The sequence below is a fragment of the Styela clava genome, chromosome 9, assembly GCF_964204865.1.
Source record: "Styela clava chromosome 9, kaStyClav1.hap1.2, whole genome shotgun sequence".
In the NCBI taxonomy this organism is placed as follows: Eukaryota; Metazoa; Chordata; class Ascidiacea; order Stolidobranchia; family Styelidae; genus Styela; species Styela clava.
Genome location: NC_135258.1, coordinates 18,003,206 through 18,113,189, shown reverse-complemented (window position 1 = coordinate 18,113,189; position 109,984 = coordinate 18,003,206). Strand labels below are relative to the sequence as shown.

The window sequence follows — 109,984 nt, the reverse complement described above, 5'->3', positions numbered from 1 at the left end:
CCTCATTTAATTGGGCTTGTGTTTTTGTGTGCGTGCTGGTGGGCAGGCACATGAGATACTTCATGTTTTAAACTTTTTTGTAGGTTTTGCTTGCCCTCCAGAATTCTCCATTTTTAATTTAGGTTTGTTATGGAGTTTTCGAAATAAACTATCTATCTATCTATGAGAAAAAAAACGCACTAAACTGCCAAACGCATGATTACGGTACCGGTACGGTAACAAAAAGTACCGGTACCGGTAGGAGGCATCGAGGAACCGAACGAGACTTGTGATTAGTTAATTGAAGAATTTCACTCCGCACCTCACCATGCTGCTATGATACATTTACTGATTTATGTGACTGTTTGTCGGCTACCGGTATGTCTTTCTTCACCATTATGCCATTAGTCTGAAACAATAAATTGGTACCTACCGGTAATTACAGAAATAGGTAAGGATTCCAAATTTTGACAGATGGTAAGCCACTGGTGTCAGGCAACTTGCCATGCGGCGGAGATCAACGGGTTGTTAGCCTACTACAGTACCGGTACTAAGGATTCATTTGTCCTACAGGGTTGGGAAAGTACCATAATCATTTTACACAAAATATCGCTGACATATAAATATGCCGAGTCATTAACTTTACTGCTGATTTGTCAATCCATTTTTTAAACTTATTGATAGACGAATTTAATGTCAATATATAGCCGATTACAGTATTAACATGATAATTGCACTTAGACTATAGGCTATCAACTATATTTTCTTTCCCATTGCAGTGTTGGGAGATCAGTAATCATATAATTTAACAGGTTTTGTTATTTTCTGCACACTCCCAAGAGTATGGTTTTAGAGTTCTTGCTATATCTTTCTGTCTTTACCATAGTTGTGCCTCTTTATATAATGTTATAAATATAACTTTGTTTTCCATTTTCTCTTCAGAGTATAAAATTTAATCATGAATAGTTTTCTGTCTCGTGCAAACTCTGTATTTGCATTTAGTTTGAGTGTGACTGCTGCCCTGACCTTTGCATGCTTTTTGACAACTAATTTTCTAGACTACGGAGAAAAAGTTGAAATCAAAGTAAGCGATGCAATCGTGAGAAATATAGAAGACTTCAATGCTCACAGACAGAAAAATGATTTGGGGAGTTTGTCATTCGATTTGAAAGCAGATTTGACTCCGGTTTTCAACTGGAATCTGAAACAACTGTTCCTCTACCTTTTGGCGGAATACGAAACTAAAAACAACAAAGTAAACCAAGTTGTTTTATGGGACAAGATCATAATGCGAGGACAAAATGCCAAAATAGATCTCAAAAACATGCATACTTTGTACTACTTCTTTGATGATGGACATGGACTGAAAGGGAATCAAAATGTGACTATTACTTTGAGATGGAACTTAGTTCCAAATGCTGGGTACTTAGGATTGGTTACAGGAACAGGAAACCACCAGTTTGCATTTCCAAAAACATATGCATCATCCAGAAGGCAATAATTTTTTGCAAATGCAGTTCTGCCATACTTTTTTTTATTAATATTGTATTGTGTCTGTATAAAAGACTAAAGATAAATAGGAAATTCAAAAATATTTCAATGCAAATTGAGCCTGTACGTTCATTTGCTTTCAACATCTCTCTTTTTCTAATTCAAGGGTCATGATCTTAATTTTATAAGACATTGCTGGATTTTCAATCATGATAATTGATTTCTTGGTTAGGGATAAATTCAGATGTTATCAAAGTGTGCAGACTTTACAAGTTGATGTAAGTTATTCATGAAAAATAATTGCTGTACTATATATTCTGACAAATTGAGTTTAACTTAAGTTGTGTGTGCTTTTCAAGAGATATAAACTCCAAATTGGTGCAATGGTTGAATTACACCATTCATGACTTTTGGGCCTTTTTTACTCATTTTGGCATTCAATTGATTTTCTTGCCTTGTATTATTCAGTGGAAATCGTCTTCGTTTTGATCAGTGTTTATATTTTTGAGATTATAATTAGATTCAGTCCTTGAATATTCAAATTTCTTCTCATTCATTTTCATAGCCTCACTGCTACTGTATTTTTCTATCCAGTTGCCACAAAATGGTTTTTAGTCCACCAAAGCGCAACTAATATGGCCTTTTTTTGAGTACTTGGATTAGATTTTATGCCTGATCATAAATCAAAAGATAGAAAGGGCTGTGTTTTTCAAATTTGTTGGGAATAATTGATGGTTTGAACGTCTTGTTATGAAATGCATGAAATATGGTCCTACTTTTATGGTAGAATTTGTGCTTATTCAGTTATATTTTGATGTTTTTGTGTGAATGGAACTAAGGAAATGGAATCTCAGCATTGTTGTAGTGTTCTTTAAAAATAGGTAAAGATATTTATTGAGACTCCTACTGCTACTTTTTACGAATTGCTCCAGGTATGGAATTAGGTAGAAAGTGAGGAAATGGATCATTTGGGAAAATTATTGAAGCCATAATAATTGTTCTTCTATTTAGCTTCTGGGCCAATTACTTTCGAATCCCAGGTACTTACTAGCTAATTCGCATGTAACTTGAATGACCCCCATCCATAAAATCACTCTTCAAAAAGTTAACCTAAATCCTTCACCTGGGGAATGCCCTCCCCACATACAGATGTTCCGGTGTGATAGCACTGGCAGTGTTGAATTGAACCAGTCTCTGGTCATTCACTATATACTGCCATCTCGGTTGTGATAATGAGGCATAGATTCAGCCGTTAGCGCAGTGGTTCCAACTTTTACGAGCCTGCCGAACCCTTACGCTATATTTCAAGCTCCCGTCAAACCCCATTATATAGAACGATTGAAACTAGGAGTGCAATTAGACCTTTATTTAGTGGAAGCTAATTTTGTGCGAAGTTATTGAAGAATGATCATTGTGGTGTTACATAAGATGAAGAAGCCCTTTTGGAAATTGCCATGTCACACTGGAGTCCGCGGCAGGGAAAGTGAACGTTTTTGTGGGGTTGAAAGGCGGAAAACTGATGAAGCAAAAATTGACAGTTTAGGATCCAAAAAATGATATATCGCCGTATATAATCCACACCAGAATTATCTTACGAGTATTTTTTGACATATAGCTCAATGTGTTGTTTGGGGTAAGTGGGCACGTGTATCATCAGCACGTCCTAAATCTTTTCAGAATCTGCCTACTTTCCTGATTTTGCGTATATTTGTTTCTTCTGCACTGTATTGTTTATGTGTAAAATAAAATCAAAACAAACTTATTTACATACTTCCTAATGTAGCTATTCAGAATATATACAGTGATGGGATTAGGGGGGTTTGCAAGAAACATAATTGGAATGTCGCGGTAATCAAGGAAACCGTTCTTACCTTTTTGTTAGACGTTAGATGACCACAGAAAACAAGTAACCTGCGTTGTGCTTAGCGGTTCAAAAGTTATGTATGTTGATTTTTGTAAGGCATGTCGTGTTAATAATCTCTGAATGTAGCTTACGTAGAGACATACATTAGTGAATGTGACCTTTAAGTTGTTGTAATCTTATGTTTCGTTTTTTATTTGTATAAGGCTACAAGGTTTTTGGAAGGTTGAAAACAAAAAAAAGTGTTTCTAAAACTTTGAATTCCACCACTGTATATCTCTATATGACCCCTAGCTTGATCCGCATTAACATTCTGTTTAATCATATTAATAACCATTATTGCTATTGCTCATGAAATGAACGCAATGTTACGCCCATTGGAGTGCTGTTGCGCCATTCATTACTGTGCTTGTTTTTTTTGAACGATCAAATGTAATAATTTTAAGGTTTTTGCTCTCTAAAAGTTCATCTAAGAGTGTCGCTGACGCCATGACTTTCGCAGTGCCTTGTGCAAATGACTTTTCATGGTGTACCATTTTATTTTTAATATTTTAATTCCTTTATACACTTTTGAGTCTTTTCGGCCATTAATTTTTGCTTTGATTTCTGCATAGTATAAACAAATAGCAGAATCTCAATCTATCTGTATCCTCTTAGTCGCTCACAAGTAGTCTTTTTCGTTTGTCAATGCCAATCTCGCGTGTCAGATTGAGATCCATACAAGGCCGCGTGTGAGAGCATCTCTAGTTTTTGGTTATACTGAAAAGGCAACGACAACGACTCTCTTAGAGGAAAACAGATTTGATGCAAGCTGAACTAATTCAATTGCGCTTGCATTGTAAATTGAAACCACTGAGCTCACCAGACCGCGAGTAGACCGACGTAACATAAATCGACCTACAATTAAAAACATTTTATTATGCAATTGTGATAACACAATAAGGGGGTTGTGTGGTCGTTCTTGGAAACTTGTCTAGCGAGAAGCGAAAAAAATTGATTCACGAGCAGAAAAATCCGAAGCCTGCTCGATTACCGGTATTTCACGAAACCTTGTTTTACAGATTATGATGTTAATGTCAGAATCAAAACCGATTTGTTTATTTTTGTTTCATTTTAATGAATACAAAATCTATTTGAAAAGTTTTGTCAAAAGAAATGAACATAATCACTTTGCACGAATTGAAATATATATTTGTTCGGATAATACAGGAAAAAAATTCTATTCGAGTTGGTCTGGCAATTATATATATGAGATAATTATTTGCGGTAGCAGGATGGAGTTTACAGAATAACTTCTTTCATTAGCAATGCCGTTCATAAGCAAGGTTTATGGGAGACTGATTTTTGAATGTCCAATCGTTAATTCGTTATTCCTTCTGGTACATTGAGCAGAAAAGCTATCGTATGAAATAGTACACTCTGTATTATTCTGCATCTTTGCCTACTTGTGAAGAAATCAGAAACAATACAGAAGTCGTTTAGGACGAATTTCTCTCATAACAACCGTCGATCTTCTTCATTTATCATTTTCTTGGCGTTCCTATGAATTATTAATACAGAATGCGACGCGAATTAAGGGCCCACTACTAACATAGAGCATTCTGTGCTTTTTATGCGCATCAGAGCCATAAGTACCTTGTGTTTATTGTGGGTAATCTTCGTTTTGAGATTTGTATTCTTAAGAGTTATTGTGTTTTCCAGCTTGTTTCGATTATTAGTCCGATGACAACATTGCATATTTTGAGGGGCATGGGGAATGGAAGAGCATAAAATATAATTTTAAACTATATTTCAGAGTGCAATGCAATGGTAATATGGAGACATACGTGAGTTACAATCGTAACAAAATTATATATCAAGTTTTGTTGCATAATATTCTGATGTTACTGAGATTTGAGTCGAATCCGAGATTTTCATGACTGTACCTTAATTTTCAGTTCAGCCATAATTCTGAAGATATATTATCGTGTTACGTTTTGAATCAGTATTTGCTTGTCTAGAGTCGTGACGAGAGAAAAGCTTTGAAACACCTCCTAAAAGTTTTAAAATTGACTTCATCATTAGTTTCGCCCACCTAGGCCTGACGTAAATCGATTTACTTAAATTTGCCCGTCCTGCTCTAACCGTTTTCACAATTTTGTGCTTAGCTAGCAATTCCAAACGGAAAAAGTTCTTAAGATGTTAAACCGAATAGTAGGCCTAAATTTCCCCATCTCAAGAGCCTATAACACCTATAAATCATATATATATCTATCCACATATGCATATCTTATAAAAAGTATTAGATTTTTAAAAAACTATTTTTAAAGAGCTTATTCTTGTAATGATGATTGTTCAAATTCAGTTGTCTTGCAACACTCTAGAATTTGCGCATTTTAATATTGGACTATAATTTATTCAATCGTGAACTGGCAAATACTTTTAACTTGTGAATATATGTGTAATTTGTTTGTGGACTGGCTATATATACTTACAGATTTCTGAGAATCAATCATTAGATTTTAACTTTAGGTAGCCATTAATTTTTCCTATAAGACTACACTCAACGATGTTGGGAGTGGTCGATGGCGATATCTCCCTTGCAATGATTGAGATTCACGCTTACGTTTCAGCAAGATTTAATAGTATTTATTTCCCTTCTATACTCAGCAGTAAAAAATTGCTATCTGCTAACTTGACTGTGAATATTATTCATAATCATTACTTGATAATGATATTCTCAGAAAAGTAACTAAAAAATAAATAGAATTTCCCGTGGGAATATTTCCCAGACGAGAAATTACTTTTCTATTTTAATGACATGGTAAGGATTTGGTGAGTAATACCTATTATGAAGTAAACCCTGTGCTATATACCATCAAAGTTAATGGAGTCACGCACCAGGCCTTGATGTAGTCTATAGTTAGAGAATTTCCTTGATTAAATTTATCCCATTGACAGTTTTTCAACTTATTCAGCATTCTTGAATATTTATTGGAAGGTACGAAAACGTTTAGTTGTATTCTCCGAAAGAGTTGCGCCGTCGTTCCATATTCGACATTCTGCCAGTTTTTTCAATCTATAATACATTAATATTACTGATAGAAATTGAATACCATTGATGACAATATGCGATGAAATTGCATTTCGCGTGATGGACATCGATAGTTTAGTTGTCGCCGATTCGTTTTTATCTTCATCGATTTATCACAAAATTGATCGATCGTTTGAAACTATTCGACATCTTTTAAATCTGCGATATTGACTCGCAAAGGTGAAATGCGTAAGAGTTCAGTAACTGTCGTCAACTTCAAATTGGCGGTTTTCGGAAGCCGACGAACGTTTTAAGTAATTAAATACAGAATTATTTGTGTTGCGCTGAAAAGTTTTCAATCAAAATATTGTCAAAATTGGAAGGCATTGTCAGTTATATAGCTAAAGGTTTGAAGAAATATCATCTTGACTGATGAATTAGCCAGATAAAGCATTTTGAATATTGTTTTAGTCAGTCTTATCTATAAATTATCTCATGGTATATATCATTGGAAGAAGAATTATATTACATTATTGGGGAGAAGAATATAAAGGTGAATAATATAAGTAACCAACTGCACGATGAAAAGTTGCTAATATTGGTAGAAATAACTTTACCGTCATAAAGGAATGGGCTAAATCTTCAGAACATAACTTATGTCTTATGGATGCAGTCCATGAGTGAAGTTACTGTATATATATTGAAGCTGTCAGTGTCACATAATAAATGAAATAACCGAAAGAACAATAAATATTTTGCTATTGCTATACTGCAGGCATGCGAAAGCGAGGCTTACATTTTTTTGTAAGTAAATAAAATTTATGCGCTGTATAGAACTCAAAAGTGTCTTTTAATATGTGCGGATGTAAAAAAATGAGTGAAATAGATCTTATCAGAATTTCTGTTATGTTACCTTATATTATTCACGTTCGAGCTGACATTCCATAGCTTGACAGCTATACTAAAATCCTTGTCCTATATCCGATAAGATTTGTCTATATTTATCTGTCAATCTGAAACGCACCTCGCGCATTCAAGTTGCAATGAATAATTTAATAAAGAATCCAGACTGTGTTCGACTTCACATCCGCAACCAATATATTAGATAAACTTTTGCCGTATGCGTCATAAATATATTCTCGTTTTGTGCGTGATAGCTAATGAGTCGTAAGAAGTGTCATGAAGACTTCTGATTTGTGCAAACTGATGTCGTACAGCTACTTTCCAGATTGCGTAAAGATTAACTTATCAATGTTCACGGTTTCTAAAATCAATTGCAACGAAGCTTTCTTTATCAGTTATCCGTGATCCTCATCAGTCACCAATGGCACATACAAATGCCAGTGAGATTATGTAACTGCAGTATACAGGGCACAACTCCTAAATACTAACTTTTCAGAAGTTATCAGTCATGCAAATTGATTTATTGAAGTGAAGCAACCTCGCGATTTTTTTCGAAAATAAAATCGGATTACATTCCAATGAAATATTGATTTGTTCTGTTTGCAGATAGTACAACCAGTGGGCTTGCCTACTTTCCATACCGTTATTTTAATGGCAGTTCAGGTTGGTTCTGTTTTTTGTATCAGCCATTAGGCAATGAATAACGTACATATATTTTCAAAGGCAGGGTGATTTCATCGTAAATTTGACAATTTTCATACGAATTCGACTACTGTTACCGTGTTGCACGCTTGCTTTACTTAGAAATTATTGAAAAACTGAACGGGCCATTATGCAGTCGGCTATGAACTTTTTGAAGCGAAGACTCTCTGAGAACAGTTTTACCAGCAATCTTCCAAACGGATATCTTGTGGATCTGGGAGATGAACCTCAAAGACCGCCAGTACCGGTAGCCACGAGTCGAAGCGCGGAAGTGGAGTTATCGCGCGATCAACAGGTGACACCAGCTCCTATATCGCATGAAAGAATTCCCAAAACAGATGTCGTTACAGGTGCTTTTAAACTTATTATTTCATTTTTAGTACTCTAACTGTGCAAATTTGCAAGATATGTGTCTGATCGAATTGAAATAAAGATTCTCACGAAACTTAGATTTTGGCGAAATTGTTGAATATAGATTTTTTCCCCATAGCAAGAAATATTTCAATCTCACCCTGCTTTTTCATTGGTCACTACTTAGGTTCTCGGAGGCTTGGAAGTTTGTTGTTAGCAATCGTGCGCATTTCATCACGTGCGTGGCGTTCCCTAACTTTCCCAGCATGATACTTTACAATGTACTTACCAGATTCTGCATCTTCGAACCAGCAATCTGGAGGATTCTTTTCTTCTTTCACATCCGGTAATCCACTGTCAAGAATGAAACAGGAAACGGAACAGGCGAGCAAGACGAAAACGCTTCTTGCTATTGACGACCAACATACTGACTGGTAAATAACTAATTATTTTGTTGATGGACAAATTAAAACAGTAGATAATAATATATATATAGATAGGATTGAATCGTCCAATGTCAATAGCGGCTTTCTTGAAACAACCCAACCGCTCACATTTTCGTTATCAAAACGTTTGGGAAGTATGATGGACTGGCAACATTCAGGCAAATAATTTACTACAATGGTAACATTATGCTGCGGGTCGCCTTGAGATACCAACAGAAGTACATGTGGGTGAATATATAGAGTTCTTTGTCTTTTTTCAAATAGTGATAACAAATATTGAAGAAATTCGAATAGTTTCACCAAAGTTAATGATTTATTTATAATTTCATATCTTATTCATTACTGAATGTCTGGTATACTTGATGACTTGATAACGAGACTAATAGTCACATTTTTTTAATGATATTTGTTATATGATTTTGACAGGACAAAATATTTCCGAGGGAAGAAAATTCATGATTTCACTATACGTGTCGAACAGGTAAGAGGATTATGATCAATACATAGATTCTTGTGCAGTAGGTGAGCCCGTTGCATCTGTGCATATACCAGAAGTGCAAAATTATGCGCACTGAAAGATTTTGAAAATAACCTCATTTCACGGTGCTTCAAAATTGTTTCTTCTACGTGTTATACGCAAGGCTTGGTCATGGACTTTTCCACTGGACTCCTTCTCAACCATGTTCTGCATCTAAAACATTTTTCACTCGACTTATTCAAAATACTTGTATCAATACGTAAATGCACTCGAATCAAATATTCTCCATATAACGTATTTTGAAAAAGCCGTAAGTTTTAATTGCTTTTACATTTAGAAAATAAAATATTTATAACACGATCTTATATTTCGTCAAATGTATGCTTCAAATGAGTCTGTGGTTATTTACCGTATTTTGCGGTTAATCCCTGTTCCAAAGTCTAGGCATAACGATTTCAGCTTCACTTCATAGTAATAATCATGGCTCTTAGATATCCCAAAGTTATAATGGTATATATATACCGCACCTACTTACCAAGGCAAATCTTAAAATGAAAAACAACAACTCCTTCGTGTTATCAGTCAAAAAGCCGAACAATGATCAATGAAAATCCCTGGAATCGATTTTTTGATTTTACGCTTTGCAGTTTTTTGATCGACCATTGATCAGATAAAATATCTAAAATACGCATTTGGTCAAAGCAGTGATGCAGTACGTTGTTGTGTTCAAATTACTGTATTAATATTGTGATCCAGTTCTTCCAAGTGACCGTATTTTAAATAATCTTAAAAAGCACTTGCGGCGTCCGCTTTTTTGATATCGCTCGTTCTGTATGGTTAATAGTGGGTTTATCATTTTTCGCAATTTATGACAAATAGATTGCCATAAGATTTATCACATATTTATCATATATCATATCAAGACTTTTAACGTTTAAAACTTTCTGTATTTATTATAATGAAGTGATACAAATTGGTCCATTTTGTTCAGGCCATATTCCCGAAATTTTTAATTTCTAAAATATTCAGTTTGGGCGTGGTTCACGGTTATCTTAGGTCAATCAATAGTGATTACTGATTTTAGTATGATAATGAATTCTAAGTATTTTGAATTCATTCTAAGTTAACATGGAGCCAAATATTTCTTTTCAAATTGCGTGACTTCAAATCGATATAAAAGAGTAAAGGAAATCGATTAGACAATAAATATAAGAAATATATAGAAAGACCTACTGTTATTGTCCGGCATGTATTTAGTTACTTGAGATGGAAATCGGGCAATCATTTTGTTCGATACTGTTGCCACGTATATGGGGACTTCTATGACTCATGGTTATTGAAAAATATATGTATTTTGACTTCTGACAGGCCACCTTTGATGAAATCACGGTCACGGCAAATAGTGCGGAAGGTGTCACAGTTGATATCAGATGTGTGCGAGCAGGAAGCAAAATATCAAAGTGAGTACCTGCTTCATTTTTTTCTATTTTCCTATTGGTGCTCAGGCGCCTCTTTTTACTTTTCATTTGTCCTTGTTTACCCCCGTGTTCTCCTTGAAGGTTTAAAATTTATTTTACAATCACATTTATAACATTCTATCGAAAAATAATTGATTTTAGATCATTCAAACCACATTTTTTGTTGATCCGACAATCGCCTCGATCAATGGCTGAAGGAGAAGATTTCCGGAATCTAATAATCGGTTTCAAATATGGCGGAATTCCATCGGTTAATTCACTTCATTCAATTTATAATTTCTTGGATCGACCTTGGACGGTAAAGCTTTAGAATAAATTGATTCATAGCATTACTAAATGTCATATTTGAACAGCAAATTCAAATTTATAGTCGAACATGATATACATTTATATATATATATATGAAGTTCATATGTGAAAAAATCAGAAAATACCACAAAATAATTTTTTGCTAAGTTACAGTTCATGTGCAATAGATTTGGATTCAGAGTCTTGATGTAAACCGGTGTTTACTGATTTTTTGTCGCATCATGATAGCAGTTTGAAATTCTTTCTTCAGTCGGTATTATTCCTAGTATTGGTCGGGGTTCCGTGATTTTTGCTTGAAAAGTCGGAGTCGAAATAATCGACTTGTCTAATTGTTATGTAATTGGAATCCCGAAATAACACTTGTTCCTTTTTTACTAAATTTACCTTTAGAATCGCTTCGAAACGTGCATCAACCTTACTGTCTTCTAATAATCTTTGGATGATGTTTTTTTACCCTTTTTTGTGTGAAACGTGGTGAAAGTATAGTTTTCTTGTTCATAGAAACCCCTGACAAACACAAATAGAGTTACGTCGTTGATATGAAACCCATTACCTCTTATTAACTTAACAAAATTGCATTGTTGAGAAAAGAATAAACTTTTTGGTTTTTATTTATGTCTCTTTTGGTGTCACACTCATCAGACCTGAAAGCATTTCACAATGTTAATTTCATCCAACCTAACCAATTTCATTACATTTGGGTTAATACTAGAAAACTTCATTTCAGTAATGTTTTTTTTATCCTGGTGGGAATACTTCTTGGAACAACAATTTGATCAGAAAGAGTATATAAATCGATTAAAAAGTATATATATATTAAAATTATCGACGGGAATATAATTAATTAGGTTGCATGAAGTCGATGTTGAACAATGACTGAGGCGCTTGGGCTACTGTAGAGCACAGCATTATGACTTTAGTTATCAGAAATTCATATGTTGGCTTGAATACTATTTGGAAAAATATTTACGGTCTTACGTGACCCTTGGAGTGTCATGCTTATTTGATATTCCTTACACAAGTTGTTCAGTACGACTATGCTCTTTACTAACACCCTTACCGTAATTTTTCGTCTGTTATCAATAATAAGAGAATGTTTGGAGTGCAATCATTTTTTATCATGATGACCTCGAAAATTTAACAAATTATTATGTGACATTATATCGGCCTCGATCTGGTATTCAACAATAAGGATAAGCAGGGTGTTCATAAAGTTCCGTTACAACTTCAATTTTGTTATGGAATCAGTTTTATATCTTAATAATGTTTATTTTATTTTTATCAATGTTTATTTAAGATATTTTCATCACTTCGTTTAATATGGTATCGATGAATTCCGTTAGCAATTTCAAAAAATTAAAACTTTATGAAAACCCTGTATTTGTGTTTTCGAGGCAATCAAGAATAAATGCCAAATAACTAACGTTTGTGATAATGCTTGGCTCTGTATTTTAAATCTTCGTGATTTTAATATACTCGCCTTTATTCAGTTTGCTCAGCTCATACGCATACAGAAAAGATTGGGGTCTGACAAGTTTCCATTGATTTCACAAACTTATTATCCAGCCGGAAAAGATATGGTAAATGGGATTTTATTTCTTTCTCTATAACAAAACATAAGTATATTGTATAAAAATTCAGAGATATATTGTAATCAAAGGAATGTTCAGCCAGTGTAGACCGAAGATCTGTGACAGCCCATCATATTAGTTGATCATCGCACAATCTGTTCGCTTGGTGAATCGATATTTCAAATAACTTTAAGTTTAACAGACAATTCCTAAGCCTACTAAAAGTTGATGCTGTCATTGTTAGTGTTATCTTAGTTTGCACAAAGCGTTACAATCTTTTAGGTAGCTCTTTTTTATGTAAGTCATTGATGAACGCTAATATTCACAATGTATTGGTGAAGTGTTGTTTGGTAGAAAGTCACACACTCATTACTTTAACTCGACTTATTTTAATAAATTTTTCAAATGAATCATACCACATCTTTTAACCTTTATTAAAGTAATATAGAACTTGATTTTTATGTCGCTCGTATTTAATTTCACAAATTTAATCAAACAAAAACGCCGGATTAAACCCCACGCACCGCTGCTGTGCGCCTATAATAGTCTTGAACATGCACTACGAGGCCACATACAATTTTTGTAATAATGTATAATTAATATTAATTATTTATAACATTTATTAGAGAAATATGAAATGAGTTTGAGTGTAATTCAGATAAAATATTAGGCCTTGCGTGCAGCGCACAGAATGAAGATCGTGCTGCGCATTGCTGTAAATTTCATAATCTTCAGGTCATCAGGCTAAAGAGAACTTGCTCTACATCAAACACACTTGTATACCACGTCGATATGCGTTCTCCCCCAGGAGCGAGCAAAGTAGTATAAGTTGTATACTGTCATGATGCAGAAAATGTGATTAACATCGCTAATTATCGGTCTTTTATATTATTGGCATCGTGCCACCTCTGTGTCTATGTATTTAATTCCCATGTGCTATGAATAATGGTGGTCAATATTCGCAAGATTTTTTGGGAATATATTGCCGAGGAGTTTGTTTTATCCAATTCCCAAATCTTTCCATGGTTGTTTCTGATAAGGTATAAAAAATGATCCTTGAAAACTTTTTATTAAACAACTATTTTATAAAAATGTTTGTATGTTTATTTGCCCCCAAAACTTAACAGTATATGCATACAAATTAAACAGTATAACAGAGGCGCGATACATGTGGTAGACCTCACCGGCCCAAGACACAGTCGCGAGATATGTGCCCCTCACAAGTTTCAGTTGCATAGTTGCAGTTTATGACTGCTTTGTTCTAATAAGACAACAGACATGAAATAGCTAAAATATACAATATATACCTCATTCTACAATTAACTATATTGTAATTGATTGAATCGTATTTTGGCCATGTTTACGTAAAATATGGATGGCTCCGGAATATGATTGGATTTTACTGAATACTTTTTACTGCTTTCAATCATAACTCATTCCTTTCCAGTTAGTGACATTTCACGTTTTTGTAAAATGCGGAATGTTACTCTCATAACCATAATTTTTGTACAAACGCAACGCGAATTTGAAGTTTTGATTTAATAATTTGCTAGTTGCGTATGCATTGTGCACCAGGATGCATATTGTTTGTCAAAACGATGTCTCACCGTAAGAAGATTCTCATTTGCTTTTAACATTTTGAGTATCAATATCAACTAGGTTGATTTACTTTCAATCTATTTTTGCATTGGTATGAAAATACACCGATTTAGACCTCATGATAATATAGCAACTACTTTCCACCGTGATACGCGTGGTACTGAAATATTACTGCGCGGGATGTGGTGTGAGCTTAATCGAAAAATAGTTAGCCATCACGCACGCTGGCCATCCAGGGCAGGAACCCCGCTATTAGAATTCAACTTTGCCAATACCCCCCTTTTATAAGTTCCACATTACATGTCGAACTAATTTATTTGTTTTTGTATCGTTTCACCTTTTATTTTTCATAATTTTATAAAGTGTGTGGAAAACAAAAAATAGTGAGGATGAAAAATAGGGGGAAATAAGAAAGAACAAAGAATAATAAATTTGAACGCATTTACAATAAAAATGGCAGTTATTTACACTATACAGTGCCCTCATACGCCATAAAGCAAAGTTTGACAATACACACGGCCGGAATGTTCCAGTAGTTTCATCTCACAGTAAAGCAATACTCATTGGGACGAGGTGCAAAACGAGTTCGTAGACACTTGCGGCACTAATGAGTCGCGCGCCATTGGAAATCATTCATTCATGTCGTGACTCGTAACAGTATTATATCGGAATGTATCGCGAGAGCCGGAGGTTTCAGTTTTTCCATCGCATTACAACATCAAATTATGGCAGAAGATGTACGATTTCTCTTAGTTGAGATTCAGCTCTTGATGTGGAATGATGCCTTCTACGTCTACGACGTCTTTTTGTGTTGGTGAGAGCGTTGTTCCACGTACATTTTGCATCCTGTTTACCAGGTTCTCGCGTACAAGCGTAATTTGCTGGGTGGATATTGAGTTTCAAACTTGTCATCTCCATTTCTGAAGTCCACATACAAGAGTCTTTGTCCTAGAATGAAAAATAGGAATAATGAATTATTGAAGTTTCCTGGCTTCACAGGTTCGTGCTAACATTTTATCTTGGTTTTTGTGTGACTAACACCGAATAGTGAACTTACCGGCTTCCCACAGATTGACCAGGTACATGTTTGTATTTCGCACGACGATGCGCACGTCTGCTTAGCGTTACGCATGTTACGACGTATCACACGTTTTTGCTTTGAATCAAGATTATTCCATCTGATCACGCGGTCGCACAATCCAATGTTCAGTCGGTCCCCGTCAATGTCACCTGAGGAGAAAGAATAAACGTTAAAGAGATGACATACACAGTAGAAGTACCTGAATTTCACCTAAAGTTGTTGCTTATTCAACATATCAATATTTCAAATTAGGTGCATCGGACGGCACTTGAATATTCGAGTTCAAATTGCGCTTACCTATTAGAAGATACATCTCTTTTGTATTCAATTTTATTCCACACATTCCTTCATCGGGCGCTGTGTAAATGTACATTTTCTTGCCCTGAGTTTCTTCCGGTTTGAGACCTTTGTATGTCTGAAATGGTATTATTCGTTATGTTATCAGGTTTGCGGTTGCACTTAAATAACCATATATTTAGCAGCGCGACCTACGGGATGGATTTTGTTTTTATACTAGAAGTAATTACCAGATCGTGACCGATCCAGTAGCGCTAAGCTCGCGTTTTCCTTTCATAAATTGAATTTCTTTGAACCGAGTGAAATTTATTTCCAATTACGTAAGATTGCCCTTCCGCCGCGCCTTGACTTGTACACAGTCAAGTACCGCTTAAAGTTTGCTTTCCAGACTATCGCCATTTACAGAAGATTGTGGAAGAATTCTATTTCAAAAGGAACGGAATGCGGCGGAAATCTCTTTTTCTTAGACGTCTAGATAACAAGGAAATGCCTCTGCCATTATGATTGTTACTTAATCGGCCGTATGGCGATGGAATTTTGTGGATGTCAACGAGACAATGAATGCCTTATGATAATATGGCACCAAAGACCAAATTTATGAATGGAGCTTAATTAACTTCTAGACGTCGGATAATTGAGTCGCAGAATGAGGAAGCTATGATTAGCAATAACGAAATGGCTAATTTCGGAGATAATTGCTATTGTATAAAAAATGGACATACCTAGCGAAATTAAAACAAAAATAAGATAATTTTCCAAATCTGGAAGTGCACCAATGAAAGTGTCGATCGTAAATAGTTGTTAATTACGCCTACAATAAGATCACGGTTTGCTATATCAGACCAAAACGAGGTGACCAAGGCTGTTGACCTCGAGTTAGTCACAAGTATCAACAGCATGAGAATTGTTACGCTACATATGGCAATAGGTCAAAAGGGAGACCACGCGCCGACGGCAATTCGATTGCCAAATATCACCAGACTAGCTTTAGAAACTCTCTGTATTCGTCGCCTACATTCAGCCGTGATTCAGTTAACGCCGTCTGATCATAATCATAAATTTGAGATTTTTTATCCAACGCCAGATTTTCGTGCGTGCGTGAGCGTGACGTAACTTCTTTTGGAAAACGGTTCGTCACACTTACAGCAGGGCTTTTTCCTAGACAGCTTGGAATCCAAAACAAAACAAGTTTTAGCATATTTTTCAGACATTGTCCGCATCTAGTTTCGATTCACTCGTCTATAAAGACGACCCGTGAAATAAGATATAGGTCATGAAGTATGATCAGTGAAAGCATTTGATTGGTGTCAGGTTTTTTGATTTTGTTACATTATTAGATATTTTTACCTCGTATACTTTCACTCTATAACGGATGTGGCTGGCAACCAAATGCTTATCCGACAAATTGTCCAAATCTTTCACGACCACTTCCACGCGCTCCATTTCGGGTTTCTTTAAGCTTTTCTTTACGTTACCTAGATTCCAAAATAAATTAAATTCAAATTGACGACACGATAGGAGTTGCTGCAATATTAGAATGGCACGGTATGTGATTGTAATAATAAACAACGTCGTCGAGATCAAATTATTTCAAAAGTTCAAATTATTTCAGTCGTACAGAGTTGCATTTACAATATGTTTCGCTTTATTATTAACGCCAGAGAATTTATTTCGATTATGGGATACGTTTTTTTGGCTCGTATATCGACGAGAAAAATTCTCGCATGCAACAAATGAGTTTTAAAAACAGTAACGCTATTCACAGAAATATATAAACATTTCATCGCAACTTCCTGTTCCAGATGTTTCTACCAGCAGGCGTACAGGTTTAATTTTTCGGGCTTTGACTATGAAAGGGCCGATGAACGTGGGTGACATTTATTGACCAAAAGGTCGACAGAGTTTGTCGAGTTTCTGAAAAAATATCTAAATGATGAACGATCGCGTGATATAAATATTTGTAATCGTAATAAGGCAGTCATATATATTGGCTGTTATAAGTAACATAAAAGTACTCTAACGATGTGCGAGATGTTCGCGAAATACCGCGAATTTGATAAATTATTTGATATTTATGATACAATATCTTCACATCATAATGTGCTTGATTTACTCACGTATGTCATGACTTATATAATATTTAATAACTTTATTAAATTTTATTGATGATGTATATCGGAATGTATATAATGAGACCTCGGTGAAGCATGCCGATTGTATTGTGCTGTATGTCTGCTGTGTTTTACCGAGTTGCCTTGATAACATCTGGACACTAATAATTGGCATAACATGGCGTTGTTCAAATCTGTAAATTATTACGCCAAAGCCTTCCAATATGTTGGGCAGTGTTCGAATACATTACACAACGAAAAATTTATTGTTATTTGACCACTGTAGTCTTTGTCAAATATAAGACGTTAATTAATTTGATAGTTAATGTCTCTTCCAACGTGGTCCAAATCAAAATGTTGCTAAGAGGAAGATAACTTTCAAAAAATATGATAAATTTTATATTAAACCTACCCATTAGCCCACTGGAAATTTCACTTTTCTCTTTGAAGTCGTCGTTTTTCGATACGTCGTTCGTGTCGGTGAGTTTGTACTTCGGTTTTTCCGCCAAATATACGTATTCCATACTTCGGACCTTTACCAAGGAAGCTGTATAAAAAGAAATAACATATATATAGCGCGATACTGGTAAAGTTTGGGTTAAATCGTAATGAAAATGATTTCATGGATAACATTCCTACGAACAAAAAGTACTGTATGGTTTGGATTTATCGTTGCCAAAACGAAGGGCGCGTTTATCTTTATACTTCGGCCAAAATGCGTAATTTTTTTTTTAATTTTTTTTCATATTCGTGTTTACAAATAACAATTGCGACTCGGCTTTCGTCCAAATGTATTACGTCAGCATATTTTAGAGTATTTTTCGCACATTGGTCACGGATAGATAATTGACCCAAAATGAATCTAAAATATGTATTTTTCAAGCATGGAAATGATACCCGAACACCGGAAGTTTTCTAAATGATATTGTATTTTCGACTCAAAATATTTTGAACTGTTCTGAACTCAAGGTGATATATTGGTTGTTTTTGTCAGTCGAAATAAAGATGAAATCTTCAACTTTTCATTACGTAGTTCCCATTCAATTACCGAGACACTTTCGCACATTGGTCGTAAAATTATAGGTTCGGTAGCGCAATTATGTGCAGGGCAAATAGTTAGAAATAAATCGAACCGCCTTTTGTGAGAGCAATTGGAAATATATTTAATTGGTTCCGCCGAATTAGTCAAATCATCGAACGCTGCCGAGGGACGCCTGTCAAACCCTGGACTCTGAAACATGGAGAAGCTCCCCTGGGAGGATAGGTGCACTGAAAACTTCGTTAATAATTTAGATCTAAACATCAAATTGCGCTCAAAAATCAAACAGAGTAGCTTCTGAATTTCCATTGTTCTTAATATCCAACCGCATCAAAGTGAAACTGGTTATTCTCATAAAACATGTTATACTTTCAACGCTTTTCGAAACTCATGAGGGTTGTTTTGTCACAGCGCCCGCATGGCGAAATCTGACATTTTTGTTCGATTTCAGAAACGCCCGACATATGGGCACTTGTCACGACTCAAAAACCATCAAAATTGTGTTTTTCTCCACTAGATTATATTTTGTTATATATTTAAATGGCTTCGCTTTAGTAAAACTGATCTCGGGTCCGGGCAGGTGATCTCAGTTGGTGACTATACAAACACTCTTGGTAGTCGTAACTGGCAGTTAGGACCAAAGTGTCAACACTTGAAGAGCGATTGCACCATAAATCAAACTATATTTGTTACGACAAATTTTATTTTAGGTAACAAAAGTGAATTGCTCAATGTCAGGCATATACTTAGATTGACGATCCTTTACCGTAACGTTAAACGGTGGGAAATTCGGAAAATTTATAACAATCCGGTTGTACGGTTGAATCAAGTCGGTTCAAAGGAAACGCCCGATTTCCTTTGCCGTTTATTGATCATTGGCGGTTTATTATTATATTTCTGTTAGTCATTAATTGCTGACATATGTTAATTATTGCTACGCAAAACCACAACGGAGACTTCAAAATTAGATTCTCATAGATCTAGTACAAATAATTATTTGAACCAAAATTATCAATTTTAAATTTGATTGTAACCCTTGCATTTATCGATGCTGTCCGATACTTTGAAGTCAAAGGGCAGGTTGCAGGTAGAACAAATTTAAAATTGTACATTGTGCATTATCGCTGTTAGGCGAGGTGAATTTCGACAATCAAACACATTCTTGACACTGTGATATTAATTTTCTTCTCGTGGCAATAAAAACTACCAAATTGAAGATATAGAAAACACAAAATATCTCTTACCGTATACATTTTTCCCACATAGATGCGTTTGTGAGTGTGCTGGCATACACATACATGCAAAAGTTGTCTTCAAAAGACACACTACAGCAAATACTTCAAAAATAATTCTTGACATATTGATGGATTGTACTACTTTTCAAAATATTCAATGTCCAGACACTCGCCTTATCTTTGCCAAGTAGCTTACGAATTGTGATTCGTTGACGACGCCGCCGCACTTTTATACCAGGAGCGTCGAGCCACCCACGGTTACAAGCAAATAATAAAACGAGAGAATTAGTCAAACGAGAGAAAGTAGCTAACTGTGCGTCTATATCTCATCTTCAGGTTGTATTAGATTTTAGCTCCAACTTTGATGAATGCTTTCAAAACGAAAATAATATTTACTTAACATGATCAAAATATGAATCTTTCGACTAATTTGAAACTTTTTTGAATAGGAAACCCACTTCTAGCCGTTTGCGATACCATATTACAGAACGGTATAGTTTCACAGCTCCTAGCATTTGTAATGGTGTGTTCATTTCATTCATTACGGTAATGGAAGTACACTTTGGCATTTTATGTCTATTTTTTCAGTGTTAAGTATTTCATATGAATCCGTCAAATTTTTGTGGAAATCAGATTTTCAGCTGCACGTGGGGAGTTAGGAGAAAATCCCGAACACCGCGAGGCAATCGCCTTTTAATCTGCTGTACAAAAATTGTAATACCAACTCCCGCTGCGCGATGACGTCATATAATATCATGTTGCATGTGAAACTAGGAGAAATAAATATTATTCGTTTGTCAAAAATTATGCCTAGCCAGATATGGTACATGTGCGGATAACATACCTTGCAAATTTGTTATATTATACAAGTCGTGAGATAAAGACGTAGTATACCTGATAACGCAATAATCTTATTTGCATGTTATTGTTTTCCCACACGCATTTATTTCATACATCATTATTTTTTGCAATATGAAAATGTTGTTATTTTTGTTTCTTACGAAACTCGTTCACAGAATTCCATAAATTGACGACATTTATTAGGAAGAAAATGTCTTATTTTCCTCAAATATTTAGATTCCTAAACGATTTTCGTACTCGTATTTTTTTAAGCACTGCACGTACTTTCATTAATAATTCCGAATTCTCATGCCTACTTTGCAAACCATGCCTCTGAAACTCTTAAGCATACATAACAGAATCAAAGTCGAATTTCCATTATGTTCTCAGGACTCAATATATTTCTACTCATCATAGCCAGACTGTCTCAAATATTGAAATATTTTCATGATATGAGTCGACTCCCAAAATCACTTGTATTTCATACAGAAGTATTGATTATTTGGAACAAAATTTAAATCTTCTGTGATATTGGACATAGGCATTCACCATTGAATTAAAATAAATTCCTCCTAATTGGAGAATTGAGACTTTCATATTGCAGTAAACGTCATTTTGTTTGTGGCTTCAAAACAAGACGAAACTGTTACAGCAGATTGACGATATGTCTGAAATTTCTGTTTTTCTCGTGAGCCAATGAAAGACCGCCTGGAGAGTGCAGTCCATCCGCCCTATTCACTAGGATTGTTTTCGAAGAATAAAAACGTAATTTTGATATAGAATGCTGTTCCCGACAGAACTTTTGAAATGAGAACCAAATAATGTTTACTTCCCAAACGTGATACATCAAAAGCATCATTGTTATTAATTTCTCCAAATCCATTTTCCATATTATCGCTTTTACGTAATATTGACGTCATCGCGAGTTGTTTTCGTTACAATACTACATGGGATATCAAATGATGTCGGTTTAGGAATTGAGAAATGTCTCTGCCTGAATTTAAAATCCACAATTTTTAAGATATCTTCAATACCAACAAGAATAATCAAAATATATGTCTGCCTGTCGCAATTTTTCATGTTGTTTGTACTTTACACAGACATCTGTGGTTATAAAACACACAGGTGCTTTGCATCTCAATAACCGCAATTGTCACGAGAACGATTTTTACTCATCATTTTCAAATGACAATTTGGAACAAAAAATTTACGTATATTAGAGCCTCCCCCTTCGGAGAAAAGATGAACTATTTCGTTCGTAATTAATCCATTATAACGTCAAATATCTGGGTAAAATGTTACGCGTTGAATTGTGTGTTGTGTTGTCCATTCATATTTCAATTTCACTCAAAAGTTACAAATTCATTCTTTCCTTTCTTGAAACTTTTTATATCATTTCTTGCCATCGAGCGTATGTCGTACACGGATTATGGATTGCAAAAAATTGTAATCTTACTTGCATTTGCACTTGAATAATTCACTATACAAGAGTCAATATGACCATCAAGGTTCACATATCGCAAGATGATGAACCGTCTTCTTATTTTTCAATTCCAGGTCTTCTTACCTTACCTGTTATTTTTTTACAATATGTCTAGTTCACACGCACTTCTGCTCTTGATTTTACCATTTTAATTTTATGTGGCCCATTGTGAGTCATGTTAAGCAATTATTTCATGACCACTCATCCAATTTCAAAATTGTAGATGACAACACCAGCTACTTAGCGACTACATTGACCTTTAATTATTTGTACATGTGCCCGGAACCATTGAATCGGCATTAAAATTGTTTAGAGCCAAAACTACGCTATAATGTATGTCTCTCTTTGAGAGCACGTTTCAGATTTCATTATGTCATATGAAGCACAGAAGAATTTTCCGTTCGAGTAACTCCGGTTTGTGTTTTGTATTTTTTTATTTCCCTAGTAACAAATTGGCAATGTTCACTACGATCAAGCTTGACCAAGAAAAATATGTGAGCTTCATTGGTCTAATAGTGCTAGCGAGTTTCTATATTGATGGCGCCAAATGTTGATGGAGTGGCACATGTTACGTAATTGCTGTTCACGAATGACGTGATGTCAAAATAAGGAAACAGCGTTGTAGAAAAGTGGCAATTTTCTACTCCATAAATTCAAATTTTAATCCTATATTTACTACACGAACCTTCTACAGTTACGTTTGGTGCGATGATAATTATATGCCTACTTATGCACTCCCTGTTTTAGGCCAAACATGCAAAATTATACACATAAAGCAATCACACGTTTCAGCACAAAATCTAATGCACACCTGTGTTTTGTATGTCGCGTTTAAGAGGAAATTAGATGAACTAATGAATACATTTGAGTGTAACTTGAGATCGGGAGGAATAATTACTTCACAAGTAAATTACACAGGAAGACTATGAATGCATTTTCCAACGTATACACTTACTGAATTCTACCAAATGATTTGGAATCGACATACAGTAACGTCGTTTCCGCGTGGTACTTCAGTGTAATAGTATAACAGTTACACTAAAATCTTGTTATGTTATACCTTGTCGCACGTCATTGTTTTCAACGGCTTTTGCCCGTGACCCCCGGATTGCTTGTGTGGACGTGACAATCGCCCACGGAATACAATATGAATTCAACCTCAAATATTTATTGCCATTTTTGTGGATGGCGACATTAAATAGTTCAGTCAAAATTTACAATTATGTCCAACCAAAAAAGACCAGTCCATATGGACTCTAGGGGTGAAAGATATAAAAATATTTTTTATTTGTTCCTTTTTGGGCATATAATACGCTATGTCATTTTGCTGAGACTTGTATAACAATATTCAACAAATTTTGTTTGCATAAAAAGGTACCTAAGCGGAGAAAATGCTTTTTTTGATCAAAATACATTTCACGAGTTGGTATTTTTAAACGCGCTAAGAATTTCGTCAAAGAATCGCAAAATTTTAAAGAGAGTAATCGAAAGTTTTAACCACTCATCTCTTGGGCATCGAGCTTTGTGAAAGTGTATATTTACACCTTGGTTTCTATTAGCAATGATTGTATGAATTTTTATGGATATACAGTAATATTTGAGTTTTTAATACTAGAATTATACGTTTTTCATCATACTTAGAGAATTTAAGGTGTCGAAATGGGTTTAAATAAAATAGATCATATCCCAAAATATCATACCTATAGAGCAATAAAACGGTTGTTTTTGTGGATCTAGATAAAATTGGGAGAAAATGAACCCAAATTATAGCCAAATAAGGAATTCAATATCTCTGCGACTGGCATCTAGATATATGTTTTTCTGCAATTTAATGTATTGAACAAAACACCGGCCAGTTAAGAGCAGTCTGACGCATTTGGGTAAACATTGAATATTTCGAATAAGTCGGAATCAACAGTTTCCTACCTGTTTTAAAGTTGTCGCATTGTTTGCCTATATGTCTTACGCAGTTGTCGACAAATATTTTGAGTAAATTTTGCCTCAAAGTTCTTCGTGGCAATCGGTCAATCTACTGTTCTATATAGGCCATGACGTCATAGGTCTATTAGTTGAGTTTTATTTTGAAATATTGCGTATATAAGCAAATCACGTGACTTAAAAGTAAGGGATGTTATGTTCCGGCCTATCCCATTGACACCTTGCACTTTTTACGGGGAATTGTATTTATTATTATATAACCATGCAAGAACCATGATAATCATAGTATGTTATAGCACGTTTCATTCACAGTTCATGCCTGTTGAAAAATACATTCTGATTGTACGGATTACGTTGGTTCTTACGCAGACGAGATCTTACGTCATGATCTAAGAGGCTTTGAAGTAGACAAAATGCATGTTTTTTAATTACATATCTAACTGGATTAAAAGGATTATGATTTATAAAAACGATGAAAATGAATTTCAATTTTTAGCATCCAAATATGGCTAACTTATTCTATGTCCAAATATGGATTGGATTGAAAAAATAAATATCTTCAATATTCAATTTTCTGGCCAGAATTTTTATTCAACTTCACATTTTCTTATTTTTTAATGCCAAAAAAGAACTGTTAGGGAATTTCTTCAATTGTGTAGAGTCTGTGTGTGTTTACCGTACACACGTGCTTGTTTGTGTGTATATGTGCATGTTATGTGGAAATAACACCAACAAATGACGTTTTTATCACACCGAACTTGTGAAGTAAAAGCATCCAAAAGTTTTTCTTTGTTTACAATTCTTAATATAAACAAAAACTCTTTTCTAAGACATGTACATATAAATATACAGCTCTCTCTGTTTATCTAAACTCTCGAATCCCTCCAATAAAGGAAAACAGTGACCGGTAATTTATGATATTTCGCTTCCTAATACGTGATGTTGACTTTTTGACATGCATGTCCTTTCCCTTTTACGCGGCACGCTCCATAAATAAATTCCAACTACGTGCAAAATACGTATTTGACATATTGCGTATACAACTGTGTAACTAAGGCCAGTCAACCATAAATCGGGGAATAGTTTTCAATATTATCCACAATTTTGTATGGCCATACGTTTTTTTTTATCTAGATGGCGTTAGCAAGTGACTTTTTTATGAATATATTTTAAAATCATATTTTTTTGTGATGTAATATAATAGTCCATGGAGACAGGTTAATTGAACTGAATTTGAATTTGATTCGAGGCGTAGATCAAGGTTCAAACGCAATTGTGACGCAGATTTACGCACTATTGGAATTGATATGAAAATGCGGATGCTGGTTTGTTGTATAGCAATTGGATACGTTTAGCAAATGTTGTGTTAATTCATTTTATACAAAAATACAAACGCCTATGGTAATCACAAATAGAAAATTTTGGAAAGTTTTCGTCACTTGCCAACATCACTCTTGAGATGCGCTTAAAGCAGTTTTGTTCCGAGTAAGGAGGCTTAACACGTAAAGAGGTTCAAGATCTTGGAGTCCCCAATCATAAGAATAACATCATTGTCTGCGATAGCCCTATTCATACTGACAAAGTATGTTCAAGTTTTCGAATAAGATTGTACCAGAATAAATGATGCACTACTGATTATTTTATTGGTGGACTACAGCCCCAAAATTTCTTAAAACTAATCTTTGCAAACCCCATTTCGTTATTATGTTAAGCAAGCACATAGTTAAATTTTCAAGCATTTTATTGATTTGTCAAATTATTTGCCAATTTTTTAATGATCACGTTTTGCGTAATATAATCAAGGCAAAATTTGTGGAAATAGATAATAAGTTCTTCGTGGAGACGGTTAGGTTCAGAGAGACGATTGTGCATAATTTATAAAATTTTAGACTTTTTAAGATAATAATGAGAGATATCATGAATACTTTGACTAGATTAGATCATCCACTCTAATAACGTCAAATTTATCCGAAAAATTTTTTTTTCAGAAATTCTGTGTAAATATTTGCTAATAACCGGTCTCAGTCAATGGATAACATTGTCTGAAAATTCTAATCTTTGTTCACTAAATAATAAAATAAGTTTGGTTTTCAGAGATGTAAATTACCATTATTATTTTTTATCATTACTATGTAACGAATGAGAACATAAAATGCAGTAAATTTATTGGTATAAATTTACAATTGCAATTGTTCTTCCGAGCAGACTCATTGTAATGTGATAATAATAGAAACCAGTTCATAAATCAAATTTCTAGTTATAATGTATTAAATTTTGCCTCACATAAAATTATACGTTGTCGGGGTACATGTTTTTTTGTATCTTGAAGGTCACCGAAAGGAAATTGTTATTTTTTTGAAAATAATGAAATCAATTCACCACAAACAAACGTACACCAGATGTGCTTTACTTCAAGTTTAATGTCAAAATACCTTGAGTACATTGTTTAAAATTGTAAATCTTTGGAGGTTCCCATTTTTTATTTCTACACTGTCAACGAAATTAAATATTACTTTATATTTAGGAAAAATGTTTGATTCTTGGAATTTTTTAAAAGAATCGTATTATGCAAAAGTATTTGGCCCAGAGGTTCACATGTGCTCATCAAATGTCCCATGTGAATATTGATTATAAGGCAATCGCCCGATGTTAAAATCACTTGCACATTACACATTGTCACTTGGTCATATGAGAAAATTCTAATGAATCTAATTTTGAAGCTCAAACAGGTAGCAAATTAAATGCATTCACAATGGCCGTCTTTGCAGTGTCGTGGTTTTTTTTTCAAATGCAGAAAGTTTACATTCAAAGATAATTTCGCTTTGTCGTTTTGGTCTTTTCCCACCGTGGCGAATCTTTATGTTGCGAAACCTATACTTTGTTGAGACTAAATCGATTTTACGTGTCCTGGTTTAGACGGATGTCATTTCAGCCATCTGTCATGTTGCTTAGTAAATTGTTTTGAACCAGATTCAGGGCAACAATTGAGCGGTATCTGGTATGATCAGTAAGTATATCAATAATGGTCCAGATACGCTTTGAAATGTAAATCATAGTGTTTACTCTTAAGATTATAATCTTTGTTGTCTCCATACTAAGCGAACACATAAGAACATGATATTTAGAGTTAGTTTTTAATTTGTATCATATGCCAAGCCAATTGCAAGAACGTTAGCTAGAAGTTTTAATTTAATCGAATGCTTTTAATATTTCTTTTATATCGTTTATAGAGTTTTTATATCGCTTTTCACAAAGATTATGTTCTCTCTAGAATATGTTCCAATTAACCTGTGTTCTGTTGTCTTTGGAGGATCATCCTTTTTATATATAACTTATAACAGGGTTTGGAAATAATCACTGCCAATAATAGCTTATCAAATTCAACAACATGAAGATTGTTCTAGCAAAATGTTGGCGAAAGTTGTATTACGTAAAAATGCCGCGTTACTCTTTTATTTCGTGACTCTAAAAAGTCTTAAATTATAGATTAAATTATGATTAATAGAAGCGCAGTTTTCTATGTCCTTGATGCCAACAGGGTTTGACATAGTATTAAGATTTATACACTCATAATATTAATAGTTCAAGGGTACGTCATGGCGTTGGGTGGTTCAAAGCAAAAGAGAAAGAGAAACGATCAGTAGTTGAGCACACGTCACTTCGTTCAACGATACGTCATAATGATTTGGTTTAAATGCTAATCACTGATTGATTACTTTGATGGTGATTTCCTAATAATTCTATTATTATTCAGGACTTATTGAATAGTGAGTATTATCCATCATATTGGTGTTTAAAAAATTCAACTTGCAAATGGTATGTCATAGCCAACATCGGAAGAAGGGTTTTCCATTTCAAGATGTGCTATCTGTAAATTGTAATCTCGACATTACGCACCCAAATGACTCGCATGATCTAAGTCAAAAACCGTGCGTTTCTTCGAAACATACCATTTGGATAAACACGATTGTAACTTCTGATGGAATGCTACACGAAACCCTATATTTTTCACCAAACGGTTCAATGTAGCCCGTAGTGCCTAATAGATGTAGTACAAAATCAAAATCAGATAGCTCACTCTGGTTATTCACATAGTTGCATAAATAACTAAAATTCAAAGTTTTGATACCGTGCCAGAGATAAGAAGTACATAAGTCATTTAATCCTAGTGCGGATTATCTACGAGCAATGAAAAATTTATCAGATAGTTGTAATAGGTCATCTAAAAAGAAAACTAAAGTAGCTGTGTGGTATTCCCTTTCTCAATGCTTTCAACTGTTCATTTATCATCTATCAAATTCCAACCCGACTTTTTGCTCGTTACGTCGACGTGGGAAACAAAAAGTCAAATCAAAGTCGGCTTGTTAAACATGTTTACAGTCCTTACAGTATCAGAAGCGTTTTAATTTAGTACATAGGGACATAAACGCACTGTGAGCTTAATTGAGCGCTTTCCATGCATGCTCATACTTTGAAGATAGAGTTGTGTACGGAATCTAAACGTCCTAATGTAAATGCTAATGCGTCTTAGCTCATTTGCGGTTTTCAATCAAAAGTGTCAAACTGACCAATATTAGGAAAGTAATTCATCATTCTTGGGAAAAACTAAGCGAAGCACATAATTAAAAGCATGACATTATAAAGATTAAAAACTAAGAAATGCGCGACTTTTACTCTATGCTAAAATGCATTATCTTTCAAAACATTGCATTGATCGGAACACATATTAAAACATGATAAAAATCAGTAACGATCTTCAATTAACAGCAATGAAAAAATCATTGACTTCAATATGAATACAACGAAATTGATAATAAAAAGACGATAATAATAATAATACATATAAATACGGTCCGATATGCCGTTGGTTTTTGTTATCAATAGTACACGGTGATCATAAAGTCTCCTTAAATTCTAAAAATAATCGCTTGATTCAAATTTGTATTGAGGCAATATACTGCAATGCTTATGTGCCTGATAATGGAAAGTGTTTTTGCGATGACGAGTCAAAATTCGGACCTCCTGGAGTATGCGCGCCAAGATGGCGCACAACCTGAACTCAGGTTGTGTACCAGGTTAGGGTTCAGGTTGTGCGACATCTTGGTGCGCATACTTCAGAAGCACCGAAAATTCAATACTTGTCATTTTGACTGTTAAAAATCTTATGTAATAACGCTAATGGCAGATTCAAGATCATGCTGTAATATAGTTATAGTATGATGAATGTTAAATCATCAAAATAATAATACGTTTTAGCCTAAGTTGTAGGAAACGTACTTCACTAAATAGCGGTGTATAAATTTGGAGTACTGGAACTTTTTTGTATTACCTGTGAAAGAAAAGAAAAATAGACTGAAAGCCTCTAAACATACTTCTTTCAGAGAATTCGAAAAATAATTAAAGTACTTGTTTACCTCGTTTTCGCCCAATTCCCCTAGGAATGCACAGTTAATTGTTCTTTGCAACTTTCCATTACGGAATCCGTTTTGTTGTCTTTTATCTGCTAAAGATCAGTCGATTAATCCCTTATTCAAAACAAACTTCTTGACAGAATCATTGAGTGATATTGATTTATTAAGCAATTTTTTTAGGGAGTAGATGAGAACCTTTCTTGGATGCAAATTTTAGACTAGTTATTTATTGAGGGTGCCACGCGTGTTTTTACACGTTGTAGTATTTTTGACGATTTTGGTTTGCCTCGTATATACTGCTCACAAACACCGTCCTCGCAAAAGTATGCCAGTTTAATGGTTTAAAGCAGATAAATCCACAGACTAGGTTATTGTCTATTGAAACCGTTACTTTTGCCCAAAATGTTCCAGATAATAGTATACGTAGAGCGCTTTTTTCAAATTGTTAGAAATTTTCTCGTGATTTGTTTTTCACTAGATTTATATGTGTGCTTCCCGCTTCTCAATTCGCTTATTATGCGTGGCCTCCATCTTGGATCTATCTCAACCAGGGGTTCTCATTCTTGACTTCATGAACCTCTGAGCAATAATATTTCACTGGAGTATTTGTACGGCATTTGGGTTTTCGTGTATTTCTCTTTTCAATAACCAATGCTATAAGATAAGGCGTGTAGATAGAAAATCCTGCGTACATTTCACATTGAACTTACTTGTTATGACGCAACATTGTAAAAGCAACGATTTTTAGCATCTAAAGTGTGCGACTGTTATCCCTTTTATTACCAATTGTCAGCTTTCTGAGGGTTCGAGTTGGTTAACAACCTCAGAATACATTTTAAATTTTCAATATAAATAATAGTGCAACAAACAAAAATTGCTTTATAAACAAACTTAAGTGCAGAGATATTTATTCCATGCGTCAGTCGTTGAGAACAATTGACAGCAACACATTATCATATAGAAGAGGAAACTTGAAATAGTAAAACTTCATTAAATGAACTACATTGTCGCCAATGTTTTATTGTAATTCGTGGTTCCGAGTAAAATTCACAATCAAACACAACATTAGTGAGTCCATCTAAATTGAAAACGCCCATCACACACCTCATTCACCTTAAATATAGAGGTGTTGACGTGTTTCCATTATCTCATTTGTTTTTATTTTATTTTTACCTTCACATTTTTTTTATAAATTAATTTTGTATTGACCGCTCTGGGTCGTTACATTGAACGCACGTCGCAATTTGACCATTCTATGCAAAATGGAAAAAGGGACATAGTAGTTCTGCTCATGTAATATAACGCATGTTATTTAAGACCAAAAAAACATGCAAGCCCCTACTATTTTGCATAATATTGCAATTTGCTAAATGGCCAAATTTTAATTTCGGTGTTTTTTGATGAAATTTCCGTAGATATTTATTTGCCTGGTCTGTTTGCTCATTTATATATGTTGCTTATACTTTTACCCACGTACTATACAAAATTGAAGGATAAGATTATCATTGTCAACAATGAAATTAATAATTTTCGCAAGATGTTGCTTGTAACTTATTCCAAACCAAAAATGAATTAAATTAAAACTTTCATTTATTATTCAGTCAATATTCATTTAAAAAAAGCCAATGTGATGGCGACTACTCCCACCCACTTGTCCATCTTGACCACTTGACCGCCACTTCACCATGGGAATTTTATTAATTCAAAGAATATTTGAAGATTAGATTTGAAGTATTGACGACTGTAAGGTATAGTCATATTCAAGTGGGAACTCCAGTAACATTATTTGATTACTATGCTCTAAAAATTTCAAATTTTAAAAATAGCTTGTATACATGTGACCACAGGGAAGTTTTTTCCTGTTTGAAGTATTTGAAATACCGATTAAATTCACGTGTAGCACCTCTTCGACTCTTTTAATTTGTCTCTGTCTTGACGAAAATCTTTTATTTATATCAATTTGTAGTAAGTCACGGGATTCATTCCGAAGTTAATGAAATGAATTTTATTCTCAAATAAAACGTCACACCTGACATCGATATATGCAACATTCCGATGTGAAAATCGCTTTTAATAACGGAAAGTCACGTTTGCGAAAATTCCGGCTTGATTTGAAAAAGGGAACACAATCGCGTATTATGTTTTGACGGTTTCACAAATGAACTTTCTGACTTAGCAAATATTATATTTCCGCTCTGGTTATTTTCAATTTATTTGCTTTTTTAGTGAATACACTACTAAAAAAAATCAGAAATCTGTCTTTCAATGGCATTTTGACATAGCCGCACTGTACAAACAAATACCATTTTAGCACAGTTTATTTGATTTTTAAATGCTTTTCAAGATGATTGTTTACTTTGCTGATAAAATATTGACTTTTTCCCGAAAATAATTTTACTGTTTTGTTAGTATTCTCTAACCACCATATTTGACTTCGTGATTTTCCGTCGTTGGCTTATTATAACTTGTATTTTTCTTATTAGCCAGCCAAACATGAATGAGTTATAAATAATCCCATGTAGGTGCAACTTATCTATGGACCATGAGAGTTTGAAAACATATGCCATAGCCGTAATAGCACTTTCTATATTTGATTTCGTCGCCTTTCGATTGTAGAAAGGATTACACGCGCTGTCATAAAAGGATTTATCACGAGGCAGCTGAACAATAACATGAAATATTATCATAGAAATTTTGATTTATTGCGCCATATTTAACAGCCCCCGCATTTCGAAGTTGTCCTATAAATAAGTTGCGAAATAGTGTGAAATCATTTAACCAATTAAATTTCACACCGTTTATTGTAATGATGTATACGTTTAGAATGACTTCTATTTCTTTATTATAGCCGAACCCAGACAATTAATGTCATGGAGCTGGTCTAAGAGTATGGAGGCGCCTGTGGATCTATCCACAAAATTCAAAAAAAAAAATCTTGTTATTCGGTTCCCAAACGAAATTCGATCTAAAAAAGCTCGACTATGCTTCGTGTTGACATCGTGGATGTAATTCGACGGCATACATATTGTGAATATATGATTAAATGTGAAACTTCAAATAACGTTAATTTAACACAATATGGAAGTTTTAGTGATAATGTGGTTACTATGACTCGCTCCAGAAGTGTGTGTACCAATATGGAAGTAATCAATTTTGTTCGCCTACTTTACATCAAGTTGTGTAAAGGGACTGATAGCTATCGGCAGGGGGTATATTCATATGGCTGACACAGACAGTCCCTGAACTCGTAATAGAACTAAAATAAGGGGAAATCGGAATAAAATTATGACCTAACCATAACCTGGTTGGTACACACACTACGGGACTACCGATTTTTGATTTCAAACAGCAGTGACTCGACTCGGCTTATTACTTAAATAATACAATTGCTGAGGATGCTGCCTCTCAATAAGACTACCCTTGACTTGGCTTGACCCGTAAATCGGGGTTTAAGTACTTGTAACTTTTGAATTACGACGACCTTATCAAATTGAATAGAACGTTACTCTGCATATTGCGGACACGATTTGTATTGAAATTATGTTTACAACATTCTCTACATTGTGATTTTATTACAACTGTTGTTTTTATTAAACACTGTATCAAATCAACAAAGCAAAATCAAGATAAAAACCTATTTACACATTCCAATGAATTCTCTGTGCCATTAGACAATATGCGTGATCACGCTTGACCCAAATTAAACTACCATTTTTATTTTGGAAAGATGTCCGGCCCCTGATTGGTCGTAAAATGTCCATCATTAGAATGATAACATAATTAAAATTGAACGGTAGCGACAAGATTGAATTTAAATTGACAATTCCAAAATAATTGGCTTGTTAATTTCCCGATGGACCATTTGGAAAGCGCTAATAGGCATAAAAAGCACATCTTTTTTGGTCTTGGTAGTCTAATCTGTATCGCGAAAAGCAATTTATTATTTTGAACCAAACAAAAATGGGTGCTGGATTACAGTAGCAACTGTTGCGTATATGATCTCATTAAAAAATAACTCTTCGTGTAAATAGTAATATTTGGTAATTTGGGTTTGCACTATTTGTTGAGCACTACACCCGTGTGCACCACATCGCCTAGGTTGCCCAATCATCATTCACATTCTGTGAACACATGGCAGCCTCCTTATCAATGGCTGGAGGTTTGGAACTTTGTTTTAAATGAAAGTGTGAAAAAATTCATAAAAGATGACTGGTGCGAGAACAGTATATGCGTGGTGCGTATATAACTTTAAGATAAGAAAACGAAAAAGGGAATGCTCAATGAATACTGAAAAAAAGTTTGTTGCTTTATTTGTAGTGGATATATTGTTTACAAATGTTTTGTTTTCGATTCGTGTACTCCATGCTGCCATCTAACGAGAGTAAGACAATGTTATGTCACTTTGTTTGGCATGTTTGTTTCCACTATTGTACCAATGACATTTCCCCGACTTGCCGCGTACGCAGGCAAACTGACTTGCACCCGGAGTTTGTACTGTCCACCACTCTCTCCATTTACATTGAAATGGTTGTCTGTCACTCTGTAATAATAAGAAGTTAGTGAAGGTCATTTTGAAAAGTGTTGTCATGCAAACAATTGTTAATATGGATGAATTTCCCATCACACAATACTCTCAAAAAAAAATTCACGGAAATAAATCATAGAATAACGCTATCACACTACAACATCTTATCAAAATAAAAAGAAATTCCACATATGATATTTGTGTATAGCAGGGGTGACGAACTCATTTGCTATCGCCGGCTATTTTATCAGTCACTACTGAGTAAGAGGTCCGCACAACTTTTTAGTCATATATACTATGAGACCAATTGATTTCCATCAACATAAACGAACAACTGCATCCTTAAGCTGAATTTATTCATTGATATATTGTAGCATGAAATACAAATAGGACATTGAATGCATGTTTTCCTTAGGGAAATTTTTGGAAATTTTTCTGTTTACTAAGCGCTTCACATTAGGAAGAATTTGGAATAATCCAGTTACGGTTTTAGAGTGATAGCTAGGAATACAAATTGCGCCGAAAATTCATATTCTCAAATTATTCCGAACCCGAACCGCATCTGAATAATTACTAGTTTGTTATTTAAGAACGTGGTGTTTTTCTCGAATTTCACATTTTTGCATTAGTGGCGAGGGCTTTGTACAAAAGATCCGTATTTCGCTATAGCCTCCAGATACAGAAATTATAAACGAATTCATCCAGTGGTAAATAACCGATTTTTAAAATGTAGATATTTTTTCAAGATCTTCCATTGTTTCAATCATTGAGCTGAAATTTTGAAGTTTATTACTTCCAGATATACCGTGTGTATCGTGCACCAAAACATTACATTTTCACAAAGTAAGGTTACTCCTCTATTAATCCCGATGCGTTTGCCGATAAGACAGCGTAACTAGGCTAAGACAATAGTTATTTTGATCCATTGTTGATTCAACGAAACAAGATGTATTGGAAATAGAGTTGCCAGTAATATACGTAATACTGGCGTTTCCGTTTTTCCTGTACAGTCCCTAAAGGTTTATGACTTCAAGCCAAACATACACCGAATCGCTTGAATGCTTCGCGGGACGCATGAAATTCTTTGGCGTGCCGCAGGTTCGTCACCTGATTAGGCCAATATGTTTTATTATGATATGAGAATGTACCGTAAAATTTCGTGTGTGATTCATTATATTACGCGTAAAAACTTAAAAATAAACTTACAAGTGGTCCACAGCCTCCCATGTTACAAACTTTTATATGACAACTTTTGCAACCATCTCCAAATCTGAATCTCATATTTCTGATCAAATTCTTAGATGCTCCTTCAGAAAGCTTTGACAAGTCAATCTTGTAATCACATTCCCGAATAACCATGACTCCGTCCTGCATATTCCCTGAAATATAAATCAAGCGACTGAGTATAAATGTCATTTTTAAATACCCACTGAGCTTGCTCGAATAATTTTGATAAAAAAAAACTTAACAATTTGACTGTGTTAAATAATTTCTTCCAATCATACATTACGGAAATTTTCAATTAAATTGACTTGGCAGACCGTATCTTCAATCAAAGTGTGGGCTATGTAAAATCCTTGTAGATTTTTCGAATGCAGCATAAATCTTTATTTTAGTGAATTACGCATTATAACTTTATTGCTAGAAATGTTATAATATTGAACAAACTCAAATATTCACCAACCATGGGCAAAATTCTTCGTCTTAAAACTTTTATTTCATTCAAATATATTTTATTAGGATTTCAAACACTTTTCTTTAAATCGCTACATATGTATATATAATATTAACTTGTCCTTTGAGTAAAATTAAAATTTGAGGTTCAATCTTACCCATTAAAAGAAATGGAGATCTACTTGTTGTCAGTCTCATATTACATAGTGGACGAGGTGGTGTATACATGTAAGCACGTTGCTGTTTAGTTACGTTTTCTAGTCCTTTGAATGTCTAAAAGATAGTTTTGAGACATAAGAATTAGGCATTCAATTATTATCGTTTTGTGTGAATGACCTCGCGTGGCAGGTAATTTCAATGGGCGTATGAAGAGTAATGAAAAATACCAGAATGTGTCAATATAAGATATAGCAATGAACGTTATAGCAATGATTTAGCAACGAATGAGCATTTAGATGAACTATCGCTGAATATGCAAATCACCCTATAGGGTATATATCAATTACGGACGAGTTTCTTTGAAAAGTTTTCGGAAATGTGGATGACAACATTATGTATTTCAATAGAAATTCAAGTAAGCTCGTACCTTCACAATCGATATTTTGTATTGCATCATCAGTTTTTTCTCTGGAGTTGCTTGCCTTGACGGAGCACCTGAAACAGTAAAATTGATAGTCCAAAACATCCCTACATTAGATATATATGTACAAAGGTATCTGAAAACTGGTAAAATATTGCTAGAAAGGATCGGGTAGGAATAATTGAATTTTGGAGACATTGTCTCCTTCAGTTTATTTTAACGAATGAACGCATGTTTATGGCAATTGATTATTGCGTTTACTTTACCAATATATATATTGATCAGGTTATAAACAACAGTGAAATATAGTAATCGGTCCTAATGGTAACGGAATTCATTTCTATTTTTGTTATTATAGCATTACATATAATATTAGCGCTATTTCTCATCAACACAGAAGCTTATTCTTACCAGGTGGTAAATATCTGTGCGGTAAGAAGTTTCTTAGAAGTCTATTTTTCACTCGGATAGCAGTTCTCTTGGTATATGGTACTGGTGTACGCGCTGAATACAATAACCCCCTGTTAGTCTGTACAGTCTATTAATTGAATGTATCAAATGTTGTACAGTTGTCTAAATAAACTGGTATGTATTTATCGGGAAGGCATTCTAATATAATGTAGATTTCCTATGCGTAATTCAAACAGTGCTATCAAGCTTATGTTCAAACTTTCGTTTACACTCCTGGCCAATCCGATTGGACCTTAATAAGAGAATGGACGACCAAGGCAGATTTAGAACTACACACAGTGGGTGACAAAACGAGAATGATTTCGGCTAATATATACCATATTTTAATTTTTCTAGCAAGTAGTCTTGCACCATCTTAATTGCGAACATGAATAACATGTCAATATAAATGTAATTTATATACAAATAATGAAATTTATAATTACTTGAAGTAAAACTTACCCCTTCTACGTCTCTTGGAGGCCTGGAAACATGAAAGCTAAATTTAATTGCATGGATCTAATCACGGCTTTGTACATATCATTGATTTTGCATATTGTGGGGAAATTTTCAGGCTGCTAGCAGACTAAATATCAAAAGTTTGATTCGAATCATGTTTATTGGTTAGGTAGTTATCGTGTAGGGCTGACTACCAAAAGCCTCAAAGGCTCCAAAGCAACATTATCTCTTTGTGATCAAGATTGCCTCTGTTTTGTGAGAAATCTTCTTTTTACTTTACAGCCAGTAAAATACCTCTGACCAATTTCCTTACCGCTGCAGAAGATATGCCAGCTGCAGGTTCTGTATCATCCTCTTTTTCGTTAGTCAAAGGGTAAGGCAACACACGTTCAACAACTAACATCGGGTCTGATTCTTCATTTGCATCTTCGTTCAGTATATTTACTGTACTTACTTCAGAATTCTCCTAAAAATTGCACTAGGAATTATTTAGAATTTTTATCGTTGCTTCAATGGAATGTTTCGTGGCATTATATAGAACTTCATAGGAGGTCATAATGACCTCAAAATGTTTGTTTTTTTCAACAATACACCGTGGGAAATTTCCCCAATAAACAACAACTTTTTTTCATCTCAATACGTCGATATGGTACATTCAAGAGATTTTAGTGCCAGCCTATGACACTCTTTATTAAATATATAGATAAGAAACCGAATAGACCTAAAATGTGGAAACGCTACTAGTCATAGTTGAATGCAACCAGACTTGTTGATGCGTACAAAATTATTTTGATCTAGATCAGGGGTGACGAACCCATTTGCTATCGCGGGCCATTCTATCAGTCACCGCTGAGTAAACGGGCCACACAACTTTTTAGTCATACTATACCTTTTAATTTTCATCAACAAAAGCGAACAACTGCATCAATACAGCTGAAGTTATTTGATGATATATTACAGCATAAAATAAAAATAGAACAACTAATGCATGTTTTTTTTAGTGAGATTTTTGGCAACTTTTATGCTTTACCTAGCGCTTCATATTAGGACAAATTGACGATTTGGGAAATTTTCAACCGCATACACTCGTCATTTCACTGGGCCGCGAGTTCCGGTTCGGGATCCGAATTTCCGTTCCGCAGCATTTTTTACTCTTGAATGTTTTGATCGGCTACCACGGCATCAGTGTACAATCAATTTATATTGTACTAAAATAAATTGTAGTCGTTGATATTTTATCGCGGATCTAAGGATTGTCCTAGTGGCCTGTCCAATTGCGCGGACAGTTTCATGGGAATGTCATGGCAAATCATCAGATAAGTATTTATAAGATTCATGACTTCACGCCAAACATACACTAAATCGTCTGAATGCTACGCGGGCCGCACGAAATACCTTGGCGGGCCGCAGGTTTGTCACCCCTGATCTAGATGAACAGGTTATTAAACTATGAACACATGTTAACAATAAAATTCCACTTGTCACTTGTCAGTCTATTTGTAACAGTTTTTAAAGAATAGCCTGTGTATTGAATTGCTCTTAATAGTTGTCTGAAATGAAATCACCTCGGTTTCATGGCTTATTTTATCAGCAAACCCCGAACTTTCACTTGAATCTTCTTTATCGGGTTTATGTTTGTGAATTCTTCTGTATTTTCCGTCATTTCCAAGTTCAACCAATCTTGCTTTGCCAACTAGAGCTTTTATTACTGAATAAATAAATGAAATAGTTCAAGTATACGAAACACGTTCTCACGTGTAATTTCAATACACTATTCACGCAAGTTAATACCCATATTTGGGTATTAGCCTACCGAACTTTGCGCTTGCAACACATTGATAAGTAATTTTATATTATAAAAAGAAGCCTTGCTACGGGCAAAATTGTATGTAAGTGTTTTTAACATATTATTGGCTGCTTATACATAGCTAATATTCATCATTGAATAGGTTATTAACATTGTGGGTAAAATAGTGTTTCTTCGGGAATTTCTCTAAATTGTTTTATCCTCCCAGGGCATTTCCTACTTAATGGCGCACGTACCCTTAAATAAATAAATATTGTATTTTAAAATTGTTATATTTTAAGATCAAGACATACCCATATAATTTAACAACATATACTATACAAACAATGCTGCTTTTTTGTGACTATTATACAATACAGACGTATAGCTCACCGAATTCTGATTTACAATACAAATTTTGCGGGTGTTCAGGTTGGCAGGAACATGCATTCACCATATTGTACACATCAAAGCACAAAAGAGTTGCCAGGACAAACACTAAGACACTGGCCATTTTGAAGTCTATAAGACAAATGCTATCACTTTCTAATATTACGATCTGCAAAAAAAAGATTGAAATATTTACAGTTGTCCAGCAAAATTCCTATTGTGTTATTTTATGAAGATCATGCGAAGAAACATCATGTCATTGACATTTCAATTACTCTATATATATACAGGTTTATTTAGTACATTTTGGTCTGCCTTATTAAAGTTATTGCTAAAATAATGATCCTGCCTATTTTGTAGCATTTGTTATGAGTACCTAATCATCAAATTATTATAGCAACAAACATTCTGTACAAATAAATCAATCAGTAACACATCATCTTTTTAAATATCAGTCAGTGTCTATATCGGCATCCAGTACATTGCACAATATACTTATATATAAAATGTGAAAAAATAGCATTTTCGACTCAATTTGTTGTCATAGTGTCATAAATTACCACTACTGCTTCTTTGTTTATTTGCTGTTGCGAAGTTACACAACGTTAGCAATCATATAACATAATATATATTGCTCATCCTAGTTAAAATACTAGGTCGTAAACTCGTGATACCTGGTTGCATCAGTTAAATAAAGCTAAAAAAATTGTGTAAAAATCAACGACCAAAATATACTGATTATACTCAATACAATTGCACAAAAATTGACAGCTCAACTCGAATAGAATAATATTTATACTGACAACACAAAAGGCAGTGTCATTGGATTCATTGCTTATGACTGTAAACCTCGAGTAGTTAGTTCATATTTGGTGCCGCGTGCATTCTTCGTAATGTCCTACCTAGGGCGTTCGTTCGACTTGTTCCTGGTAGAAAAGCTTTAACTATATTCACTCTAACTATACACTCGTAGTTATGAACTATAGTTAAATTTAGGCTTGGCTCTATCAAAAGCGTATGTTTGCAAAAAAGCATTCAAAATTTCTGATCAGCCTTCCAGCGATTCAAGTAATAAAACAAACCTTTTAAATGATAAGAAACTTGGATATGCAAAGATATCCGCCTGTTGTCTAATTTTGTTTTTTTGAAAATCTCTCACAAAGATTTTGTAAGAGTTAATCTTATTCTAATAATACATTTGCTTGTCGACTTACTATGATTGATAAATCACACAAGTCCTGGCACCATAACAACGTGCAAAACAAATCGGGCGATGTTTTCGATTTTTCGGTTCGACTAGACATTTATTATGATTCATTTGTAGTTTCACAAACGTGCAATGATTCCCTCTGCTCGTTCGAACAACATATTCTACCCCTATTTTTCTCATTGCTGTCTTAAAATTAGTTTTGCTACGCCGGTTTTACTAGGGTTCTATAGTGATTCATTTTGTAATTGATATATTTTATTTTTATTTTGCTTGACTGATCATTCGGAGTTATAGATAAGTGTGTATTTAATTCATGTGGTAAAACACACGTTCTCTAAGATTCATCTTTCTCATTTTTGTCTGACCATGCATCCACTACTTTCTATGTTTTCCATGATTATTACCTAACACTGGCCTCAAGTCTACAACAGGCTTATTTTACCGGAAGACAAAACACCAACTTGTAAATTGAGTGCAAGACAATAGAATATATTATTTTGGATTTTTTCAAATGAGGTGAATAATTCTAGCATAATCACGGAGGCGACCTCTTATTGAAAAACTAATCTACATTGAAAGTATCGCGTTTCTGCAAACACCGTATTACTTCAATGCCTACGGGCGCTTTGCTTTATATAAACACTCCCCGTTTCCAGAAGATGTCATTTCCGGGTTATGTCAAAGAGCAGTCTGTCGCTGTTATGAAGCATCCATATTTAAACTTGCGAATACGTATCATATTAATTTTATTTATTTATCTGTCTACCAGCGATTACACTTTTGAACGTGAAAGTGTTGACAGCTCGTGACGATATTGTAAATGGTTTTTAAAATAGAACTTATGCTCTAAGGAGTCTAAGCGTATTATTGACGTCATTTGAAAGTTAGAGGAAGCAATTGCGGCGTGCCTTTTTACGTAGATCGTCCCCTAAGTCAAAAACGTAACTCAGACGTTTTGCGTCATTTATCGTCAGTTCCGAGTCCAAATTTTAAAGTAACATTCTCAACTTTACGTTGATAATTTGCAAATGAACTTCGTTTGTATTAGCTTCATATGGTTGCATGATAATTATTTTTAGATCAGCAAATTTTCGAGTTGTAAAATGCAAATACACGGTATTTCCTGCTCCCTTGTACAATTTTAAGTGAATTAAATATACTGTAGCGTCAACGGAATGATACACATATTTCCGTGATTTAGGCACGTCAAAAGTGTACATTCCCTAAAAATCAAAACCGCAATCAAGAGGGCAGCCAGTATTCCTCATCCGAGGAGAACATTCAAATTGCATCCAGGACGATATATATCGGAAGAATCAGAGATTGGCGTTCGTTTTTATAAATTGCAATCCATCCTCCTATTGATAAATAGTCAGGTTTTATACATCAAAAATGTTTTTCGGATATAAAATCTAGAATAGCAGAATTATACGTACTTGTTCACCCAGCTTTCTGGCATACTGGTTCATGGAACATTTCTTCATGTGTTTTTATATATAAACATGAACCTAAAAGAGCTTATAAAACTGACCTCCGAAAAATTGAAGACCGAATACTTTTACAACAAACAACACCTATAATACATTTTCAGAGACCCAAACTGGTCAAATATGCTCTTATATACCAATTTCAAAATGCTTATCGTACTCAATATTTACATACCGAAGTTCTAGACTTGACCTAAACTGAAGGCGTTCGCAGAATATGTACATCACATCGACGTGTAATGAAAATGAAATTCTTTCCAAAGGAGAAACTTGTGTTAAACTTACCACACTATGTTGTTGCAATGTTGTCTTGCGGAGAAGATCACGTATGGTAAGAAGATAAACAGCGATTAAAATGACCGCATTTCAACGTTTGTCGAATCAGACCACCTGCGGCGCTTTTCTGATTAATATATCATAAATTTATGACGGCAGGTGGATAATTTCATGTCCATCATAATTAAACTTTTCACAAAGTTTACTCAGGTGGATTTAAATCAGCTCAAAATGATGCATTTGCAACGCCTACACCACTTGTGTTTCTCCTATTTACCACTTGCAAGGTCATGATTAGGGTTTATTTATAAGCTCAGTGACATAATGTTGATTACGTGTATATATGTTTTCCTCACGTAAGATTTGAAATGTTGGTACACTCCCAAACCGAAACTTGTCCGGGATTCACACAAGTTTCAAGGATTACATATTAATTAATGTTTTGAGAAATTGAGGAAGTTTCGGAAGTTGCGGAATCTTTCTGGTTCAGAATAGCCAAAACAATTTCATACGATCGCCTTATACTTATGCTAAGAGTAACTGTCAAATGTCTGTTTTTTGTTAAGAAATTGAATAGGTCGATTTGAGTCACTCATACCCCTTATTCTCTGTCTGATATCCTTAACGGTTAATTGCAACCATTTTTATTGCTGGAAAATAATATCTTAATCTGTGGTTTCGTGATCGATTGTGATTGACTTGGTATTTATCGGGTGGGAAGCTACAGGTTTCTGATGGTTTCCGAACTTAGCTATAGCTAAACTTTGCTGATGTATTTAATCATGTTGCCACGGTATTTATCTACAGTGTTGCAAAATGTCTAACATGATTATCTTGAACGTCTGTTTATCTTCTGGGAGGTGATTTTCTGGCAACACTCATCCCGAAAGCTTCGTGGGTGGATTTGGCGCCATTTCTAGAATGGCAGACGTCTGCGGCATTTATTTATTCATATTTGCATAGAAGTCACATGAGAAATCGTATATGAATAGTAAAAATAAAATAGTATTGTTACGTTATTTAATAGGCTGAATGATGTCACACCCCCACAACCCACGCTAATCGTACACCCATTGTCATTGTAAGTTTTATAATACCACCATAAATACTAACTTCGTATTATGTATTTTAAATATCTATCTCTCTATTGTCGATTTCATGGGATCTCCAATAAAATGTGAAACATTTTTGTACACCGACAAATAACTCGAGTTGATACATACATAAGCATATTACTTTATAGTTTATTGATTAAAAAGCGATCACCCTCTATTCTATATACAACAGTGAATACTAGTGATATACTGAGTACTAATATTTCATATTTATGCACGTAAAGCTATCGTGACTAATGCGAGACTGTTTATAGAATTAGAAAATATTTATTATATTTATTTCAAGCCGAAAAATTTAAAGAAGATGCATTTATATTTTGAGCAACCAGATTTTGGCAAGCTTCATATCAATTGCGCGACCGTTTTGACTTTTGGTTTTTCCAGTCATCAAAAATGCAAAAAATCTCTGGTAACATTTTCTGCTGATACGATTGCGACTTAAAAGTCTGCAAGTGAGGTATCACGACCCAACATTAGAGCAAAATTTGCAATATATATAGATATATATTTTTTACAGCTGACTGCTTCGTCGTTTCCAGTAATCGTCAAGATAGGCCACGCTCACGGTGGGATGGCGAAGTTGAAAGTGAACAATCATCACAATTTTCAAGATGTGGCTGGAGTTGTCGCATTATCCGGAACCTACGCTGTAAGCGAACCATTTGTGGAATCTAAGTTTGACATCAGAGTTCAGAAGATTGGTGGAACTTATCGTGCTCATGTGTAAGTTCAAATATCAACTTATAAATTGCAGTAATCGTAATTACACATTCAACAACAGTGATTGATGTGAATTACTGAATTAGTTGCAAGCATCGCTGCCAAGGAGGAGCGAGAGGAGAAAATGTGGAATTTAATGTTGCCATATCTGTTCCGGTAGAAAGACTAATGCTGACTGGGACATTAGATAATAGGGTACTTCCGTAGTGTGTGTACCAGATTATGGTTGGGGCATAATTTTATTCCGATTTCCTATATTTTAGTTCTATTACGAGTTCGGTGACAGGCTGTGTTAGCCAAGTGAATATACCCCCTGTCCATGGGTTTCAGTTCCTTTACACAACTTGATGAAAAGTAGGCGAACAAAATTAGTTACCTCCCTATGGATACACACACTGTGGAGCGCTGATAATAGTACATTCACGTCACTTATTTTGAAGAAACGGTAAATCAGTTGCACTTGTCGCATAATATATATAACTTCCATTTGGCATTGCTGTGTTGCATGATGCCGCGAGCCATCGTATTTTTTGTAGCAATTTTACTAGCAATTTCTTTGTTGCGAATATTGCAATATACGGGATCAAACAAGTATGGGAACTATTCATTGGTTATTTAAAATTGATTTACTAACATTTAAATATAATAACTTATCATGATTCTAGACGAACTTCTATCTCGAACAATTGGAAGGCAAATATGGGGTCCGCTATGTTGGAAGAAATTCCTGTTTCTGACCGACATCGATTATGGGTTGATGCTTGCAGTGAAATGTTTGGAGGTCTGGATATTGTGTCAGTCAAAGCAGTACATGGCGCGGATGGCCAAGACTATATCATTGAGGTGGGAATTATGTGCAATTGATCTTGTTATTTAGAGAGTTCTTTGTATCGATGTTTTCAGATTAGATCCATGTTGCATTTAAATTGAGGAACCAAATGCATTTTTAAAACCAATTCCAAGTTATTTCGTTAACATAAATAATCACTAGATTGTTTCAAAATCATATTTATAATATATATTCAATTCTTTGAGTTAGATAAACATTTTTCTTAATTTGGGAACCGTTCAGGTTCGTGCGACCGTGCTTGTGACGCATCGCTCAACTCATTGGACGACATACCCCCAAAAGTGGGTGCTCAGGATGATATAGATGCATCAATCAAATTAGGTTCCGATATCAGCCATCAAGTTGGTGTCTATCGTAACCAACTCGTACTAATTTTTCCCCAACGTTGTGTTAAGGTATCAGATTGTTGTATGCCACTTGTTGGCGAAAAACAAGAAGAAGATCGACAAATCATCAGCGAACTTGTCATGCAGAGAATGAAAGCTTGTATGAGACCAAGACCCGAAGCAACACCGTAAGTTATTCTATTTTTGCATTGTCAGTTTTAATTGAGAAGGAAGATTTAACCGACTATTGATTTGTTTCCATACGTGCATTAGTTGTAAATTCAGATCTTCTAACCAAAATTAAATGCTATTGATTTCAAGCAAAGCGATCGTTAATAACGCGTAAAATGGCAATTTATAGTCGCAAGTTCTTGCCATACGAAATCCTTTCAATCAACAAGTTTTGGTGTATTTTTATGAACTCATCTGGCATAAAATTGATTATTCTTTCATATTTAAATTAAGATAATCCAAAGAATGATTTGGTTATTTTGAGCACAGAGTTCCCTTTTTTGATAAACTACATTTTTTTAAAAGGATCAAAACACACAAAAAACCTGGCAACAATTTTCTTCTCTCAAAAGCAAAAATGCGTAACAGGATCTGTGTTGCCAAATACTGCGATATAATGGCTATTAGATTATATTTATCATTAGTAAAGGAAATTTGAGTTGAGCCACATATCAATTTTATATTCTGCGACCATTTACACTCTAAACAAATAGTGGCATGTTACATCTATTTTCAGTCGAGGTCAGAATCAATCTAGTAGGCGACAAACATACGCCAAGCAAAATCCATCACGAAACATGTCTGCACCTCCATCGGCGCCCGTCAGTGCTCCAGGATCCCCACCAGATTCGCCTCGTAGAAGCAATTCTATTACAAGCAACTCAAGTGGGCGTGTCCAAGGCGGAAACATAAGAAGTTCTGCACCATCGTCACCGGGATCTTATACAGGCCCGGTAGCGCCATCTAACGAAGAAGAGACCAACGCTGAGAAGATCCGAAATCTCCGAAAGTCGTTTGCCAGTATGTTTGGAGATTAAAATGTTAAAATGCAGCTGATATCCGTCTATAATATTAGCATAACGGATTTTCATGTACGCACTAAGTGTATACCAAAATAAGCTTAGCATTCTGAATATGTATTCAAATATTAAATGACCAATCTTAAATGTGTATATTGTTCAAAATGAGGTGTTTGGTTAATAGTATTGCCATATGTGAAAATGTACAGTACTTTATTTCCTTTACACAAAGTTCCAAATTGTTGTTATAACATTTTAAATTAGTATCGATTTATGTGTCTGTAAAACATTCCAAGAGTCACATCACCCATTATATTGCTAGTTGTTGTATCACATCACTGTTTGTCAAATAAAATTCTCACTTTTTTTCAAAGTAGTATAAAACAACAAAAATATTGCAAATCACATTTTTGCTCATCGTCAATAACATCAATGTTAAATAAATCGTTTTGTGCTTTAATAAAACAAACCTAGCAAATTTAGCATATTTCGTAGTTTTAGATCCCGAATGTGAGATTCCTAAATTTAGTTTTGAATATTTCTTTGGCATCATGACCATCTCCACCCCAATTAATAACCACGTTTAGCTTTCAAGATCTATATTCTTCCATTAGTAACTTCTTTTTTATCGATAGATAAAACCCTTGTACATTCAGAGTAATAAGCTTCCATAATTTAAAGTAGGTATCTGCCAAAGACGTCACAAAATAGAGTTGTTATAAGCGTTGTTTAATTACAATTGCATTAATCTTATTTCCTACGTGAGTTTAAAACAGGCAATCTTTCGATAGTCCGATATCAATTTTAAATCAGATTCAAAAGCTAAATACTTGTTGTAAGAAATGTTTTTTAGTCTTTCTCGACATTTGCAATATAAATATATATGTACGAGTGCAATGTTTTTGTTTATCTAAATGTAAGTATATTCAACACAAAGACAATTTGAATGATTTTTTTTTATCTTTCGTCTATATTACAATCATACATGAATGTTGAACAGATTATTTCCAAACTTTGCTTGATCGAACGTGCGTTTATTTGCTGCGAGGTGGAATAGTTAATCTGGAAAGATATGTTGGTAGTTTGTCGATCGAAAGTGACATCGTAAACAATCCGCCGAAAAGAAAACTGAAGCAATATTTACATGACACGAGGTATTACGAGTCCTAAAGTAATTAAAACCCTCCCCAGTTTAAAAGGTCGCTATATCAGAGGAATCGGAACAATGTTGCCTTTGTTTCAAAATTTAAAATGAAAGTTATTATGCAGAGTAGATATTGGTAGTCATGTGTTTGTACGCTCTAACACAAATTACACTGCTAGAATGTACTTTGTCGGATATTTACTGTAAACTAACCAAGCGATATCGTGATTAAATAATATCCATATATTACTATCATATAGGAATAAGCCTTTTGCCTCCGGCACAAATGCGGAGCAAATATTTTAGTAAGCCGAATTCAAAGTCGATTAAATTTTAAGTACGGGTGTTATTTTCATATTTATTGTATATTTAACGCTTCGAATTAATAGTGCTGTGCCAAAACATATCACGATAATCTCCTTTAAGCAATACATAGCAATAAACATGCAAATATAACATTGTCTGCTTGACACCAGTATCCTATATTATTGTTGGTAAAAGTTAATCACTGTTTAGATCATACGTTTTCTTCTTTACATTGTCAATTATTATAAACCAGTTTTGCAATGAAATACAGGGTGAAAATCAATCCTGACAGAATCAGCAATTGTGATCAAAATATCAATTAATTGTACCTAATCTAATCAATCGAAATGTGGGTAGTGAATTCAATCCTTGAAAACTGTGGACTCCGGTATACATGAAATTGCAGTTAAGAGCAAGGCTGGTTTCTGCTGGACGAGTCGCAGCCTCGTGTTTTTGTGATTTCTGTAATGACTTCTGCTACTCTGTTGATGTCTCTGAAATCACTGATCATGATCGCGTTCTCATCTACTCCAGTGATGGCAGCTAGTTTTTTTTGTTTCGCTCTCCAATTTCCGGATTTGAAACCGAGCGCCATCAACTTAAAGAAAAATATCAAATTGAAACGAAATGAAGATGATTTGCAGATTTTTCAAAACTTCTGAACAACATAATGTTATTTATACTGCTGAAAGTGGCACTGTGATCAAATATGACTCAAACAAATATTGAAAAAGATGTTTGACATAAACCAAGCACAACGTATAACTTTAACACCAACCGGTAATTATCGACATGCTGTAGGAACAGAGTTGAAGACTATTCTTGGTTTGAAACCGAGCTTTACATTTTTTTTTATTAATTTTCATGAAACAACTTTTTTCAGATTTATCACGAAGGTTGTAATGTAATATTCTTCGCTATGATTATTTTGAATAAGTTTATTTGTTACAAGGTTCCAAGCTCTATGTGAATACTATATATATGTTGTGTAATGCCTTACATTTATGTCCGCATTTCTGATCTTCTGAGCTGGTTCCATTTCATCATCAGAGGAAGTATCGCTTTTGAGTAAAATGACGTATGGCTCTTCTTTCGTCTTTCGGTGGAAATATTTGGACATAGTATAGTCCAATGCTGCACCAGTGTTTGATCCTAATAAAAAATATTATTTTTATTATTTCATTTTTATTATCAACATCAATAATCATATAGGTATTGAAATCAAATGACTATCACGTATGTAGATCATGCTATAAATGTAATAGAATGATAATAAAGTTTGCTTGTTATCCTCAGCAACCACATAATTGTAGCCTACTTATTCATATAAACTCAAATGCTTAGTTGACAAGTTCTCAATTTGATTATATAGTATCAGAATAAAAAGGCGGTCATTACTAGGCCAAACCACATGACTAAATAAAGTAACCATTTTCTTTCATAAAAATATATCAAGCTTACCAATTCCGCCATGTGTTTTATCTAAAAGCTGGTCTTGAATGTCTTCAACATCGCTAAATCTTTTGAGCTTGTTTAGCCTCGTTGAAGTTTCAGTATTAACCTTTGTGTGATACAGAACCATTCCAAAGTTGATATCGTATCCATTGATGAATAAACGTTCAATTATGTAAAAATGCCACGCTGCAATACTTTCCCAATTTACTTGACTATTTCCAATAGTTTCATCGATTACTGAAACAATTTTCAATCTTTTGTTGAAAAGGCATCTGACGCAACAAACGTTTTCGCTTCTGCTCCAGACCGGAACGCTCCTGGTTGGACCCGAGTCTAGACATTCCACATCTTGTAATTGTTTATAGGTATAACCTGGATTGCATTTGAGTTTAGCGAGTGAGCCAATTCTCTGTTCATCAGTATATGAAATTACGCTGTTGTTGACTCGTCCAAATAGTTCGCATTGGTTCTTTTTGCAAGTCGGTTCCTCTCTACTCCATTTTCCCGTTTTATCAGAATTGTCTCCGTCGCTTTCGCATACCAGTGGTTCTTCATGCGTTAGTGCGTATGTGGAACGACAACTGAAGGAGCATGAAGACTGATACCACCTGGAATTAGAGCATTTTGGAGCGTGGCCAAATTCGGGAGTTTTTAATAGTCGACATTGGATTGGAACACAAGTTATGGCACCTGAAGACCATAGTTTACTAGTAGGACATTTAACAACCTCCAATGATCCAGTGGTTACTACCTCATCGGGTTTTCCAAACTGCACCATGTAATGACCTTCGTTTTTGCACTTGTACGTACAGACAGTGCCAACTACAAATACTTTACCTCCAACTGGTTTGCACACACGCGTTACTGTATTATCGTGTGTTTGTGGTGAACAGACAATATTCCTGCACTCTGGTTCTCTGGCAGACCATTCCGCAACATTGTCTCCGTCTGCTTTTTGATCGCGACATGTGATACTGCTTCTTCCGATTAATTCAAATCCAGAATCGCAACGGAACGTGCAAGTGCTCTCAACAAAATTATCAGAACTGCATTTAAATTTACCGTCAACCGGTTTTCGGACGGGACGACATTTTATTGGAGAACAAGTAGCCGGTTCTGGATCCCATTTTCCAACTGCAGTCCCACTGGCTGACTTATCTTTGACGCATTGTGAAATATGGAAGTTTTTCGTGGTTTCATCAACGTCATAAAAAGCATTACATCTAAAAGTACAGACACTACCAAGAAAATTGGAATCAGTACATGTCACTTTTCGATTCGGGGGATCAAATAATTCGTATGGTATGCAAATAATTCGTTCACATTTCGGCGGTGTTTTCAAGCTCCATTCGCCAACACTGTTACCATCAAAATCATTTCCACAGTTTGATGTAACGAATGTTTGTTTGGTACCGACTAGATCATAGCCGGGGTTGCATTTGAATGTACATACTGAATCTAAATTATTTTTATCAGTACATTTTATAGTGCCATCAACCGTTTTTTTCAATACTGGTTGACATTTGATTTTCGTGCATGTTTTAGGCTTCTCGGTCCACTCGCCCAAGTTGTCGCCATCTCCATCATCCACGCATTTTGTGTCGAATGAGTTTTTAGCTGTATCATCCAAATCATAACCTTTATCACAAGTAAATGTACAAACACTATTCTCAAGGTTTTTGTTCGTACATTCAAATTTTCCGTTGATAGGATCTTCTTGCTCAGGTTGACACTTCACGCCCACACATTTAGGGGGCTCTTTGTCCCATTCTTTCACCCTTGAATCTTCAACACATTGAATCTGCTTTTCACCAATCAGTATATAGCCAGGTGCGCATTTGAATATGCATTTGCTCGCAAGCATATTACCATTTGTACACGTATGGTCACGATTACTGCTAATAGAGAACCAGTCACATGAATCAGGAATGCATATGGGGGCTTTCTTGGTCCATTTATTCGACCGCAAACATTCCGTTCTTTTTGCACCTTCAAGTTTATAGCCATGATCACATTTGAAATTGCAGATTGTTCCCAGATAAATAAAATCGGGTAGTCGTCTATACTTTCTTTTGTTGGCGCAAGTTACTGTACCGTTTCCAAGAAGTTCAATCACAGGGCATCGTATTTTTTTACATCTCTGTCCCAAGTTAAGCCAGCCCAGTTTACCCGTACTCTGTATGCCACATCGTATTATTTTTTGTCCCGGCAGATCATATCCGACAGGACAAGTGAGGTTGCATACAGCTCCCAGTCTCAGATTTCTCGGGCAATCGTAAGTTCCAACGGTTGGTTTTTTTGGTTTGATGCATTTTGATTCAGCTAAATGAATAAAATCGGGACATTTGAATTATGTGATTATGATTGAATTATGTGATTGATGCAGAAAATATACTAGTAAATTATAATTGACAAATTGTAGTAATAATTAAACATTAAAACCTATTATGGCTAGTTTCACTTTATGATGAAAAATACTTTAATATCAAAGAGTTTCCTGCCTTTAAGATCAGTAACTTACTAACACATCCTTTTCTTAATCTATTGCATCTGTTTTTAGTGCAGCAACAACGACATGGTTTGTCGTTTCCATCGTTCTCTCCACAAAAATTATCTTCCTGTAATTAAGTATCGAGTTAATAATAATCCATGTTTATCTTTTTTCGGTAATTGAGATGTTTATATTCATAGTTCATTTAATCAACAAAACCGGTATGCCAGAGCACTTCTGCAGTAACAAATTTTGTATCACTATCTATTTAGTGACTGAATTTCCCCGACAGAAATCGTTGACATAAATAACAAAGCATTTTGATGCCATTTTGAACTATGGATATGCTAGATCTTTTTAACAAATGTCTATAGATGCTATTGCTATAAGTTCTTCTGTAGTTAGGAGCAAATTTTACACATTATTAAAGATTTGAAGAAACACACGCTAGCATGTATATATATATATATATATTGTTGAGATACAAAACCGCTAGATTGCCTACCTGCTCCGATTGTCTTTCACAAGCTGTTCTTTGATAACATCTTTTCTCAGAATGTGGTTTTCCATTACTCCAATAAAAGAAGTTTGCGCAGACCTGTGATATACATTGAAATATTGTTGATCTTATGCGTTTTAGAAAGTCGATGAATTTCCATTATGGAATATGTACCTATGTTCTCACTCCTTATTAAAAATCAAACCGACAAATACACAACTTTCCGTTTGACATCAATATAGGGGAAATATTCATACCTGATCTGAACCATACTGACTGCAATCCTCAGTTTTTTTCGATTTTGCACAGATTTCAGGGTCATTCTCACATCGGTCGCATATCAAAGCTGAAAATGGAGATTATAATACTACGTCAAGTATGCCATTGACGATTGAACAACGCAGTATGTTTATGACGTTTGTGACATAATAATAGCCTTGTATTAGAGACTGAGTTGAAAACTACACTTGACCTGAATATTCCACGACATTCACAAATCTTTTTTATATCAATTTTACCCGATACTGCGTTGCGTATTCAATATATCTTATTGATTTAATCTCAAGCCAAAAAAATAACCAACTTACCTAGACCCGCCGATAGGCAAAATAAAAAGACCACAACGACGTGTAGAACAGAGGCCGCCATACTCTTGTTCCGTTATTTATATTATTTTTTGTATAATATATATGGGCTGCTAAAAGAAAGGAAATATATTATATAATACGTGCTAATTCACATGTTAGCCTTTAAATTAGTATCGATTTATGTGTCTGTACAACATTCCCACTATATATATTGCTTATTTGTTGTATCACATCAAGGTTTGTCACATGAAAATTCTCACTTCTTTCAAAAATATCACTTTTTTCAAAAATATCGTAAATTACATTTTTGCTCATCGTCAACAAAATCAATGTTACATATATAGTTCTGTGCTTTGATGAAACAAATTTGTTAAACCTAGCTTATTTCGTAGACCTAATGCCTGTTTTTGATCCCGTATGTGAGATACCTAAATTTAGTTTTGATTATTTCTTTGACATCATGACCATTCACCCCAATCAATAACCACATTTAGGTGCTTCCCTTAGTAACTCCGTTTCATCGATAGATAAAACTCTTGTATATTCAGTGTAATAAGCTTCCATAATTTAAAGTAGGTATCTGCCATTCAACGTCACAAAATAGAGTTGTTACTTATCAATCTCGATCGGTAAGTATGTTGATAGGTATTTGTCTGTTAGACACTTTCGTATGTTACGCAATATCTCACAAAAGCGAGGTTGAATCTGCTTTTGCATTTGGATTCATCATATCTCGGACTAGAAGCCTACTCATTTTGGATGAAGTATGTCGTATAATTAGCGAGTTAATAATTCATTAGTGATGCAACACGCGGTGTCACTATTGAGTCAGAGCGAAGGAATCGAAACCGCAGTTTCTGTTTTGGGGAATCCTCTAACTTTCGTCGCTGCGAACGATCAATAAGTCGGTGGTCTCCGATCGCTATCTAGGTGTAAACGCTGTTTAATTGTGATTGCATTAATCTTATTTTCTACGTGAGCCCAAAATAGGCAGTCTTTCAACGTCCGATATCAATTTTTTTTGACAAACGAGTAGGTTTTTGCAATATAAATATATATGTACGAGTGCAATGTTTTTGTTTATCCAAATGTGAGCATATTAAAAACAAGACAATTTGAATGATTTCTTTTTTATCTTTCGTCTATATTACAATCATACATGAATGTTGAACAGATTATTTCCAAAATTTGCTTTAATCGAACGTACGTATTGTATCAGAGAAAGCGGAACAGTTTTGCCTTTGTTTCATAATTTAAAATAAAAGTTATTATGCAGAGTAGATAATGGTAGTTATGTGTTTGCCCGCCCCAACAAAAATTTTTCTGCTACAATGTACTTTGTCATATATTTACTGTAAACTAACCAAGCGATATCGTGATTAAATAATGAGCATATGCCACTATCATATAGAAATAAGCCTTTTGCCTCCGGCACAAATGCGAAGCAAAGCTATTGGTAAGGCGAATTTAAAGTCGATTTAATTTTAAGTACGGGTTGTATTTCCATATTCATTGTATAATTAATAGTGCTAAGCCAAAACATATCACAAAAATCTCACATAAAAACTAATTGAGCAACACATAGCATTAAACATGCTATTATAACATTATATCCTACATTATTCTTGGTAGAAGTTAATCACTCTTTATACCATTTTTTCTTCACATTGCCAATTATTATAAACCAGTTTTGCAATAAAATACAAGGTACAAATCAATCTTACAAAATTATCACATGTAATCAAAACATTAATTAATTGCACCTAATTCAATTAATCGAAAGGTTGGTGGTGAATTCAGTATTTCTATATTGATTAAGTTAAGTGCGAAACGAAATTCTTGAAAATTGTCGACTTCGGTACACATGAAATTGCAGTTAGGAGCAAGGCTGATTTCTGCTGGACGAGTCGCATCCTCGTGCTTTCGTGATTTCCGTTATGACTTCTGCTACTCTGTTGATGTCTCTCAAATCACTGATCATGAGAGCATTCTCATCTATTCCAGTGATGGCAGCTAGTTTTTTTTGTTTCGCCCTCCAATTTCCGGATTTGAATCCGAGCGCCATCAACTTAAAGACAAATGTCAAATTGAAACAAAATGAAGATGATTTGCAGATTTTTCAAAACTTCCGAATAACATAATGTTATTTATACTTCTGAGAGTGAACAAATACACTGTGAACAAATATGAATCAAACAATCATCAAAATAAACACCAAAATAATGGTCTTAAAATGTATTTTTTGACATAAATCAACCGCAATGTGGTAATTTTAGAATCAACCGGTAATTATCGAAATGCTGTAGAAACAGAGTTGAAGACTATTCGTGGTTTATAGCCAAACTTCACATCTTGCCTATTAATTTTCATGAAACAACTATTTTCAGATTTATTACGAAGGTTGTAAAGTAATATTCTGCGCTATGAATAATTCTGAATAGGTTAATATTAGCTATTGTATAGTTTATTTGTTACAAGGTTCCAAGCTCTGTGTGAATACTATATATATGTTGCGTAATGCCTTACATTGATGTCCGCATTTCTGATCTTTTCAGCTGGTTCCATTTCATCAGAAGAAGAAGTATCGCTTTTGAGTAAAATGACGTATGGCTCTTCTTTCGTCTTCCGGTGGAAATATTTGGACATAGTATAGTCCAATGCTGCACCAGTGTTTGATCCTAATGAAAAATATTATTTTTCAACATCTGTATCATATTGAAATCAAATGACGATTACGTATGAAGATCATACTATAAATGCAATTAAGTGATTCTTATCGATCACATAATTATACTTATTCTGATAAAACTCAAATGCTTAGTTGAAAAGTTCTCAATTTGATTATGCAGTATCAGAATGAAAAATGCGATCATTACTATACTAAATTACATGACTAAGTAAAGTAACTATTCAATCCATAAAAATATATCAAGCTTACCAACTCCGCCATGTGTTTTATCTAAAATCTCGTATTGTACGTCTTCAACATCGCTGTATCTTTTGAGCTTGTTTAGCCTCGTTGATGTTTCAGTATTAACCTTTGTGTTATACAAAACCATTCCAAAGTTGACATCATATCCATTGGTGAATAAATGTTCAATTATGTAAAAATGCCACGTTGCGATACTTTCCCAATTTTCTTCACTATTTCCAATGGTTTCGTCGATTACTGAAACAATTTTCAATCTCTTGTTGAAAAGGCATCTCACGCAACAAACGTTTTCTCTTCTGCTCCAGTCCGGAACGCTCCTGGTTGGACCTGAGTCTAGACATTCCGCATCTTGGAATTGTTTATATGTATAATCGGAGTTGCATTTGAGTTTAGCGAGTGAGCCGATTTTTTGTTTATCAGTGTATGAAATGACGCCGTTGTTGACTCGTCCAAATAGTTCGCATTGGTTCTTTTTGCAAGTCGGTTCCTCTCTACTCCATTTTCCCGTTTTATCAGAATTGTCTCCGTCACTTTCGCATACCAGTGGTTCTTCGTGCGTTAGTGCATATGTGGAACGACAACTGAAGGAGCATGAGGACTGATACCACCTGGAATTAGAGCATTTTGGAGCGTGGCCAAATTCGGGAGTTTTTAAGGGTCGACATTTGATTGGAACACAAGTAGGGGCCCCTTCAGACCATCGTTTACTGGTACGACATTCAACGTCCAATGATCCAGTGGTTACTACCTCATCGGGTTTTCCAAACGGCACCATGTAATGACCTTCGTTTTTGCACTTGTACGTACAGACAGTGCCAACTACAAATACTTTACCTCCAACTGGATCGCACACACGTGTTACTGTGTCATCTTGATCCTGTCTTTTACAGAAAATTTTACTGCACTCTGGTTCTCTGGCAGACCATTCCGCAACATTGTCTCCGTCTAATTTTTGATCGCGACATGTGATACTCCAGCTTCCGATTAATTCAAATCCAGGATCGCAACGGAACGTACAAGTGCTCTCAACAAAGTTATCAGAAGTGCATTTAAATTTACCGTCAACCGGTTTTCGGACTGGACGACATTTTTTTGGAGAACAAGTAGCTGGTCCCGGATTCCATTTTCCAACTGCAGTCCCACTGGCTGATTTATCTTTGACGCATTCCGAAATATGAAAATCTTTTGTTGTTCCATCAACGTCATAGAAAGCATTACATCTAAAAGTACAGACACTACCAAGAAAATTAAAATCAGTGCATGTCACTTTTCCGTTTTCGGGGTCAACATGGGGCGGATTGCAAATAATTTTTTCACATTTCGGCGGTGTTTTCAAGCTCCATTCGCCAACACTGTTACCATCAAAATCATTTCCACACTTTGATGTAACGAGTGTTTGTGTGGTACCAACCAGATCATAGCCGGGGTTGCATTTGAATGTACATACTGAATCTAAATTATTTTTATCAGTACATTTTATAGTGCCATTAATAGGTTTTTTCAATACTGGTTGACATTTGATTTTCGTGCATGTTTTAGGCTTCTCGGTCCACTCGCCCAAGTTGTCGCCATCTCCATCATCCACGCATTTTGTGTCAAATGAGTTTTTAGCTGTATCATCCAAATCGTAACCTTTATCACAAGTAAATGTACAAACACTATGCTCAAAGTTTTCGTTCGTACATTCGACTTTTCCGTTGATAGGATCTTCTTGCTCAGGTTGACACTTCACACTCACACATTTAGGGGGCTCTTTGTCCCATTCTCTCACCCTTGAATCTTTAGGATCCCCAACACATTGAATCTGCTTATTACCAATCAGTTTATAGCCAGGTGCGCATTTGAATGTGCATTTGCTCGCAAGCATATTACCATTTGTACACGTATGGTCTCGATTACTGCTAGGGGGAAACCAGTCACATGGATCAGGAATGCATTTCGGGGCTTTCTTGGTCCATTTATTCGACCGCAAACATTCCGTCCTTTTTGCGCCTTGAAGTTTAAAGCCAGGATCACATTTGAAATTGCAGATTGTTCCCAGATACACAAAATCAGGCAGTCCCCTATATTTTCCTTTGTTGGCGCAAGTTACTGTACCGTTTCCCAGTGGTTCAATCACAGGGCATCGTATCTTCTTACATCTCTGTCCCAAGTTAAGCCAGCCCAGTTTACCCGTACTCTGTATGCCACATCGTATTGTTTTTGATCCTAGCAGATCATATCCAAGAGGACAAGTAAAATTGCATATAGCTCCCAGTCTCAGATTTCTCGGGCAATCGTAAGTTCCAACGGTTGGTTGTTTTGGTTTTATGCATTTTGATTCAGCTAAATGAATAAAATCGGGACATTTGAATAATGTGATTATGATTGAATTATGTAACTGTCGCAGAAAATATACTAGTAAATTTAATTAACAATTTGTAGTAATAATTAAACAGTAAAACCCATTATGGCTGGTTTCACTTTATGCTGATAAATACTTTAATATCAAAGAGTGTTCTGCTTTTATGTCCAGTAACTTACTAACACATCCTTTTTCTAATCTATTGCATCTGTATTTAGTGCAGCAACAACGACATGGTTTGTCTTTTCCATCGTTATCTCCACAGAAATTATCTTCCTGTAATTAAGTACCGGGTTAGTAATAAATAACAATCCGTGTTTGATTTTTTTTGATTACTGAGATGTTTATATTCATATTTCAATTATTCGAAAAAACTGATATGCCAGAGCACTTCTGCAGTAACAATTTCTGTATCACTATATATTTAGTGACTAAATTTCCCCGACAGAAATCGTTGACATAAATAACAAATCATTGCTATGGATATGCTCTATGTTTTTAACAAATGTCTATAGATGTTATTGCTATAAGTTCTTCTGTAGTTGGAAGTAAATTTTATACATTATTAAAGATTTGAACAAGCACACGTTAACATGTAGATATATTTTTATTGAGATACAAAACCGCTAAATTGCCTACCTGCTCCGCTTGTCTCTCACAAGCTTTTCTTTGATAACATTTTTTCTCAGAATGTGCTTTTCCATTGCTCCAATAATAGAAGTTTGCGCAGACCTGTGATATATATTGAAATATTGTTGATCTTATGCGTTTTAGAAAGTCAATGAATTTCCATTATGGAATATGTACCTATTTTTGTCCTCATTAGAAATCAAACCAACTGTTACAGGCAGAAATTTTATCTCAGTGAATTAACTCATTAATTTTAGTTATTCTGGTCCCGATAACCATGTTTAGACTTGCTCTCGTTCATTTATTTGTTACGTATCGATCTTGATCGGTAAGTATGTTGATAGGTATTTGTCAGTCTGTCTGTTAGATGCACGCGATATCTCACGAAAGCGAGATTGAATCTGCTCCAGATTTTGCATGTGCATTCATCATATCTCGGATGACCAGAAGCCTACTGATTTTGGGCGAATTTTGTCGTATAATTAGCGAGTTATTAATTAATTAGTGATGGGACACAAGATGTCACTATGGAGTAAGGGCGCTGTTTTTTGGATCCCCCAGCTTTCGATCGATAAGTCTTCGGTCTCTGACCGATATTCTCGTTTGTGTTTTGTGTATGGTATTTTTGCGGAAAAATCAAAATATACTTATACTTATATACACCGTCAGACCATGGACACACCATACGTTACACATACTTCATACATACATACACACATACATCCGTTATTCCAGTATTCACTGTGCTACACGGGATGGACTAAAAGTAGGCACTTAGAAATTAGGCCCTTGATTAGGCAATTTATAACAAATAATTATTCCTAAATACAACTACTATACTCAAGTGCATTCGTTGGATATTTACCTAGGCTAATTAGTGTGACTTATATTTTTATTTCTCGGCCTTCTATTGGTGATAATTCACAACTTTCTTTATTTTCGAAGGGCCTAAATAAGTGCCTAGCCTATGTGGTGACAGAGCGCGAGCGACCCCTCTAATACTACGTTATAAATATTATCATTGGGTCTACTTGTTGCACTTTGCGTGTTTAACATTTAATTTGACAATTTTTAATTAATTCATTATCATTTTGAAAGTTGTTACGCCCATTTTTCTTTTTTTCCGAAGTGCCTAAATAGGGTCTAAGGAAGTGGCTTATTTGCAAGTGCCTACTTTTAGTCCGTCCCGTGCTACACTGCCGTTATGCTTGCTATGGACAGGGACAGATTATGCCCCTTTGGTGCCCTAAGCACTGAAGACTTTGGTGCACCCTGTGTGTAATTTAATTATAAAAACAATAAAACACATAAGTCTATATTATCCATCAAAAATAATCACAACCAACAGTAAATAAAACAACTTTTACGAACATTTTCAGGTTTTTTAACTGGTATAGTCTATTCTATATAGCCGATATATATATCGGCCGTTTACTGCCGATATGATATATCGGCAAACACGCAATATCGGGCTGATATATCGGTTGAGTTCTAATCCTGAGGGAGTGTGACAATAAAGGTTCATGCCTCCAGTCTCAACGTGAATCGAAATACCAAGAGATGCAAGTCACAACTGTAGTTTGAAATTTGACCGGTACCTAGTAGTCTACCTCAGGGCGGTTTAAGGTTGCTAGGTTGGAGAACCGCAAAAACTTTTGAGGAGGTCTCGCGGGCCGCAAGTCGGAGAAAACCCAAACGTGATCGAAATATCGCGAGTTTACTTACTTTCAATTTGATAAACAACGAGAGTTGACCGTTCTACTCAGACTATTATTATGCTGCATGAATGGCGCTCTTTTAAATAAGATATATAAAGCCCTCAGTTATTTTAAAATTGATTACCGAGAATTATCGTTGTATTTTCCGCATCTCGCGTTTATTGTCGCTTCAAATTATATTCTTTCGTGGCAGATATTACTTGGAATTAAACCAGACACTGCGTGATGGGCAAGGAAATACGTTTCCGCCGTGTTTTCCTCATGTCGCCTTTTTTGTGACACTCATTTCATTACGAATTGTTATATTTGAGTAATATAAAAACTTGCAGCGTGAGCAAGCTTAGTGCCATCGTCAAATACCAACCAAGTCCGTCTAAGTTGGTATTTCGGGACTTAGCTAAAAAAAACTGGATTGCGCGGCGTTAAGTCGGCTCTGCGTTTCGTCACTACTGTCATATGGCCCGCGCTTGAAAACAGAGGAGTGTTTTTACTAAAATAAAAATACAAAGCGTTAGCAAAAAGGGTTTGAATCTTGGGATTCTAACCCCAGTTGGAATACCTAAAAAAAAAACTCAAAAACGTTCTACTATTAGATACAAATATGCGCTAAAATTGTTGTGTTGGCCGCACGGAATGTATCAGCATGACAGGGTTGGACCACCTTGGGCCTGGTCTATTAAAAAACTACCGACTTCACTGACCACTAGATCGTTGAAATGCGATCGTGAAACCGCCACATGGTGCAAATAGTTCATTTGTCCAATTGTTGAAGGGAAAAGAATTTTTTTTAAACAAAAATGCAGCAACAAGGAGAATACTACCAAAAAAACAACAACAATTTACGAAAACGGCTCTTAGGCCCATTCCGTGTCAAATAAATAAGTATCAGTGTTTATCAGTGGCGTAGCATCCACCCCCGCAACCCCCGCGGTCGCGGGGGGCCCACAGCGCAAAGGGGCCCAAGCGGTTATAATTTGGAAATTTAAGCCGCAAAACCAAAAGCTGCATTGCAAAACCAGTAATGCACATCTTATAACGTTGATGTTAGTTCTGCTCAAATCGTTTTGTTACGTAACAATGCCAGGGAGTCGTCGATTTTCGGCGTCTTGTGGTTTGATCGCACCGGCGAAATTGCGAAGGCTGTCAGAATGATGTCGGAAACAAAACCTCTCAGTGGCGCACAGAAACGCAGAAAAAGGTCACAAAAGGAAGCGCGTATGAAAAAAAATTATAGTAACCAAGATAAACAGCAAATTTTAGTTTACCATTGCCTTTTAATAGCGACATGTTATGCTTTTTGACGGAAGGGGAAAAAAGCGTTGTTTTAGCTTATGTCCGAGAGTTTTTGGGGTCATTTCCACGAAATATTTTTGCGGGGGGGCCCACGAGAGTCTTGCTACGCCACTGGTGTTTATCTTTAATAAAGAAGGTTAATATGATACTTGAAAACAAAAAATAGGCAAACATTTTGAAGTTGGAGTCGTCTGGTGAATCTGTGTGCGTTACTACTGTTTTGAGGGTTGGCTACGGAAGTAGATTGACAACACCGCCCAATAAGCATAAATAGGACCTCCAACTTTACATACACCGACAAATAACACAACTTTCCATTTAATTATATCTTCATCGAAATGTAGTAATGTCCTATAATAAAAATACTAGTATATTAAGATTCATAAACCCCACGTCAACATGGACTAGTAAAAAAAACAATTTTTGTGATCAGTTTACAAATTTTAATGCTTGGAATTTTTCCTGCCTTATTACCGTTGCTGGACTGTCCAGTACCCAACCCTGTCGCTTATGACATCAATATAAGGAAAATATTCATACCTGATCTGAACCATACTGACTGCAATCCTCAGTTTTTTTCGAATTTTTACAGATTTCAGGGCTATTCTCACATCGGTCGCATATCAAAGCTGAAAATTGAGAATATATATGATACTATGTCAAGTACGCCGTTGACGATTGAACAACGCAGTATGTTTATGACGCTTGTGACATAATAATAGCTTCCTATTTGAGACTGCGATGAAAAGTGCATTTACTTGAACAACGACATTCACTGATCTTTTTTATATAAATTTTATCCGATACTGCGTTGCGTGTTTAATTAACATATACATCTTATTGATCTCAAGCCACGCAAATAAACAACTTACCTAGACCAGCCGATAAGCAGAATAAAAAGACCACAACGGCTTGTAGAACAGAGGCCGCCATACTCTTGTTCCGTTATGTTTATTAGTTTTTGGATAATATATATCCTGCTGAAAAAATACAGAATATTTAAAATATTGCTTTTGCGTGAATATATATTCTAAAATACTTGCTAATTCATATTTAGACTTCGATTCCTCAACTCCAGGTATAGGGAACACACCATATATCCAACAATACTTGCGTCAAGTTATTTTAGACTTAATAAAATCTATTTAGGTTTAGTAATATTTTCGACCAATCAAATTTTCGACTATGCTGGTAAAATTTTGCGGACATAAAATATTCAAAAATGCAAGCAATGTAAAAAACATTGCCTGCGGACAATCAACTTTCGTGTTAACACATACAGACACTGTTTTCGCGGTACACTTGATATCATAGTAGAATCTCGATTCTCTCAAACTTAATCCTAATAAATATTTATATATCCGCAATCAAAAAAATATTTTTATACTTTCATTACTCATCAGAATATATATAGATCCTGTCTAAAAACTCTAAATTATTCGTTTACTATCTACCGCTACAAGAAAAAAAATCTTTTACTCGACATGACTAGTATGTATAGGCTTACCATACGTCCCGGTTTAGCCGGTACAGTCCCGGTCCCGGCGATAGACTTCAGTCAGTCATAAATAATTTTTCTATTTGATACTATTACAAAATATTTTTTTAACGGATGCAGCCGATTTTGCGTCTCACTTTACTAGTTCAGATAGAGAGTAAAATTGATATATCATAGTTATGATATGAGTATGAACCATGCGTTAATTTAATACCCAACAATGCTGTCGTTGAATCATCGAAACGCCGAAACAAAGTGCAATTTTTATAATGAGCTGAACGATTTCCAGTATTTGAAGCAAAGGCCAATAGAGGATATTTTGATAGGATTTACAGCTCATTTTAATACCCTTAATCTACCCACAATGGTATTGGAAACGTTTAAGCTATTACTAAGCCTCTGGAATCGAACCGAGGTTGGCTTGTCCAATTCGCGTATGGTAATGGTATGGTAAGCCTAAGTATGTATATCATTGCGTTTATACCGACAAAGTTCTAATCAACGTAATGCTGAATCTTCCAATGTTCAAATTCTCGAGAATCTCAATCTTTATAAGTGTTTACAGCAGTGTTTCTCAACCTTTTTTCTTTACTGGCCTATTTTCGTTGCACAAAAATTCAGTGGCTAATTAACTTTTCAACCAAAAGAAAAAAATAAAATCTTTCCGCGAATATGGAACTTTCACTTTAATAATTAGAATGAAAATGGCATCATCATTCATTGCTACAACAATCAAAAAATTAACGATAGTGACACAAATGAAACTACAAATTTTCAGTAGGCCGCAACTTTCTTCTATCTTTTTTCATTTCAGCAAGGTCTTAACGCTGTCTGTTTGTAACTCTCTGAAGAGCGACAAGACCGCCCTCGGCATATATATATTTAGCGCGCAAAGCCTTCGTATTGATAAATTGCGGTTTTAGCGTTCGAAGTAATCCTGTTTTGAAAAAGACTTACAACTTGAGCAACCTGTTTTTTTTTTGTATAAAAGCCAACCAATAATTTTCGTGTCGTGTTATGGTCACAAATCGAAAGAATTCTCAGAACCGTTTTACCGTATGCAATGGGCTGTAACGAGAAATAAGGTAAACATTCATGAAAGCTAGAACTTACTTCAAAAACAGGGGCCGATACGTACATGTCCTAGATTCTAGAAACTTGATTGATAGATATTACTGCATTCTATTTTAGTCAATCGTGTAAAGGTCAATACCAAATTTATAACGTTTGAACATGATGTTACAAATGATCCCTTAAATTAGTACTCAAAAAAGTTGGTTATTTTGGTGCTTGCGAAACAGCGAAGTCATTTACATACAAACTATATACTTACTCCAATAATTAATATTTTACAAAGCTATAAAGAGTTAAGAATTCTCTAACTTGCAAACTTGTAATTTAGGATTTCGCTGATTTAAAAGACATTAATATTTTTCTTATTCGTACATTACTCAGCTTTCCTCTACATATATTGCTCTTTTTTACATTTTTGCAACAGGTAGCCTTCACATAATTGTTGAAGTTTGTATCAGCAAATTGTCTGTTTAAATTTAACTTTCTATTTCCTTTCTACCCTCTATATATGCGAAACAGCAATTCAATCTTTTTCTTTGTAACGACAACTAACGGACATGTTGCAAATAAAAAATAAATAACTATAATATCAAATCAATTCCAGGAAGCGTCAACTAGATCATTCAATTTTTATTTCCAAACTGCTCCCATCTTGCTAAATGAAAACAATATTTAGTCACGCATAAGGATCCATTACAAATCAAGCATAAAAAGAAACAAGAGAGCAACGCTCAAATATATGGACACGTGGACTAGAGCGAAGCAGGGTTTACCTTTGACGTTACCGGTACCGTACCCTCAAAAAGTTCCGGGTTTTCAGTCGCAAGAATTTTCACAGTCAGCCGTCACGCTTGGCGGATTAAAAACCGTGTTCCCATAATTAAAAATTAATACAGCGCAATTTTGGATGAAATATTAGATCTCATAAGATTCATAGAAAATTCAGGAATAAATGAAAGTAATAGCCTTCTGGCAAAAAAATCAATCTTGAACCACTGAAAATTCCAAAGCAATTGGTCCAGTATTCGAAGAGAAAAGCGATTTTTTAATGATAATGACGAAAGAAAATAACAATAACAACAAAATTTTGAAACGATCTTTATGGCCACTAAACGTGTCCAAAAAGAACAAAACAATAAAACGATGAGGTAGGCGTTTGCGCCAGTTCACGGAATGCTATTATTCTAAACATGCCAAAACGGCATCGATCCACGAAGACTGGTGAAAACTTCCTGATTTCACAAAGTGATTTGAGCGATATATATACCAGTTCTTGGAGAACGGATATTTGAAAATCACGCGGTATTTTGACAGCTCTCCTGTCAAAACCATACCCACGAGTTAATAAACAAGAGCCATATATTATTGACAACTGTGCATCTGCACTAAACGCTTATGCCGGATTAAGTTGCACGGTGCGTGACAGTATTTAGTCAATACTTAAGCCACAAACAACATTCACATTAAATTTTACGTTACATAATGGTTAGGGGTATTATTGTTATATATATGTATTAAAGCAGGGGTGACGAACTCATTTGCTATCGCGGCCCGCGGGCCATTTTATCAGTCCCCCACTGAGTGAGCGGGCCGAACAACTCTTAGTCATACTGTACTATGATACCTATTAATTTTTATGAAAAAAAAACGAACAACTGCATTCAGACAGCTGAAATTATTTGATGATATATTGCAGCATAAAATAGAACATTCAACGCATGTTTTTCTTAGTGAGATTTTGGAAACTTTTCTGCTTCGCTGAGCGCTTGATATCAGCACGAATTGACGATTTGGAAACTCTCAACTGCATACACTCGTCATTTCACTCGGCCGCGAGCTCTGTTCGGTTCGGGTTTCGAGATCCGAATTTCCGTTCGAATACAGCATCATTTTTGACTCGATCATGTTTTGATCGACTACCGAGGTAGCACTGTACAATCGATTTATTGTATATACTACTAAATTGTAATCTGATATTTTATCGCAGATCCAAGGATTTTCCTAACGTTATTATCTCGAAAATAATCTAGGGTGGTAGCGTTGTGACAATGCGGAGTGAGTGTTGCAAGAACAGATCAAATTTGTATAATTAGTAACATCGCAAAAATACGGATCAAAACTGAATATAATCGGGCAGTTTGAAACACGTTTTATGGCCGTGGATTGCCGTGATAAGTCGTAGTAATGTTCTTTTGTCGACGCAACCGCAGGTTACATTAAACACACAATTAAATTAATAAGGCAAGACATTATAAATATACTCGGATTAGTCGTCAATTGAATACTTTGCGCAACTGCAAAATCATTACCCGATAACATAACATAAAAAGGGGCTTTTTTACGAGTGGCCTGTCTAAGGAATTCCTGTCTAGGGAATTCGGTTACTAAGATGGGATACTAGAGACTCTTTGGATTGAAAGCACCAACAGGAAACTCCGAAGGATATCAAATCACCACTCAGTAGATGGCGACTTTAAACTCCGCAGGCTACCTCAGCAGGATGCAATATGAAACAATGAACTGAATTAATATTTTTTAACTCACCCTTCTAATCTTATTATCATGCCTAATTAGACAAAGACAATAAAAACAGCAAATTATGTTAAAGATAATAAATTACAATTACATCATATTTGAATCCAGCCATCAATAGAAACAATTCTCTTTGTCAAAGTAGCATGCTGGGCCCTTTCTTTCTCATATAGGTCATAGCACAAAATCAAATATATTCCTCCCTTCCTTCCCCCCATGAAACTATATTACTCTATTGTGATCCTAATACAATTAGGGAAATCCATGACATGGAAACAATGCTTCTTTTTATAAAATATTAGCCTTAATTAAATAGTACTTTTATACATTTATTTTCTTCTGGCAAAAATGCAATCATGACAGGCTTTGTTGGAATGCTTTTCTTTAAGTTTATTTTTCCTTTAATTCTTACCACATTCGGCTTCAACAAGAATCCCTAAGAATTTGACACTCGAACTGAAGTATTTCAACAAACTCTGTATCGTTCACATTTTTGCTGAAATAGATATATTCTATCAAAGACTCTACTAGCACCCTTGAGTGACGCATACCATATAGGCATAAGAACCGCAAATTTATCTCTTACACCTCGCCCATTCATACTATATGGTCTCACCACTCAAAGGCGCTGTATTTGCGCCTAAATTTTGATTTCATTGTTATGTATATGTTTATTTGGTATTGTGTTGTCTCTATTATATTGTCTTGTTTTATAAACTCCCCTGTATAAACAGTTTTGTATAGCCTACTCCACCCTTACCACTTTCACCACACCAAACGGCCCATTGCCCCACCCTGCACAACTGTCTATATAAGGGACCATATTATACATATTTAATCTAATGTTTTTTGTTTTATATTTGTCAAAAAGGGTGCATGCCGCACATTTGTGTTTTATGCCAGTACGATCTTGTGCAGGCATCCCGTCTTAAATAATAATAATCGTTCATTTATTTTTTTATCACTATTACGGACGAATGAACATACATACATACATAATTACGGCAGTCAGTTTCATGGAAATTTCCGGATTTCTTCCTAGTTAATAATCCTTCAGATAAATATTTTGAGATCTGCTTTAGGGTGAGGTCTATGAATGCAAATTGTGCCGAAAATTCAAATTCTCAAATCATTCCTAGCACGGTCCGCACCGCAACGGGATAATTACTAATTTGTTATTTCAGAACGTGATGTTTTTCTCAAATTTCACATTTTTGCGTTAGTGGCGAGGACTTTGTACAAAATATCCGTATTTCGCTAGCCTCCGGATACAGAAATTATAAACAATTCCATCATGTGGTAATTAACCGATTTTCGAAATGTAGTCATTTTTTCAAGATCTGCCATTGTTTTCATCATTGAGCTGAAGTTATGAGACAATGGTTATTTTGATCCAATGTTAAAGGTATCGATGACCCAACAAAAAAGCTGTACTGGGAATAGCGTTGCCAGTAATAAGATTATTGGAAATAGCGCTTCCAGTAAAATAAGTAATACGGGCGCTCCCAATTTTGCTGTACAGCCCTAAAGGTTTGACTTCAACCCAAACATACCATCAATCGCCTGAACGCTTCGCGGACCGCACAAAATTACTTGACGGGCCGTAGGTTCGTCACCTCTGTATTAATAAGGGTACGGTAGGCAACTAGGGTCTAGGCTAGCGTAGTTTGGTACCACAAGTAGGCTACTTTTGGTGAGCGTACTTTTTCATTCTTGAGCCCCACCCGACTACGTAATCCAAAAGTTTTGTCATTGTGACGTCACAATCACGTTAATACGATAAAGATAGCTGACTTTAGCAGCTACGTACCAGTGACGTATTTGTTGGATGGCGTAGTCGAGTCGCGGCCAAGATTGACACATGCAAAAATCGCCAAGCCCACAATATAAATTTTATTTAGCTCTTAGAGGTGTTGCTGTTTGATAATCAGCTTTGGTATCCCGCGGCTTACCTTCAAATTGTGCGTTGTGAAAAATTGCCCCACAACTTGCAAAACCATCACGGCTTTCTATGCATTAAAAAACATGTTCACCACACCGTCCAAGTCATAAGAGATCAATATTGCACTTTAAGGTATTCAGAATTTGATCGATGTTATGACATCAATCTCAAAGTAACCAGTGATCATGAATATTACGTCAGAACGAAAATTGTCTGAAGAAGAACTCTCGCTATCGCTACTGGTCTAATAACCAATATTAGTCATTAAAGCGTATTCAGGATTATATAACAGAATCCTTCATTAGAATGACAATTGTCGTAACGAGTTTTGTGGTAATCCATTTGTCTTTCAATTTTACTTTCGTTGCCTCAGCGTAGGAGTCGCGATAACGATGTCACTTTCTTGCCCGAAATCCGTCAGATTACGCGGGTTGTAATGGTTCGAATACTACCTACATCACATTATGACTCAGGGGGTTCAAGAGTCGTGTAACAGGTAAGTATTGAATTTATTTGAAAAGCTATTGTTCGTAAGGGTTTTTGTAAGATTAAAATAAGTACATTTAAAAATTGATCTTTTCAAAATGATGGTTCAAAACTTTATGATACGTCTGGCCCACCACTATCATGGCGTATAAGTAACAAAGCTATCTTCGTGAAATGATTGTTGCTACCAAAAATATTGTTTATAACAGTAGATAGCATAAACTTGGCATCACAAGTGATCAGGGCCGTGAGGTTAACGTACAGTTCATTTCAATTGAAAGGTATTTTGTTAAACACCCATTTATTCAATTCCTAGACACTTTCATGTGGATATGATCTCATACTAATACAGAGTTCCGAAGTAAAAATCCTAAGACTGGAGATGCCTTCTGTTCCCGAAGGTGCATATATTTGAAGGAAAAATTTCCAGAGCGAAAATTTACTACCTCACCAAGCGCCAAACCAAATTCTATTTCGCATTATACCTCAGTTAAAAAACTAGGTGCCGAATGTAACAGTGTATGGTTTAAAAACAATTTTTAATCTATTCAAACTTCAATAACATATAACTAAACGCAAAACTTCTTAAATCAAAGAATTTATTGCACTGGGCACATATAGATTTAGAATAATTAAAATGCAATCTTTAAATTTTGAAATGAACAAAATCGAAATTTTAATGAAAATCACCATTTTACAAATGAAATTATGTTTTGAAATTGACAAAGTATATCCATACTTATAATTGTATACAATAATCAAGTTTTAAAATAAAGCCACTTCGAAATAAACAACAATTACAAGCAAGTTATCATAATATTCTACTACAGTCAATTAATCAATGTAATGAGATGCTCACGATGTGACCAGTGTGTGATATACCAATAAATTTATAACCAACTTTTGCTCAACCATGTCTTACATTATTTATTCCGTTTCACGAGTAATACTGGCAAATGAATATAAAATGTTCCAATTTAAATGCTCCCAAAATAAAAATGGGGTACTATTAGTATTAGAGATTTGAAGGAATCAGAAATGAAAGTAACTTTTTCAAGTTTATTTCCAATGTGAAAGTTGAGATAATCTATGCTTGAGGGCATTCTGCATGTTATGTTTCAAAATCACACTAAAGCATATAATACAGAACGTTCTTCACATTATTACAATTTGGTATAAAAAACTTCAACTATGATCACAACATCCAAAATCTCCAACAAAGTAGGATTCATACAAATTTAATGAAATGGCGTAGGGTACTTCTTCATGGCCACAGCAGGAGGTAATTGAATAAGAATACAACAATAACATATTTTCATTCCACAAAAAGTGTAATATTATTTCGATAAATTCATTAATCAATGTCCAAGGGAGTTTGTCATTGTCACTGAATTTTTGGAAACTTACATCTATGTGGACTAAGACATTAATGCATTCGTATACTACATGAGAAAAATAACATATTGATTTCGACCGTAGCCATGTTTCAGGTGCAGACTGCATGGTATACGACAACAGAAAAAAAAAAAAATCGTTATATTACTAGGCAATTGTTTTGAATATTCCATTTTGGAGTGAAAAATATCAGGAAAAATAAATTTCAGCAGCATTAATCAGAATATACAATCAAGGTAAGATCAATTGACAGAAAAAGTAGGATGCATCATAGCAACACTAAAAATTATGCATGTGTGATACAAATTTATGTATATTGAATAATTATTGATATTTATATTAGAATAAAATATTTTAATGGCATAGGAAAAGTAACAACATATTGTACGTCAGCAAATCGTTTTAACAGCACTAGAATAATAATTCCTTTTGCATCCTAAAAATGTAGGACAGATTTCGCTACAAACTATACACAGAAATTCACTTTCAGATCCATACTAGGAAGCCAAAAAATTATTTTCAATATTGACACGAATAGTTCACGGTATTCATGAGACAACACTCAATTTATTAGAACAGTTCCCAAACTTTTTAGAGTTGGGACCCACTATTTATCACCACAGCTTATGGCGACCCACTTAACTTTTTATGACCTAATACAGAACACAGCAATGGCTAATCATCGCACAACTCCTCGAAAATGAGACTCAGCCTGGAAATAAGACCTATTTTGAATTTTAAAAATGATTTTAATTAAACCCTACCCTAAAATAAATTTAAAATGTTTGGGAGAGGGGAAGGTTCAAAGACCTGAGGTAAGGTGAAGATCACACCACTATTCAAGATTTTGTGATATCACAATTATGATATTTGTCACTTGATTTTTGTATAAGAAATACAAATAAAAACAATGGATGTCTGTTTTTATATAATGTTTATTAGAAAATCTCGTGATTTTCTACAATGTAATTTTATTTTTGATAAATGAACACAAAAGACCTCTTGTACAAAACTGCTATGCGTGAAAAAGCCACATGGTCCTAAAAAGGAAACTGTTAGACTGTTAAACTGTTAGTCACAGATTAGAATTTAAATTCAATTTAATTTCTTTTGTTTTTATTAAGGTTTACATATTCGAGTCGCCACCGATCAGTATAATTACCAGAATAATTAATCAAAGCCTTCTACATCTTTTCACGACCCACTAAGATTCCAGTGATGGTCGCGACCCATAGTTTGGGAACCGCTGTATTAGAATGTGATGACCTTGATGAAGTTGTTATTTAATTTGACTGATATTACATAAAGCATATGAAAATTTGTCTGGTAGGATGGTTAGTATGAGCCTTTTATTAACATTTGCAATAACTACCCCTCAATAACAAAACAATTTCAGCCAAAGAATGACATTTTTTCAGTCCATTAAAAGTATCATTTTAATTATATCAGATTGAATTCTATGCATTATTTCCCTAAATTTAGTAATTTCAATCTTGTGACTTTTTCAGAGATGCTTTTTTGAATCCCTGAATAGAGCTCAGCAATGCTCCTCGGTCTGATGATGGATTACTCAGTGGCGGTGAATCATCCTCGTCCTCATCATTTTCATCTAATGATGGCACTGTAGGCGGAGGCGGTGGTGCTGAATAACAATACATGATAAAAATCAAAAAATTTTAATATAAATTTTACTTCGTGGACGAGACAATTTCTATACACATTCTTCAAGAACTGAAAGGCATGATGTAAGCTTGATAATGAGCTTGAAACTGATTTAAGTTATCAGGAGACACAATAATATTTTAAAAATCCTTTTCAGCATTACACCATACTACACAATTCCTGTGGAATGACGCTTAATTAAATCTTTAATTATAGCAGAAAAATGTAATCGCATTTCATGTACCATGTCAATTCACTCAAATTGCTCAAGATCAACATTTGTAGTTTTAAAAATGGTAAAGCGGTAACAATAGTAATACTGCTTCCTTATAATTTACTATCTTGTACATCAATGGTTCCCAAACTTCCCTTATTAACATCAAATTATATAAGTTTTTTAATATATACACATTTAATCAATGTAATATGAGATTTTTTGTGTGCCTCAATGATCATAACTTGGCTGAATCTTCAATATCACAAGTCACATTTCTCTATCAAAGATCATTTTGAATGATTGAATCACTTTATGTCAAGTTTTAAACAGTGGAAATAAAAAGTAATCTTTTACATTCCCATCTAGTGAGGCACAGTTCGAGAACCACTGGTGTACATGCTGAGCAAAAACATTAAAATAATAAACAGTAGTTTACTGATAAGTGATAATACTATTATACTATGGTGTTAGGTGGGTTAATAACTGCCAAAGGCTGGTAAGTTTGGCGCATATACACTGCATGCATGAAGTAATGGTTGCCAGAATCACATTCGTACAATAATCTGATCAGTGTGTTGTGTCGGACCTTGTTATGTAATCATTTAGAAATGAAAACGAAAATATGCTTCATGCAGTGGTCCAAGGTAAAAAAAAAGTGAAATGCTAGTAAAATATAGTGCGAATGATGATAAAGTGTGTAAATAAAAACACATTCAACAAAATAAATACACACACAAGTATTTGCCATTCTTAAAAATCCTGTATATATCAAAGATGACACATAAGTATGATATCTCACTTGTATTTGGAAAGGGAAAATTTGTGATTGTGTGTTTGGTAAGAGGCATGAAACCAATATCTCATACTTTCTATTTAAAAAGTGTCATTCTGTTTCAATCTCTTTGATTAAAAAATATTAACAAAAAAAAAAGAAGTTGACTAAGCATTCTCAACAGACAGGCTTCGATGTGTCAAAGTTTTAGCCTTCAAGATTTGTTTTTTTCTATGTCTAGAGCTGGAGTCAAAATTCCCTTCAATCTGTAATCTGGTTTAAATTTTCCCTCACTCTATAGTCCTGTTCAGAACAGTCCAAGTTGATCCAAAACACATACTATGTACAGTAGGATAATATAAATAATAATGTAAGTTTGAGAAAAACATGCAATCATGCATAGTAATATTTAATATGATCTTTAACAATAGTACAGGCAAAAGAGAATCTACTCAAAGCAAGGTCCAGAACTCAAAGTAAAGGGGACTCAGCTATGATCAAAGGTACGGGCAGACAGCGAAGTGTCAAAGAACTACTGAAACTTTATATCTTCTGGGTGCAAAAAAACAGTCAGCAAATGCTGACAGGTGCAAGACTCAGCATTCAAAACATACAATCAGAGAAACATATATGGCACATACAGGAGAATGTGGGCATACACTCACAGCTAGCTACACACTTATTCATGCATTTCGAATACCATTAAAAATTTAATGAAAATCCTTTTTTAGAGTTCCATTTAGCATTCCATAAGCACAAAAAATAAGAGTGAAAAAAGACAAAATGTATGAATTCCTTGAAATAATGAAGATGAAATGATTATTTCCACCAAACCATGCCTACAGATTCATCAGTAAATTTTGCTCAATTATACATGGTTCGTGAATGTATCCCACATTATTATAAATAATTCATCTTGGCCGTGTATAATAAAGCAAGATTCATCGACGAATCTATAACTAAATAAATAACAAACCTTGATAGATGAAGTCGCCTATGTTGAGGCTGCAAATTATGGGTTACATGAATTATGAAATAAAAAAAAAATAACTGTACGAATAAATAAAATTATATAGAAATCATCAACCAGAAACGTCAAATTGAGAAGCTTCAACAGACTGAGGTAAGACAGTGAATCATACATAATTTCGATTACTCTTCTTATTCCTAATTACAGTCAAAGATGAAGCTCTGGTTCAAATCATTCGAAAGGAGATTAGCTGGCATTAATCATACCAATTTGCTATGATTTAGATATATATATAAATATGAATTGCTCAAATCTTATATCAAATTCAGGATGGAATTTTCATATTTATCCCGGAGAGAGGAAAAATGATAAGATGACTTAATCATATAGTGAACCACTGCATCTCATCGCATTACTCGTGCATGCTGGGTATGAGAATAGGTAACTAATTATTTATTTGTTTCAGATGCATCGACTTGATGGCGGAGGAAGCCATTACCGACCAGTGGTTACATCACATGAACCTCTTTATGACGGCCAGCAATCCTCTCAAACATATTTATCCTCCATGGGATTAGAATGATGTGTCAACTGCCAAGAGTAGATTGATCACAAACATTTTATTTTGTTAATTGATAGTCAAATTTACACGTTCAATAAATATTTATATAATGATAGATTAAGACTGGGGAAGGAAAAGGTTAAAAGTCAAATAATCAATTCATCAAAACTTTGTGATTGATTGGTATAAATTTATTGACCATTGAGTATCAATTTCGCAATCAATACCAGTATTTTCCGCTGATTGCACATATCAAAAATAAAAAATAATAATAGAATCAATTTTGCTGAGTATATTCAATTATGTGGGGAATATTCAGAAGACAGCATGAGTCTTAATTTCTAAATTTGTCCATACACATGTCTGATATCAGCAATTTTTTTTATGATCTCTGCCTTGGGGCATTGATGACTGGTATGGTACACAAGCTAAATTTGTGTAGATTATATTAAAAAAGCTTTCATATTCTCAAAATCACTCATGACAAAAATTTAATAATTCAAGAAGACAGACCTAATTTAAACAAATAGCCAAAATTAACTTTGATAATTTTGCGGGAGTTAACAATCAGTATCAGTCACAAAAAAAATTTAGGAAACACTCGAAATTCTGTTTGTGAATGATTGAACGAAAAAGTTGCAGTACTCTAGGACAGGGTTTCCCAAACTTTTTGGGCCGCGGACCCTTATTTGTGAATCTTAGTTTTGACGGACCCCCATTCTATGTCGTATCTATTTTTGTGCCTAACCAACGAGGAAGAATAATGGTTTATTACTTATCGATCTCGATCAGTATACACGCCGCTAGATCGATAAGTCGGCGGTCTCCGATCGCTATCTCATTTACTTTTCAACACAGATGACATTAATGTGTTGAATGAATGTTGTTGAAGTTTTTCATGGCTTGGTCTTTCTTAAAGCTTCTATGGCTTCACGAGTATGACTATCGTTGCAAATTTATTACATTCCACTCCTCACATTATCTTTGCATGAGATTGTAGGTATTGGTCATTATCAACCTAATTGTTAAAAGAACGACAGCCCGAAAGTTTAATACTATCGTGTATTTTGTTTGTTAAGTTTGGCTCAAGCCTCATATTATTGGGGTTGTGTTTTTGTGTGGGTGCAGGCGGGAAGGCACGTGAGATACTTCTCATGTTTTAAACTTTTTTATAGGTTTTGCTTGCCCTCCAGAATTCTACATTTTAAATTTATGTTTGTTATGGAGTTTTTGAAATAAACTATCTAATTATATCTATCTAAAATCCGTCAGACTCTTTCATATCGTTGCGGACCCCCTGTGCAGTCATCACTGACCCCCAGGGTTCCGCGGACCCCAGTTTGGGAAACCCTGCTCTAGGATGCTTTGAACAAAAGTTATGTTCTCTCTAGAATGTGTTACAATATATTCCAAATGACCTGGGTTCTGTTTGTGGGTCACACTACATCACCGTCTCAATCGCTTTACCGATCCGGAAAAGCCGAAGTTGCGTTTGTTCATTACGCAATTTCTCTTCCATTGTCATATTGCTGTTTGATAAACGCGACATTAATTATCACCTCAACGTATTGGCTGGTTCAACGTTTCTAGATTTACAAAAACGGCGTTGACACACGTTACGCAAAATTAGGAATTGAAAAATATGACGCAAGAAGGCAAGGAAATGTCTTTCATTTCACAATTATCGTTGCTACCCGTTAGCGATAGCCGTCGGTAAATTCTGACCCGTAACTCGTTGTAAATTAATGCTAATAAATTCTATTTTTCTTTTCAATGCGTTGTGATTTGTATTAATAAAAGTGATTGAGTCGGAGTTTGAGTGATTTTCCTTTTTGGTAGATAAAATTTCACATCAAAATTTTTCTCAAACGGGGGTGGCAACGCATCATGCCTTCCCCCACCTGCGTAATAAGAGAAAGAAAAGAGAATAAAACGGTTGCGAATACGGAAACTCTTTTTTACAATCGATGAAATTGACTGCTTTGAAGGGGGCTCGTTTCAATCGCGATAGCGCTTGACCAATAATTACGACTTTACATAATTCGTAACTTCCCTTCCGTAACTCGAAATAATTACGTAATTCTGTAAATTACGTGCAAGCCAATATTCCACATATGAAAAATAATAATAGAATCAATTTTGCTGAGTATATTCAATTATGTGGGGAATATTCAGAAGACAGCATGAGTCTTAATTTCTAAATTTGTCCACACACATGTCTGATATCAGCAATTTTCATTGTTTTTATGATCTCTCCCTTGGGGCATTGATGACTGGTACACAAGCTAAATTTGTGTAGATTATATCAAAAAAGCTTTCATATTCTCAAAATCACTCATGACAAAAATTTAACAATTCAAGAAGACAGAACTAATTTAAACAAATAGCCAAAATTCACTTTGATAATTTTGTGAGCGTTGACAATCATTCACAAAAAAATATAATAAACATTTGAAATTCTGTTTGTGCATGATTGAACGAAAAAGTTGCAGTACTCTAGGAAGCTTTGAATAAAAGTTATGTTCTCTCTAGAATATGTTCCAATATATTCCAAATGACCTGGGTTCTGTTTGTGGGTCACTCTACATCACGAGTCGGCAACCTTTAGCATTGAAAGAGCTATTTAGCTCTTTCCTTTCAATCAAACTCGGAGCCGCAACATCTACTCTAATGTCTGTGGCTATTAAAACTCCTGGAAAACGACTTATGATGCAATAATCTAGTTCTTACTAAGGAGAAGCCAAATGAAATATGAATGATGCAGTCATTCAGCTTATGACGAAATCAAAAGAAAAGGTTTGTTTTTACAGACATAAATGGCCCTAATGCGACCCCTTTTTATCGCTTGCGACTTATACACTGTAAACCAATGTGATGTGTAATAAGTGACTAGTATGTAGCTTTATGCTCCCCATTTAATTCAATTCCCACTGATTTTAACACAAAACTGCTGATACCACTTTGATTCGGGGAGCCAAAACTACGAGAACAGCGAGTCAAATGCGGCTCCGAATCCGCAGGTTACAAATTGCTGCTCTTCATAAATCCCTTCATCTATTTATCCTAAATTCCTAAAACTACTAAAGATACTTTGCTATGATTGATTTTCAAATATATTTTCTATGGAACAGAAATCCAAAACAGCCACAGGCAGCATTTTATGCATGTGCTATTGGAACCTAGCAATGTGCACAAGCTATCACATGCCTCGCAATTCAATTTGAATACACTCAAGCATTCTAAAAATGAAAGTTCATGGAATGAAGACAAATTTCAAAAGTAAAGTTGCGATTTTGTTATTTTGCAATTAAAAAAAAAATTAATTTTAGTTTCGGATGAGAATTCATCAATAGTTTTATAGCTGTATAGCTAGTTAAATTAGTTATGCTATCAATCCCAAAAACTCATGGTCATTTTTCAACACCGATGAACTGGTGGTTATAGTATTGTTCAAATTGACCCAAATTTTGGACAAAATTAAAAAGTACTGGAGTAGCCTATGCGTCTGCTTATACAGAGGGGACAAATTCTATGGCTGTTTAGCCAATTATATTAGTTTTGTGATCAATCCTATAGATTTATGCCTATTTTCAACATCGATGAACTGGTGGTTATAAAATTGTTCAAATTGACATAAGTTTTCAACAAAATTAAAAAATACTGAAGCATGTGTCTGCTTGTACAGAGGCTAGTTCAGAGTGGAAAAAAAAAAAAAAAACAATGCCTTTTCATTGACCCCTTGTTTACACCTTATACATAAGAAATTCTGCAATGTTCGATGAAAGTTTGGAAAAATATGATGCCAAGCGAGCATCACAAGATGAGTAATAGCAGGCATTTGTATCATGGTGTAGTATTTACCTGGGGGTGCTGGAGATGCAGATGACTGTTCTGAAGCAGCTGATGATTCCTCATTCCCACCTGTAAAAACGATACAAGATGGATTGTTACTCATTCATTCAAGTTGATCAATTGGTTTTCTATTTTATTAGATACTTTTAAAATGAATGTTTCCCAGAGCGTAATTTTTTTGTTTACCTAAGTAACAATGACTAATCAGCAATTGCATAATGATGTTTTGGGTACTGCTCAGACAAGCTTTTATAACTCGGACACTCAATAGCAATGTTCCCTCTAATTATTTGTAGTATGTGTGCGCAGAAATTTTGGTGTGTGCGCACTTTTTTGGAAATGGCTAATATTTGTGCAAAAACCAATGAAGAAATTTTGGCGTTCTAACCGGGTAATGGGTGGGCCAACAACAAACTTTCTCAACCTGCCAACCGAGAACATTGTTACATTACATCGAAATACGTCTGTGCGCAGTAAATCTATGCGTGTGCGCAGCCTCTGAAAGCTGTGTGCGCTCGCACATGCGCACACCTTAGAGGGAACACTGCTCAATAGTTTCATTGAAGGTTTTAAACAGTGATACGTTTCCTTCTTTATACTTCCCTACTAGTTAACACACTTTAACTAGATAAACACAAATCCAAATGTGTTGCAACAGTAAGGGTATAGGAAAAATTTTGTGACCAAAAACCGAGATGTGGATGCATAGATGAGCCCTAGCCCCAGAATATACTTGAATACACAATTAAACAAATTCACAACTATATAAAAGACAGCCATCATGCCGCTGCTTATAAGTAACCAGAACAAAATCAATGGAAGTGACAAAACATGTATGCAGAAAATATATTGACAGTGTTACAGGTATCTCAAAGAGATTTCTAGTCACAGATAGTTGCAATCAACTGAGTGTAATACTGAAAGTTCTTACCATTTGTAGTCGGCGATGGAGTTTCTTCTTTTACACCTTCTAATTTCTTTGCTGATTTCTATGATTAATAAAATGTAAGATCAATTAATTTAGAATATGAAAACATATAAGTTTTGAAATACATGTGCCAAAGCCTGTACAAGTATAAATGAAAGATTTTTGCCAGGCATTTTTATGAAAAGCATGTATAATAACCAACAACAGAATTGGCTTACAATTATACTGTGTAGAATTCTAATTGGATTATGAGTATGATGATGTCATCATATTATAGAGGTATTGTATACCAGGGGTATTTATTTATTAGGATAAAATGAGTGTTTACTTTTAATTAATTAGTACTATTTTGGTATTTACAAATTGATATTTATATCAAATGTTTTTTGTGCTGGGTAGTGCACAGCTGCAATAAAAAAAAGGTTTAAAATTCAAAACTTGTTTCTAGATCAATGGTTTTCAACCTTTTTTAGTTGCGGATCAGTAAAATTTTAGAACTAATTTTGCGGATGGGTGAACATTCAAAATTTTGTCAAATAAGTTGTTCAAAATCAGCAGAAATTTAATGGCTTTGTGCCTAAGCTCAGGATATTTTTTCAGGTGATATCCAAAACTGTGACAATGGCAAGTCTTTATGTTTCGACATCAACGTGGTATCGCATGAATGCTCAACGGGGTTATTATGCTCTCCGTTATGACGCCATAGACTTAACAAAACATCCAGCCGTTCACGGCTTGTAATGAGCGTAGGACCTCTGACCAAGTTTGGTTTACGCATTGGGATTAAAACTAACAAAATATATGAGCAGGCCATCAATGCCTTGCATTTTGCAATTGAGATATATTGGAATATATTTAGCGGATCGCCAGGATAGTTGACGCGAACTGGTAGTTGAGAACCACTGATCCGGATTATTTACTCCAGATACTCACCCTCCTAGCTTCTAATTTTCTCCTTCTTCGTTCTTCATCTGAACTATGATGAGCCTTTGCCTTGGAAAGTCTACGATTTTGTGATATCTGATGGAAGAAGTTGGTAATATACATTAGAATACAACTTGAAAACTAAGGTGGCATACTGCACGAGTTTGAAGCGTGAAACGGTAGTTTTGTGGTGTCATGAAGTATGTGTTGCGTGACAAGCTGCCGATTCTTTATTCGCAATACACATTGGACCTGTATATGTCCAGGTTACAAAATCCCTTGTTCAAGATGACTTCAGAATTAAATAGATTAACAGGGTAGAATGATAAAGTCAGCGCATTTACTCTTGTGCCAATTATCTCAACTCAGGGATGAATTTGACCTGTATTGAATAAATGCTTTTTGTACTCCTACTATGGACAGAGTGTTTAGGGTACCCTCTTCCGTAGTTCACTTGCAGTACACCAGAACAGATAGTCTACACCAGGAGTGGCCAACACCGTGACCAACTAAAATCTTCAAAATAGTTAGCGATCAACTGATCGGTAATGAGGTCATACACAAAAAGGAATGAGTACTAAATTTGCAGATAACTGCACACCCGCATACAAAAATTCCACTGCTGCCAATAAGCTCTGCTCTGTGAGCGCATTTTTAAATTTCATTAGTTCTTAAATTTCACTTTTGAAATCTGCTAATTTCAATCTTGAAATCTGGTATACAAAAGGATAAAGGAAGAACCACTCCCCTAGCTTGTGTTATAGTCGAGAGAGTTAGATGCATGACATATGTGCCTCTAATTATATTTTTACCACTAACCACTTTCTGCTCTTCTTTCAATTTCTTCTGCTGATTATCTTTGTATTGTCGCAATGTTTCTTTCAATTTGCTAGGAATCTGAAATAATAGCAATAGAAATTAGAAAAGGTTAATATCAGTGAAGATGTATATTAAATGAGTTTGTGTTTGAACATGTAGGGAAGTTAAGATTAACAACTATTTGATTGATTCTGTCTTAAAAAAAATTTTTTCAAAAATCATTGAATTTTTATTCACACTGTGACACTTCAATTGTTTAAAATGATTATTTATCAAGTAAAGCTATTCATAATAATGTGTAATATATTAAGATTTAAAATAGAGGATATAATGGATTTCGATCTGGTTTAATATATGTTTTCGTTTGCCTGGCTAATATTGAAATATACATTTTTTACCTAAATTTGGACACTCAAGACTCAAAACACTATTCCATGTTTAGACTTCCAGTGAAATGAAATCAGCAAGGTTAGAAATGAATTTATGAATCACATAGTAGATTGCTCTATTTAATGTAGGCTCATTCTCATTTTCAGTTACAATGCATAGCTGTGATTCCCATACCTTCAACTGAGGCTTTATTCCTACTGTTACTACAACTTCGTCAACAAATAATGGATGCATGAGAAGACCTTCCAAAGTTGGAAGTCCGAGTTTACATGCTTCTACTGTGAGAATAGATTCCAGGACAGATCCTGCAGAAAAAAATGACTGGTGATAAACCAAAACATAATGTAATGCTAAGAGTTAGGAACACACTTCAGATCTCTAATCGTTACCCTGTGAATGTTCGCATTGCATAGCGAATAATTATATTCATAAGGATTGCTGCTCTCCTCACTATCCCAAGGTATAATGCATGGCTGGCCCAGAGTAAGCTGTACAACCGTCTCACATGACTGTTATTATTGTAATATTTTGTTTTAAATTATTATCCAGTTATAGAATCGGAGACCAATAATTATTTTACTAATCCCATGCCCGACATGGTCCAGTAACAAGATGAGATGCAAAATTCTGGAATAAAAGTTTCTTCTATAGCAGGGATGAGCAAGGTTTTGGCCAAAAATGTTGCCCACCTGAACTGGCGGGCCATGTAAGTGTGACGTGCCAAAATCAGGCGGACCAGATTGAATTACCCAAAAAGTCGGATTTGGCCCGCGAGTCGTAGTTCACCCATGTTAGTTCTATAGTATAGACAGTCAAATTAAGCTAAATTTACTTACTAATTTCAGCAGGTAATTCAGGTGGCAACTCTTCGATGGTTGGTTTGTTGAGTGGTCGACCGAATACCATTTCATACAAAACATGCCCAAAACTATATACGTCAATGGATTCGGCACTCTGTAAAAATATTCAACATGAAAAAGAGAATTCAGCATCGATTAATTGTTGTCTAAACATGGGCTATAATGTAATAAATGCATGAAATATTCAATATTTACAACATTGATTTTAGGAATGATTTAGACAAATTGCATTTGAATAATTTTGTGAAATTGTAATCTCACAGTGTGATTATAAAATAGAGGAACAATATCAAATCAATGTTTATCTATAATTTCCTGTATTTCCAATCTCAAACTAATCAAATATATCAAACATGGACCAATTTTAGAATATACTCGATATTCCATATTTGAAAATATCATCCCTGAATTTTCATTGGGGCGTGCATGTGGGCACGGTGTCCTAGTGGTTAGTTTAAGTGTAAGACTTAACTATGATAGCATGTTAAAATCCAGTGCCCACCATTTCACCCAGAAAGATTTCGTTCTCCCAGTTTATAGTGGCTTCATACCTAGCAGTGACTGCTTGTGCATAGAAGTGAAAGGCATATAAATATGTCATATAAAAAATATTTTTGCATCTTTAGTTTTAGAACTACGTCTAAACATAATTTCAACCTAACAATATCAATTTTTGAAAAATTAGAAATATTCATTCCCATTTTTATCTATTGAAAATTACATCTATCACACTAAAACAAATATTGTTTTATAGGCAACATCTAGATACACTGCTATTTAGGATATTTGAACTTTAGATGAAATGCATACAACTATTTAAGAATACTAGGTCAATGATAATGATCAATAATGAAAATCATTAATACTTACATTAATTTTTCTAAATTGAGTGTAGAAAGGCTTATAGAATGGTGGAACACCGAGAAGATAGTTTTCAATGTCTAGTAATTTTATCACTTTGTCTTCAATGACGAGGTTACCTGAAAACCCAAAATGTAATTATCTGCGCTATAAAAGTATGATATATTATTAACACATATTTTAGATATTGGTTGCAATGGGATAGTGCATCGGTTCCCAAAGTGTGCGCCGGGGCGCACAACTTTTGCCTTTATTCTTTAAGGCCTAAATGTTTACGAATTTAAAGTACACATTAACAATCACAAAATTAAGTTTTATTTAAAAGCATCATTTTTTTCATGTAAGTGTGCCGTGAGTTTTTCGCTGAATAATATGGCGCCGATCAAACAAAAAGTTTGGGAACCGCTGCGCTAGTGGATATTGAAATTGTGTTGGTATCTCAAATCCCATGCTCCCAGGGTGTGATAAAATGGTTAGGCCAAGCGGAACCAGTAAGTTTTTGGTATTTTCATAAGGGATTGTACAGAGCCATGTACAAAGCAATAGCATATAAAATAGTGTATAAAAGTTTAAATTTAAACAGGAATGCAAGTGACCTGACATCAGTCTTGTATCCTGAATATTTTGCACTGTGCAATGAGTCAGTGTTTCCCTTAATGTCCTCACTAGTCACTACCATCACAAAGCCAATCTAGTATCGGGTATATCTCAGCTTATAATATGACAAATTGATATGATGAAATATATTATTATAACTATTTACCAACAGTAAAACCCTAATCATCACATCAACCCAATGTATCGAACATAATGTAAGATTGCTGCTTACCTGTGTGAAGATGATGACAAGCCAAACCCTTCTCATGCAAAAACTTCAACATCTAAAGGAAATAATAAATAATGTAACTATGCATTCCAAATGAAGTAAGGATGATGTTCAAATGTAAATAAGCTGATTGAAATTGGTAAATGGTAACCATCAGTTTTCAAGTAGAGAGAATGTTTGATAGGAATTTATATGGAGAAAAATACAAGCTTTTAAAAAAGTTACACTTTAAGTTACTATATCAATAATGGTGGACTTGGAATTTTTATAGAAAGAAACTCCAAAATAGCAGAATACTCCAATTTCCACCAGAGCTTCATTGCTTCCAACTTGGAGCTATCTCCATCTCTAGCTACATACTATTTATTGGTATATACACCAACGTGAATAATTAGCCTAAATGCAGTTTAGGGAATATATGTAGGTCAACAAATTACTAAAGATTATGAAATTAAATTTTAAAGCTTAAAGTATCAGCCAATGATAAATGTAGAAGATATTTAGATGGTTAGCGGCTGGTGGCATTGAAATTCCAGGTATTTCCAGCTCCATCTATTATGGTGAGCTCAAGTTCCAACAAAACTTCCCAGATTCATTGCCACTTGTCTGTTTAGGATTATTTAAAACTGTTAATGTAATGAATATACAAAAAAGTCATTTTAGATAATTACGGTACCTCCAAAATCTGTCTGCAAAATTGTCTTGTTTGAGCTACTGATAGTTGTGAAACTGCTTTTGGTGCACAATACTTCTTCAGGTAGTGTGCTTTCATAGGTTTCGTCTACAAACATTAAATACACAAAATTTACATTTTGCTAGTTGGCCCGCCAAGTCTAGCACTGTTTCAATATATCTGATCTATCTGCATTAGCCTGGTCTATATCAGACATTGGCAAACCACGGCCCCCGAGCCAAATCCGACCTGTTGGGTAATTCAATCTGGCCCGTCTGATGCTGCTACAACCAAACTAAAATCAAATTTTGATGTTTTAGCTAAAAAATAGCTCAAGGAAATGGTCTGGAAATGGTCCCTGGTCCAAAAACCTTGCCCATCACTGGTCTATTTGCTACAACAAGCCGGCAAATTAAATATTTTTTTAATGCAACATTAATTCTATTTGGTACATCATATTTTGTTAAAAATTTTGAGTCATTTCGAGTCTATGAAAAAAGTGACTCAAATCAAACTCGAATTGAGTGACTAACTCCAATTACAGTTTGCCTATCTATTATCCTTACATTACCCACCTTGCATAGATGATCTCGCAACGTTCCATTCATATAGAACTGTTTGATAGTTAATCCCCCTGTTTCATTTGTCATTGCATGCTGAGTTGATGAGATTGATGGATGCTAAAATAATATGAACACAAAATTGGTTACTTGAACCTTCATACTATACCAAGTCTAAACTTTGGAGCAAGAGTAATACTGTGACTGATTATGCGACATTTTGTTTCGAGTGATAATGCTGCTGAAATTAGCTATTAGTGGACAAATGATTTCATATCATACACCTGTATTTGCTGAAATGTATTACCAAAAAACAAGTTTGAATAAATACAAAGTACACATTTGTTTTGAGTATTATAAAATTTATTTGCCTATAAAATATAGCAGTTAATGCTGTATCGCTTATTTGTAAATGCTTCAATATATGAATGGCCTTAGCCGAATGCCTTATCAACAGTAGAACTAATCAAATAAAATATGAACACTTCTGAAACCAATAATTCGATTTGAACCAAAAAACTGGATTCAGTTACTTTGTTACAAATGTGGTTGAGATGTTTATATAAGTAGGAAACTTAGGCACAAAGCTGTTGAATTATTCATGACAGCTTTTAACCACTTTAGGTGTCAATGACATCAACAAAATCACACTTCGCCAAGTTAAATGCATCCATATTTTCAGGCAATTCTAACAGAGAATACAGAAGCATAAAAAACAACTTGGAATAGAGAATGAAAATAAAATGATTTAAAAACAAGTTCAAATGGCGGCGACCTGAAAAAATTCATATTAATTTGAATATTGAAGTTTAATTCCAGAATGATCTAATGATATCTAAATTCCTATTAAAATTACAAAGTTTAGTTGATGAATACAGATTATTTATAATTCATATGTAATGTCCTAAGCCAGAAGTGTGTAAGATTTTTTTGTCGGTGGGCCATATACCCAACCTAGCTGGCTGAGCCACATAAAAAATTTAGTTTTTCCATGTACACAACAAGTTAAAAAGTTCTCACAATGAAAAGGCTATCACTTAGCCTTTCAAGAATAAATACACCATGCAAAACAGCGAAAGATTTAACGCGACGACAAGAGCTAAAAAACGTTGTGTACTTTTACCCATGTGCGCGCGCGCCTTTTAAAACTTAAACTGTCGGGTTAGGATTTTATTCATGCTGAGGAAAAATCTGAGTGTTGACAAAGGTCACACCAACTGGCTTGACAGGATGAGTTGTGGCCTGCATGCCGCCTGTTGCACACCCTTACTCTAAACCAGTGTTTCCCAAACTTTCCAGCCACGGAACCATTACACTTTTTATCTCGCCTCGCGGACCACCAAAAAATTAAAGGGTAAAATTGATATAGAAAAACGATGTAATGTAGCGGTTCTGACTAAGAGAATTTTGTTAAACATACCTAAAATATGATTGAATATTTTTCATATTTCATTTAATATAAATGTTTTGTTTCTTAATTTGAATGTTGTGTATATGAATCAACAAATTCATTTTACCTTTCTATGTCATTTATTTTCCATTACGTAGTGTTTGCTTCTAATGTTACGTCTAACGGAGATAGAAGTACTTGCTGCAACTTCGTGAGCTGCAGTTTATTTATCTGCTGACTCGAGTTTAGCAAACATGAGTAAGTTTTTCAGCATTTTAAATTAAAACCAGGCAGAGATGGCGGAAGAAGAGTTGACCATTTGCCTTCATTCTTAGACCTACTTGTTTGCCTATAGCAAAACCAAAAGGATTGCTGCAAACTTGATAATGAACATAACAGTCAACAAGCTAGGCCGACATTCAACGGAAATGGCACTACCCTATCTTAGTTGGTCCACTTTAGGCCGACGGTGACGCAATATTGAACGGCGAATCGCTATGGCTACCCATTTTGACATATTTTTCATATATTTTCCACGGAACACTTTGAAGACGCTCAGTTTGGGAAACGCTGATCTAAACTAAAAAAATCAGATGTTGTATACTTGCATATGCTATCTGTTTGAAAATCAACATGTATATTTATCATGCTAAAAAACTATCACCAACAATGTAAATTATTAGCTTTTACAATAAAAAAGTCATTTTTAAAGATTTATATGAAGTGGAAAGCTTACATTAGTCATAAAAACCACTGTAGTCACTCCAACAATCATCAAACTACTCAATATATCAGGATTGATAAATAATCAGAAATACAATATGTGATAAGCTAATCCAATGAGATGTCAAGAAAATTGAAATAAGATTTTAAAAACTTTTTGAACCGCTGATAAGACACTACCCTATGCTTGATAGATAAAATATTAAATCGTATCTTCAAGATGGAATCGTTATTGATAATCCTTCGCAAGATAATGATTTTCAAACATTAAAGAAACATAATCTTTTGTTTTTCATTCCTATTCTTTATTGTTAAAATCTTTCAAAAATTTTAAGATAAGACATTCATTTACTGGGTGCCGTCAGGCAACAGTTTTGCGCTTGAACATTAAGCTTCAAATTTAATGATCTATGCTTCGTAACCTTCGTTTTTCTCAAAAATGTTTTGAAATCCCCAATATTACCCAGACACGACAAACTTGAGTTTTTAAATTGTCATGTTGTTTTTCGGGGGAAAAAAAAATTCAACTATAAAATAAACAGTTTTCAGTTGATTTGTAAGCATATGTCAGCTGTATACTGTATACTGTGAGAAATTTAGAACTCATCGGTGTCCCATAAGAAATATAAATTTGAAAAATACTTATCTAAATCACAAAGAATCAAACCTGTAAATTTGGAAGAAGTTTGAATATCCCTGTTATATCTTTCTCACTCAGAAGACGATCAGGTCCATGGACAGTCTAAAAGTAGACAAACTGTATTTTAATCAAAATTATACAGGATGTTTATCAAGTCCTGTTGTTAAATTAGGTAAAAGAAATTTGATGTGTTAACTACCGGTAACTAAAGGTGGGCATGAAAAGGTATTCCTAAATGAAGTCAAAAAACTTGATTAAAATAAAACAAACCGGTTAGGATATATTGACGATTTACTCAATAACGAATTTTTTCAAATGGTAACAAGACCTTATGAAAACTATAGCTGTGGTAAACTGAATACATCAATCCGACTGCATTGAATATGAAATCCTTATTCCCTCAACTCAACTTAAACTGAGTTTTATGTATGCAAAAATTACATGTTGACTTGTTTCTCATTACATAACTTTTGTAAGTTTCAAGCAATGATATTTGAAACCGATTTTCAAAGAAGAAAATAGAACCAATTTCTCTTCCAAAAGTACCACAAAAAAAAAATGCCAAGGTCATGAAAACTAGCTAATATATAAGAAAATATACAAAAATAACAAAACAAATCTACATACCCAGGATAAAAGTAATCGCCTTTTAGGTTGATCTTTAGGTTTTATAAGAAAATAAGTTTTCCGTAATCTCCAACCCATTTCTTTCAATGGTTCAACAACTTCCCAGTGTGGTTCAGACCGGAAGAACATTGATACATTCTGTAAAGCTGCTTCTGAAATTACCAAAATATCACATCACAATAATGCTGGAAGAATAATATGTCAATTTGACATCTTATCCAGAAGATATTGAAGTTTTTGCAAAAATTGTCAGTCCTGTGACATTCTAAAGCTCTGCATAACCATACGACCAGACAAGCATAAATTTTTTCTGTAGTTTCTATAAGGTAAATTCCTACAACCAAATTATATCTAAAACTTCCAATTAAATCGGGATGCAAACCTGAATGACTGAACTGGGGTTATATCAGTGTCAACTGCCAAGTGTAATAATACAAATCTAATTTCATAAACAGATAAGATGACCTCATAATGAGCTTAAAGGGATGATAATATTTATAATCGTTCAAACGGATTAGTTCAACCAATCACACACATGTATAACAATATTCTGTGGTTCAAATGGAGTCATATATTTCTCAGCTTCAACTTAATCTTAAAATTATAGCGTTCTGTAAATAAAAATTCTGTATTTCTATGAATAGTTTTGGAAGTGATAAAAATCTGTATAAAATTTTCATTCATAAAAGTTTCACTGAATTCTACCCTGCTCTACCCACTACTCAAACTCAGTGAGCAAGAGTGTTTCATTATCCATATTTGCAATCTTCTATTATCTTCTATTAATCTTTGAAGATGTAACTCAAAGAATACGTGGAAAAATAAATAAGGATGTATGAGACTTAATTCAGTGTAGGAAACTACTTTTGATATAAAATATACTTTTTCAGAGCAATCATGTTAATTGGTAATTAAAAAATGTTACAATGCACAGGGTGACCTCGAAAACAGAACATAGTATTCTAAAAAGAAAATAACTTTTGTGCAAATCGTCTTAGAACACCAAAACTTTCAGGTACAATCATACAAAAACAGAAATTCAAATGTTAAATATATCTTCTTCATTTTAGTAGAAGTAATTAGGAAATTGATGCGTTATGCTTTTCGTGGGTCACCCTGTATAAAGACAATTTCATGACATATAGCTACAGGTTTCTACATGTTCTGAACATTCTTCATTTGACTAATAGAATCTGTTCTTAAGTGAAAATATCTTATGTTTCATGGCAATAGAAATATCTAGAAAGAAATTTTTAACCTGGAATATTAGTTGTATAACTGTTGGCATCGAGAAATTTTTTGACAATCTCACTAGCAGCCAGCATCGGATTTGCGAGTATGGTTTCCAGAAGTCTTTGTAAACCTCGCTGCCTTTCAGCGATAAATTCTCTTTCCATGTTACCAATAAGTTTTTTGGGTGGAAGAGGTAAATCCATACCAGAGATCTTTAATGTTTCCACAAGTGTAGCGAAATCGCTGTAACGTTTTCTTATCTATACAAATTAAAAGAATGATAGTTCACTTGACAAAAATTGCTCTACAATAGAATACATTACAACATAAAAAAATGAATAAAAAAAAAAATAAACAAACTTTTCGTCCTGACTTAACATGTCCTTATTAATAGAATTTTCAATAAAAAACTGAAGTTAGCGTCCTTGTGTCAATACTCCCATAACTTAAGAAATAGACCAAATAATCATATAGAGACAAAATACAGAATTAAGTACAGTGAATAATACAAATTACAAGTATATGCCAATATCACAAATTCTTTACAACTTACCACCCATGAATTTTCTTTCAATTCTCCCCTCTGTACTCTGACAATAAATTCCTAAAATAAAATTTTAATTCTTGAAAATATGTAGCAATGAAAGAACGAATACGGTAAGCTATAGCCTATATGCTTTTTAAAGTCATAAAAAAAGTTAATGAGCCTGGTTAGTTGAAAATTGGGTAGGTTTGAATGTTTGATTTTAACTACCGTAAACGCATCTGTCAAGAATTTCGCGACAGACAGCCCTTTTTAAAAACATGATAAGTCACATCAAATTTTGTTCGATGTTGTTTAAGCAGTTACAACATTTCAAATCCTGACATCACATTTTTGTTTGACGTTACTTCAGTATTTAACCCTTTCCATGCGATTTTTTTTTTTATTAAATAATCGTATTTGCTACGCCGATTTTATGCATTTGTACCCCCACAACTGATCGATCGACTAACGAAAAACTAATGATCCTCTGCTGCCCACTGACGGCTCGTTGGAAAGCTTATTTAAAGAGCTTGCAATTGGCGATTGAAAAAAAATTTTATTTTTAAAAGGGGTGGTCTGAGTCACAAACCGGATAGAAAAAAGGTATTTTTTTTTCTTGGGTGTTGAAACTTCAAACCGTGATAAAAAATAGAAATATTCGCTAAATCCTTTACTGTTACCGCTTCTTGGTTGGCAAACAATAGCATAATATTGCTGTAGCAATTTCGTTATCTAACTCAAAATACTTTGGTAGATGGAAGGGATAATATGTCTTCTATTACCACCCAAAAAACACCGAAATTTGCATAAATTTCAAAAACACTCCCTCGTTCCGCCGCAAATAAAATTCCCATGGTAAACGAAAGCGAGATTTACCGTCGCTTATGTTAATCTCGAAGAAGACTTCTTATCAATAAACTAAAACCCGGAAAAACTAGACCAACAGTTTGCGACCGATTGCTAAATAAAAAAGTGGAGTACATCAACGTACCCGCCGCAATCTAGCGAGTTTTGTCGTGGGTACGTATACGTGCCCACCGCACGGAAAGGGTTAAGCAATTACTGCGTTTACTTGACCCACTAGACCCAAAAAGTAATATTATAAAATGACAAAAACAAGTTGAAAAAACTATGGCTATCAATACTGCAATATGTGTACCTATAGACTGACAGATATTGCACCACCAATTTTTGGATTCAAAATTCGGGTCTTGTGTAGTTTCGTACCATAACAATTTTTTGACATGTCAATCCTAACCCCTCATCTGACTACGCCATCCAAAAATTATGTCACCACGACATCACAATCACGTCATAGAGCCTGCCAAATATACGTAAGATCGCCCGAAATGGCATCGGCGCCGACGATAAAGAACTGACTAACGTCATCGATCTCTCCCCGTTGCGTCGAGAAAACGGGAGAAATAGCTGTTCGATTTCAGGTGCTTATCTGCGCGTCTTGGATGGCAGTTTGTATGGTTTGAAGGGCTCCATTACGTCACTGTGGCGTAATTTCTGGATGGCGTAGTCAGGTGGGGTTATGATTGACACTCGAAAATTTTTTATGCTACGCCCACTAGAAGTATGTTAGGTACGAAACTACACGAGACCCTAAGATTCATGTCCATGCTTCCTGGCATCTGAAACAAATACAGAAATAACTGGCCAACTAATCCAACCCGATGATGCAAGAGTGGTACCGGTAATCGTACCAGGGCAGCAGGGGCCATGGTTTGCAATATAATTGGGTCTCATGTAGTTTCTTACCTAACATACTTCTAGTGGGCGTAGCATGATAATTTTTTTAAATATCAATCCTAACCCCCACCTGACTACACCATCCAAAAATTACGCCATTACGACGTCACAGTGACGTAATAGAGCCCTTCAAACTATACGAACTGCCATCCAAGACGCGCAAACGAGCACCCGAAATCGAACAGTTAGTTCTCTCGTTTTCTCGTCGCAACGATTCCAATAGGAGAGAGACCGATAACGTCAGTCAGTTCTTTATCGTCGGCGCAATGCCATTTCGGTCGATTGTGCGTATATTTGGCAAGCTCTATGGCGTGATTGTGATGTCGTAGTGATTTAATTTTTGGATGGCGTAATCAGATGGGGGTTAGGATTGACATATCAAAAAATTGTTATTCTACGTCGACTAGAAGTACGTTAGGTACGAAACTACACAAGATCCATATAATTCGGCATTCTAATCACTATTTCAATCTCAGAATCTGTCAATCGTGAATCAGTAAATTCAGAAATTCTGTTTATTCTGTTATTTGAGGTTTGGACTCATATCTCTCTGTCTGTACATACAATTGCAATAGACTAGACCAATTGGGCTTACTCACATTATAAACTAAAAATATTTCTTACCGTATGTGATTGGACATTCTCAGATCCCTGAATGATACAATACAAAGGAGTCGTGTCGTCCAAAACGGACACTCTTGACGTTTCAAGCACTGACATTTCTCAAAAAAATTCCGGACAGTGTTAAACCTAGTCGTATTGCGAAAAGGGTAAACCTGAATTACACTGTTAAACGTTCTATTACCGGCATGTATTCAAGATTCATTGAAAACTCCCAGTCAATGAAACGAATGCAGAGGATTTGAGAAAACGATTCCTGATTTTAACCTTTGACCCTAAAATAGCAAACAAACTTAAACTTTGTGAAGTCAGAATGTTATTATTACTACATTATTTATTGGTGACGTCATATTGATATATCGTGGCTCATGACACTTTCAATACAACTGCGGCTTTGTTTCAGAAGTTTTTTCGGGATAATTGAAAGTTTGGTTTTTTAGTCCTGTATATCAGTTTGATCATGGTTAATATTGCAAGCTCTAGATGCGAAGATACAATAAATTATGTGGTTATGGCCCACCTTTGCTGCTCTGCCGAACTAGGCCAGTAACTTATATTTTCACTATCTTGTATCTGTGATTAGTCGCTGTTCTAAAAGTGAGCACAGTAAATTTCTAGGAAAGTGAGTAATTGTTCGACGAACAGTAAAAAGAAATCAGACTGAACAGAACTGATAAATGTAAATTGGACAGAAGCGTGATCGCCATGTTATATGTGTTAACCCTGTAAAGTTTTCGTAAATTAGTATGCTTATTCGTTCGTAGTTCGTCGTATTGTGGGCTATTGTTTCTAGAATCTGTTTAAAATATTATACTTTGTGAATCTTCAAATACCTTACTAGTTTACAACTTCACCAACTGGAATTGCAAAAGCGCAAACGTGATGCTTTCGCTTTTGTCAAAATGAGTTAAACCGTGTGCCATCATGTCTCTGTATGTATTCAGCACCGCAGTTTGCAATTACTTTTTATAAAGCACAGAGGTAAGATGTTTATTCGGAAAACCTCAACGTGTTGTCAAATTATATATGCATAAAAATCTATGATTCGTCAGTGTTACCTTAAAATTATTAAAAACATCACCTGAATATAGTATTGACAATAGGGGATGTTGAGTTTTCGAAAGTTTTATGCGGGAGTGATGAAAATATACTCGCACATAGAAGTAGCCTACGCAACGTCCCCACCTAATACCATTTAAATAACAACGTTATATCCAACGACGGAAGTCTATTTGGGCAAGCTGTTGAGTTCAAATGTTCTACAAGTGTCGTAAATCTGTTACCCTCTAACTTTGACTCCAGTTTTATCATATTATTATAAGAAATGTAACAGGTCTGAGGAAATAAGCGAGAGGTGAGGTTGAGTACCTCTTAACCAAGATTTGTTACCGAATTTCATGAAATGAGTCTCATGCAAAAGAATAAAGTCCATCCAACACTAGATGATGAAAACGACTCAATTGCTTCAGATGGACAGCAGCCAACGAACACGTCTGTGGCGCCGGCGGATGCTTTATCCCAGAGAGACACTTGGTTCGGAAAACACGATTTTCTTATGTCATGCATTGGTGCAGCGGTTGGGATAGGAAACGTATGGCGATTCCCCTTTTTGTGTTACCGTAACGGAGGAGGTATGCTATGTCGTTATGTTCGTATCTCTTCGTTTTGTATTTGTGCGGAAAACTCTTGATCGATTATGTTGCGCCACGGTCTTATTTCTTTTTCAGATTAGATTTATACATAACACGTTTCAGTTGAAAATTTTAAGCAAAAACGTAGTCTATTATTCTAGCAGGTCAGTATAGAAAACTTCTTGCCAACACTACACCAGTGCATGCCAAAAGAATTTCGATGAAACCGGCCGAACAAAGAATGTCTAAAACCTGGTCGTTCAACAATAAAACAATCATTCGATAGTGGGCGATAGACAGCGTGATAGCATCATTTCTTTACAATTTCTACAGTGGATTTCTCTTCTTTCATCATCTTTTCGACAATGCGTGCTTATCATTTATTCAGAAATCGTAGAGCCCGCTACAAAGGGGGCCCAATTGAGTCAGACTAGTCGGATTTTTTTAGTCTCATTTAAGAATACTGTGGCCATGTGTTAAATTCTCAATATTTGATCGTATATTCAAAAAAGTTCTTAAAGTCGAAGAATTTAAAAGTTGCTTCTTCTAACAGAATTTCGAATATTTAAATTCTATATTAAAAATTGTTCGACAGTCGTTATATAATATGGATAGCGGCGAATCGTTGACAGCAAATCGAAGTACGTCTGTCCTGATACAGAAAAGTGTGGTGGATTCAGATGCCTTACCTCATAAGAAAAAGAAAGAGTTGAGGAAACGGGATACTTGGAGTGGAAGATTCGATTTTCTTCTGGCATGCACGGGAACAGCTGTTGGGTTAGGGAACGTGTGGCGTTTTCCATACTTGTGTTACAGAAACGGCGGAGGTAGAGAAACTGTGTTTTAAAATCTGGACTTGGAATCTTTTTGTTATAATAAGCTGTAATACAAGTCGTTAAATTTTTTTTTCATACATATTCATACTACCAGTTTTGTAATAGCAAAATTTCGACCATTATTCCCGTTATATTTCAAAGTGAGTTCATACTCAACAATAGTAAACTTAACCTAACATTGCCAATATAAAATCCGGGTTGTGGTAAGATACCTCCGTAATCAGCACGTCCGGTGTTCGGTCATTTTATGAGTTAGATCTTGTCCGAAAGCCTCGATCAAGTATGAATTGTGTAAAACATATACATATGTCAAATGCAATTCATCTCTTGTATAAGCGAAGTTAACGATGAAAAGCTAAAACAAGACCACTTCAATGACAAAACGATTTCGAGAGTTGTCAATTACAACATAGACCTGCGATCATAGTCGCTCGCGATACAAGTATCATTTTAACTTTGCCCGAAATTCTTTAATTGTTTTACATATGCCTGATCGTGGGCTAGAACCATGAACTGATGGCAAATAATCTATACATTACCCAAGCTTGCTTATGAACCGTTTTATACCGACAGGGCTGTAGATGCGCACGCATTTTCGAGGAGACTATTCAAGTACATCGACCGTGGTTTATTTGGCCAGGTCCTCATTTCGGGCCAACGTAAGCGCATCGATTTTTGAGTGATGCTAGTCGTAAAAGCTGTAACGTATACAAATAAACGAAAAATGTATCAACAAATTGTAAGGGGGTGTTTCCGAGGCCGAACTGCCTATTTTCGATTTCATGGTGTTACACAATAAAATCCATACAAATCAGCGCAGACTGTGGTCGTGTACTCTCCAATAAAAAGTAAATCAAACTAATGCTTTTGAGTCTGTACACTCCGCATGCACGTTTCATCATATATTACTGTAGTGTTCAAAACAATGAAACTGACCAATTCGTATTGCGTTCGATTACTAAACTAGATTCTGTATTTAATCACAATGTCGTTATGACCTATGGATTCGATATATCAATATCTTATAAATGACTCAGCATCATGCGATCGTTGTTCACAGCATATTACTAATGATTAAGTTTTGAATACGTTTAAAACATCTTAGCGTGATTTAACGCAACAACAGCGTTTTTTTTTTCATAAATTAGAATGTGCGGCAAAATATAAAAATTATTTTTCTGAAATTACTGACTAATCGGGTATATATATATAAATAGCTTCCGGTATTCAATGGACGAAATGATTCAGTTTTTTTTTCATGGTGTTTGACCTAGCACAAATATTGTTGTGGGGGATTCTGTATCTAATAGATCTATTCATGGTATATTGGGATCAAAATACACATGGAACTTTTTTAGGGTCGGTTATGAATCGAATAGTTATTTATTCGAATCGGTTCAGACAAAATTTGGTATCGTCGTCATCTTGTTATTTTTTGTCCGCCAGGTCGAGGTGAATCCTTCATTTTTTTTATTCAAAGCACATTTTTAAAATTCCGACATATATGACTCTTTTCTTCCTTGTGCGTTATTGATGAAACATGTTTCTTTTTGAGTTAGAACACTCAACGAACTATCTGAGTTATGTGAAACCTATGTTTTCAGCAATTTAAGTGTCAGGAAGAACCAATACAACAAAAAGTCACGTATAATAATCATACATATATATTCGAGATTCATCTCGAAAATTATATTTGATTAGATTCTGAAATCCACCAGGTATTCTAAAATGCCCATCCCTCTGTGTATGACTAACATGACACCAAAAATATCCTTTGTTTTGTTTAGGAGCTTTTCTGATTCCCTACATCATAGTGGTGGCGTTGAGTGGAATTCCAATATTCTTCCTCGAAGTGTCCCTTGGACAATTCACAAAATCTGGAGCAATTAAAGCGTGGGATAGTGTTTGTCCTTTATTATCAGGTACTGTATTTGTTATAATGAACGCATTCTATTTTTTATTTTTTTGGTAATTTTAGACAAAAGTGATGGTTGGAGTTGTATCCAATTGTGATCATATTATGCAGATTCAGTATGTTATATAGTATACAGTATACTGTGGAGTCGGGAGTCGAAGTTTGTCGGTGTTTAAACTTAGACGGAGTTGGAATTTCATACTTTCAATAATAATAAAAAAGTCAAAATCTTTATTGGAAACCCAGATAGCATTATGTTTCTAGGCGTTCTCAATAGTCTATTCAAATCCTTCAAATTTCTTGTCATTGACTCTGTGGAGCTAGAGTCGGGAGTCGAAATTTTTTACAGTTCGGACTCCGTTGATCGGAGATTCGGAGTCGGTGGAATTTTTTTTCATTTATTTTTCATCGCGCAGTCGGAATCGATTGTACATAATCCCCTCCTCAGCCCTGGTTATTTATCGCCTAAACCCTAAAGTGATCCGTAAATAGTTTCAACGGCTAAAATAATAATACTAGGAATTCATTTGCTTATTTACATGTGACTAAATTCTAGCTCCGGTAACCTTATGCTTTTATACAAGGTATCGGCGTTTCAACGATCACCATCATTTTTTATACGCTGTGTTATTACGCTGTCATCTTGGCATGGGCGTTGTTCTATCTTTTCCAATCCTGGCGTACCGTGCTTCCATGGAGTTCATGTAACAATACTTGGAACTCACCAAACTGCGAATCTAACTACACATACCTCAAGAGCATTAACATGACTGCCGAAGAAGCTAATGTGACGTCACCAGTAATCGAATATTGGGAGTAAGTGAGCCTGTTACTAGTAAAATATAAATTAATAATTTGAACTTCATTTTTCTTTGGTGGCTATTTAGTATTGATATTCTACTTATCATGTGTTTAGTGCTAATATTAAAAAAGACAGGCTGGGGATATAATTAGAATCGATGTATATTATAAAACGATGTATTTTAATCTATTTAAAAAAGTACAACCGAATTACTGTAAATTACCAAACTGTTCAGTTATTCAACGAAATTGGTCCAGCCTGCCCCCCGTATGGCGAGTAAACAAAAGCATTGACTTTTTGATAATTGGTTTCCAGAGTGAAATAATATGTTAAGTTGTCAGTCAGTTCCCCACCTTGTCCTTGGAAGCTCCATATACAAGCACAGAGATCAAAACTAACATATAAAAGTTACATGTATAATATTTCTTATCACATAGCAGTAAAATAGTAAACTTACTAGCATTTTAAATTTCGAAAATCTATTTGTCAAAATAGAACATCAGTATTCCTATTCGTTTATTGATGAAATTGATAATTAAAAGCCATGAAATACCTACGTTACCGTTGGACCACAATTGGCAGTTTGTATGTATGTTTCGTCTTTTCTTAGTATCTACGGGTTGAACAACTGCAATTTTTAACATTACATTGTACTGCTGTACTTTTCCACTCGGTACAACTATTTTAACCGCCAAATCTGCGGTACATGACACCCATGCTATCTATCAATATAAGGAGATAGTTGTTGTAAGTTCCTCTGTGTAATATTGCCAAATAAACTTTCAGAACCCATATAATATACGGGCCAAGTCAACCCGATATACGTGAATAAACTCAGATTGTTGTATCTGTATGTAAGGAGTAAATTCTTCCAATTTGACAACTTCAATGAATAATTGAACAATACTTTATTTTTATCGGACTATGAAGATTATATTCCTGATATCTTGCCTTATCTTGTACTGTGACACATGTTGTTATGGTAGTTATGTATTTTTGAACTCACCCGTGGCGTGTTGGTAAATACCGTAATTTATGAATGAAAAAAATGATAGGTCAGTCTTAGGAGGTGTGTATTTGACATCCAGCCCAAATTATAGGCTACACTTCTCCGTAACTCTTATTTTAATTAACCCTGACACTCGCCCAGTTTACTAGGATTTGTTGGAGTAAGACACCGATTTTTGATTCCAACTACACCATTATTTTTGCACTATAATTCATTTCCCTCGTTTCTGTATTTACCAAGACTGTGAGTTTTATGCCAGTGTATCCTCTCGAAAAATAAAATTTTGAAGTCAATTTGCACGTTATATGTCGAATAATTATCTTACAGCAGTTTTCCTTGTCATATTGACTTGACTTAAATCAAGTTTCGCATCAATTGTTATTTGGGGCTCATAAGAAATGAGACTCTTTTACCTCTGACTGACTCTGAACTTACTCTGCTAAATCTTGATGGAAAATAACTTTTTGGAATCTTCATGGGTGCGAGTTTGTAATATATTTATTTCATTTCCAGGAAGCACGTTTTGCAGATCAGCAGTGGAATAGACGACGTAGGTGGATTGAGATGGGAATTGGCAGGTGTTCTATTTATAGCCTGGTTTGTGTGTTATTTAGCTGTTTTCAAAGGGACGAAGTCGACAGGCAAGGTTGGTGTTCATATTACTTATTGTACGTACTTGTTCACATAACAACATTGGTTATGATAGCCAAATAGCAATCTACAACGACAAATAGCAAACTAAAAATTACACAAATCTCAACTATTTTGCTTTTGTTTATTTTCTGTATATTTGTAAACAAAATGAAACGTTTTGTTACACAGATATGACGATATTAGGTAAACGTAACGTCAACAAAAACGCTTTCTTTATTACTGTATAAAACATATGTTGTTTACATTCGTTCAAAATATAAAAGGTTATCGATTTAACACGTTCTTAGGTGTTTTATAATACAAATAAATGAAAACGGATGTATATTTTACAAAAAATATGGAGTAAAATATGTACTAACAAAAATATCAGGGAAAGTTAAGTGGGTTGAGCTTAATAGTGTTTCTGATTCATTATCAAATATATTCTCCAAGCATCCACATTTTGATATTAAGTGATATAGCTGCTTTATTTTCGAGGTTTTTTCTCGACTAAACTCCTCATTTATGACAATACCAAGTTCCCTATTACTTTTCGGAGGTTCGTAATATAATCTCTTTGTATATAATATATACATAACACCAAATCGATGGTGAAAAGTGCTGAAAATATGAAATAATAGAATAAAAAGCGTTTGCAAATTGTAAATATTGTTTAAATTTCAATTCAAACGATATGTTGGGAATATACGATTAGCGATAAGTAAAAAGGATCAAATGCCATGTTAGAACAGAAGCACATTTAGCGTGATATTGAATATTTGCTGCCAGACTATTGTTTGTTTACAATTCAGGCCCGATCAAGTCTAGATCCACATCAACTATTACGCACTATATTGTTTACAAATCGGGACTATCCCTTTTAATATATTTAAAGACAAATACGTCTTAAGTGGATGAACAATGCGTAAACCAGGGGTAAATTTTTAGTATAATTCCAGTATCTTTCCATAAACCGTCCTGATGAAAATCTTGAACTTTTGACCTATGTAGTAATGTAATCTTTCTGATGGTAACTCATACGAAATGGATTTTTACTTATTTTGGAAATTTTACGCAAATAGAGAAGTGACATAATTAATTCTGATTTTCAATTTTTATATTGTATTCGTATAAACCTTTACTATGTATATTTACTTGCGTTTCTCCTGCTTGTGAAATTAGTCTCAATAAAATTGATAAATAAAAGAGCAAAGGTGAAGCTTTAAAATTACAAAGGAATTTCCCCAAAGACCATAATCTAATATTCTTCCACACAACATCCATTGCGCGATTGCGACATCGTCCGGGTAATTTATCCGAAAACATGAAATCAGACCACAAGGCTATTGGAGTCGAGCTTTGGCAGTTTTTAATAGTATTGTAGCCGGAGACATATTTTTAAACTTGGAATCGAAATTTCAAACTTCTAAAGGCGGTAATCGAATCAAAATTCTGGACGAAAACTAAATGAGCTTGGAGTTGACTATGCACACTTAACAGATAATCGAATAGGAATTGCAATTTCTCAATGTTGTTTTGTGGTTAAAATCTGGTTTGTTGAGTTTTGGTAGCTGGAACGTAGTGGAAATTTCTTTCAAATGGGAGTTGGGCCGGAGTCGTTTTTGAATGGATCGGATATTGGAACCTGATTCGGTTGTAAACTGCCCCGACTCCGTAGTACAGCATTTCACAAAATATTGGGGTGTGTCAAGGATGACAAGACCTGATCGAAAATCATCCAATTATGTTGGCCAACATAAAATGAGGCAATGAATCATGTTTATAATAGTGATAATCAATTTCTTTTAATCATTTCAGGCAATGTATTTTACTGCAACTTTTCCGTATATCATGCTCCTGATTCTACTAATCAGAGGTGTTACTCTGCCTGGAGCTGCAAAGGGAATACAATTCTATCTCCAGCCCAATATGACAAAACTTGCTGAACCTCAGGTATTTTATATTACTTTCTGTATGTACAGAAAGAAAGGTAACGGATTTCTGTAAGTCACGGTGTAAATCAACTTATATTTATTTGGTTAAAAATTTTAAATGGATATAATAACATTATAAAAACACAAATTCCGATTAGCGGAAATTAAAACATACCCCTACTTACTGAAAAAATGGTTTTAAACAGTTTGACGTAGTTTCTTTGAAGTAACGTTTAATTTAAAACGTTTTTGTATGATTATGGACATAACTCACCACATTCACTTTATTTAAAAGGTCTGGATTGATGCTGGCACCCAAGTTTTCTTCTCATATTCTCTATGTATTGGTGTGTTGTTATCACTGGGAAGTTTCAACTCATATGGGAACAATTGCCTGAGGTATATTGCGCTTACTGTGATGTGTTACAAATGCTCCGAACTACTTTTCGTCACCTCATTACACACGATTTGAACGGAATGATGTTTTGCTAAATTGTTGTGAAAAATCGCTTTTCTCCGTATGCGATGGACAAATCGATTAACTATGAAAGAAGTCACTACAAAACTACTATTTTTATTTTTCATTTTTTTCGACTTCGGAGTGCCGATATCCACACCAAATATAGGTGGTTTTTCTCATTCACCAGAAGACTTTCGATATCTACAATTCTTCTAACAATTAACTGGAATCGCGTTTGCCATATTATTCAATTGACTTTCGTGTCCGTATATATTAGCAAGTTCTCTTGTTTTTGTATTCGGATGGAATGGAATACTTACCTGTTGCCAAGGTGCTGCCTGATCACCAGCGTGTTTAAAAATTCATGCGAATATCGCACCGAATACCGAGTTGTTGCCAATTGTTGATCCAATACTGCATTTACAGGGATACACTCATTATATCAGTAGTGAACAGTGGAACAAGCATTTTGGCTGGATTCGCAATTTTTGCAGCACTCGGATTTATGGCTGATGAGATGGGAGTAGAAGTAGCGGATGTAGCCGAATCTGGTATTTATTGAATCTAAAAATATTTGTAGGTGGAACTTTATTTGGTAGAATAAAAGCAACTCAATTAGACTATTTTTTTGTCAGTATGAGATCATATAAGTAAAAATTGAATTCAATTTCTTTTTCATTTTTTTTCATGAATTTTCAACCCACGGCCGTTTTGATTTATGTGAACTAATGGTTATGTTTGTTACAGGTCCCGGATTGGCGTTTATTGCGTATCCTAAAGAAGTAACGATGTTGCCAGTTTCACAACTATGGTCTAGCCTTTTCTTCATCATGATATTCTTACTTGGGATAAGCACTCTGGTAAGCCCTACATCTTATTTGGTACTCTCGTAGTGTGTGTACCAGGTTAGGGTACCATAATTTTTTTCCTATTTTCCTTATTTTAGTTCTATTACGAGTTCGGGAACTGTCTGTGTTCGCCAAGTAAATATACCCCCTGCCCATAAGCTTCAGTCCCTTCACACAAATTAATGGAAAGAAGGAGAACAAAATTCGTTACCTCCATATTGGTACACACGCTTCTGGAGCGTCTCTTATTTTATTGGACATGAAGTGAAACTACGGATCATTTTGCAAAATTTTCGTTGTTTTGAGGGTTGGTAGTATTCAGAAAAAAAGCCATTTTTTATATTTTAGTACTTAGAATAGGAGAATATTCAACTCCAAAATTTGCTGTATTTTTATATTTCACCTGTGCACCTTTATGTGAAAAAAATCGTGCAACGTTTGGCTGTAATTTTGTTAACATTGCTGTGAGCATATTAGTCATTTAACCCTAGTGTCTATTCATTGCCGTCGAAAAATTCTGCTGTTGATTTGAAGGAAATCAATTTTTTCGGTAACTAATCAACCAATCCATTTATTATGAATCCAAGATTTTAGTATTCAAAACTGAAGAATATAGCGTTAAAAAATTTATCAAATTTTGTATGAGTCCTACGGGACTCGTTATTTCATCCCAAATTTTGCTGTATGTTACAATTCACGGGCGCACCTTCGTATGAAATCCGGTACAATTCATTTATTATTGACCTGCAATTTTGTGACATTACGGTGACTATATTAATCATTTGACTTCCATGCTATATTTTTGAAAATTGCTCTCTTGATTCACATCCGTACGTGTTGCGCGTCGTAATAACTAAGATATTTGTTTTCAGGTCACAGATACATTGGCATTGGTTACTTCAATCGGTGATATGTATCCCAAGTTATTCAGAGGTGGGAAATACAGGAAGGAAATTTTCATGGGATTGTGTTGTTTTATGTGCTATCTGGTTGGGCTCAGTATGGTAACAAGGGTGAGTTCAGATACGAAAAGTAGAAACATTTAATTAGATTGTAATAATGATGGTTAATTCGTATGGTTCAAGTAAATTCTCTGTTCAATCGACAGCTATTCATTCGGTCTGGTTTGTTGAATAATCAACCCATACCTGCTTTCCTGCTCGCGTTCCGTACACGGAACGATAATTTCCCATAGACTACTATTAGTAACTAGTGCTATATCAGTAGTATCTCGCTGCTTCAAACTAAGAATTTGCCTATAATTCTTCAATTAGTGCATGTTATTTTGCCCTATGAATTAGTTGTACAAGAAATTACATATATAAATAGTTTTTTTATATAAACAGCTATTTTTAAAAAATTGAAGTGTAATCACAGCAGATCACTCAAAATGAAAACACGAAGTTAATAAAATGAGTGCTCCTGAAGTATGCGCACCAAGATGTCGCATAACCTAAACCCTAACCTGGTACACAACCTGAGTTCAGGTTGTGCGCCATCTTGGTGCGCATACTTCGGGAGGTCCGTAAAATGTAATCCGTAAATGCTAAAAGTTGTGCAATTATTAGTCTTCTCTTTTTCAATGACATAAACCATTCTGCATGAAATATTATGGGCAAACAGTTTGTTTGAGTTATCCTGCCTTACCTATTCTAGGGTGGAATGTACGTTCTGCAATTGTTTGACTTCTACGGTGCCAGCGGATTCGCATTACTTTGGACCGCGGCGTGGCAATGTATCGCTGTGGGATGGTTTTATGGAGGAGAAAAATTTTATAGAGCCATTGAAGACATGATCGGATATAGGCCATCGCCTTTCTTTAGAATATGCTGGAAATATTGCTCACCCACTCTGTGTTTTGTAAGTATTATGAATGATTAACTTCGACTCTATATGGAAAGGTTTTTCAGTTCTGTTTTTTGTGTAATGCTTACTATACGTGAGTAGTCGTTTTGATCTTAAAGTATAAAATATATGTCATTGAGCATACAACGCGCAGCTATCCTATGCTGATTTAAAGGTATTAACAATTTTCATAGATTAAAAGCATCAATCTGGGACCTTAGCCCCTGTTAGGGATACAAAGAGCTTATATAGAGACCGGAATGCAATTATTATTTTAATCTCGTTTTTTTGTCTTTTAATATCAAACTTGGCGAATAAAGTTACCGATGAAAACTAGTTGAAACTAAATTTTTTTTGCATCGGAGATCAGGGGCGCAAAGTGGTGATAGACTTCAAAAGGAGGCCACAGATCACGAAAGCTTGAGATCCAAAGATTTAATTGTTACTATTTCTTACTTGGTTCAGTCACAAATAGTTCAGTTATATATGTAGTGTTGAAAAGAGTAACCCTAAAAAATACCCAGAATTCACTGAGAAATTATCAAAATAGAGATAAAAAAAAAATATAGGAATCGCACGAACACAATCTCTAACTTTTTAACTCAAACTATTTATTTCCAATTCATTTTAGGCCATCTTGATTTTTTCCATTGTTCGATATGAGCCATTGAAATATAACAACGTCTATGAATATCCACCTGTTGGACAAGCTGTGGGATGGATATTGGCATTTTCGTCAATTCTCTGCATACCATTAAAAGCTATCTGGGTTCTGTTCAAAGCCAAGGGGAGCAATCTAAAAGAGGTAAGTCCAAAATTCGAAATTTATTATTTTGTGTATGGTTTGTGTTTTACCATCGTTTTCATACTTTATAGTCTATTTATAGTCTATAAAATAGGGTTTTCCATGATTTTAGAAGTTGAGAAATTTCCGACTTCTTATTCTCTTTTATCTTTTCTTCGTCTAATTTTATTTCGTTTTGACAGAAATTCCAAAATTCGTTGAAGTGCAAAATACAAACTCCAGGTGCTGTTTTTGAGAACATCGGCGAGGATGGTATCGATAAAAACGATGATGAGAGTGATGTAACGCCGCCACCTCCTTATCCCGGAAGTGCAGAAAAAACAAGGGAGTACAAACTTGTCCCAGATAAAGAGACTTCCATGTAGTATAGCACGCAAAGGTCGAACAATTGGAAAAAATATCAACTGGCCGAGGAACAAGAGAATCAGTGAATTTAATGTTAAATTACGCTTAAGTATTATTGCTTTTCAGACCACACGTGTTTGATTCAACCAAAAATTTGTGAGAAGTGAATTTGGAATTATTATGAATTTTCCTTTTTTTGATTAGGTTTTGCATAAGGCATATTCATGAATTCCATCCTAATTACAATCATACTTTTGAGCAGTGCCGTGAGTCGGGGAAAATTCACTATCGGCTCCCGACTCTAAGTTGAGTACAAATGGCCCCGACTTCGACTCACGAATTGAGAGAAATCAATTCCAATCATGGTCAAACTTCAAAAAATCAAATTTTTAAACAAACCTTTTGCTTTCTCTGATAGACTGTTAAGATCGATCAGTAATCTCAATGATTTTGAGCTTGTTTGAGAAATTCTGATTTCTTTTATCAACATCGAAAGTCTGAAATCCCGACTCCGACGCAATCCGAAATTCGACTCCGGAAAATTGAAACTCGACTCCGGCTCTGACTCCAGTGAAAACATGCGAAACTCCGACACCACAGCCTCGCTTGTTAATACCATATTAACTAAATAACCAGACCTTCGCTTGATTCTGTAAATATTCTATTCTTTATTCTGCATACAATCTTTGACAGCTTCCTGCAATAGCTCTTTCATATCGTGCCAAATGAATTAACTGTATTTCAGTTTCATATAATTGTCCAGTATTGATTAGCATAGTCATTCGATGTTCAATCATACCAAACGTCCTACATCGATAAATTTCTTGTAAGCGCAAAAGTTCCAATGAAACACTCAGATACAGAAATTTACTAACGAGTGTATATATATGTAAATAAATTGTTCTGCATTATTCTTTTTATTGACATCAAACCACTCTTCCAGCTCCTTAAGTTAAAATCCGCACACATCCGCAAATTCTTTGCAAAATATTTCAACACTGTTAATTTTGTTTCGAGTCCAAATCGAGTTTATAAACTTTTCCTAAAATGTGTTTAAAAATTCCATTAATATTACGAAAGTTTTCGTATCATTTTTGATTGTGACTTGGAAAACAAACTTCAATTTGATTCATAGTCAAATGAATCCATTTAACAATATCAGATAAATATTGACTCAAAGCGTTTTATTATAATTTTCCAGTTGAACTATGTTGTTTTTTGTTCATTCCGAATTTTAAATTTGTTTTGTTTGTTTGTTTTTGCTTTATTTATATGGGTGTGTAGCAAGTAGGAAGCTTTTGAAAAAGCGAGCGCCCTAACATTCTTTGTAGTTGGTTTAATTTATGCTCATTACGTTAAATAAGCCGTTCAGTTTAGCAAGTTTTAGAATTCGTTTTTTTGTGGATTAAAAGAATCAAAATGTACAGTGTACATATGCTGAAAAATCATTAAAATCTGTGATTTTGTGAAATTGATGAAAGAAAAGCGGGTCAAATATGGATACAGATATATTTTTACACACCATCTTCAGGAAGAGTAGAAATATCATGTAATCAGCAATGAACTTTCAATGCCAATCCGCGACACAAATTAACTAATAAAAACATTACTCCTCACTGTGATATTTCACGGCTGATGAAATTTAGATTCTACATAAAACCACTGTCACAACGATATAACAGACATATTATATATATAACATAAATCGAACTACTAATTTTTTTTTAATCTATGCTAAATTCACATCAAAAACTGTTAAACTATCAATAATTTCTTTCATTTAAAAAATCATTTTTGACGAATATATAAGATTTAAATATCTTCGGTTTGCAGTCGCTTCCGATTTTAACTGTATGAACGAATTCGAAATCAATTAAATAATTAACAGATTCGGGTCATTAACCCTTTTCCACGGAAATCGGTAAAGCAATAATATTTTCGTCTAGTTCAGCGCTATGGAGTATTTACAATCGACCCAGGGGTTCAAGCATCCAACGAAATAAAAATTTTGAAATTATAAACGTTAGAGTATGCAAGCCTCATTTGATAGATTGTTAGAAAATCTTAGTCAAGGTAATTTTTTGAGATAGTGTAGTGAATTTTGATCTTGATTTCCACTATTGAAAGTCTAAAAATCTCGATGCGATGATTTCGACCCAAGAGCTGGAAATACGAGATAAAATAGAAAATTGATTGAACTGATATTGCAATCACTAGATTTTAATTCATCATAATCCGTAATGAATTCGATTGTGGAGATAACTCAAAAGAGGTCGTTGAAAACCGACATGTGAAAAGAGCGCATAGTGCTAAGTTATCGTTTTTTTCGTCTCCAGTGTTATAGTATCGTTGGCAACTAAACTGAATGTGAAATTTTTGCGATATATAGTATATATTTATATATATATATATCTGAAATCGTATTGAGACAGCATTTTTTTATCTGTTGCGGAGCTTCTAAAACAATACTTTTTTTGTTTTATTTTGAACGTACATGATATATATCGTTTCAATTCGTAATTGAGCATAATGGCCAGGTCAAATTTCAACATTTTTTGTCGCCGTCGAAAACCCAAATTTTGACCTGATAATAACAATATTGTTTATTTTATTTCGAATTCAATTCTTTAATATCTTCAAATCAATCAACTCACCGCCGATAGTTTTTCTCGCAGTGCTCACAACCAGGGCTGCTACTGTAGATGTTTCATAGCTAGATCTAGATGTTTTGTTCAAGCTCTAGATGTAAAATTTGGAGTCTAGATGTTAGCTATAAAATTATTTCAACTTATTATCCAGTGAGAAATAAAAAGCGATGTGTATAATTGTTAGAAGAATAGTATTTTGAATTATATAGATGTTAAGGTTGATACAACTTGAATCATATAATCTAAAGGATTTTTATCGCAAAACTGGGGGGAGCAATATAACTGTATGAAGTATATGCTAAAGTTTTTCATCTTCAGTATCCCACATAAACAGATGAAACAGACTACCTGAAGTTTGACTGTTTTAAAAAGCGTGTCTTTGTTTTCGGTGAGCAACATATATACGACATCCATCCTGTCAGCTGTCAGAAAACATAGCTATCCCAAAAACAATCTCGACAGGACAGAAAGTCAGTTTTACAAAACTTCGATCTTGTAAAGACACAAAGTGTTGCGCTCGATTCTATGTAGCCTGGTTACTTCTCACGCACATTAAGAGATTGGAGACTTCAAAAACGCGTCCCAATACCCCAGTCCTGACCCCAAACCTATATCGGTTAATTGTTACAACTAGTCCGTGCTTTCAAGCAATTAAAGTCTGTAAACAGCGGTTAAAGTGCCGCCAGATTCTTCTGTGCCTTTCAAATGCTGCCCCAATATAATTCAACTTGAAATCGGTGAATATCTTTAATAACAATCAACAGACACTTCAAATCAAATCTCGAAACATGAATCAGGAAAATAGAACTTGCCGGGTACCGGAAACGGAACGTTGTTAATGGAACGTAACGTAAATCTTGATACCGGGTATGAGGAACGTTGTTAATGGAACGCAAAGGAACGTTGTTAATGGAACGGTTTTCTGCCAAAATAATAGATAAAACTAAATAGCTTATATGGCACAATTAATCAAATATAACAGCATTACCATTTTTACAAGCAATAACAATTCACATCAATTAGCAGATAACCATATGTCACAATTATGTACAGATTAA

General features: G+C 34.7%; 8 protein-coding genes across 11 annotated transcripts; 3 read left to right on the top strand and 5 right to left on the bottom strand.

Moving 5' to 3' along the window:
- Nucleotides 1-894: 894 nt before the first annotated feature.
- Nucleotides 895-2,326, top strand: LOC120339129 (signal peptidase complex subunit 3-like). The gene has a single exon (XM_039407208.2). It carries the CDS (start codon nt 938-940, stop codon nt 1,478-1,480), a length of 543 nt encoding a protein of 180 aa, XP_039263142.1. The 5' UTR covers nt 895-937; the 3' UTR covers nt 1,481-2,326.
- Nucleotides 2,327-7,890: 5,564 nt separating this feature from the next.
- Nucleotides 7,891-47,492, top strand: LOC120339091 (synapsin-2-like). 2 transcript variants are annotated; one of them, XM_039407156.2, is made up of 10 exons: nt 7,892-8,299; nt 8,593-8,734; nt 9,173-9,227; nt 10,593-10,684; nt 10,844-11,000; nt 12,502-12,591; nt 44,086-44,291; nt 44,954-45,131; nt 45,534-45,652; nt 46,213-47,492. In XM_039407156.2, exons 1-10 carry the CDS (start codon nt 8,080-8,082, stop codon nt 46,511-46,513), a joined length of 1,560 nt encoding a protein of 519 aa, XP_039263090.2. In that variant the 5' UTR covers nt 7,892-8,079; the 3' UTR covers nt 46,514-47,492. The 2 variants fall into 2 exon arrangements, with proteins under 2 accessions (XP_039263091.2, XP_039263090.2); XM_039407157.2 differs by lacking the exon at nt 12,502-12,591 and having other exon boundaries at nt 7,891-8,299.
- On the bottom strand, nt 14,478-20,146 carry LOC120339115 (metalloproteinase inhibitor 2-like). Its single transcript, XM_039407190.2, has 6 exons — nt 19,954-20,146; nt 18,083-18,217; nt 16,907-17,034; nt 15,560-15,677; nt 15,239-15,411; nt 14,478-15,129 (listed from the first exon to the last, which is right to left on the bottom strand). The coding sequence occupies exons 1-6, from the start codon at nt 20,066-20,068 to the stop codon at nt 14,905-14,907; spliced, it is 894 nt and encodes a 297-aa protein (XP_039263124.1). The 5' UTR covers nt 20,069-20,146; the 3' UTR covers nt 14,478-14,904.
- On the bottom strand, nt 33,169-42,269 carry LOC120339106 (uncharacterized). Its single transcript, XM_039407173.2, has 10 exons — nt 42,127-42,269; nt 39,484-39,649; nt 38,870-39,012; nt 37,618-37,770; nt 37,308-37,329; nt 36,807-36,899; nt 36,402-36,469; nt 35,974-36,088; nt 35,348-35,520; nt 33,169-34,156 (listed from the first exon to the last, which is right to left on the bottom strand). Exons 1-10 carry the CDS (start codon nt 42,172-42,174, stop codon nt 33,989-33,991), a joined length of 1,149 nt encoding a protein of 382 aa, XP_039263107.2. The 5' UTR covers nt 42,175-42,269; the 3' UTR covers nt 33,169-33,988.
- A 140-nt stretch (nt 47,493-47,632) lies between the features above and the next one.
- On the bottom strand, nt 47,633-54,165 carry LOC144427184 (P-selectin-like). The gene is made up of 7 exons (XM_078115998.1): nt 52,978-54,165; nt 52,648-52,736; nt 52,397-52,489; nt 51,922-52,018; nt 49,407-51,722; nt 48,946-49,097; nt 47,633-48,543 (listed from the first exon to the last, which is right to left on the bottom strand). Exons 1-7 carry the CDS (start codon nt 53,036-53,038, stop codon nt 48,352-48,354), a joined length of 3,000 nt encoding a protein of 999 aa, XP_077972124.1. The 5' UTR covers nt 53,039-54,165; the 3' UTR covers nt 47,633-48,351.
- Nucleotides 54,166-54,306: 141 nt separating this feature from the next.
- On the bottom strand, nt 54,307-62,874 carry LOC120339202 (P-selectin-like). Its single transcript, XM_078115997.1, has 7 exons — nt 62,767-62,874; nt 62,435-62,523; nt 58,893-58,985; nt 58,433-58,529; nt 55,916-58,234; nt 55,504-55,655; nt 54,307-55,045 (listed from the first exon to the last, which is right to left on the bottom strand). The coding sequence occupies exons 1-7, from the start codon at nt 62,825-62,827 to the stop codon at nt 54,854-54,856; spliced, it is 3,003 nt and encodes a 1,000-aa protein (XP_077972123.1). The 5' UTR covers nt 62,828-62,874; the 3' UTR covers nt 54,307-54,853.
- Nucleotides 62,875-69,500: 6,626 nt separating this feature from the next.
- On the bottom strand, nt 69,501-93,486 carry LOC120339089 (PX domain-containing protein kinase-like protein). 2 transcript variants are annotated; one of them, XM_039407155.2, is made up of 17 exons: nt 93,219-93,486; nt 90,864-90,914; nt 90,336-90,570; nt 89,078-89,229; nt 88,478-88,552; nt 85,713-85,817; nt 85,141-85,245; nt 84,468-84,519; nt 83,648-83,757; nt 82,754-82,871; nt 82,092-82,222; nt 81,528-81,605; nt 80,718-80,804; nt 79,788-79,845; nt 78,866-78,925; nt 74,449-74,477; nt 72,325-72,463 (listed from the first exon to the last, which is right to left on the bottom strand). In XM_039407155.2, the coding sequence occupies exons 1-16, from the start codon at nt 93,312-93,314 to the stop codon at nt 74,467-74,469; spliced, it is 1,524 nt and encodes a 507-aa protein (XP_039263089.2). In that variant the 5' UTR covers nt 93,315-93,486; the 3' UTR covers nt 72,325-72,463; nt 74,449-74,466. The 2 variants fall into 2 exon arrangements, with proteins under 2 accessions (XP_039263088.2, XP_039263089.2); XM_039407154.2 differs by lacking the exon at nt 74,449-74,477 and having other exon boundaries at nt 69,501-72,463.
- Nucleotides 93,487-94,521: 1,035 nt separating this feature from the next.
- Nucleotides 94,522-107,709, top strand: LOC120339085 (sodium- and chloride-dependent GABA transporter 2-like). 2 transcript variants are annotated; one of them, XM_039407143.2, is made up of 12 exons: nt 94,522-94,846; nt 97,470-97,604; nt 98,182-98,413; nt 99,922-100,054; nt 101,860-101,994; nt 102,271-102,374; nt 102,862-102,986; nt 103,183-103,295; nt 104,156-104,296; nt 104,940-105,143; nt 105,760-105,933; nt 106,116-107,709. In XM_039407143.2, exons 1-12 carry the CDS (start codon nt 94,618-94,620, stop codon nt 106,296-106,298), a joined length of 1,908 nt encoding a protein of 635 aa, XP_039263077.2. In that variant the 5' UTR covers nt 94,522-94,617; the 3' UTR covers nt 106,299-107,709. The 2 variants fall into 2 exon arrangements, with proteins under 2 accessions (XP_039263077.2, XP_039263078.1); XM_039407144.2 differs by lacking the exon at nt 94,522-94,846 and adding an exon at nt 95,383-95,673.
- The last annotated feature ends 2,275 nt before the right edge of the window (nt 107,710-109,984 follow it).

What these genes read in the sequence shown, in the direction of transcription:
- LOC120339129 (XM_039407208.2), top strand. Translation starts at nt 938, where the DNA reads ATGAATAGTTTTCTGTCTCGTGCAAACTCTGTATTTGCATTTAGTTTG.
- LOC120339091 (XM_039407156.2), top strand. Translation starts at nt 8,080, where the DNA reads ATGCAGTCGGCTATGAACTTTTTGAAGCGAAGACTCTCTGAGAACAGT. An exon ending in ATCCAGCCGGAAAAGATATG is followed by an intron (nt 12,592 to 44,085) that starts GTAAATGGGATT and finishes TATTTTTTACAG; the next exon opens with CTGACTGCTTCGTCGTTTCC. An exon ending in GGAACTTATCGTGCTCATGT is followed by an intron (nt 44,292 to 44,953) that starts GTAAGTTCAAAT and finishes TCATGATTCTAG; the next exon opens with ACGAACTTCTATCTCGAACA.
- LOC120339115 (XM_039407190.2), bottom strand. Translation starts at nt 20,068, where the DNA reads ATGTCAAGAATTATTTTTGAAGTATTTGCTGTAGTGTGTCTTTTGAAG. An exon ending in AGAGATGTATCTTCTAATAG is followed by an intron (nt 15,412 to 15,559) that starts GTAAGCGCAATT and finishes CTTTCTCCTCAG; the next exon opens with GTGACATTGACGGGGACCGA. An exon ending in GGTCAATCTGTGGGAAGCCG is followed by an intron (nt 15,130 to 15,238) that starts GTAAGTTCACTA and finishes TTTTCATTCTAG; the next exon opens with GACAAAGACTCTTGTATGTG.
- LOC120339106 (XM_039407173.2), bottom strand. Translation starts at nt 42,174, where the DNA reads ATGAAGAAATGTTCCATGAACCAGTATGCCAGAAAGCTGGGTGAACAA. An exon ending in GTATTGTAAATCAGAATTCG is followed by an intron (nt 39,013 to 39,483) that starts GTGAGCTATACG and finishes TTATTTATTCAG; the next exon opens with TAATAAAAGCTCTAGTTGGC. An exon ending in ATCTCCATTTCTTTTAATGG is followed by an intron (nt 35,521 to 35,973) that starts GTAAGATTGAAC and finishes TTTATATTTCAG; the next exon opens with GGAATATGCAGGACGGAGTC.
- LOC144427184 (XM_078115998.1), bottom strand. Translation starts at nt 53,038, where the DNA reads ATGGCGGCCTCTGTTCTACACGTCGTTGTGGTCTTTTTATTTTGCCTA. An exon ending in TAAAACACATGGCGGAATTG is followed by an intron (nt 49,098 to 49,406) that starts GTAAGCTTGATA and finishes ATTTTTTATTAG; the next exon opens with GATCAAACACTGGTGCAGCA. An exon ending in TCAGAAATGCGGACATAAAT is followed by an intron (nt 48,544 to 48,945) that starts GTAAGGCATTAC and finishes TTTTTCTTTAAG; the next exon opens with TTGATGGCGCTCGGTTTCAA.
- LOC120339202 (XM_078115997.1), bottom strand. Translation starts at nt 62,827, where the DNA reads ATGGCGGCCTCTGTTCTACAAGCCGTTGTGGTCTTTTTATTCTGCTTA. An exon ending in GTGAGAGACAAGCGGAGCAG is followed by an intron (nt 58,530 to 58,892) that starts GTAGGCAATTTA and finishes ACTTAATTACAG; the next exon opens with GAAGATAATTTCTGTGGAGA. An exon ending in TAAAACACATGGCGGAGTTG is followed by an intron (nt 55,656 to 55,915) that starts GTAAGCTTGATA and finishes ATTTTTCATTAG; the next exon opens with GATCAAACACTGGTGCAGCA.
- LOC120339089 (XM_039407154.2), bottom strand. Translation starts at nt 93,314, where the DNA reads ATGTCAGTGCTTGAAACGTCAAGAGTGTCCGTTTTGGACGACACGACT. An exon ending in AGAATGTCCAATCACATACG is followed by an intron (nt 90,915 to 93,218) that starts GTAAGAAATATT and finishes ATTTTATTTTAG; the next exon opens with GAATTTATTGTCAGAGTACA. An exon ending in TTATACAACTAATATTCCAG is followed by an intron (nt 89,230 to 90,335) that starts GTTAAAAATTTC and finishes TGGTAATTTCAG; the next exon opens with AAGCAGCTTTACAGAATGTA.
- LOC120339085 (XM_039407143.2), top strand. Translation starts at nt 94,618, where the DNA reads ATGAGTCTCATGCAAAAGAATAAAGTCCATCCAACACTAGATGATGAA. An exon ending in CAAAACTTGCTGAACCTCAG is followed by an intron (nt 101,995 to 102,270) that starts GTATTTTATATT and finishes TTTATTTAAAAG; the next exon opens with GTCTGGATTGATGCTGGCAC. An exon ending in TACTTGGGATAAGCACTCTG is followed by an intron (nt 103,296 to 104,155) that starts GTAAGCCCTACA and finishes ATTTGTTTTCAG; the next exon opens with GTCACAGATACATTGGCATT.